This window comes from Dendrobates tinctorius, unplaced genomic scaffold, assembly GCF_039654945.1.
Source record: "Dendrobates tinctorius isolate UK_male_01 unplaced genomic scaffold, ASM3965494v1 ptg000038l, whole genome shotgun sequence".
Taxonomy (NCBI): Eukaryota; Metazoa; Chordata; class Amphibia; order Anura; family Dendrobatidae; genus Dendrobates; species Dendrobates tinctorius.
Window position 1 is genome coordinate 1,397,815 of NW_027361706.1, and position 144,179 is coordinate 1,541,993.

The 144,179-nt window shown below is 46.7% G+C and overlaps 3 protein-coding genes across 3 annotated transcripts; all 3 read left to right on the forward strand.

Moving 5' to 3' along the window:
• Window positions 1-7,914: 7,914 nt before the first annotated feature.
• On the forward strand, window positions 7,915-23,428 carry LOC141088336 (NADP-dependent alcohol dehydrogenase-like). Its single transcript, XM_073574380.1, has 2 exons — window positions 7,915-8,086; window positions 22,812-23,428. The coding sequence occupies exons 1-2, from the start codon at window positions 7,948-7,950 to the stop codon at window positions 23,426-23,428; spliced, it is 756 nt and encodes a 251-aa protein (XP_073430481.1). The 5' UTR covers window positions 7,915-7,947.
• Window positions 23,429-24,307: 879 nt separating this feature from the next.
• LOC141088166 (NADP-dependent alcohol dehydrogenase-like) lies at window positions 24,308-91,993 on the forward strand. Its single transcript, XM_073574091.1, has 2 exons — window positions 24,308-24,339; window positions 91,390-91,993. The coding sequence occupies exons 1-2, from the start codon at window positions 24,308-24,310 to the stop codon at window positions 91,991-91,993; spliced, it is 636 nt and encodes a 211-aa protein (XP_073430192.1).
• Window positions 91,994-92,039: 46 nt separating this feature from the next.
• LOC141088167 (NADP-dependent alcohol dehydrogenase-like) lies at window positions 92,040-106,681 on the forward strand. The gene is made up of 3 exons (XM_073574092.1): window positions 92,040-92,081; window positions 104,711-104,785; window positions 106,088-106,681. Exons 1-3 carry the CDS (start codon window positions 92,040-92,042, stop codon window positions 106,679-106,681), a joined length of 711 nt encoding a protein of 236 aa, XP_073430193.1.
• The last annotated feature ends 37,498 nt before the right edge of the window (window positions 106,682-144,179 follow it).

Here is a 144,179-nt window from a genome sequence, read left to right on the forward strand (position 1 = left end):
GCATAATACTGTGGGTGTGGGTTCTGCATTATACTGTGTGTGAGGGCTGCACTATGTGTGTGTGTGTGTTTGTGGGGGGCCGCATTATACTCTGAGGGGCTGCTTTATACTCTGAGGGGGGTTGCAGTATACTCTATCAAGGACCATGGGAGCGCATTTTACTATATGTACTATATGGGACCTGCATTATACAGTATCAAGGACTATCTGCACCAATCATTCTCCCTCAGCCAGAGTAAGGGTAGGTGCATACGGTCAGTAAATGATGTGGGTTGGATGCTGCGTACCTGTGCAGCATCCAGATGTTACAGCATAGCGGATGGGATTTCAAGAAATCCCATGCCTACTGTGCGTGCACCGATGCCCGCGGATCACCCAGAGATGGACATGTGGCGTGTCTCTCCAGTTCGCAGCATGTCTATTTATCTTGCAGAGACACAAGCCTCCGTAAGATAAATCTCACCCGTACAATGTATTTGATGGTTTAATTCCGCACAGTTCAATGGACACATTCAGAATCACCTGCATTCAATAGCTGGCAACACTATGGACGTAGCGGACATGCGCTGCATACAAATCGCTGCCAATTACTGAACGTGTGCAGATACCCTAAAAATTCCAGGAAACAAGCGTTGAATGACTTCAATATTGTCGATCGGGCTCGTTTAGCGGCCTGAACTCAGCGCAAGTAAATACAACAGAAATGTTTCTGAGTGATGGAGCGATATGTGAGCATTTGCAGACCCACTTTAAGCTTTTGCCAAGGGCCCCACTTTGTCTAAAACCGACCCTGCATGGCGGACGCATCCCTCAAAGATCAACCCAACCCACCTCGTCAAGGAATCTCTGAAAAGGGACATCTCATTTGGTGTAAAGTTCATTAATAAAACCTAGTTGAAAAAATGATTTTTAGCCCCAAATACATGAATTTTAAGGAAAAAATACCCATATCCCAACAGTAGAAAAGTGAAGGGTATATGTCAAAGACTGAAATAAAAAAAAAAGTTGAGAGTTAAAAAAAATTGGGGGCAATAAATATTATAATATGATTACACAGACAATATTTGTCACAGTAAGTACAGGTATAAATGTCACATTTTCTGCTTTTATTTTTAAGAAAGTTTTTTGCATTCAGGAAACTTTCTGATGTTCTATTCTCTTTAGATTTATTTGTGAGAATACTGACGATCTGCTGACAAAACCGTTCACTGGTGGTATTGATGATGATGGTAGTGATGACCTCACTGGTGGTAATGATGATGATGGTAGTGATGATCTCACTGGTGGTAATGATGATATTGTTGATGTTGTCCATCTTGAACTGTCCTCCCACCTCTCCTCCTGCTCCCTCTTTGACCGCTTACAATCAGGCTTCCGACTGCACCACTCAACTGAAACTGCCATAACTAAAGTCACCAACGACCTACTAACCGCCAAGAGCAAGCGACAATACTCAGTCCTTCTTCTCCTGGACCTGTCTTCTGCCTTCGACACTGTGGACCATTCCCTCCTGCTCCAGATTCTCTCATCTCTGGGCATCACAGGCTTGGCCCTATCCTGGATCTCATCATATCTAACAGACTGATCATTCTGTGTCTCCCTCTCCCACACCACCTCCTCACCTTTCCCATTCTCTGTCAGTGTTCCTCAAGGCTCAGTTCTAGGACCCCTACTCTTCTCCATCTACAACTTTGGCCTGGGACAGCTCATAGAATTCCACAGCTTGCAGTATCATCTCTATGCCGATGACACGCAGATCTACCTATCTGGACCTGACCTCACCTCCTTACTGACCAAAATCCCACAATGTCTGTCCGCTATTTCAGCTTTCTTCTCTGCTCGCTTTCTAAAACTGAACATGGACAAAACAGAATTCATAATCTTTCCCCCATCTCACTCTACCCCTCCACCAGACTTATCCATCAATGTCAATGGTTGCTCACTTTCCCCAGTCCCGCATGCTCGGTGCCTCGGGGTGATCCTCGACTCTGCCCTCGCTTTCAAGCCACTTATCCAAACCCTAACCTCCTGCTGTCGCAATCTCAAAAATATTTCCCGGATCCGTGCATTCCTTGACCATGACACCGCAAAAACACTAGTGCATGCCCTTATCATCTCCGGCCTTGACTACTGCAACCTCCTACTCTCTGGCCTCCCCTCTAGCACTCTGGCACCACTCCAATCCATCCTACATTCTGCTGCACGACTAATCCACCTGTCTCCCCGTTATTCCCCAGCCTCTCCCCTATGCCAAGCCCTTCATTGGCTTCCTATTGTGCAGAGGCTCCAGTTCAAAACCCTATGATATACAAAGCCACCTACAGCCTGTCTCCTCCTTACATCTGTGACATGGTCTCCCGGTACCTACCAGCATGCAACCTTCGATCCTCTCAAGATCTCCTTCTCTACTCTCCTCTTATCTCTTCTTCCCACAACCGCATACAAGACTTCTCCTGTGCTTCCCCGATTCTCTGGAATTCCCTCCCCCTACACATCAGACTCTCGCCTACCATGGAAACCTTCAAAAAGAACCTGAAGACCCAGCTCTTCCGACAAACCTATAACCTGCAGTGACCCACAGTCTACTGATCCGCCGCACAACCAGCTCTACCCTCTCCTAGTGTATCCTCACCCAACCCTGTAGACTGTGAGCCCTTGCGGGCAGGGTCCTCTCTCCTTTTGTACTTATGTGTGTCTTGTACTGCTCATGTTTATTGTACTTGTCTATATTTGCCCCTTTTCACATGTAAAGCACCATGGATAAATGGCGCTATAAATTGTATAATAATAATAATAATAATAATAATAATAATAAGGTTGTCTATAAATCTTGATTGTATTCTTTCTTCGTCTCTTTCAGCCTTCCACTGACCTTACCCAGTCCACTATTTCCTCTTTTCTGATATTGAAGGGACGCTCTGTTTGTGAAAAACAGGAGAAGATAATGTAATTATTTCTTTGGGTGTAATGGAGGAGGCCAACTCAAAATTAGTAAAGGTACTGTCACACTAAGCGATATCGCTAGCAATATCGCTATAACTTGTGACGTTATAGCGATATTGCTAGCGATATCGCTGTGTGTGATACTTACCTACAACCCGCTCCCCCCCTGGTTATCGCTGATCGCGCGAGAACGTTCAGGACCGCTTCTCGTCGTCAGCTTCCTGTTGTGATGACGAGCGACGCGTGGAGCCGGGCGGGAGGATGCAGGATCGCCTGGTGTGACAGGTAAGTAGCGACCCCCGTCCCCAGCGATGTCGCTGGTGAGATCTGCCAGTGTGGCAGCTCACTAGCGACCACTTAGCGATGCACCAGCGATCCTGACCTCGTCATATCGCTGGTCGGGATCGCTGGTACATCGCTAAGTGTGACAGTACCTTTAGGCCTCATTCAGATGTTTTGGGGTTGTTTTTGCATGCAAAGAGAAAATTTTCATCCATTTTTGGTCAATGTGTCCGCTTTTTCCATCACGGTACAATCGTTTTTTCCTCTATCCAAAAAATAAGTTCTCCTACCCTTTAAGCAGCAAAAAAAAAAATGCAGTTCATTTGCTTTTTTTTTTATAGACCCACATTATTGTACTTACCTGGGTCATCACTTATTATTTCTATCAGCTCATCTTCTTCCTGAACCTTTGTTTTGTTACTGAAAATAGGAAATAGAGAAAATCTTTAATCTCCTTATCATGGGCAGGAATTCTAGAAGGAAGCAATGTGCAGAATAATGCATTGTCCAACTCCAGGAAATGCACCCTATTAAGAGCGGTTATAGGAAGCTTCGCCCCCAGCAATTTGCCTCCAGCAGTTCGCCCCAGGTACATTTTGCCCCCAGCATTTGGCCCCCAGGATGTTTCGCCACCGCACATTTCACCCCCAGCGTTTCGCCCCTGGATGTTTTGCCCCCGGATGTTTCACCTACAGCATTTTGTCCCTGGATGGGTCGCCATCTGATGTTTCGCCCCTAGCATGTTGACCCCTGATGTTTCACCCTCAGCTTTTGGGGTCAACATGCAGGGAACAAAACATCTAGGGCTGAACATACCTGAGGGTAAAATATACAGGACCCCAATTGCTGGGGATTCCTGTGGCTGCCTTTTCAGCAGCTCACCCAGTGTCTCATCTGGCTGGCCTTAAAGGAGTATTATCACCCTAGAACACAAAAAAACTGACATACTTACCTGTCACAGCTGCAGCTCCTTGGGTATGGGGCGATATGTGCGGGGGTGAAATGTGCGGGGTCGAAACACCCTGGGGGCAAAATGCTGGGGGCGAAATGTGCGGGGGCGAACTGCTGGGGGCGAACTGCGGGGGGCGAAACATCCAAATCCCATATAACACAGTCCACATAGTATATAACACAGCCAAATAGTATATAACACAGTCCACATAGTATATAACACAGCCCACATAGTATATAACACAGCCCACATAGTAAATAACACAGCCCACATAGTAAATAACACAGCCCACATAGTATATAACACAGCCCACATAGTATATAACACAGCCCACATAGTATATAACACAGCCCACATAGTATATAACAAAGCCACATAGAATATAACACAGCCCACATAATATATAACACAGTCCACATCCCCCCCCCCCCCCCGAGAATGGCCCCACAGTCCAGAACTCACTGATATATTAAAAAACTCCACAATTTTCACCTCTCCTCGTGCCATGCGCTGCTCCCGTCTGGCTCCTACATAAACATAAAAAGTACCAGCACAAAGTCAAGAAAATTTCATGTATATAAACTCAGATACATATCAGAAAATACAGAGAAAAAAATGAGTTTACCATATACAACGAAAAATAAGTATTTATTAATACAGAAGTTCATCAATTACATAAATAGTAAAATGTACAATAAAATATATCATATGTCAATTAGTATGTATGAATACACATGATCCACAAGACTGATGGCCACAGACTATGAGCAGAACATAATAGCAGGACAGAGCAAAAAATAACCTATGTCAAACCAATAGTAATAGAAAGAGTTAATGTAAACATCAGGCAGCTGATTCACTCAGTATCAGGAGGCTCATATAGCCAACCATGCAGTGCAATGGTATGCTGAACAAGTGCCCCTAAATCATAAACATCACCATGGTAGTGTGGGAGGAATGGCCCCCGTCGAGTGTCCGGACCGGAACCAAGGGAGCCGTCATCTGGGTTCCGGGGGAAACTGTCCCCGGGGGACAGAGTTCGAGGACAAGCTGTTGTGACAGACAGATGGGCTGGAGGAGGGAACAATATAAAGGAGGCGGGGAATCCCCGGGACGATGAGTGAGCAGACTGTGACAGAGGCAGCAGGAGACTGTGGGAGCGACTGCAAGATAGAGCGACCTACCAGTGCCAGGGAAGATGCCGACTGAGGACTCCAGAGGGACGGTGGCAGGGCGATCATCCGAGATTTGCTGCCCCGCTCCAGCCCGCGGCTGCAGCCTACCCGCGGCCGCTGCCATCTCGCTCCACCCCGCGGCAGCGACCTGTTACCCGCCACCCGCAGTCGCCCTGCTCTCACCAGTGTTCGCGGCAAGTACAGTGCCGCCACCGGCCACCACTGTCCTGCACCGGTTCGCAGCAGGGGCCGAGCCTCTGCTGGCCGTGGACTCCCCGTCGCAGCCGTTAGCTGCGCGGGTGGTCTGTGATTCGCCACCCTACATCGCTGCCACTTGCCCCAGTCTGGGAACTGCGGCCCATCCGTCCAAGGACTCAGCCGGGGCCTGTGGGGCCCCAGTGTCATCAGAGCGCTGGAGCGTGCGAAGACTACGCCAACGCCTCAGCAACTGGGCCCAGAGACTACTACGCCGAAAGACCACCATCCCGAATGGCGAGGGACGCCTGGACGGCTAAGTTGACTATATATTTACGGACCCGTAGTCAGCCATACCGCGGCCCTATAGTGACCGGCTATTGCCGGAAGTAGTCGTGTTCTACCCGTTTGTGTTTGCTTGTTTTAGAGCCCCTGCGAGGGCAACCCGTGTTACTGTGGCACCCCTGAGGCTTCAGTCGCCACAGAGGTACTGCACCTCCTCCTGAGGTGTGGTGCCCCACCATCCAGGTAAGGTGAGAACTCCTGACCACGCTGCAACACTCGCATCCCACACAACATGGTAGTTCAGCAAAGCCACATTGCGGCTCCTTGCTTAGAGGGTAGCAGAGCACCTTTGGTGGTTCCCTGCTTGGAACACGAAACGTGCTGGGAGGCGGGTGGAGTTTAGACTACATAAAGAGCAGGAAGAGTTAGTTAGTCAGTCAGTCAGCGAGAGAGAGAGAGAGTCACTCGGAGAGGAGTGAGGATTCCTGGAAGAGGGATGGAGGAAGGAGTGCTGCAGCTGCCTCAGTGATCTGAGCCAGCTGGCACAGGAAAGGAAAGAAGGAGAAAGACATTGGACTGAAACCTGACCTTCTATGAGAGAGAGGGATTAGTACAGAATGAAGGAGAAAAATGGAACAGAGAGGACGTTGGTTAGAGGAGAACCCTGCCTAGAAGTTCTAAACGCAAGGCCGGGGCCCGGTCCCCGAGGTTGTATGGATACTGAAGGCTCTGCAGCAGACACCGGTGGAGTAGTGAGCTACTCCCATCTAAGACTTGGGGGCACAACAGCAACTTGGATAGTGAGCTGGGACTCAGGAGTAAGGCGTCCCCGAAGCAGGCTACAGCTGTCTGCTGTACAAGTAGAGTTCTTGGGAACATCTGTCAGGAGGCACTCCAGTGTAACTCAGTACTAGGAGTACTTCAGTAAAAGGCGCTATAGAGGAGACATTCAGAAAGGTACATGTTGGCGGAATGTTCGAAGGGAGCATCCTATCTTGCCTGGAGGTTGACTGAGCCCAGGACCCGGAGGACACAGCACGGAGGCAGGCATCTGTGTGAACTGCAGACTGTGAGTAAAGCTTTGGAACTACATGCCCTGGTGTCCTCCACTTATTCCCGCATCACTACACCCTGCAAAGCTACATCTGGGCAACGGCCTCTACACCGCCTGTGCCTCTCCTCCATTGCTACATCTACACTGCCCTGGGACTACGGCTCCACCTGTGGGGAGCTTCACCATCTTGGCTGCAACCCACCACCAGTCCCAGAGGATCTGCATGCAGCGTCGGTCTAACACCTCACTTGCCGAACACCACAGGTGGCGTCACAAACTATTCATAAACTTTATTTCATTGTTCATTCACCCCCTTTTTTGCCATGGAGCCCCAGGGCCACGGACCGGGTCACAGCTTCCGTGACACTCCCATTGAGATCAACGGGCCCGATACCGAGTACCCCGCTAGGCCCTGGTGTCGGCGCTCCATTACCGCTTTTGGTGATCAAGCCGTGACTGAGGAAAGTTCCCTCTAGTCTTATAAAAGTTATTATAGAAAGCACCAAATTGTCTCGCGACTCGTCACTGCATCCTGCGTACCTGCAATTACCACAGTATCAACAATAAATATATTTATGTATACATTACGTATGCAAAGACCGCTACATGACTAAGTAAAGAATGAAGAGGTTAATTACCCATAATGACTGCCCGTGCTGTGACCACGTTCCCCAACGCACGTTTCGCTTGATATTTCGTCGCTTCCTCAGGGGGCTCCTGTCTCAACGGCTGCACTGCCTGGCACACAGTGAGTGCGCGATGACGTCATCACACACCCGCAGTGTCAGAGGCAGAGGGGAATGATGGGAGAGGAGGCATCAGCTGACGCTCTCTCCTCCATCATTGCTTTGAACCGGAACCACCATGAGCACCGCAGGAAAGGCTATTAAATGCAAGGCCGCTATTGCCTGGGAACCATGCAAGCCCCTCAGCATTGAAGATATTGAAGTAGCTCCTCCAAAGGCTCATGAAGTCAGAATAAATCGTGCAGAGCTTGCGATGGCCAACACAGTAACATCTGCAAAAAATTAGAGTTTGCATTTGGAGCTCAATCAGGACTGATGGATGATGGTACAAGCAGATTTACCTGTAAAGGCAAAGCGATTTATCATTACGCATGCACAAGTACATTCACTGAATACACTGTGGTGTCTGACATTTACGTTGCCAAAGTGGATGCCCGTGCCCTTGTTGAAGTTTGTCTTATAGGCTGTGGATTTTCTACTGGATATGGTGCAGCTGTCAACACTGCTAAGGTGACCAAGCGCTCTAGTTGTGCTGTTTTTGGCTTGGGAGGAGTTGGTTTTTCATCAATTGTAGGATGCAAGGATGCAAGCGCTACACGAATCATTGGAGTAGGTTCACATAAGGATAAGTATCCAAAAGCCTTACAACTGGGAGCCACTGAGTGCCTAAACCCAAAGGTTTACGATAAACCCATTCATGAGGTCATTACTGAGCTAACTAATGGAGGAGTGGATTTTGCCGTTGAATGTGCAGGACGCACTGAAACCATGCTGACTGCTCTCCAGTGTACTTACTGTGGAAATGGTGTTGCTTGTTTGCTCATGAAGTCAAAAGAAATCGTGCAGAGCTTGCGATGGCCCACACAGTAACATCTGCAAAAAATTAGAGTTTGCATTTGGAGCTCAATCAGGACTGATGGATGATGGTACAAGCAGATTTACCTGTAAAGGGAAAGCGATTTATCATTACTAGTGTTGAGCTTTCCGATACCGCAAGTATTGGGTATCGGCCGATATTAGCTGTATCGGAATTCCGATACTGACTTCCGATACTTTTTTCGTATCGGATAACGGAATGGGAAGTTCCCATAATGCTATCAGCCCGCTCGCTTTGATTCAGCCAATGGGAATCCTCAGAAGTGTGGGCACATCCTGTTAGGCATGTAAACTATTGGCATGGCTGTGATTGGCTGCTGAAATGATGTCATGATGCACTATAAAAGCCGCCGCCATTTCTGGTCACTCGGCTGTGAATTCAGTTAGGGACAGGCTGCTGTTGAAGACTGTGAGGGACAGTTAGAAATAGCGATTCTCAAAACAATATTGTGCTTTACCCAGGCTACATAAACCACCACTGTAGCTTTCTTTTCCCTAGCAGCAGTGTTCACAGCTGTCTGCAAGGGCTGTGTGAGTGCAGCTCACGCTGTGGAGTGGGTCCTGCAGCCACGTCTGGTTGTAGGCCGCCCAGCGTGCCTCACTGCTGCCTCATACATATTTTTCTTTTTGAGCTGCTTATTTTTAAAAAATTCTATCTAGTGTGCTTCCATCCGTATCAATATACGTTGTTTGCAAACACTAGTAGTAGACAGCGGAGCCTTTCTGCAGCCTTTCAGTGCTAGTGCCCACTTAGCTGCACTATTCACGGCTGTCTGAGAGGTCTCTGACTGTGTGTGAGTGCAGCTCACGCAGAGTAGTGTGTCCTGCAGCTACGTCTGGTTGTAGGCTGCTCAGCGTGTCACTGCCTCACACATTTTTCTTTTATTGCAGCTCATTTTTTCTCCTATTAGTGTGCATCCATCCGTATCCATATATGGTGGTTGCAAACACTCTAGGAGTACACAGCGGAGCCTTTCTGCAGCCTGTCAGTGCTAGTGCCCACTTAGCTGCACTGTTCACGGCTGTCTGAGAGGTCTCTGACTGTGTGTGAGTGCAGCTCACGCTGAGTGGTGTGTCCGGCAGCTACGTCTGGTTGTAGGCTGCTCAGCGTGCGTCACTGCCTCGCACATATTTTTCTTTAATTGCAGCTCATTTTTTCTTCTCCTATTAGTGTGCATCCATCCATATCCATCTACATTGGTTGGTTGCGAACACTATATAGGAGTAGAGGAGCCTTTTTTCTGGCTTGTGCCCTTCAGCTGCAGCCAGATTAGTATTACCCAAATTTTTTGGAGCCTCATCTTTTGCATTGTAGGTTACCTGCCTGCATTGTAATAGCTCCAGAAAGTTGGTGATACTCTCACTTTCAAATCTTTGATCACATCATTTTAGTTTTTTTTCCCCCCAAAAAAAACAGCAAAGTTCACCAAACACTACAGTTGAAAGTTGTGTAGGCCACATTAGCTCCCATTAAAGTGTAGTCGATACACACACTTCATAAAATTAGTGTTTCTTATACCTGTAAACAGCTGTTCAGGAATAAGCACACTAAGGCCCCCCTTTGTACTTTTCTGCCTATCTTTCTCAGTCTAGCAAGATGAAGAAGGCAGGGAGTAAGGCACGTGGGCGTGGAGTTTCAGCAGGGAGAGGACGTGGGGATTCTGCAGGGAGAGGACGTGGGGATTCTGCAGGGAGAGGACGTTGGGAGTCTGTGCCTGCTGTTGGCACCAGTGAGTCAGCATCCCCCAGTTTTAGCAGGCAACAGTCCTTTATGTGCAGCTTTGTAGGACCTCACCGTACCCCACTGCTGCGGGAGGAACAAATTGAAGCCGTTGTGGGATGGATGCCAGCTAACGCATCGACTTCAATTACTTCCACATCCTCTCAGGGCCAGAGCACCGAAGAGCAACCATCTGTCTCTTCACCACCTGCCAAAGTGCCCAGGCAGTCAGAGAGCACTGGACAGGAGCCATCACAGTCTCTACTTCTGTTCTTGGAATCTGTTGGTTTGGAAAGAGGGGACCAGCCAAGCAGCATTCCAGATTGTGTAGAAGAGGGAGTATGCAGTGATGCGCAACTTCTTTGTCCCTCTGAATCTGAAGAGGCGGGTGGGCCAGTGCCTATGGTCAGCACACCTCAGTACGCATCAGATGATGACGAGACACAGTTGCCACTTTCTGTTGCGTACGGTGCTGGCGAGACAACCCAGGAGAAGCAGGTGTTTGAAGAGGGGAGTGTAGATGATGAGGTCCTTGACCCATCATGGCGTGAGGAACAGGAAGGTGGTGGGAGCAACTCTGAGGAAGAGATTCCCCGAACGGCCAAAACCGGAGGGAGAGGGAGAGGGGCAGACTTGGTTGCCTGTAGCCTCCACTTCGGCACACGTTAAGAGCATTCCACTTTCAAAAGGCAAAACGGGCGCTCCCAAGACTTGCAGTGCGTGGTCCTTTTTTGACACAGTTGCAGATGACATTTGCTTTGTCAAATGCAAGCTGTGTCATCAGAGAGTCAAAAGAGGGAAAAATGTCAGCAACCTCAATACCACTAATATGTGGAAACATGTGCGGACCAAGCACGAGGTGGAGTTACACAGACACACTGAAGACGTAGGCCAACGTACAGCACCACCTACCACCTCTTCAGCTCGTGTTGGGGCCTCTTCCTCCAGCTCACACACAGCTGGTTCGGCTTCCTCACAGGATCGCCAAGGAAGAACCTCTGGCACTGTTGTCCGGAGACCCTGTGACATTCCACCCACAGCACCACATTCCAAGTCATCCTCACACTCCCAGGCCACTCGACAGCCATCGGTAGCACAGGCATGGGAGAAAGGTGACCATACTCGGCAAACCATCCCCGAGCACAGGCTATGAATGCTGGCATTGCCAAACTACTGGCACTTGAAATGCTGTCATTCATGCTGGTTTTGACTGACACCTTCCGGGACTTCATGGCATTGGCGGTCCCACAATACACCGTGCCCAGCCGCTTTTATTTCAGCAGGCGAGCCGTCCCTGCCCTGCAGAAACATGTGGAGGCAAACATAAAATATGCGCTACTAAACGCCGTCAGTAGCAAGGTCCACCTGACCACCGATGCGTGGACCAGTAACCATGGACAGGGACACGATACCTTTCCCTCACTGCCCATTGGGTCAATGTTGCTGAGCCGGGTACAGATCTGGAGAGTGGCGCTGTACGTGTTCTGCCAACTCCATGGATTGCAGGAATCCAGTCTGTACACATTGACTCCTCCTCCTACTCAAGTTCCTCTGAAACAGCGCAGCAGGAGCCTGTTATGACTGATATGACCACAGCCGTCGCCAAACGTCAACAGGCCATACTGAACTTAATTTCTTTGGGGAATCGAAGCCACACAGCGCAGGAGCTCTGGAATGCCATCAAGCAGGAGAGCGACGTGTGGTTTCTGCCAGCGAATCTCCAGCCGGGCTTGGTAGTGTGTGACAATGGCCGAAATCTGGTGGCAGCTCTTGGCCTTTGCAACCTCACTCACATCCCATGTCTGGCACATGTGCTCAACTTGGTCGTGCAGAGCTTTCTGAGCGACTATCCGGATCTTGATGCACTGCTGCACAAGGTCCGCATAGAGTGCGCTCACTTGCAGCGTTCCAGCACGGCAAGGTCGCGCCTTGCTGCTCTGCAGCGCCGATTACGCCTTCCGGAACATCGCATCATATGTGACTTACCCACCAGGTGGAATTCTACGTTACATATGTTGGAGCGGTTGTGTGAGCAGCAGGCAGCAGTCATAGAGTACCAGCTGCATCAGGCGCAAACAAGTCGCACTGTGCGCCGGTCACACTTCAGCACCACTGACTGGGCCTCTATGAAGGACATCTGCCTCGTTTTGCGTGCCTTCGATGATTCCACGCGGATGGCGAGTGCAGATGATGCACTAGTCAGCATGACTGTCCCCCTTATCTGTCTACTTCAAAAAACACTGCAAGCACTAAGGGATGAGGTTTTGGAAGAGGTGGAGGATAAGGAGTCCCAAATGCCATCTGCTGCTGGACAGTCTGCGCTACGTGCTTCCTCACAAAGGCCTAGGCAGGGGACACTTTGTGAGGCGGATGAGGAGGATTCGATGGAGGAGGAAGACATCTCTCCAGAGGAGGGAGGTACACAAAGCTCTAGTCAGTATGTACAGCGAGGGTGGGGTGATGCAGAGCAGGCAGAGATCACGCCTCAAGCAGGGGACAGCGGTTCTTTGGCAGTTGGGAGTCTTCAGCACATGGTTGACTTCATGCTGCAGTGCCTGAGAAACGACCGTCGCATCGCCCACATTCTCTATACGGCTGATTATTGGGTGTACACCCTCCTAGATCCTCGCTACCGGGACAACTTGCAAACCCTCACACCAACGTTGAACCGGGAGTGTAAACTGCGGGAGTACCAAGACACACTGGTGCAGTCCATCATGTTTTCCATTCCACCCGACAGCAGTGGTGCTAGTGCTTTACAAAGCACCTCTGTGCGTCGAGCCAGTGGAGGAAACTCGGCACAAAGAGGGAGCAGAGGCAGCGCCTCAGCACAAGGCAAGACCACTATGGCCCAAATGTGGCAAAGTTTTGTGTGTCCGCCACAATTGTCTACACCATCACTGACGGCTCCAGTCAGCAGGAGGCAACGTTTCCATCAGATGGTGACAGACTACATGTCTTGCCCTGTGAGTGTACTCCCAGATGGCTCTTCCCCCTTCAAGTTTTGGGTCTCTAAGCTGGATACATGGCCAGAGCTTAGCCAGTATGCATTGGAGGTGCTGGCTTGCCCTGCTGCCAGTGTATTATCGGAACGCGTCTTTAGTGCCGCAGGTGGTGTACTAACAGACCGTCGCACGCGACTTTCTTCCGATAACGTTGACCGGCTTACTTTTCTGAAAATGAACAAGGCCTGGATCTCCCCAGAATTTGCCAGTCCTCTTCCCGACTAAATAATTGGTTGGCAACTGTATCCAGGTCTCCTGTTGTGTTCATGTTTCTACCACCTGAACTATAATCCCGGGGCTTCAACACAGCCAGTTGTCGCTCAGATGTGTCGTCTGCACAGAGAAAAACACTAGCTCCTGTGTTATTGGGGTTCAGTAATGCCAGCTGCTCCCCTGCTGTGTGGACTGCAAAGTCTCCTGCTCCATCCACATTCAAACTACTACTGATTTTTAACCGTGCTTCACTTAGGCCTCTGGCTCCACTGTCTCTAGTATTTCCCCTGGCCTCCAACCCCGCCAGTTGCTGCTCTGAAGTGGCGTCTGCACAATCCACACTTCTTCCTGAATTACTGGGGCTCAGTCACGTCAGTTGATCCCCTGATGTGTGTCCGGCAAGGTCTCCTGGTCTGTCCACATTCCCATTACTAGTAGTATGAATGAGGACAGAGCAGGAGACCTTGCCGGACACACATCAGGGGATCAACTGACAGGACTGAGCCCAAGTAACACAGGAACAAGTGTGGATTGTGCAGACGCCACTTCAGAGCTGTCACTGGTGGGGTTGGAGGCCAGGGGAAATACTAGAGACAGTGGAGCCTGAGGCCTAAGTGGAGCACGGTTACAATCAGTAGTAGTCTACAACCTCTATAAAACGTGCTGCAAGTTGGCCTCAGCCTGCTCCATGCTTCATCCTGGGCTCCAACAACGCCAGTTGGTGTTCAGAAGTGCCGTCTTCACAGAACAAAACACACTAGCTCCTGTGTTAGTGGGATTCAGTAATGCCAGCTGTTCCCCTGCTGTGTAGACGGCAAAGTCTCCTGCTCCATCCACATGCCAACAACATCAGACCTCAGCCTGCTCCATGCCTCATCCTGTGCTCCAACAACGCCAGTTGGTGTTCAGAAGTGCCGTTTTCACAGAGCAAAACACACTAGCTCCTGTGTTAGTGGGGTTCAGTAATGCCAGCTGTTCCCCTGCTGTGTAGACGGCAAAGTCTCCTGCTCCATCCACATGCCAACAACATCAGACCTCAGCCTGCTCCATGCCTCATCCTGTGCTCCAACAACGCCAGTTGGTGTTCAGAAGTGCCGTCTTCACAGAGCAAAACACACTAGCTCCTGTGTTAGTGGGGTTCAGTAATGCCAGCTGTTCCCCTGCTGTGTAGACGGCAAAGTCTCCTGCTCCATCCACATGCCAACAACATCAGACCTCAGCCTGCTCCATGCCTCATCCTGTGCTCCTACAACGCCAGTTGGTGTTCAGAAGTGCCGTCTTCACAGAGCAAAACACACTAGCTCCTGTGTTAGTGGGGTTCAGTAATGCCAGCTGTTCCCCTGCTGTGTGAATGGCAATGTCTCCTGCTGCCTCCAAACTCACACTGCAACGCATTTTCTCCTCGCTCCAAGTAGGCCTCAGCCTGCTCGGAGCATTGATCCTGGGCTACAACACAGCCAGTTGTAGCTTGGAAGTGCTGTCCGCACAGATTCAAACACTCGCTCCTGTGTCTGTGGTGTTCAGTAACGCCTGCTGTTCCCCTGCTATGTGGATGGCAAAGTCTCCTGCTGCCTCCAAAATCACACTACTACTGATTTTCCACCGTGCTCCACTTAGGCCTCTGGCTCTACTGTCTCTAGTATTTCCCCTGGCCTCCAACCCCGCCAGTCGCTGCTCTGAAGTGGCGTGTGCACAATCCACACTTGTTCCTGTGTTACTGTGGCTCAGGCACGTCAGTTGATTCACTGATGTGTGTCCGGCAATGTCTGCCGCTCTGTCCCCATTCCCATTACTAGTAGTCGGAATGTGGACAGAGCAGGAGACCTTGCCGGACACACATCAGTGGATCAACTGACGTGACTGAGCCCCAGTCACACAGGAACAAGTGTGGATTGTGCACACGCCACTTCAGAGCAGCGACTGGCGGGGTTGTAGGCCAGGGGAAATACTAGAGACAGTAGAACCAGAGGCCCAAGTAGAGCCCGGTTAAAATCAGTAGTTGTGTACAACCAATATAAAACTAGCTCGAAGTAGGCCTCAGCCTGCTGCATGATTGACCCCTGGGCTCCAACATCGCCAGTTGCAGCTCAGAAGTGTCTTTGGCACGAGTACTCCCTCCTGCTCAGCCTGGTTCCAGCACCGTCAGCTGGTTCCCGGCAGAGCCTTTGGCCTAGGTGCCTCCTTATTGGTATCCGAGTTCCAGCAACGTCTGCTGGTCCTTGGTAGTGCTTTTTAGCACAGGTACCTCCTGCTTAGAAACCGTGTTCCAGCACCGTCAGCTGGTCCACGGTTGTGCCATTGGCTCTTGTTCCTTCTGCTGCCCCTCTGAGTTCCAGCACCGTCAGCTGGTTCTCGGTAGTTCCATTGACTCTTGTAGCTTCTGCTACCCATCCGGGTTCCAGCACCGTCAGCTGGTTCTCGGCAGAGTCTTTGGCATGGGTACTCCCTCCTGCCCAGCATGGTTCCAGCACGCCTGTTTCCGGGTAGTGTCAATGTAACTTTGCCACCGATACGTTGTCCTGTCGTGTTGCGGTCGGGTTTGCCGAGTCTATGGTGCCTGCAGTTTTGGTGCTTTCCATGTTGGCTGCGGGTTCTGGTAATAAAGGCTGGTTCTGTAGTGCCAATAGGACAAGCACCCCCTGTTGGACTGTGGGTTTCGGAAACTGCGTCCTGCTCGCGGCCTTGCAACTTTGTTGATCATGGGTACCTTCTGCTACCCATCCGGGTTCCAGCACCGTCTGCTGGTTCCCGGCAGAGCCTTTGGCATTGTTGCCTCCTTGTCGGTATCCGAGTTACAGCAACGTCTGCTGGTTCTTGGTAGTGCTTTTCAGCACAGGTAACTCCAGCTTAGAAACGGTGTTCCAGCACTGTCAGCTGGTACACGGTTGTGCCATTGGCTCTTGTTCCTTCTGCTGCCCCTCTGGGTTCCAGCACCGTCAGCTGGTTCTCGGTAGTTCCATTGACTCTTGTAGCTTCTGCTACCCATCCGGGTTCCAGCACCGTCAGCTGGTTCTCGGCAGTGTCTTTGGCACGGGTACTCCCTCCTGCCCAGCCTGGTTCCAGCACGCCTGTTTCCGGGTAGTGTCAATGTAACTTTGCCACCGATACGTTGTCCTGTCGTGTTACGGTCGGGTTTGCCGAGTCTATGGTGCCTGCAGTTTTGGTGCTTTCTATGTGGGCTGCGGGTTCTGGTAATAAAGGCTGGTTCTGTAGTGCCAATAGGACAAGCACCCCCTGTTGGACTGTGGGTTTCGGAAACTGCGTCCTGCTCGCGGCCTTGCAACTTTGTTGATCATGGGTACCTTCTGCTACCCATCCAGGTTCCAGCACCGTCTGCTGGTTCCCGGCAGAGCCTTTGGCATTGTTGCCTCCTTGTCGGTATCCGAGTTCCAGCAATGTCTGCTGGTTCTTGGTAGTGCTTTTCAGCACAGGTAACTCCTGCTTAGAAACCATGTCCCAGCACCGTCAGTTGGTCCACGGTTGTGCCATTGGCTCTTTTTTCCTTCTGCTGCCCCTCTGGGTTCCAGCACCGTCAGCTGGTTCTCGGTAGTTCCATTGACTCTTGTAGCTTCTGCTACCCATCCGGGTTCCAGCACCGTCAGCTGGTTCTCGGCAGTGTCTTTGGCACGGGTACTCCCTCCTGCCCAGCCTGGTTCCAGCATGCCTGCTGTTTCCGGGTAGTGTCAACGTAGCTTTGCCACCGATACGTTGTCCTGTCGTGTTGCGGTCGGGTTTGTCAAGTCTATGGTGCCTGCAGTTTTGGTGCTTTCTATGTGGGCTGCGGGTTCTGGTAATAAAGGCTGGTTCTGTAGTGCCAATAGGACAAGCACCCCCTGTTGGACTGTGGGTTTCGGAAACTGCGTCCTGCTCGCGGCCTTGCAACTTTGTTGATCATGGGTACCTTCTGCTACCAATCCGGGTTTCAGCACTGTCTGCTGGTTCCCGGCAGAGCCTTTGGCTTTGTTGCCTCCTTGTCGGTATCCGAGTTCCAGCAACGTCTGCTGGATCTTGGTAGTGCTTTTTAGCACATGTAACTCCTGCTTAGAAACCGTGTTCCAGCACCGTCAGCTGGTCCACGGTTGGGCCATTGGCTCTGGTTCCTTCTGCTGCCCCTCCTGGTTCCAGCACCGTCAGCTGGTTCTCGGTAGTTCCATTGAGTATTGTAGCTTCTGCTACCCATCCGGGTTCCAGTACCGTCAGCTGGTTCTCGGCAGTGTCTTTGGCACGGGTACTCCCTCCTGCCCAGCCTTGTTACAGCACGCCTGCTGTTTCCGGGTAGTGTCAACGTCACTTTGCCACCGATACGTTGTCCTGTCGTGTTGCGGTAGGGTTAGCCGAGTCTATGGTGCCTGCAGTTTCGGTGCTTCCTATTTGGGCTGCGGGTTCTGGTAAAAAAGGCTGGTTCCATAGTGCCAATAGGACAAGCACCCCCTGTAGGACTGTGGGTTTCGGTAACTGCGGCCTGCTCGCGGATGCAAAACTTTGTTAATCATGGGTACCTTCTGCTACCCATCCGGGTTCCAGCAACGTCAGCTGGTTCCCGGCAGAGCCTTTGGCCTAGGTGCCTCCTTGTCGGTATCCGAGTTCCAGCAACGTCTGCTGGTCCTTGGTAGTGCTTTGGAGCACAGGTACCTCCTGCTTAGTAACGGTGTTCCAGCACCGTCAGCTGTTCCACGGTTGTCCCATTGGCTCTTGTTCCTTCTGCTACCCATCCGGGTTCCAGCACCGTCAGCTGGTTTTCGGCAGTGCCTTTGGCCTAGGTGCCTCCTTCTTGGTATCCGAGTTCCAGCAACGTCTGCTGGTCCTTGGTAGTGCTTTGGAGCACAGGTACCTCCTGCTTAGTAACTGTGTTCCAGCACAGTCAGCTGGTCCACGGTTGCGCCATTGGCTCTTGTTCATTCTGCTGCCACTCCGGGTTCCAGTACCGTCAGCTGGTTCTCGACAGTTCCTCAGCCTTCTTGTAACTTCTGCTACTTTTCCAAGTTCAAGCTTGTGGAAATGGTTTTTGATTCTCACTCTGGATCTCCATGAAAATGACCCTGAAGACAAATACCCTGAAGACCACACAGAAGAATACCTAAAAGATGACCCTGAATAAGATGACCAAGAGGACAAAGAACAGGAAGACAACCACCAAGATGCAGAACAACAAGAGACAGAAGACCAAGAAGCATAAAAACAAAAGCAGAAGAACATTAAGCATAAGACTAAAAATCTGAGCAAAGGATATTATCAAATTTATTAGCAGAAGAAGACTAAGCAGTGTATGGGGGTGTGTTATGAAAGAGTCACCGAAGGAGGAAAAAACAAAAATACAAGCTAAGTCCAGAAAAACTGGAGAGATTGGTAGCTATCGGATTGCAGACCCCTGATCCTATCCACAACAACTAACAGTAGCCGTGGGGGGTTCCTACGATGCCCTAGACCCCTCGATCACAGCCGGAGAACAAAATAGGCCTAAAGAAAGAAAGGTGAAATCTAAACTGCCCCAGAGCAGACCCCAAAGCAATAGGCAGCCCCCAACAAATAATGACGGTGAAGCAAGATGAAAACACTAACACAGATAGAAAGATAGGTTGAGCAAACGATGGGGCCTAAGCTAACTAAAAAGGACAGGATAGAAAAGCTGCTGTCTGCAATCCGTAAAAAACCCTACCAAAAACCCTACCAAAAAATGTCCCAACCGTCTGATAGGAAAAACAGGCCCTGAAGTCGCTATATCAGCACTCAGGTAAATTCTGAAGACAGAGCCAAGAGACCACCATAGTATCTTTTACGGTTTCTGACAAACGCTTCCGAAAGAGAGCTGCCAAGGCACCATCATTCCAGGTAGTAAGGACCGACCACTTTTGGAATTTTTGACAGTACAACTCTGCAGAATCCCGACCCTGGCTCAATGCCAACAGGGCCTTTTCAGCCTGATCAATAGCATTAGGTTCATCATACAACAACCCCAAGGCTTGAAAAAATGCGTCCACATTAGTAAGAATAGGATCATCAGGTTTCAAAGAAATCCTGGGGATCGCCGCGCAGCAAAGAGATGACAATTTTAACCTGCTGCGCGGAGCTCCCCGACGAGTTAGGCTTCAAGGCAAAAAATAATTTACAATTATTCTTAAAATTCAAAAATTTAGACCGATCCCCAAAAACACATCAGGAGTAGGGTTCTTTGGTTCAGCAGCATGAGAATGAGCAAGATAGGCGGAAATTCCCCGCACTTCAGCAGTGAGCTGCTCCACACGATCAGACAATTGCTTCATCTCCATTGAGAAAGAAAAAAAAAAATTCCCCCTACGGCCTCAGAGACATAGAGGAAGAAATATACACAAAAAAAACAAAAAAACATTCTGACAAACTCTCTTTTTTTTTTTACAATTCTTTCCTGCTATTGAGTACCCTAGGATCTGCGGTATGGCTGGTAATTCTGTTATGAATGAGTCACCGAAGGAGGAAAAAACAAAAATACAAGCTAAGTCCAGAAAAACCGGAGAGGTTGGTAGCTATCAGATTGCAGACCCCTGATCCTATCCACAACAACTAACAGTAGCCGTGGGGGGTTCCTACGATGCCCTAGACCCCTCGATCACAGCCAGAGAACTAAATAGGCCTAAAGAAAGAAAGGGGAAATCTAAACTGCCCCAGAGCAGACCCCAAAGCAATAGGCAGCCCCAACAAATAATGACGGTGAAGCAAGATGAAAACACTAACACAGATAGAAAGATAGGTTGAGCAAACGATGGGGCCCAAGCTAACTAAAAAGGACAGGATAGAAAAGCTGCTGTCTGCAATCCGTAAAAAACCCTACCAAAAAATGTCCCAACCGTCTGATAGGAAAAACAGGCCCTGAAGTCGCTATATCAGCACTCAGGTAAATTCTGAAGACAGAGCCAAGAGACAAAAATGGAACTCAGCACACCCCCGACCGGGGATGGCTGAACTCCAAAAAACAAGGTAAACAAAACAAAACTAATAAGTTCAATAGCAGAGCAAAAATTTATCTTTGGGAAGCAGGAATCAGACTGGTCTCCAAGAATCCAGCAGAGAAATCACCAGCGACTCAGAAGGGCGTCGGCTGCCTTATATCCAGTCAGAATTTCCTGTTACCCAGTCATCATCTACCAGATCAGGTGTTTGGTAATCAGCCTCACTACCTTCCTTCACCAGAAGAGGGAGTTCATCAGACAGCGACGGTGAAGGGGAAAATGAACTCACAACAGGGGTGTGTCCGTTCCTCCTCGTGGTGCCCCTGGAAAAGGCCTGCTGCTGCAGGACAAACTGAACGTGGACAAATCCTGTTGTAAATCTTTTGTGACAGGCTGAACGGAAGGTGTAATCTTCAAACTTTTATAGATAACAACTACAGGAATGCCTGACACAAATAAGAATATGATGAAGAAGAATAGGAAGAAGATGAAGAAGTAGAATATGAAGAAGAGTAATAGTTGAATAAGAAGAATATGAAGAATGTAAAAAAAAAAAAAGAAAAAGATGAAAAAAAAGAAGAAAAAGAAGAAGAAGTTGATGAAAAAGATGCTGCTGCTGAGGATCATGAAGGAGAAAGTGTGGGAGAAGTAAAAAAGAAGGTAAAGAGCATGGAAGTAGTGAAACATACATATCTGACAAAAAATTAAAGACTTTAACATAGTCAATATCTTTGTAACTACGAACGTCTTTAAAAAAAAAAAAAATCCTGCTATTCCATTTGATTGGGCTAAACCTCTATGGCTTTAATGTCTCCTACACCTCCCACAATACATTCTACATTATTATTAGTTGTTTTTCTTCATGTAGAATTAACCTACAAGGAAAGAAAGGGTTTTTTTTAATTCCGATATTTCTGTTCCATTGACTTGAATGGGACTTCCGGGATCGGAATCTGCGATACCCGATACTTTTTTTTAGATCGGCCGATCCATTCCGATACGATATTTTTCAGTATCGGGTGGTATAGCTCAACACTAATCATTACGCATGCACAAGTACATTTACTGAATACACAGTGGTGTCTGACATTTGCGCTGCCAAAGTGGATGTGTGGCGCCCCTGAGGCTCAGTCGCCACAGAGGTACTGCACCTTCTCCTAAGGTGTAGTGCCCCACCACCTAGGTAAGTAGGGAACTCCTTTCCACACTCCAACACCTGCACCCCACACACAGGATAGTTCAGCAGGACCACATTGCGGCTCCATGCTTAGAGGGTAGCAGCGCACCTTTCGTGGGTCCTTGCTTCGTAACACGAGATGTGCTGGGAGGTGGGTGGAGTTGAGATATATAAAAGGTTGGGAAGGTTTAGAATTACAGATCAGTCTGGAGGTTCAGTCTGACAGAGGGTCAGAAAGGAAGGAAAGGAGCCACTCGGGAGGAGTGGGGATCCCTGGAAGAAGGGATGGAGGAAGGAGTGCTGCAGCTGCCTCAGTGACCTGAGCCATCTGGCACGGAAAAGGAACAGAAGGAGAAAGATGTAGAACTGCAACCTAAGCTTCCATAAAAGAGAGAAGAAACAGTGCGGAACGAAGGAGTAGGAGAACAGAGAGGAGTTGTGGGTTGGAAAAGGAACCCTGCCTATAGGTTCTCAGCGCAAGGCCAGGGACCGGTCCCCGAGGTTGTATGGACACTTATGGTTCTGCAGCAGACACCGGTGGAGTAGTTGGCTGTAAATGCACTACTCCCATCTAAGACTTGGGGCACAACAGCAACTGAATAGAGAGCCAGGACTCCGGAGAAGGGAGTCCCCAAGAGAGGCTACAGCTGTCTGCCATACGAGTAGAGTTGTTAGGAACATCTGACAGGAGGAACTTCAGAGTACCACGGTGCTCGAGCTCTTCACACTAAAAGGCGCAATAGAGGAGTCGTTCAGGAAAGGTACATGTTGGCGGAGTGTTGGAGAGGATAATCCTGACTAGCCCGGGAGGTTGATTGAGTCTCTACCCCGGAGTCAGGCACCAGTGTGTACCATGAACTGTGAGTAAAGCTTTGGAACTGCAAGCCCTGGTGTCTTCCATTCATTTGTGCGCCAACACCGTCAGCACCGCTACATCTGGCTACCAACATTCCTCACACCGCCTACGCCTATACACTGTCCTGGGGTTACAGCTTCACCTGTGGGGAGCTACACCATCTATGCTGCAACACACCATCAGCCCCAGAGGATCTGCACGCAGCGTTGGCTTACCATCTTGCTTGCCAAACACCACAGGTGGCGTCACAAACTATCACATAAACTATATTACAAACCACCATTGATTTGGGCGCCCAGGGCCACGGACCGGGTCACAGCTGCTGTGACTTATCCCACTTACACTGGCCCGGTACTGAGTACCCCACAGCCCTTGGAGGGCGACCCAGATGCCCGTGCCCTTGTTGAAGTTTGTCTTATAGGCTGTGGATTTGCTACTGGATATGGTGCAGCTGTCAACACTGCTAAGGTGACCAAGCGCTCTAGTTGTGCTGTTTTTGGCTTGGGAGGAGTTGGTTGTTCAGCAATTGTAGGATGCAAGGATGCAAGCGCTACACGAATCATTGGCGTAGGTTCACATAAGGATAAGTATCCAAAAGCCCTACAACTGGGAGCCACTGAGTGCCTAAACCCAAAGGATTATGATAAATCCATCCATGAGGTCATTACAGAGCTAACTAACGGAGGAGTGGATTTTGCCATTGAATGTGCAGGACGCACTGAAACCATGCTGACTGCTCTCCAGTGTACTTACTGTGGAAATGGTGTTGCTGTTGTGTTGGGTGTGGCATCTCCCAAGGACACACTTTGTTTGCATCCAGGTTTGCTTGTCACAGGGCGTACCTTGAAAGGATCTATATTTGGAGGCTACAAGGGTTCTGATATCCCAAAACTGGTTACAAATTATATGAACAAAAGGAACAATCTGGAACATTTAGTAAGCAAGAAGCTAGCCCTGGAAAAAATCAATGAAGCATTTGAACTGCTTAGCAGTGGGGCAGGAGCTCGGAGTATTGTGATATTCTAATCATACTGCAAGTGAAAATATGGAAGTAGACCATGGAGCTGTCCTTGTAGAAATGCACTTTACAGCTTCTGATTAATCATATCTTATATGCATACATTCTCCTATCTGATTGGTGTATGATTTTTTTGTTCACAGTGATAGAATCCACTTAAGAATTTCGGCATTTGCTTTGGTTCAACTTCTATACTAATGCAGACACCGGTATAGTTCAATGTGGCGGCGGTGGGGGGAGTCGCCACTAGCGGCAGGTGGGCCCCCCCGCCTCACGGGCCCCATAGCGGATGTGTGATGTGCCGCTACCCGGGGGCCCCTGGGTTAGCGGGGAACCTAGGCAGCTGCCTGGTCTGCCTGCCCCTAACGCCGTTACTGCTCCTGGGACTCGCCATGGTGGGAGGAAAGAGGATCAGGGTGAGGATTCTGTGGTCCAGACTCCTGGCTAGTGAGACTGGACCGTGTGGAAGACAGGTAGTGCTGGGAAATACTGGAAGCATTATCTGCCATTTAACCAACCACCCACTGATCTGGCTTTAAGAGTGGTGTCCTGCAACCCTCTGCAAAATGGGACAGGAACCTACGTCTCATGGATGATCATGTTTGTTGTGTTCCCAAAGCATGCATAGTTTCACTTGGCCAACGGCTTTGGCCTCTGCGTGCACCATCAGCAGCACGTAAACTTCTCTGTCCCTTACCCCACGCCTTGTGCTTTTTTAAATTACGTATATAATTTATGCATGCAAATTTTCTGGTATTAATAGGTAAAAGAAAATATGTTGCCTTGAAAAGGACTTTTGTTTTTAGCTTACAGCAGCAGTATACCTATGGAAGGCCTGTAAGGCAATAAATCCTGCCTGTATGCCTCTAATCCAAAACTACTTGAGAATGGCACTTGAGCACCCGCGATACTCAATCGAGTAACGAGTGTAACCAAGCACCACGATCAGTGGCGTAGCAACTGTTTGTGGCGCCCGGGGCGGTCGAAAAATTTGCCGCCCCTTTGGTCGTTGATAATACATAAGGGGATGGGGGCCCCACCTATAGCGTCAGACAGAGGGCCCCCACCAAACAGCGCCACACAGAGGGTCCCCACCAAACAGCGCCACACAGAGGACCCCCACCAAACAGCGCCACACAGAGGGCCCCCACCAAACAGCGTCACACAGAGGGCCCCCACCAAACAGCGCCACACAGAGGGCCCCCACCAAACAGCGCCACACAGAGGGCCCCCACCAAACAGCGTCACACAGAGGACCCCCACCAAACAGCGCCACACAGAGGGCCCCCACCAAACAGCGCCACACAGAGGGCCCCCACCAAACAGCGTCACACAGAGGACCCCCACCAAACAGCGCCACACAGAGGGCCCCCACCAAACAGCGCCACACAGAGGGCCCCCACCAAACAGCGTCACACAGAGGGCCCCCACCAAACAGCGCCACACAGAGGACCCCACCAAACACAGTCACACAGAGGGCCCCCACCTACAGCACCACACAGAGGGCCCCCACCACATAGCAAGTGCCAACCATGATGCTACCAAAGAAAGGAAACCAAAATAAATGTCTCACGAAGATAAACCCTGTATACCCGTCATTGCGAGGTGGTCACCTGCCCAGGACCCCCATGTATTAGCAAGAGCTGTGTGGATTAAAGATGTTTGTGTATTAATACCACAAATATCTGGCCGTCCCCAGTAAAGGTGGATTAACAGCGAAACCCTGTCTGCAATGAAACAATCCAATAAAATATCACAGAAGAAAATAATAAATCCAAAACCTGTTGGTCGCGTTGCTGTACGTCCTGGTGTGCAGTAGCGTGACAGCGCAAACACCGGCACCAGGGCATCCAGAAAGCTCATCCAGCAATTTGACCATTCTGCATTTATAATGCTTTTGCTTAAATTCAGCTTACTTACAGATGTAGCAGAGCCATGTTTGTCATTTGGCATAACTCACTCATCTAATATATAAAGCTCAAAGTGTGTATGTATGTATGTATATATGTACAGTTGTGGCCAAAAGTATTGACAGCCCTGCAATTCTGTCAGGTAATACTCAGTTTCTTCCTGAAAATGATAGCAAACACAAATTCTTTGGTATTATTATCTTCATTTAATTTGTCTTAAATTAAAAAACACGAAAGAGAATGAAGCAAAAAGCAAAACATTGATCATTTCACATAAAACTCCAAAAATGGGCCAGACAAAAGTATTGGCACCCTCAGCCTAATACTTGGTTGCACAACCTTTAGCCAAAATAACTGCGACCAACCGCTTCCGGTAACCATCAATAAGTTTCTTACAATGCTCTGCTGGAATTTTAGACCATTCTTCTTTGGCAAACTGCTCCAGGTCCCTGATATTTGAAGGGTGCCTTCTCCAAACTGCCATTTTTAGATCTCTCCACAGGTGTTCTATGGGATTCAGGTCTGGACTCATTGCTGGCCATCTTAGAAGTCTCCAGTGCTTTCTCTCAAACCATTTTCTAGTGCTTTTTGAAGTGTGTGTTTTGGGTCATTGTCCTGCTGGAAGACCCATGACCTCTGAGGGAGACCCAGCTTTCTCACACTGGGCCCTACATTATGCTGCAAAATTTGTTGGTAGTCTTCAGACTTCATAATGCCATGCACACGGTCAAGCAGTCCAGTGCCAGAGGCAGCAAAGCAACCCCAAAATATCAGGGAACCTCCGCCATGCTTGACTGTAGGGACCGTGTTCTTTTCTTTGAATGCCTCTCTTTTTCTCCTGTAAACTCTATGTTTATGCCTTTGCCCAAAAAGCTCTACTTTTGTCTCATCTGACCAGAGAACATTCTTCCAAAACGTTTTAGGCTTTTTCAGGTAAGTTTTGGCAAACTCCAGCCTGGCTTTTTTAATGTCTCGAGGTAAGAAGTGGGGTCTTCCTGGGTCTCCTACCATACGATCCCTTTTCATTCAGACGCCGACGGATAGTACGGGTTGACACTGTTGTACCCTCGGACTGCAGGGCAGCTTGAACTTGTTTGGATGTTAGTCGAGGTTCTTTATCCAACATCCGCACAATCTTGCGTTGAAATCTCTTGTCAATTTTTCTTTTCCGTCCACATCTAGGGAGATTAGCCACAGTGCCATGGGCTTTAAACTTCTTGATGACACTGCGCACGGTAGACACAGGAACATTCAGGTCTTTGGAGATGGACTTGTAGCCTTGAGATTGCTCATGCTTCCTCACAATTTGGTTTCTCAAGTCCTCAGACAGTTCTTTGGTCTTCTTTCTTTTCTCTATGCTCAATGTGGTACACACAAGGGCACAGGACAGAGGTTGAGTCAACTTTAATCCATGTCAACTGGCTGCAAGTGTGATTTAGTTATTGCCAACACCTGTTAGGTGCCACAGGTAAGTTACAGGTGCTGTTAATTACACAAATTAGAGAAGCATCACATGATTTTTCGAACAGTGCCAATACTTTTGTCCACCCTCTTTTTTATGTTTGGTGTGGAATTATATCCAATTTGGCTTTAGGACAATTCTTTTTGTGTTTTTTCATTTAAGATAAATTAAACGAAGATAATAATACCAAAGAATTTGTGTTTGCAAAGATTTTCAGGAAGAAACTGAGTATTATCTGACAGAATTGCAGGGGTGTCAATACTTTTGGCCACAACTGTATGTATGTATGTATGTATGTATGTGTGTATGTCCGGGATTGGCATCCGCACCGTCGCAGCTACAGCCACAAAATTTGGCACTGTCACACGTCTGGACCCCGAGAGCGTCTTAAGCTATGTTGTGCGGTGAAATTTTAACCCTGTGCGTTCCAATTCACCAAACAATTTTGCCCCTGCCTACATACTGGGGAAAAAGTGTGTGCGCGTCAAGCCCCGCCCCTCATTATGATGTCATAATGCCCCTATTTGCATCCTGGGGAAGCAGTGTGTGCGTATCAAGCCCCGCCCCTCATTATGATGTCACAATGGTTGCCATGGCGACGCTGATGTCATCATAGGTTGCAAGCCCTGCCTCCGCTCATTATGATGTCATAATGGTTGACTATGGGATGGAGGATGTGTGATGGGTATATGGGCACGGGACTATGGGATGGTGGATATGTATGATGGATATATGGGCACGGGACTATGGGATGGAGGATATGTATGACGGGTATATGAGCACGGGACTATGGGATGGAGGATGTGTGATGGGTATATGGACACTGGACTATGGGATGGTGGATATGTATGACGGGTATATGGGCACGGGACTATGGGATGGAGGATATGTATGACGGGTATATGAGCACGGGACTATGGGATGGAGGATGAGTGATGGGTATATGGGCACTGGACTATGGGATGGAGGATATGTATGACGAGTATATGGGCACGGAACTATGGGATGGAGGATGTGTGATGGGTATATGGGCACTGGACTATGGGATGGTGGATATGTATGACGGGTATATGGGCACTCGACTATGAAATGGCGAATATGTATGATGGGTAAATGGGCACGGGAATATGGGATGGATGATATGTATGACGGGTATATGGGCACGGGACTATGAGATGGAGGATGTGTGATGGGTAAATGGGCACGGGACTATGGGATGGAGGATGTGTGATGGGTATAGGGGCACGGGACTATGGGATGGAGGATATGTATGACGGGTATATGGGCACGGGACTATGGGATGGAGGATGTGTGATGGGTATATGGGCACAGGACTATGGGTTGGAGGATGTGTAATGGGTATACGGGCACGGGACTATGGGATGGAGGATATGTATGACGGGTATATGGGCACGGGACTATGAGATGGAGGATGTGTGATGGGTAAATGGGCAGGGGACTATGGGATGGAGGATGTGTGATGGGTATAGGGGCACGGGACTATGGGATGGAGGATATGTATGACGGGTATATGGGCATGGGACTATGAGATGGAGGATGTGTGATGGGTATATGGGCACGGGACTATGGGTTGGAGGATGTGTGATGGGTATATGGGCACGGGACTATGGGATGGAGGATATGTATGACGGGTATATGGGCACGGGACTATGGGATGGAGGATGTGTGATGGGTATATGGGCACTGGACTATGGGATGGAGGATATGTATGACGAGTATATGGGCACGGAACTATGGGATGGAGGATGTGTGATGTGTATATGGGCACTGGACTATGGGATGGAGGATATGTATGACGACTATATGGGCACGGAACTATGGGATGGAGGATGTGTGATGGGTATATGGGCACTGGACTATGGGATGGAGGATATGTATGACGGGTATATGGGCACGGGACTATGAGATGAAGGATGTGTGATGGGTATATGGGCACTGGACTATGGGATGGAGAATATGTATGACAGGTATATGGGCACGGAACTATGGGATGGAGGATGTGTGATGGGTATATGGGCACGGGACTATGGCATGGCGGATAATTATAATTTGTTATAACTAACCACAGTTAGTAACTATGCCCGGGCAGCGCCGAGCTCTCCAGCTAGTTGTCACATAATAAGGCAATTGTTTTTGCATTGGGTCCTACTATATATCAAGCAATTGCATTGTGAGCAATTCCCTGGCAATCTTTCTTTTTTTCCCCTCAGTTCTCATCAGTTGTGTCAACCGCCTGCTGTACGACATGCACAAGGGGTGTAAAAAAGTCAAGTCGTAAGGGTACGTAAAATTCAGGCTCCTAAACTGGGCTACAAGATGTGGAATGGGAAAGTGCTTACAATGCAATTGCTTCACTGCTTGTACAGCATGCAGTTATATGACACACCCAACTCTGCTATATCTGTGCATAACCACATCACTATTATCAGCTCTGAGCTGCTGCTGCAGAACCTCTTGGCAGGGATCACACATACAGAGGGCATGCAGCCTGGTGAAGCAGTTTTTTCCATTAATAATAAAAAAAGAAAAAAAAAAAACTTCATGAGTTTTCTACTAGTTGCACATACTAATAGGATTAGCAGGGCTGCCCTGCTCTCCCCCCATGCCTGGGGCACAGATCCCTGCAGCAGAGCTTCCTGGCACTCTATAGCCCCTCACCCACACAGTGCCCCCAGCACAGCAGGGGGGCAGCTTACCTGCAGGGCAGGAGTGGGCATCAGCCTGGCAGAGGACTTGGTTCCCAGGCTGTACAGCTCCTGTCCCGGGCACATTCAGCATGAGTGAGAGCATGGAGCAAACCCTGCCCTGGATCCAGTGTATACACATCAGACTGGGCTGGCCTACAGCAATCCCAGCCACCCCCATAACTGGAGGAAGGAGGAGACCTCCAGCACTGCTGCACCATCCACAGCCAGGGAGACTGGGCGGAAATGAGTTCTCCCACAGAGGAGAGGAATTGCTGCGGCTGCTACCGCGCCGCCCCCACACACGTGCCGCCTGGGGCGGACCACCCCCCCTGCCCCCCCCCACGCTACGCCACTGACCGCGATGCTTGATCAAGTATTGAGCAGTGGCAAGCAGGCTTGCTCATCACTTCTAGATACACCTCTGGCTCATACTGTATATAGGGGGCTATGTGTGGTCTCATACTATATACAAAGTGCTATGTGAGGGCTCATATTGAATATAGAGAGGCTATGTGGGGGATCATACTATATATACAGGCTATGTGGGGGCTCATACTATATATTGAGTGGCTATGTGTGGTCTCATACTATATACAAAGTGCTATGTGAGGGCTCATATTGAATATAGAGAGGCTATGTGGTGGCTCATATTATATATAGAGGCTATGTGGTGGCTCATACTATATATAGAGTGGCTATGTGGGGGCTCATACTATATAGAGGCTATGTGGGGGCTCATACTATATATAGAGTGGCTATGTGGTGGCTCATACTATATATAGAGAGGCTATGTGAGGGCTCATATTGAATATAGAGAGGCTATGTGGTGGCTCATACTATATATAGAGTGGCTATGTGTGGTCTCATACTATATACAAAGGGCTATGTGAGGGCTCATACTATATATAGAGAGGCTATGTGAGGGCTCATATTGAATATAAAGAGGCTATGTGAGGGCTCATATTGAATATAGAGAGGCTATGTGGTGGCTCATACTATATGTAGAGGCTATGTGGGGGCTCATACTATATATAGAGGCTATGTGGGGGCTCATACTATATAAAGAGTGGCTATGTGGGGGCTCATACTATATATAGAGGCTATGTGGGGGCTCATACTATATTTAGAGTGGCTATGTGGTGGCTTATACTATATGTAGAGGCTATGTGGGGCTAATACTATATATAGAGGCTATGTGGGGGCTCATACTATATATAGAGTGGCTATGTGGGGGCTCATACTATATATAGAGGCTATGTGGGGGCTCATACTATATATAGAGTGGCTATGTGGGGGCACATACTATATATAGAGGCTATGTGTGGTCTCATACTATATACAAAGGGCTATGTGAGGGCTCATACTATATATAGAGAGGCTATGTGAGGGCTCATATTGAATATAGAGAGGCTATGTGAGGGCTCATATTGAATGTAGAGAGGCTATTTGGGGGCTCATACTATATACAGAGTGGCTATGTGGAGGCTCATACTATATATAGAGGCTATGTGGGGGCTCATACTATATATAGAGAGGCTACGTGGGTTCTGACAACGTATATAGAGGGGCTATGTGAGGAATCATACTGTATGTAGGAAGCTAAGTGTGAGCTCTTACAGTATAAAGAGGTATAGAGGAGAGCTGTATATGGGCTCATATGGTATGTATGGGGTGTCAGCATATTTAATTCTGCTCAATATTAAGTTATAAAGTTATTATTACTATAAAATAATAATTGTAATTAATATGTTACAGTCTATCATGTAGCCCCTTGGGATAAGTAATAGCCCAACCCTGGTATATAGTAACATTATCCTACAGTAGCATGTCCACCTCCCCATCCAACCATCCATATAATCTAATCTTCTATAATACTGGGATATATGAGTTATTATTATTGATTTATCACTGTTCAAATCAGTAGGAACTACTCCGGAATTACAGTGTATGGTAACATTGTGGCATTTTATAAAAGTTTTAAGAAGCCAAGGTGGATAATTAGAGTCCATTTCATGTATATGGTAATGAATTGGTTGTATGGCCTGCTCTGGTCTCTTTAAACAGCTGCTGCTCCTGCTGATGATGTCACAGAATGTTGAGGTTTCTGGCTCTGCCCCCTTGCATTATGACATCACACACAAACATTGTGTAAAGAGCTGCAGAGCCAACATTCCATCTGACAGTTGCAGACGGTGGAGAGAGATAAGTCGGCGCTATGTCATCTCTTGTTGTGTCCTTCATTTTCTTCTATCATCTATTTCTCATTTATTTTTTATTCACTAAGGAGTCTTTATTCTCTATAATACAAGCAGGTCCAAAATAAATAGTGAACCCCTCATATTAGGAGATGTCCAAATTTTACAGCCTTTCTTCCAACAGTAAAGAGATACATAGGATGTGACGGGATTTATCTTCAAGTACAGAAATGACAATGATTTACCGATTATCCATCACATTTTACTGGTTTCTGACTTTCTTGCTCATCAGGTCCATAGATTAGTTATAATTAAGAGAATCCCCTCAGCCATAACTGGAACATGACGACTTCTTGATTTTTAGGCCATGTATTGTTATAGAATCATCCAAATCTGGGAGATTAAAGTTACATCCTGTAAATGGAACACATGTAACATGAAGATAATTATGTAATTGTCGGATGTTATAGAGACACATAGTAAAATACAGTCCAGGTCACAAATATAAATCCAACCAATATTGGGAAATCCTTGTACAACACCGATGTATATACATATTAGCTCCATATGTAGTAAAACTATTCAAATATTCCCCCACATTGGTAGGATTCATATAGTTTGATCTCTAATATATTGGACAATGCACTTCAGTGGAAGTGAGGTTGTTGGATCCGCACCCACTAGCTGCTACTTGCGATGTCACGGAATGTGGTAACTGTTGGCTCTGCCCACATTAGCTGTTCCTTGTTATGTCTTAGAGCAGCGTTCCCCAGCTCCAGTCCTCAAGAGCCACCAAGGATTCATGTTTTCAGGCTTTCCTTAGAATGGTCTACGTGATAATTGCAGTACCTGCACAGGCAAAAATTCCATCACCTGGGCAATACGAATGAAATCCTGAAAACATGAACCGTTGGTGGCTCTTGAGGACTGGAGTTGGGGAACACTGTCTTAGAGTGATGGGATAGTTGATCCACCCCAAATAGCTGTGTCATATGATGTCACGGAAGATTATGGTTGTTGGCTTCATTCACATTAGCTCTTATTTTTCATTTCACGGAATGTTTTGGTTGTTAGCTTTGCCCCCATAAGACACTACTTGTGATGTCACTAAATGTTTTGGTTGTTGGTTTCACCCCCATTACCTTCTACTAGTGATGTCACTGAATGAATAAAAGTAATAGAAATGTTAAGCTAGTCCTACCTGTATGCCTCAAATTAATGGTCTTGTTGTGGATACATTTTACATTCTGTCTTTATACTAATGATCACCCCAAAGACTTATAATAACGCACAATTTCATCTGCTTTTTAGGTGGAAATTGGTCCCCTTACCTCTTGTCCTGTCTGCAGTTGTACAAGTTGCACCAACATGTCCGCCCCTGTCCACCCCTGAATGGAGAGATAGGAAGGATGACACTACAGCTACAGAGGTGACCGTATGATAGCCTAGCTTGACAATCCATTTCTCACGAAGACCCTTTCAGCTTTTCAGACATGGGTGGAGCACATGATCTCTGAAAATAGGGTCCCACAGCTGCACCCCAACAGTTTGAGCATCACTCTTAGAAGAGTACATACCCTCAGAGCAGAAGGCGGCGAATCGCCCCTCACTGTGTCACTGAGGAGGATAGCATTCGCTAGGGATTACTCCGGAGTGGTGGTTGTGGTGGGATGCAGGTCTGGACAGCTGTCGTCATCCTAGTAGATAGATAAAAATTTATATATGTCTGTTTATGCTTTAAATAGAATCTGTCATCCCCCCGTGAGACGTCTATGGCCTATTAATATGGGCATACAGGTAATATAAATGTTAAGATACTCCTACCTGTATGCCTCATATTAATAATCTTGTTGAGGATACATTTTAGATTCTGTATTTATGCTAATGATCAGCCCAATGACTCATCATAACGCACAGCTTCATCAGCTTTGGAAGTGGAAATTGGTACCCTTACCACTTGGCCTGTGTGCAGTTGCACAAGTTGTACCAACAACATGTCCACCCCTGTCCACCCCTGAATGGAACCATAGGAAGGATGACACTACAGCTACAGAGGTGACCGTCTGATATCCTAGCTCGACTACCCACCTCTCCTGAAGACCCTTTCAGCTTTTGAGACTTGGGTGGAGGACATCATCTCTGAAAATATGGTCCCATAGCTGCACCCCAACAGTTTGAGCATTACTCTTAGAAGAGTACATACCCTCAGAGCAGAAGGGGGCGCGTAGCCATTCACTTTGTCACTGAGGAGGATAGCATTCGCCAGGGATTACTCCGGAGTGGTGGTTGTGGTGGGATGCAGGTCTGGACAGCTGTTGTCATCCTATTAGATAAATAAGAATTTATATATGTATGTTTTATGCTTTAAACTGAATCTTTCCCTCCCCACCCGAGACGTATATGACTTATTAATATGGGCATACACGTACTAGAAATGTTAAGCTAGTCCTACCTGCATACCTCATATGAATGGTCTTGTTGTGTATAAATTTTATATTCTGTCTTTATGCTAATGATCACCCCTATAACTCATCATAACGCACAGCTTCATCTGCTTTGGAGGTGGAAATTGGTCCTCTTACCTCTTGGCCCGTGTGCAGTTGCATCAACAACATGTCTGCCCTTGTTCACCCCTGAATGGAACCATAGGAAGGATGACACTACAGCTACAGAGGTGACCGTCTGATAGCCTAGCTCGACTACCCACCTCTCCTGAAGACCCTTTCAGCTTTTGAGACTTGGGTGGAGGACATCATCTCTGAAAATAGGGTCCCACAGCTGCACCCCAACAGTTTGAGCATCACTCTTAGAAGAGTACATACCCTCAGAGCAGAAGGAGGCGCGTAGCCATTCACTGTGTCACTGAGGAGGATAGCATTCGCCAGGGATTACTCCGGAGTGATTGTTGTGGTGGGATGCAGGTCTGGACAGCTGTCGTCATCCTATTAGATAGATAGATAATGATTAATATATGTACCTCATCGCCCGTGTGCAGTTGCACAAGTTGTACCAGCAACATGTCCTCCCCTGTCCGCCCCTGAATGGAACCATAGGAAGGATGACACTACAGCTACAGAGGTGACCGTCTGATAGCCAAGCTCGACTACCCACCTCTCCTGAAGACCCTTTCAGCTTTTGAGACTTGGGTGGAGGACATCATCTCTGAAAATAGGGTCCCACAGCTGCACCCCAACAGTTTGAGCATCACTCTTAGAAGAGTACATACCCTCAGAGCAGAAGGGGGCGCATAGCCAGTCACTGTGTTACTGAGGAGGATAGCATTCGCCAGGGATTACTCTGGAGTGGTTGTTGTGCTGGGATGCAGGTCTGGACAGCTGTCGTCATCCTATTAGATAGATAGATAAGAATTAATATATGTACCTCATCGCCCGTGTGCAGTTGCACAAGTTGTACCAACAACATGTCCGCCCCTGTCCACCCCTGAATGGAACCATAGGAAGGATGACACTACAGCTACAGAGGTGACCGTCTGATAGCCTAGCTCGACTACCCACCTCTCCTGAAGACCCTTTAAGCTTTTGAGACTTGGGTGGAGGACATCATCTCTGAAAATAGGGTCCCACAGCTGCACCCCAACAGTTTTAGCATCACTCTTAGATGAGTACATACCCTCAGAGCAGAAGGGGGCGCCTAGCCAGTCACTGTGTTACTGAGGAGGATAGCATTCGCCAGGGATTACTCCGGAGTGGTTGTTGTGGTGGGATGCAGGTCTGGACATCTGTCGTCATCCAATTAGATAGATAAGAATTTATATATGTCTGTTTATGCTTTAAATAGAATTTGTCACCCCCCCCGCGAGACGTATATGGCCTATTAATATGAGCATACAGGTAATAGAAATGTTAAGCTAGTCCTACCTGTATGCCTCATATTAATGGTCTTGTTGTGGATAAATTTTAGATTCTGTCTTTATGCTAATGATCAGCCCAATGACTCATCATAACGCACAGCTTCATCAGCTTTGGAAGTGGAAATTGGTACCCTTAACTCTTGGCCCGTGTGCAGTTGCACAAGTTGTACCAACAACATGTCCGCCCCTGTCCACCCCTGAATGGAACCATAGGAAGGATGACACTACAGCTACAGAGGTGACCGTCTGATAGCCTAGCTCGACTACCCACCTCTCCTGAAGACCTTTTCAGCTTTTGAGACTTGGGTGGAGGACATCATCTCTGAAAATAGGGTCCCACAGCTGCACCCCAACAGTTTGAGCATCACTCTTAGAAGAGTACATACCCTCAGAGCAGAAGGGGGCGCGTAGCCAGTCACTGTGTTACTGAGGAGGATAGCATTCGCCAGGGATTACTCCGGAGTGGTGGTTGTGGTGGGATGCAGGTCTGGACAGCTGTCGTCATCCTATTAGATAGATAGATAAGGATTAATATATGTACCTCATCGCCCGTGTGCAGTTGCACAAGTTGTACCAACAACATGTCCGCCCCTGTCCACCCCTGAATGGAACCATAGGAAGGATGACACTACAGCTACAGAGGTGACCGTCTGATAGCCTAGCTCGACTACCCACCTCTCCTGAAGACCCTTTCAGCTTTTGAGACTTGGGTGGAGGACATCATCTCTGAAAATAGGGTCCCACAGCTGCAACCCAACAGTTCGAGCATCACTCTTAGATAAGTACATACCCTCAGAGCAGAAGGGGGCGCGTAGCCCCTCACTGTGTCACTGAGGAGGATAGCATTCGCCAGGGATAACTCCGGAGTGGTGGTTGTGGTGGGATGCAGGTCTGGACAGCTGTCGTCATCCTATTAGATAGATAGATAAGGATTAATATATGTACCTCATCGCCCGTGTGCAGTTGCACAAGTTGTACCAACAACATGTCCGCCTCTGTCCATCCCTGAATGGAACCATAGGAAGGATGACACTACAGCTACAGAGGTGACCATCTGATAGCCTACCTCGACTACCCACCTCTCCTGAAGACCCTTTCAGCTTTTGAGACTTGGGTGGAGGACATCATCTCTGAAAATAGGGTCCCACAGCTGCACCCCAACAGTTTTAGCATCACTCTAAGATGAGTACATACCCTCAGAGCAGAAGGGGGCGCGTAGCCCCTCACCGTGTCACTGAGGAGGATAGCATTCGCCAGGGATTACTCCGGAGTGGTGGTTGTGGTGGGATGCAGGTCTGGACAGCTGTCGTCATCCTATTAGATAGATAGATAAGAATTAATATACGTCCCTCATCGCCCGTGTGCAGTTGCACAAGTTGTACCAACAACATGTCCGCCCCTGTCCACCCCTGAATGGAACCATAGGAAGGATGACACTACAGCTACAGAGGTGACCGTCTGATAGCCTAGCTCGACTACCCACCTCTCCTGAAGACCCTTTCAGCTTTTGAGTCTTGGGTGGAGGACATCATCTCTGAAAATAGGGTCCCACAGCTGCACCCCAACAGTTTGAGCATCACTCTTAGATGAGTACATACCCTCAGAGCAGAAGGGGGCGCATAGCCCCTCACTTTGTCACTGAGGAGCATAGCATTCGCCAGGGATTACTCCGGAGTGGTGGTTGTGGTGGGATGCAGGTCTGGACAGCTGTCGTCATCCTATTAGATAGATAGATGAGAATTAATATATGTACCTCATCGGCCGTGTGCAGTTGCACAAGTTGTAGCAACAACATGTCTGCCCCTGTCCACCCCTGAATGGAACCATAAGAAGGATGACACTACAGCTACAGAGGTGACCGTCTGATAGCCTAGCTCGACTACCCACCTCTCCTGAAGACCCTTTCAGCTTTTGAGTCTTGGGTGGAGGACATCATCTCTGAAAATAGGGTCCCACAGCTGCACCCCAACAGTTTGAGCATCACTCTTAGTTAAGTACATACCCTCAGAGCAGAAGGGGGCGCGTAGCCCCTCACTGTGTCACTGAGGAGGATAGCATTCGCCAGGGATTACTCCGGAGTGGTTGTTGTGGTGGGATGCAGGTCTGGACAGCTGTCGTCATCCTATTAGATAGATAGATAAGGATTAATATATGTACCTCATCGCCCGTGTGCAGTTGCACAAGTCGTAAAAACAACATGTCCACCCCTGTCCACCCTTGAATGGAACCATAGGAAGGATGACACTACAGCTACAGAGGTGACCGTCTGATAGCCTAGCTCGACTACCCACCTCTCCTGAAGACCCTTTCAGCTTTTGAGACTTGGGTGGAGGACATCATCTCTGAAAATAGGGTCCCACAGCTGCATCCCAACAGTTTGAGCATCACTCTTAGATGAGTACATACCCTCAGAGCAGAAGGGGGCGCGTAGCCATTTACTGTCTCACTGAGGAGGATAGCATTCGCCAGGGATTACTCTGGAGTGGTTGTTGTGGTGGGATGCAGATCTGGACAGCTGTCATCATCCAATTAGATAGATAAGAATTTATATATGTCTGTTTATGCTTTAAATAGAATCTGTCACCCCCCCGCGAGACGTATATGGCCTATTAATATGAGCATACAGGTAATAGAAATGTTAAGCTAGTCCTACCTTTATGCCTCATATTAATGGTCTTGTTGTGGATAAATTTTAGATTCTGTCTTTATGCTAATGATCAGCCCAATGACTCATCATAACGCACAGCTTCATCAGCTTTGGAAGTGGAAATTGGTACCCTTAACTCTTGGCCCGTGTGTAGTTGCACAAGTTGTACCAACAACATGTCCGCCCCTGTCCACCCCTGAATGGAACCATAGGAAGGATGACACTACAGCTACAGAGGTGACCGTCTGATAGCCTTGCTCGACTACCCACCTCTCCTGAAGACCCTTTCAGCTTTTGAGACTTGGGTGGAGGACATCATCTCTGAAAATAGGGTCCCACAGCTGCACCCCAACAGTTTGAGCATCACTCTTAGAAGAGTACATACCCTCAGAGCAGAAGGGGGTGCGTAGCCCCTCACTGTGTCACTGAGGAGGATAGCATTCGCCAGGGATTACTCCGGAGTGGTTGTTGTGGTGGGATGCAGGTCTGGACAGCTGTCGTCATCCTATTAGATAGATAGATAAGGATTAATATATGTACCTCATCGCCCGTGTGCAGTTGCACAAGTTGTAAAAACAACATGTCCACCCCTGTCCACCCCTGAATGGAACCATAGGAAGGATGACACTACAGCTACAGAGGTGACTGTCTGATAGCCTAGCTCGACTACCCACCTCTCCTGAAGACCCTTTCAGCTTTTGAGTCTTGGGTGGAGGACATCATCTCTGAAAATAGGGTCCCACAGCTGCACCCCAACAGTTTGAGCATCACTCTTAGATAAGTACATACCCTCAGAGCAGAAGGGGGCGCGTAGCCCCTCACTGTGTCACTGAGGAGGATAGCATTCGCCAGGGATTACTCCGGAGTGGTGGTTGTGGTGGGATGCAGGTCTGGACAGCTGTCGTCATCCTATTAGATAGATAGATAAGGATTAATATATGTACCTCATCGTCCGTGTGCAGTTGCACAAGTCGTAAAAACAACATGTCCACCCCTGTCTACCCCTGAATGGAACCATAGGAAGGATGACACTACAGCTACAGAGGTGACCGTCTGATAGCCTAGCTCGACTACCCACCTCTCCTGAAGACCCTTTCAGCTTTTGAGACTTGGGTGGAGGACATCATCTCTGAAAATAGGGTCCCACAGCTGCACCCCAACAGTTTGAGCATCACTCTTAGATGAGTACATACCCTCAGAGCAGAAGGGGGTGCGTAGCCATTTACTGTCTCACTGAGGAGGAGGATAGCATTCGCCAGGGATTACTCCGGAGTGGTTGTTGTGGTGGGATGCAGGTCTGGACAGCTGTCGTCATCCTATTAGATAGATAGATAAGAATTAATATATGTACCTCATCGCCCGTGTGCAGTTGCACAAGTTGTACCAACCACATGTCCGCCCCTGTCCACCCCTGAATGGAACCATAGGAAGGATGACACTACAGCTACAGAGGTGACCGTCTGATAGCCTAGCTCGACTACCCACCTCTCCTGAAGACCCTTTCAGCTTTTGAGACTTGGGTGGAGGACATCATCTCTGAAAATAGGGTCCCACAGCTGCACCCCAACAGTTTGAGCATCACTCTTAGATGAGTACATACCCTCAGAGCAGAAGGGGGTGCGTAGCCATTTACTGTCTCACTGAGGAGGATAGCATTCGCCAGGGATTACTCCGGAGTGGTTGTTGTGGTGGGATGCAGGTCTGGACAGCTGTCGTCATCCTATTAGATAGATAGATAAGAATTAATATATGTACCTCATCGCCCGTGTGCAGTTGCACAAGTTGTACCAACAACATGTCCGCCCCTATCCACCCCTGAATGGAACCATAGGAAGGATGACACTACAGCTACAGAGGTGACCGTCTGATAGCCTAGCTCGACTACCCACCTCTCCTGAAGACCCTTTCAACTTTTGAGACTTGGGTGGAGGACATCACCTCTGAAAATAGGGTCCCACAGCTGCACCCCAACAGTTTTAGCATCACTCTTAGATGAGTATATACCCTTAGAGCAGAAGGGGGCGCGTAGCCAGTCACTGTGTTACTGAGGAGGATAGCATTCGCCAGGGATTACTCCGGAGTGGTTGTTGTGGTGGGATGCAGGTCTGGACAGCTGTCGTCATCCAATTAGATAGATAACAATTTATATATGTCTGTTTATGCTTTAAATAGAATCTGTCACCCCCCCGCGAGACGTATATGGCCTATTAATATGAGCATACAGGTAATAGAAATGTTAAGCTAGTCCTACCTGTATGCCTCATATTAATGGTCTTGTTGTGGATAAATTTTAGATTCTGTCTTTATGCTAATGATCAGCCCAATGACTCATCATAACGCACAGCTTCATCAGCTTTGGAAGTGGAAATTGGTACCCTTAACTCTTGGCCCGTGTGCAGTTGCACAAGTTGTACCAACAACATGTCCGCCCCTGTCCACCCCTGAATGGAACCATAGGAAGGATGACACTACAGCTACAGAGGTGACCGTCTGATAGCCTAGCTCGACTACCCACCTCTCCTGAAGACCCTTTCAGCTTTTGAGACTTGGGTGGAGGACATCATCTCTGAAAATAGGGTCCCACAGCTGCACCCCAACAGTTTGAGCATCACTCTTAGATGAGTACATACCCTCAGAGCAGAAGGGGGCGCGTAGCCTCTCACTGTGTCACTGAGGAGGATAGCATTCGCCAGGGATTACTCCGGAGTGGTGGTTGTGGTGGGATGCAGGTCTGGACAGCTGTTGTCATCCTATTAGATAGATAAGAATTTATATATGTATGTTTTATGCTTTAAACTGAATCTTTCTCCCCCCACCCGAGACGTATGTGACTTATTAATATGGGCATACAGGTAATAGAAATGTTAAGCTAGTCCTACCTGTATGCCTCATATTAATGGTCTTGTTGTGGATAAATTTTATATTCTGTCTTTATGCTAATGATCACCTCAATGACTCATCATAACGCACAGTATCATCTGCTTTGGAGGTGGAAATTGGTCCTCTTACCTCTTGGCCCGTGTGCAGTTGCATCAACAACATGTCTGCCCTTGTTCACCCCTGAATGGAACCATAGGAAGGATGACACTACAGCTACAGAGGTGACCGTCTGATAGCCTAGCTCGACTACCCACCTCTCCTGAAGACCCTTTCAGCTTTTGAGACTTGGGTGGAGGACATCATCTCTGAAAATAGGGTCCCACAGCTGCACCCTAACAGTTTGAGCATCACTCTTAGAAGAGTACATACCCTCAGAGCAGAAGGGGATGCGTAGCCAGTCACTGTGTTACTGAGGAGGATAGCATTCGCCAGGGATTACTCCGGAGTGGTTGTTGTGGTGGGATGCAGGTCTGGACAGCTGTCGTCATCCTATTAGATAGATAGATAGATAGATAAGGATTAATATATGTACCTCATCGCCCGTGTGCAGTTGCACAAGTTGTAAAAACAACATGTCCACCCCTGTCCACCCCTGAATGGAACCATAGGAAGGATGACACTACAGCTACAGAGGTGACCGTCTGATAGCCTAGCTCGACTACCCACCTCTCCTGAAGACCCTTTCAACTTTTGAGACTTGGGTGGAGGACATCATCTCTGAAAATAGGGTCCCACAGCTGCACCCCAACAGTTTGAGCATCACTCTTAGATGAGTACATACCCTCAGAGCAGAAGGGGGCGCGTAGCCTCTCACTGTGTCACTGAGGAGGATAGTATTCGCCAGGGATTACTCCGGAGTGGTTGTTGTGGTGGGATGCAGGTCTGGACAGCTGTCGTCATCCAATTAGATAGATAAGAATTTATATATGTCTGTTTATGCTTTAAATAGAATCTGTCACCCCCCCGCGAGACGTATATGGCCTATTAATATGAGCATACAGGTAATAGAAATGTTAAGCTAGTCCTACCTGTATGCCTCATATTAATGGTCTTGTTGTGGATAAATTTTAGATTCTGTCTTTATGCTAATGATCAGCAAAATGACTCATCATAACGCACAGCTTCATCAGCTTTGGAAGTGGAAATTGGTACCCTTAACTCTTGGCCCGTGTGCAGTTGCACAAGTTGTACCAACAACAGGTCCGCCCCTGTCCACCCCTGAATGGAACCATAGGAAGGATGACACTACAGCTACAGAGGTGACCGTCTGATAGCCTAGCTCGACTACCCACCTCTCCTGAAGACCCTTTCAGCTTTTGAGACTTGGGTGGAGGACATCATCTCTGAAAATAGGGTCCCACAGCTGCACCCCAACAGTTTTAGCATCACTCTTAGATGAGTACATACCCTCAGAGCAGAAGGGGGCGCGTAGCCAGTCACTGTGTCACTGAGGAGGATAGCATTCGCCAGGGATTACTCCGGAGTGGTTGTTGTGGTGGGATGCAGGTCTGGACAGCTGTCGTCATCCAATTAGATAGATAGATAAGAATTAATATATGTACCTCATCGCCCATGTGCAGTTGCACAAGTTGTACCAACAACATGTCCGCCCCTGTCCACCCCTGAATGGAACCATAGGAAGGATGACACTACAGCTACAGAGGTGACCGTCTGATAGCCTAGCTCGACTACCCACCTCTCCTGAAGACCCTTTCAGCTTTTGAGACTTGGGTGGAGGACATCATCTCTGAAAATAGGGTCCCACAGCTGCACCCTAACAGTTTGAGCATCACTCTTAGATGAGTACATACCCTCAGAGCAGAAGGGGGCGCGTAACCTCTCACTGTGTCACTGAGGAGGATAGCATTCGCCAGGGATTACTCCGGATTGGTGGTTGTGGTGGGATGCAGGTCTGGACAGCTGTCGTCATCCTATTAAATAGATAAGAATTAATATATGTCTGTTTATGCTTTAAATGGAATCTGTCACCCCCCCCCGCGAGACATATAGGACCTATTAATATGGGCATACAGGTAATAGAAATGGTAAGCTAGTCCTACCTGTATGCCTCATATTAATGGTCTTGTTGTGGATAAGTTTTATATTCTGTCTTTATGATAATGCTTTGTTGTTTCTCTGATCCCACAAAATGACCTTATTTTCATTGTTCTGATTGGTTATAAGTGTTGTCTTTGTTTTGTCTGTTTTCTTTATTTGTTTGTTTTCTTTTCTGTTATTGGTACTGTAATTTTGCACTTTATGTATTTGACCAAAGGGTTAAACTAAATGACTCTAAAGAAAATAGATTTAATTAGCAAAATGTTTAGTCGGAATGTGTTATTAAGCTTTTAGGTTTTGGACATTGACCACTATCTGGTTATTATTAACCAATGTGTATATTATTGCCATTATTTATTATTATAGCTCCATTTTTTCCATCGTGCCATGGTGCTTTACATGTGAAAAGGGGTGTCCATAATAAACACAAGTACAACAATCTTAACCCCTTAATGTCCAATGACGGACATAGTCCATCATTGGACATCTCCCCCGCTTTGATGAGGGCTCCGGCGGTGAACAGCTGACATGTGCCTGCAATAGACGCAAGTGGAATCGCGATCCACCTTCGCCTATTAACTAGTTAAATGCTGCTGTCAAACACTGACAGCGGTATTTAACAAGCACTCTGGCCGCGTGGTCAGAAATACACGCACCGCTGTCCTCCGTCACGTGATAAGGGGGTCACAAATGCGTTGGAACAACAATCAGAGGTCTCCTGGACACCTCTATGGTTGTTGATGCCGGATTGCTATGAGCGCCACAATGTGGACAGCGCTCATAGCAATGCTGTATTTCTTCTACATGTAGGCGATCTGCTCACCGCCTAGATGTAGCAGTGGCGATCAAGCTTTGGCAGCTTCTAGCCTCCAATGGAGGCTATTGAAGCATGCTAAAAGTAAAAAAAAAATGTATTTAAAAAGATGAAAAAAAATAGAAAAATATAAAAGTTTAAATCATGCCCCATTCAAAATTAAACAATAAAAATAAAATTAAACATACACATATTTGATATCGCCACATTCAGAATCGCCCGATCTATCAATAAAAAAAAGGATTAACCTGATCGCTAAACGGTGTAGCGGGAAAAAAATAAAAAAAACAGAATTACTTTTTTTTGGTCGCTGTGACATTGCATTAAAATGCAATAACGGTCGATCAAAAGAAAATATCTCCGCAAAAGTGGTATCATTAAAAACGTCAGCCTTATCATCTCAAAAACATTCGTCAACAATAACCAGAAAATGTCCAATCCTTTTAATCATAGTTTAAAGTTTTGCAAGAATTTACTTTAAATTTTGTCACCCCTTGTATCATAAAATAATAAATCAAAAGAAACGACTTTTCTAATAGACTGGCATGTCCAGAAGAGATCCCTTATTAGCAGTCACCTCATTATCATAATAGGCAGGATTACAATGAGAGTTAATAGAATTCACCATTCACAGTAGGTAGTGTCACAGCTCACCTCTTCCCCCTTCCTGCACAATGACATCTGCATGTCACTAAACATGAGAACATGAATAGAAAACTCTGCCAAGGAAATAGAGTCCCTTATAATGTCTTATGATATATATACTGTACATGTATATGTCCAATGTCCATATCTTCAAACAGGCAAGAGAGCAGCTTCCATAAATGTACAGGAAACAGAATACAATGATCTGCAATCAGAAATACAGATTATACAAAAGATTATAACAATCTGATTTCAATTAGTTTAAAAATTTTATAAATGTATGTGACACATTCCCTTAAAGAAAAATAAGTAAAAAATATACCTAAAAAGATTATTGGATATTTTAAGAAATGTTTAATACGTTAGAGTAGAGTAGGGCCCTGCCAAAAGAGTCTACCTTGTCGTGGTGGCAGGCTTAAAAAACCTGTTGGTCAAAACAAAAGCTGATGGTTACGTTTGTGGTATCGTTACATGGGAACTATTAATGTGTGATTGGTGACGACGGGGCAGAAGAGTTTTTCCAAGAGTGGGCGATGGGACTGTGCAAAGTTCGAAGGGTGTAGGCGGGGCTTGGGGGTAGAGGCAGAACTGGGGTGGAGCCTGGGTGGAGTCTCAAGGGAGCCCGAAAATTTTGCCATTATGGGGTCCTGAAATTCCTTTTGGTAGCCCTGATCAGGAACATAGCTAGCTTTCATAATATGTGATAATGAAACTATCAAACTGGTGAGATACTCTCAAAGAAATGATAATTCCATTGTTTTACCCTTGATCTTAATATCTCTTGGTACATGTATCAGAGACACAATAACTGTTATTGCTTTGTGATAGTTCCTTCTCCCATTTTCCTTTATTTTCCCTTGTTTCACCATATTTTTCCTTTTCTCTTACTTCATGTTGTTTAACTCCATTTTATATAATAATTAGAACATTTTCAATAAAAACAGTTTGAGCAACAAATGGAATATCTGCTTAGTAAAAAAATGCTTTTGTGACTCCTTCGTGAACCTCATGTGCTAAAGAAGAGCCACGTCCAGCTGAACCACGGAGAAGGATGATAATGGACTTTATCTGGTCACTTCATGAACATTTTTGATGGTGCCCATCAGGACGTGGCCAGGTGGCATTGCTGCGATTTTTTTTCTCATGCCAAATTAGTATGAGAAAAAAATAGCAGATCTGCTCTGCCCAGGGGTATAACATTGGGTCTTGTGCTATCTGATAAAACATCAGATAGTTCTAGGCCATATTATATGGTTATGTGAACAAACTCTTATTGTAATAAACTATTTTTTTTTTTAACTTGGAACTTCTGTGATCATGTTGGCTTACTATCCAAAACAGGACCCCTCTATTACTGACACCTGTAGAAGGTCACTTACACACCTGCAGTAAACAGATTTCCCTTGTGTAATATTGTAAGAGGATAGTTGGATGCAGTGAAGAGCCGGAGGCAGAGAAGGGGTTAACAAGATTTACTACAACAGGTTATGGAAGTACAAGGAATACTCAGCGCAGGGAGATCAAATCAACAGTGGGAAAATGCAGAAACTCTGAGCGCAACAACAGGACTTCCACAAAAAACACAATATTTTGAAAAGGGTGATCGAAAAAGAGATAACTTATCGCTTGAAGATTTTGTTGGGGGAAGGCTGGAATATCTCCCGCCGACGTCATAGACCGTGGACAATGACTCTGGCTCTGTTATGGAGGAACGAAAAGCACTGTCTCCCCACTAGGAAATGTCATTGCAACATTTCACATCCCTAGCTGGCCATGTGGTTTGTGACACATAAGCAGACACATCTTGTTTCATTTATGAAGGATGGACTCTTAAAGTGAAAGAGCCTATTTTTACAGGGGCATCAGGCAGCATTAATCTTCTTAAAGGGACATTATTAAACAGTGGGTCTCCTATGTTGTTATTGCCTATGCAGTGAGTGGATGGACTGCCAAGAATTACGACACACCCCAATACCCCTTTCACGAGAGGTACAAGAGGGCTTCCTGAAAAAATGTTGCATTTAATGCAAGGCCTGCCCTGCCCCAAAGTTACATGCACCCCAATAAGCTTTTGAAGCCATGTACCGGAAGGGCACAGGAAAATCCACTTTACATTATTCATTTCGTACTCCAATACTGTTTTTTTATACATTGACAGCAAAGCCTGTTGTTCTGCCTTCTTCCATGTATGACGCTGTGTGGATTCCAGCATACGGCTAAACCCTTCATCCACTCCCAGTAACAAGACTGTATTGGTTGCTTAAGTCCATATTTATTAGGATGATGTGAACAACAATGGTAAATGATAAAAGATGATATATTGGAGGAGATTGGTGAACACAATATGGATGAGATCGCAGATATAGAAGTGGATGATATCGGAGATATAGAAGTGGATGATTTTGGGTAAAAACTATAAATAAATAGACAGTGCAATATGTCAGTGCTGGCAGATAACATCACAGCAATAATACAAGGTGCTATCATAACAGTAAAGCAATGATACACAGCAGGCATTATTACAAAGTGCTGTTACATCAGTAGGCATCACCACAGAGGCTGAACAATACAATACACAATGCAGTGAAAAGAGAAAAGAGATATATAAACAACTTAGGCTTCAAGCATTGTGCTAACTGAATAATGGGGCATCTGTCTAACATGCAGTGTAAAAGCTTTACAAGGAACTGAAAATACATTGCAACATCATGGGGCTGCATCATGGCCAGCCAACACAGATACACAACACATATCACATAGCTGCATTAAACCCTCACTGGAATCCGCTTGATATAAGCAGTGATTTTGCAGGGAGCTGGACACGTGTGAGCAGCTCTGGGATCTGAGGGAAAATGGCTACATCCTTCAGCACTGGAAGATGAAGGGGCGGTTCTGAACAGAATAACAATTAAGGGGAAGGAGCCCCTAACTCCAAGAATAGGAAAAAGAAGGGCAACTATGACATCTAATGGCCATAGCTGGAACAGCACTTAAGAAATGTCTTGCTGCACATGAATGGGCAGAGCGCTTTGCTGCCAAGTCATATGCACCTCAATAAGCCTTTGAACCCAGGTACTGGATGGGCACAGGAAAATCCACTTCACATTATTCATTTTGTACTCCCATATTCTTTTCTTATGCATTGACTGCAAGGCCTGGCCCGCTGCCAAGTCATATGCACCCCAATAAGAATCTGAAACCACGTACTGGATAGTCACATGAAACAAAAGTTTCCATTATTATTTTAGTTTTTATTACCATAAAGTTTGTCCCTAAAGTGAATGCAAGACCTGGCCCTAATTTGCACTCACCACAATCCCCCTTGTAAGAAACATGGGGGAGGCTTTCATAAAAAATTCACATTACAAAGGAGCATTTCATCTATACTTGGAATGCCCATACACAAACATTTCCCCCTGGGGGTACATATCAACATAGCATGTAATTTTTTTTTTAGGGGCATCATAAACACCTTGCAAAACTGTAATGTGGTTTACTACACAGTTGCTGCTGGGAAGGTGCAGGTTTTCAGTAAAAATATGGCAGACGAATCACTGGATGAAGTGATCAGGAAAAGGGGCATGGTGATGACAGGAATGGGAACATACATGATTAATAACAGTAGTGGCTATGGGAGGTATGAGATCTAGGATACAGCCTACAATGATTCGTCGTTTAGCCACCATTAATTACCAGAATGGTTTTCATGCCCGTCAGAAGATCGGTGAAACAGATGCACGTGTGAGACTCGGCCTAAAAATTGCCCGTCCAAAATATGTTGCCAAAGATGCACGTGTCTGTATAAAGGGCAAAGTGCAAAATGTTCGTGAGATGCTAAATTAGAGAAAGCAGGTTAGTGTTGGAGGAAAACCAAACAAACTGATGCTCGTGGAAAACTAAGTTTAAAGAGGAGTGAACCGTCCGTGACTACACTGGGTGCAGAATTATTAAGCAAATCAGTATTTTGATCACATCATCCTTATTATACATGTTGTCCTACTCCAAGCTGTATAGGCTTGAATGCCAACTGCCAATTATGTAAATCAGTTGATTTGCATCTCTGTAATGATGAGGGGTGTGGTCTAATGACATCAACACCCTATATAAGGTGTGCTTAATTATTAGGCAACTTCCTTTCCTTTGGCAAAATTGGTCCATAGAAAGATTTGACGGACTTTGAAAAGTCAAAAATTGTGAGATGTCTTGTAGAGGGATGCAGCAGTCTTGAAATTGCCAAACTTTTGAAGCGTGATCACCGAACAATCAAACGTTTCATGGCAAATATTCAACAGGGTCCCAAGAAGCGTGTTGATAAAAAAGGCGCAAAATAACTGCCCATGAATTGAGGAAAATCAAGCGTCAAGCTGCCAAGATGCCATTTGCCACCAGTTTTGCCATATTTCAGAGCTGCAACGTTACTGGAGTATCAAAAAGCTCAAGGTGTGCCATACTCACGGACATGACCAAGCTAAGGAAGGCTGAAAAACCACCACCTTTCAACAAAAAAGATAAAACGTCAAGACTGGGCCAAGAAATGTCTTAAGACTGATTTTTCTAAGGTTTTATGAGCTGATGAAATGAGAGCAACTCTTGATTGGCCAGATGGATGGGCCCGAGGTTGGATCAGTAAAGGGCAGAGAGCTCCACTCCGACTCAGACGCCAGCAAGGTGGAGGTGGGGTACTGGTATGGGCTGGTATCATCAAAGATGAACTTGTGGGACCTTTTCGGGTTGAGGATGGAGTGAAGCTCAACCCCCAGACCTACTGGCAGTTTCTGGAAGACACCTTCTTCAAGCAGTGGTACAGGAAGAAGTCTGTATCGTTCAAGAAAAACATGATTTTCATGCAGGACAATGCTCCATCACATGCATCCAAATACTCCACAGCGTGGCTGGCCAGTAAAGGTCTAAAAGAAGGAAAAATAATGACATGGCCCCCTTGTTCACCTGATCTGAACCCCATACACAACCTGTGGTCCCTCATAAAATGCGAGATCTACAGGGAGTGAAAGCATTACACCTCTCCGAACAGTGTCTGGGAGGCTGTGGTGGCTGCGGCACGCAATGTTGATCGTAAACAGATCAAGCAACTGACAGAATCTATGGATGGAAGGCTTTTGAGTGTCATCGTAAAGATAGGTGGCTATATTGGTCATTAATTTTTTTGTTTTGTTTTTGAATGTCAGAAATGTTTATTTCTAAATTTTGTGTTGCTCTGTTGGTTTACCTGGTGAAAATAAACACATGAGATGGGTATATATTTGGTTTTTATTAAGTTGCCTAATAATTCTGCACTGTAATAGTTACCTGCACAAACAGATATCCTCCTAAGATAGCCAAATCTAAAAAAAAAACACTCCAAATTCCAAAAATATTAAGCTTTGATATTTATGAGTCTTTTGGGTTGATTGAGAACATAGTTGTTATTCAATAATAAAAAGAATCCTCTCAAATACAACTTGCCTAATAATTCTGCACACGGTGTATAAACATACCCGTGGCATAAGCTTCTTTATCTTCACCCATACATATTACCAATAATATCCAAATGTACCAGTCGAAAATAATTTGTCCTAGTGTAACGAACACTAAGGAATGCCACTAAACGTACATAACCACGACCCTTGGTAACACCAGATTTCCTCTTTACAAATTATGGAAGATGATGGTATTGATGACAACTTTGAAATTTACCATATCCACACCAAGAAGATGAAGATCACAGCTGCAAAAAAATGTGCAAAAAAGTCCGTGAATGTTTGGAAAATCATTTTCTCTTGGGCAAAGTTTCCCTCTTACTAAAGTGGTACTGAATGATGCATACAAAGCTCTCATGTCTACTCAGCGTGAGATGCTTGAAAGATGATGTGTTCTGATTTGTCCATGTCCACTTTTTAAAGCGAGCAGAAAAGAAGGATGATACAGCCTGGAGACATGTGATTTTGGTCAGCAAGAAGGTGATGTCAGGTACAGATAGGTAGATGTGTGTGTCATCGGCGTAGTGATGATATTGCAAACCGTGACATTACATCAGCTGTCCCAGGCCAAAGGTTTAGATAGAGAAGAGTAGGGATCCTAGAAATGAGCCTTGGGGAACACCGAAAGACAGGTGTCGAGGTGAGGAGGTGGTGTGGGAGAGGGAGAAAATGAATGTCCCCCTAACAGTCTTGTTGTTTTTTAAAGACTCTGCCGATAACCCCTAAAAGGCCATTTTCACCACCGGCCATGCCGCATCAGCAAGGGTAGCAAAACTACCAGCCTTACCACCAGCATGATCAGGCACATGGCAGCAAAGCACCCGACTGTTGGTTGAACATCAGGCTCCATGAACAGTGTCTACGGGTGATACCACTGCTTCTTCCACTGTTGTGCGTGCAAGCCAATCCCCTGCCCATGGTGCATGCAAAGATGCCTCCTGCCCTGCATCTGTAGTTGCACACAAACTCAACTAGCACCATTAACAAGCACGTCCACGTCCTTGTCCCAACGCAGCATTCAGTCTTCCATACCCCAGTCCTTGGAATGCAAGCGTAATTACGCAGCCAACTCCACAGAACTTAATTCACACATTTCTCATCTGCTTGCACTTGAAATGTTGCATTTTAGGCTCATGGGAGACGGAAGCTTTCCGCAACCTGATGGTGGTGACCGTCACAAGGTACTTGGTCCCCACCCACCACAATTTCTCCCGGTCTGCCGTCATGACATTACACAAGCAAGCACGTGTCCCACAACATTACCCGGGCCCTCAACAATGCTGTTACAAGGAAAGTGCACCTAACCACAGACACCTGGACAAGTGCTTTTCGGCAGTGACAGTACATCTCGCTGATGGCACACTGGGTTACCGTAGAAGTCATGACCCAGATGGACATCTGGAGTCCATGTCATAGATGTATGGAGGAGACAGGTTGTGGAAGGGTTTGTATGTCATAGTTAAGATTTTGAACTGTAGCCTATGGGCAATAGGAAGGCAGTGAAGGGCCCGGCAGAGGAGAGGCTGGGGAATAACAGAGGGACAGTTGGATTACTTTGGCAGCAGATAGGATAGATATGAGTGGTTCAAGAGTGCTAGAGGGGAGGCCAGCGAGTAGAAGGTTGCAATAGTTGAGGCGGGAGATCATGAGGGCGTGCACAAACATTCTGAAGTTTCTTGGAATGTACAGATTGTAAAATAATGCATATCCTGTAAAATACTCAGGACTAGTTACCAGATAAAAATATAGTGGTTTATTTGCTTACTTCCATCAAAGAAAGGTTATTACAGAAAAACAGGTGAATAAAAATAGGTGAAAGAGAAATTGTCCATTAGATCATGCTCTGAGATCCCAAATGGCAAAAGCAACATGTATTCTTCTTCTCTCCGAGATCCTGAATAGCAAATGGCTGCTGTGTCTCAGTTCGGCTTCTCACATCGCCGTCAAGTAATATACCAGCTGTTATGTCATGTCATCTTGCGTCTGTCTCTCATGATGGTGAGGGAAGAAGAGGAGCCACCTCTACAGTTAGCCATGAATTATATATGTCTCCTAAAGCACGTGGTCTCTACATATATGGAGCTGTCTTTCTACCATGAGCCAAGCTTAAAAATAGCCTATGTCATGTAAGCTAAAGCATTCTACAGAACTGGGTCTTATAAGAAATTAACGGATTATTAATATTTAACAATTCCCCCTTTTGAGGGAGACAGACATTAATTGGAACCCTCAAATATAACAAGATCTTCTTTCTTCTTTTCTTCTTCTTTGACAAAATAATTTAATATCAATAATAATAATAATAATAATAATAATATCAGATTACCGTTATAAGTACTCAATGACATAATTGATGTGAATTCATGTTATGGTAAGCCGTGAACAATATTCATATAAAATATGTATAATTATACTTCCCTAAGTCTAAATTGAAGCATCTCAGGTCCAGTCATCATCATCTGATGTCATCTGGTCTTCATTTTGATGTCTTCTGTCTTCTTCTTGGTTCTTTTAAAAATACAGTTTTCTTATAGCATATAGATGTTGTAGGAATTGTGTGGTGTATCAAATCAAAGTCCATAAATTCAAATGTTGATAAGAAACAAAGTCTATAGATGAAATGCAGCTTTAATATCTGTGCAGTGTCATCTTTAAAAACCTGGGCTTACATTGGCTCGCCTTGGATATTCTGGAATCCTCCATCGGTACTGGTCTTTGAACAGGTGTGACGTCTTTGGTCAACAAAGCAAGGGTTAAAATGACTCTTCCTTGCTAAACATAGCACCATAACCAGTCCTTGTCCTAATGCACAGGACATATGTCAGGGTTGTAGCCTCCCGACAATTACCTTATTGTTCACCAGCCTTACATCAAAGCTTTACAGGTGATTGAAAACCTCTGGAACTTGATAAGAACGTGATAACACCGTTCATCTCAGCATCATAGGATCATCGTCCTCTGGTTGTCAGGTTAGACACTTTAATTGTGACTGTCGGTGGTGGATACTGCACTTGTGACTGTCAGTGGTGGATACTGCACTTGTGACTGTCAGTGGTGGATACTGCATTTGTAATTAACACAGTCTATTACTCAGTAATCATAGCTTTGTTACCTTCTGGGATTTCTGGATCGCGGCATTCTTCTTCTTGCAACTGATAAAAATCAATGAAGTTTAGAAATGTGAAAAGTCTTTATTAACATAATTTCAGTATCTTGCTTGAAGTCTTCATTCCCTATTCTATACCAAATCTGGTAATTTCCCTATCCCATAATATCACAGCGTACCATAGCAATCAGTAATATCCATATAATTATTATCAGAATTTGTACTGTATATGGATTTCAATATTTGAAATAATAAACCAATAATAAGTGATAATACATTATTATCCATTTTTTTCATGTGATAGAACATTTTTATGTCATAGGTGTAATTACCTTTTTCAACCCATAGGTGTCACTGTGTTTTATGTAACCAGTGTTTTCATCTTTATTAATAAGGAATATATTTATTATACTAATAATATGTAGGAATGTATAGCCATGAACCAAAATAAGAATATATGAGTGAGCGAATGAATGAATAAAAGAATTGTTGCATATAACTCAGAAGTGAAACATTTTCTTAGTAATAGAACCATATAATTGCTATATTTAATGAAGCAATATTCTCAGTAGATATTACTTTACTAAATATTGGTGAAAGAATTAAAAATAATGAAAAATAAGAATAAAAATAAAAATAAGAATAAGGCCTTTATGTTGATGCAGTGTAGTTATGTCTTCAGTAACATACACCCTTAATATTTCCATGATCTGGATTATTTCATAATTGTCAAAAACTTGTGTTATCAAAATATTCAAATTATGCAACTTTGCATGTAATTCCTCTTAGTGTAAAGAAATGACTCTTTATAATACTTGTTATTATACCCAATACTTATACCATTGTACCTTATTAATATTTTTTTTTCCTATTAAAATGTGTGAAGAAGAGGTATTAATCAAATGTGATTATGTAGTCAGGATAAAAAACATATTTCCCCCTTAATACCAAAAAATATTGTTTCATGAAATAATTCATTTATCAAAACCAAAATTAAAAATAATTAATGTATAAATTATGTGAATTTATACTTGCTTATACCATTATTTGTCTGAAGATGTGTAACCATCAAAATTAATTTGAATATCATAAAATTATCCTTTGGAAAAATTAATTTAAATGTAGTTTAAGATTAACACACTTGGACAGAGAAGGAAGGTCCACTATTCCCAGATGCAGCTGGTGAATACCAGGCTCTGTGCTGGTGCCTGTTTAAAAGAGCTAAAGCTGATAAGGAAAGAATAGATTTTCTTCCTAAACTATTTTCTATTTTGTTGTGCGATTGCACTTATCCACAATTAACTAAATCAAGAAATAATAATTACTATAGAAATATAGAAATATATGTTTGTATAGATAATATTTCATTATGTATCTTAATATTCTAATAATTTATCTGATCTGCATATTTCTCCTAAAGATAAAAGCTTTGGGGTTTTTTTTTTTTTTTTTTTTCCTCATTCAGAATCCTGAGGTCTCACAAACATATCACATTACTCGCTCAGCAGCTGCTCATACACTCAGTCACTGTCACTCAGACTGTGTCACATATTAAGTTTAAACCAAATACCTCACATATGAAAGTGTGATGAATACACGTATTTTAACCCAAATTATCCTAATTATCAATGCATTGTAAACTATTTCAATTTAGTCTCTTAATATTTCTTTGAATATTCCCCAAATACACATGACATAAATATATGTATATATAGCTATACTTGACATTTAGGCCTGGAAAAAAAAATTCCATTGCTTTGCAAAAGTTGAGACCCCCTTTAAAATTCTTTTCCTAAGGAACAGGGACATAGCATACTGGTATACTTGTATTATTAGAACAAGGTTCAAATTCCCCTGCTGTGGTTGTCATTCAAACCATGCAGTAAAAAAACACACACCCAGAACATTTTAAAAAGCAATTGGTTATTTCCTTTTAAGGGTTAGATATATAAAATCATGCAATATTGCAACTTCCTGTGTAAATAAAGGCATAAATCCTTGGAAGAGAATTTTTCTCGATTAAGTCCTGCTTTGAAATGAAAATTCTAAGGAAACATAAAAAAATAAGGTTAATATCATATTCATATTCTAAATATTATTACTGATGTAGATTTTAATTTTCATTAAAAAATACAGTTCTACTATTTCTACTTCTACAAACACTCTATATATACTGTATGACTATGTATATATCCACAAACCATAAAACTACAGGATTATACTCTATAAAATAATTACATATAACTCACTAATTGTATAACACTGTTACACAATATATATATATATAATTACTTTTTCTAGCCAATTCCTACACCCATACTTATTTCTCTGCAAAAAATATCCTGAAAAGTTCTTGCCATTTTAAAGCTGATAGATTCTTGGAGCAGAGTATTCAGTTTACAGGCCATGATGTCACTCATCACCTGTTTCTGTCTGTTAAATTCGGCCATCTTTGTTACAGAAAGAAAATCAGAACTCATCATTTTTCTTAATTCAATTTGTGTCTTTTCGGTGTTCTTTTGCATCATTCCATATGGCTTATAACAAACATGTGATCTCCTTTGTACTTCATATATTTGGGGAAAACTCATTTTAGAAGGCTTTGCTAATACAGGCTTCTGATAAGATTTTACTCTGCCTGTCTTTCCAAAATTAGCACAATTTACTTTCCTTTCACGATTCTCGTGTTTCCTGGCAAAATCAAGAAATTGCGCACATTCAAACAAAGAATCTTTTTGTGACGCAATAACACGAGATGCAGGATTTAGAAACCAAAATTTGCTTACAAAACTCCTTATGAGGGACGGTGTTTTGACATTCTCACTCAGCATTTTGTACAAACGTTCATATATGGACATGAACGTAAAAATACATTCCTTCCGACCAATCCTTAATTTTTGAAGAATATCAATATCTGGATGATTTTCATTTGATGAACAAAAAATGAGAATTTTTAATCTGTCCTTATCAGTTAAATTCTCATGTGTTTCACCAGATAACTTTAAAGACAATCTCCTAGCAAAATTTACAGGGATCCACATTTTGAACAACTGATTCTTCTCCTCGTTAGATAAATCAAAGTTATCAGTACAACTTTCAAAGATCTCAGAGTTTCTATAAACATCTATTTTGTTGTCATAAGCAGGAATTATTTGGCATATTTTTATCAAATTCTTCCTCACGCTACTTCGGATTTGGGCCTGTGAGTCTTCTATTTTTAGTGGTACGTCTTTCCCTTGTACGTCCTCTACGTCAGTTCTGAAGTCTCCTCCTACTTCTCCATCTTGTTCCACGTCTGCAAGGTCACCTTCAATGACTGCTACTACTTGTAACTGTTTCTCCACATTACAGTGAATCTCGGGAATATCACTATCCTCTACACAATCATTTTTAGATTTCTCTGACACAGATCTATGAAATATATCTACCATCTGTAGAATATTTTTTAATCTCTCTCTTTCTCTATTGAAAAACTTAGAATCTAACCTCTGATTCTCGAGTTCACACTCGGCATATAAACTTAACCATAAAACTTCTGAATTAGAATTGTCTACAGACTTAAATTTCAATTTACTCTGCTTAGCAAGACAATTAATGACATCCATTTCTCTTACCTTGAAATGTCTCAGCTTGTTCCCTTTGATGGACAACGCTGGGTTCCTGTCTTTACACGTCTGGCTTACGTCTGGTACTTTTGGCACTTGTAGTACTTCTCAATCTATCTGGTACTTCTTACTTCTAGGTTCTATGTGATTCTTGTAAGTAGTGGAATTCCCGATAACTTGCACATATGATTTGACGTTAGCAAAGTCCAATCCCCCGTGTGTGCAAGTTGAAGGAAATCCGCAAAAAAGTACAAAAATTCAGATCTGGCTGGCTCTCCAATGTAAAATAATGCATATCCTGTAAAATACTCAGGACTAGTTACCAGATAAAAATATAGTGGTTTATTTGCTTACTTCCATCAAAGAAAGGTTATTACAGAAAAACAGGTGAATAAAAATAGGTGAAAGAGAAATTGTCCATTAGATCATGCTCTGAGATCCCAAATGGCAAAAGCAACATGTATTCTTCTTCTCTCCGAGATCCTGAATAGCAAATGGCTGCTGTGTCTCAGTTCGGCTTCTCACATCGCCGTCAAGTAATATACCAGCTGTTATGTCATGTCATCTTGCGTCTGTCTCTCATGATGGTGAGGGAAGAAGAGGAGCCACCTCTACAGTTAGCCATGAATTATATATGTCTCCTAAAGCACGTGGTCTCTACATATATGGAGCTGTCTTTCTACCATGAGCCAAGCTTAAAAATAGCCTATGTCATGTAAGCTAAAGCATTCTACAGAACTGGGTCTTATAAGAAATTAACGGATTATTAATATTTAACACAGATCCAGGAAATGTTTTTGAGTTGTAGTGGACAGGAGGAGGCAAGGGCTTGGATTTGTAGCTTGAAAGAGAGGGCAGAGTCGAGGATCAAACCGAGGCCACGAACATGTGGGACTATTTGTCCCGGTGTGCCTTCCCGGCATTACACAGGTACGTGTCCCATAACATTACCCGTGCTCTCCATAATGCTGTTACTGGGAAAGTCCACTTAACAACAAACACGTGGACAAGTGCTTGTGGTCAGGGACGGTACATCTCACTGAGGCACACTGGATTAACATAGTGGAAGCCGGGACCCACTCCGACTTTGGTATCGTGCACATCCTCCCAACCCCGAGTATTGCGGATCCTACATCAATCTGGGTTGCCCACACAGTCTACAGCTCCTGCACCTCCTCCTCCTTCGCCACCTCTTCAGCTTCCATCTCCAAAAGTAGCACATCAGTCACAAGCTGGAAATACTGAGGCACTGCCTCATCCAAGCGGCAACAGGCTGTGCTGAAGCTAATATGCTTAGGTGACAAACCGCAAAATGATGAAGAGTTGTGGACAGCTGTAAAAGAGCAGGCAGATCTGTGGCTGATCCCAGCAAAGAGCAAACATATGAAAGGCATACTAGGGCACACAAATCACCACATTAACAGACAGAGCTATTTATCTGAAGTATTACGGTATATATTTCAGTCAAAAAACGGAGGTGCTTGCATGAAAAAAAGGGAATTAGACCTACCATTAATTCTGTTTCCAGTAGTCCCTCAGGACAGCACCATGGAGGAAGTCCTCCCTTGACCTATAGCGGGACAGGATCACAGAGAGGTTAAAAGGTCCCTCCACCCTCCAGTGTTTTTTCAAAGTACCACCGAGGATGGATGGAAATGGTCCAAACGCGCCCTTACAAACGCATCTATAAGAGACCATTTAATAACTTCATCTTAGTCTGGAGCCATGGCGACCTGACGGACGAACGATCTGCCGGAAGATTGATTCCGTGCAAGCCTAAAGACAAACATAAGGGAGGGAATTAAGGGTGCTGTCCTAAGGGATTACTGGAAACAGAATTACCGGTAGGTCTAATTCCCTTTTTCCATTTCGTCCCTCTGGACAGCACCATGGAGAATACCAAAGGAAAGATCCCAGGGTGGGTACAGAAACCCAAGGACCAAAGTCCCAGGCAAGAACCAGGCCAGATATAGATATGATCTGCAAGATCAAAGAAATATACAGTAGATGTCTAAAGAAAAGCGCAAAGATAAACACCGTAGTGAGTGTCTGATCTATGTCTATAATCTCCAATTTCAGTATGAATGTGGTAAACAAGGTATGCAGCAGAAACAGAGTGAAACACACCCGCCGTACCCCCAATACCAATAACGAACAGCCGTGAATTATAGTTGTTGTGATAGATACTTAAAAAACACCGCAGCCACAGAATAGGTTTAAAAACCTTATTGCCCAGCAAAGTATGGTGATAGCCGCAGCCACAACACAATGAGGACTGTACAGACCAGTAATCCGCTGCATGTGGTTAACGACAAAAGGTTGTTCCTTCGTTGGTCCTCCTGGGCTAAGGTTAAACCCTGGTTAGAGATCAGCTTACCATAGTACAAGGAAATCTGCAAGACAGAGACCCTGGACTGCGGGAAGATCAAACCAATAAGTTAGTACATGGATAATGGGCAGAGCATTGGGATGCACATACACTACTCATCCAGGAGATCACATCTATTCCGAACCCTTTGATGTCTAAACCCCCAAGTAAGGCCGGGGTCACACTAACCGACGCAAAACACAGTCCGTATTTTACATGTGTAATACGGATGAATTACCCCTAAAGAGTGCTCCGTATGTCATCCGTAAGCAAGATGTCGTCGCGTATTTTGCGCATGTCAGCATCCGTATGTAATCCGTATGGCATCCGTATGCTGAGATTTTCTCGCCGGCTTGCAAAATGGACATATAATGAAGCCCTATGACAGGGTTTATAACAGAAACCAAAGAATAGATATAGACACATAGAATGCATATATATTATATATATATATATATATATATATATATATACGCAGTGTGGGGTACAGCACGCAAGCATCCCATAAGCAAAGCATCACAGAAGATAAGCATCCAGCAAAACGGCAGTTATACATGGCATGGAATTAACATTCATCTTCTCTCTTCACACAGGTAATCAACTGAGCCACCCTGCATGTATTTACTCCATTCACTGCCAGCAAGCAGCCTGAATGATACAACTTCCCACCTCTGCTGCCTCTATTTCTCTGCTGCAATATATCCAAATGGTAATCAACTGAGCCACCCTGCATGTATTTACTCCATTCACTGCCAGCAAGCAGCCTGAATGATACAACTTCCCACCTCTGCTGCCTCTATTTCTCTGCTGTAATATATCCAAATGGTAATCAACTGAGCCACCCTGCATGTATTTACTCCATTCACTGCCAGCAAGCAGCCTGAATGATACAACTTCCCACCTCTGCTGCCTCTATTTCTCTGCTGTAATATATCCAAATGGTAATCAACTGAGCCACCCTGCATGTATTTACTCCATTCACTGCCAGCAAGCAGCCTGAATGATACAACTTCCCACCTCTGCTGCCTCTATTTCTCTGCTGTAATATATCCAAATGGTACAACTCCATACTTCTGCTGCTTGACCATTTTGCTGCATATTTAAATGTGCTTGCTAAAGCTTTGGTATAATTCATTTGTTGCACTGTATGTAATACTTACTGCTTTAGATCTGTGACTGGGGCCTTTCTAGATCTTATCAGGTGGAAGGTGCTATAGCATTTTGCCACATCTTGGTCTTGTGCCTTTGATCATCAAACCATCCCCTGGTGTGCTGGCCCCAGCTGCCAAATTATACCCAACCATCTCCCACAATCCCTCTCTCCTGACCCTGTAGTGTGGCCTATATATGTAGTAGTTGCTAAGGGGAAGCACGCAGTGTGGGGTACAGCACGCAAGCATCCCATAAGCAAAGCATCACAGAAGATAAGCATCCAGCAAAACGGCAGTTATACATGGCAGTTAGTCAGGGCAGGAGTCAGGTAACCCACACCTTGCCTTCCCCTTTAACCATGTGCTTTATTTTTATCCTCCTGTGTTCCCTTGCCATCCACATTCATCACCCTATCCCCCCTCCATCACGACTCATACACATCAGCCCCTCTATACTTCCCTCTCCCATGTACAGCTCCCACACACTCCTCACCTTCCTGAGAAACCTCAGCCCATCTTGCCCAAACACATCGCAGAAAAAAACTACTTACAATTCCAACAACTATTGGCTCTTTATCTTCCTTCTCCTACTGATTTCAGGGGACATCTCCCCCAACCCTGGTCCACCATCCCCCAACCTCGACCCCTACCCTACCTCATATCGAAACCACAATAATCTGACTAACATTACTTGCACTCCCTCATCTCAATCTTTTAATTGTGCCCTCTGGAATCCACGGTCTGCTTGTAACAAGCTTCCTTTCCTACACAACTACTTTCTGAACAACTCTCTTAATCTGTTGGCCCTCACTGAAACCTGGATTCAGGATTCTGACACTGTCTCTCCTGCTGCCATTTCCTACGGTGGCTTACAATTCTCTCACTCCCCGAGACCCACAAACAGACCTGGTGGTGGAGTTGGCATACTCCTGTCCCCACAATGCACTTTCCAGGTCATCCCCCCAGTCCCATCACTCTTATTCCCTTCTTTTGAGGTCCACACCATCAGGCTCTTCCGTCCCCTCTCCCTCAGGGTAGCGGTCATATACCGGCCCCCAGGCTCACCCACCCTCTTCCTTGACCACTTTTCAGCCTGGCTGCCACACTTCATGTCCTCAGAACTACCAACCCTCATCCTGGGAGACTTCAACATCCCCATTAACAGCCCTAATTCCACATCTGCATCCCAGCTTCTATCACTAACCACCTCTCTAGGCCTCTCACAGCTTTCAACCTCTGAGACACATAAGGACGGTAACACCCTTGATCTGGTCTTCTGCCGGCTCTGTTCAATCTCCCACCTAAACAACTCACCGCTTCCACTCTCTGACCACAACATTCTCTCCTTCACGCTCACAAATCCTCGCCCACCCCAGCTCATTCCTACCTACCACACAGTCAGAAATCTACAAGCTATTAACCCTCAGACACTTTCAGATTCCCTACACTCATCTCTGTCCCCAATCTCCTCTCTTTCCTGTCCTAATCTGGCTGTTCATCACTACAATGACACTCTTAGAAGCACCCTTGACCAAGTAGCTCCCCTCACCCTCAGAACCTCCAAACACAGAGTAAAAGAGCCCTGGCTCACATCGCAAACTCAACTTCTCCAGCGATGCTCCAGGAGTGCTGAACGCCTATGGAGAAAAACCCGCACACCAGAAGACTTCATCCACTTCAAATTTATGTTAAGAACCTATAACGCTGCCCTTCACCTTGCCAAACAGACCTACTTCACCACCCTGATCTCCTCACTAGCCAACAACCCCAAGAAACTTTTTGACACTTTTCACTCCCTCCTCAGGCCAAAAGCACAAGCCCCTATCACAGACATTTGTGCTGATGACCTGGCCTCCCACTTTACAGAAAAAATAGATAATATCCGTCAAGAAATCTGCTCCCAACCACCAAGTGCTGTGACTCCCATCCCTTCCTACATCTCCCCTGGCTCACTCTCCACATTTGATCCCATAACAGAAGAAGAAGTCTCCAGACTCCTCTCTTCTTCTCGTCCGACTACATGCACTACCGACCCCATTCCCTCACATCTCCTCCAGTCTCTCTCTCCAGTCGTCACAACCCACCTAACTACAATCTTTAATCTCTCCCTCTCCTCGGGCATTTTCCCATCCTCCTTCAAACACGCCATCGTTACTCCACTACTAAAGAAACCTGCTCTCGACCCATCCTGCACAAACAACTACAGACCAGTCTCCAATCTCCCCTTCATCTCTAAACTTTTGGAACGCCTAGTTTACTCCCGCCTTACCCGTTACCTCTCCATTCACTCCCTTCTAGACCCTTCACAGTCCGGCTTCCGCCCCCTACATTCGACTGAAACTGCACTCATCAAAGTGACCAATGACCTTCTGACAGCAAAACGTAACGGTGACCACTCTCTGCTCATTCTTCTTGACCTATCTGCAGCTTTCGATACTGTTGACCACCATCTCCTACTCTCTAGGCTCCAGTCACTAGGCATTAAGGACACTGCACTCTCCTGGTTCTCTTCCTATCTCTCTGACCGCTCCTTCAGTGTTTTGTTCTCTGGCTCCACGTCATCTCCTCTTCCTCTTGCTGTCGGGGTACCTCAGGGCTCAGTCCTTGGCCCCCTTCTTTTCTCTCTCTACACGGCCCCAATTGGACAGACCATCAGCAGATTTGGCTTTCAGTACCATCTTTATGCTGATGACACACAACTATACACGTCTTCCCCCGACCTTACCCCCGCTGTACTACAGAACGCCAGTGACTGTCTGTCCGCAGTCTCCAATATCATGTCCGCTCTCTATCTGAAACTCAACCTCTCCAAAACTAAACTTCTTCTGCTCCCGCCGTCTACTAACCTCCCTAAATCTGACATTTCCTTCTCCGTGGGTGGTACCACAATAACACCCCGGCAGCAGGTGCGCTGTCTGGGTGTTATGTTTGACACCAATCTCTCCTTTACATCCCATATACAATCCCTTGCCCGCTCTTGCCGCTTACACCTAAAGAACATCTCTAGAATCCGCCCTTTTCTCACTATGGAAACAACAAAAACCCTCACTGTTGCATTGATCCACTCTCGCCTGGATTACTGCAACGCTCTATTAATTGGCCTCCCCGTCACTCGACTATCCCCTCTCCAGTCCATACTCAATGCAGCAGCCAGGATCGTCCATCTGGGTAATCGGTACTCGGACGCTTCCGCTCTTCGCCAGTCCTTACATTGGCTGCCCATTCATTATAGGATCCAATTCAAAGTACTTGTTCTCACCCACAAAGCTCTCCACAGTGCGGCACCCCCTTACATCTCTTCTCTCATTTCTGTCTATCGGCCTAGCCGATCGCTGCGCTCTGCAAACGACTTTCGACTAACCTCTGCACTAATCCGTACCTCCCACTCCCGACTCCAAGACTTCTCCCGTGCTGCTCCTATCCTCTGGAATGCTCTACCCCAAGAAATCAGGACTATCCACAATTTGCATAGTTTTAGGCGCTCCCTCAAAACACACCTGTTCAGAGCGGCCTATCACATTCACTAATCAAAGTCATTCTCTGTGTAAGTGTGCGTGCGTAGCCCATTCACTATCTCCATCCATCCTTCACTCCTGCAAGATGGCTGGACCTTCATTGTAAATACACCATTGTAAATACACACCTGTACTCTGTATCTCCCTCACCTCATTGTAGATTGTACGCTCTCACGAGCAGGGTCGTCTTATTTCGTCTTATTTTGCTTTAATTATTGTATTGTTAGCGTTGTTACTTATGACTTGTGTTTTGAAACTGTTAAACTGTAAAGCGCTGCGGAATATGTTGGCGCTATATAAATAAAGATTATTATCATTATTATTATATATATATATATGTATTCTATGTGTATATATCTATTCATTCGTTTCTTTATTAAAACTGTCAGTGTGAGTTTACTGTAAAGCGCACTGAATTGTCGGCTTTGCTAAAAGACACCGGGTGTGTATTTCTCGCAAGTCACATGTGTGGTCCGTGCGTAATCCGTATTTTTTGCGCACCCATAGACTTGCATTGGCGTACTACGGCCGTAGTACGCTGACAATCTCAGCATGCTGCGATTGGCACGGAGCCTAGAATACGGATGAGTAATATACGCCTGGTGCGAGGGACCCCATAGAGAATCATTGGTCCGTGTCTAATGCGTGCTTTTAGCGCCTCTCACTCGGCCGTATTCCTCGCCAGTGTGACCCCGGCCTAAGGGTTGATTATTATTGACGCTAAGGAAATATGCTATCTGCCAGGTAATATCTCCTGCCATTACCCACATAGGGCTTCTTATTAGAAGCACTGAAAGGGAAACGGGGATCACGCCTGTTTTACCTACAGTATGTTAGATACAGGGAGTCTGGACTCTGGAATCGATGAAAGTGGTGTTGGTGGGGGGGTTGTTGGTAAAAAACCTGTAATACGAGAGATTATTTCGAACTGCCTCTATACGAGTCATTAGTCCGGACATTATATATAAGTCAACTTATCTATCTATCTATATATACACACATATATACACGCGTAGCCTAAAAGGCAATTTTCTCAGTGATATTTATACACCCAGACTGCCATGGTGGGAGTAACCATACCCTATAGCTAGAGAGAGTAGTTTTCTCCCCATCACAGAGGGGGATTACCTACTGTGAGGCAATGGGACTATGAGTTTTCAACTCTAAGCGTCCAGGTTACCGATTCTTTATCTCAGGAGCCCTGACTGCTGTAAGGACAGTGTGTGTGGTATCCTCTGCCACCTGACGCAGTGCTGCTGTTTCGCCACAAGGTAATGAAAAAAACAATGTTTAAGAGCCGTGTTGCTCGAAACGCATATGGTCTCATTACACACCACCCCCTGTCATTGCTGTGCCATCTGAGATGTCTGTTTTGTCATTTTGAATTTTTTAAGGATCATCCAATAAAATTTTTTTTTTTTTACATTTTTAAATAAGCCTTGTGAGTGGGCTGGATCCACTTCTATTTTCCCTATTGCCTTGGAGGCTGTGCAGCAGTGAGGAAGCCGTGCTCCTTCTTGTGCTTGGAATTATATCTCGGGGGTGAGCTGAATGTTCTCTTTTGTTTTTACAAAGGCAATGATGCAGTTCCTGGTAAACATAATACAACAGACTTATGTGACAAAAATCTGTCTACTGGATGTTGATCAAGGCAACTAGTCTGATTGCCGTATGTGGAGCTGGGAAAGATTCTCTCCTTCCACCTCATGGGATTTACTGCTCCCAGGACCATAGTATGTCCTTTGTAGGATGAACCCAAAGATGTATATCTCCCTTTAAAGCTAATTATGCAAGAGACTTGCCCTTAGCACTCAAGGCAGTAGCTCCATGAGAGTTCTGTTCCAGACGGAAGAAATGCTACTTTACTAGGCCAATTCAAGCATAGGTGTTTTTTTTTTTTTTGGCTAAGCTCGGATGCCAAGAATGAAGCAAGAAAAGTTGGATCTGGGTCCAAACTGAAGGACTCTGGGCCTGAGATAAAACGTGAAGTGGTAGGCCAACAAAACAGGGTGCGGCCACACAACAAGGCCCAAGTCAGATGGTCTAAGCCAGAGGCCCACAGCCAGCGGCACAAAGCCACAACACCCGAAGTACTATGAGGCACCATGATGTACCATGAAGCACTATGAAACACTAGTGATACACCCTGAGGCACAGGGGCACCAAAGCACTATGATGCCATATGATGCACCAAAGCAATATGACGCAATATGATGTATAGAGACGCTATGAAGCACTATGATGCCATATGAAAAAAGGCACTTATGAAGCGCTATGATGCAATATGATGCACAAAGGCACCCTGAAACACTGATGCAATATGATGCAAAAAGGTACTATGTTGCAATATGAAGTAATATGATGAGGGGCATGAGGCCTATGAAGCACTATGATGCAATATGAAGCAATATGAAGTAATATGATGAGGGGCACTGTGAAACATTATGCTGCAAAATACACAGAGGCCTATGAAGCACTATGATGCCTAAAGGCAATATGATGCACTATAATGCGATATGATGCAGCGTTGCTGTGAAACACTCTGATGCAATATGATGTCGAATTACTGAGAAGTACTATGGTTCAATATGCAGAGGCACTATGAAGCACTATGCCATATGGTGCAACCTGATGTACTCAATATAATGCCTAGAGGCAGTATGACAGAGGTACTATGATGCAATCTGGTGCAACGTGATGCACTCCATATAATGCATAGAGGCACTATGATGTAATTATGTACAGAGGCATTATGATGCCATCTGATGCCCCGGGCACTATGGATGCAATATGATGCACTATGATGTAATATGATGCAGAGGCATCCTGAAGCAATATGATCCATAGAGGCACTCAATATAAAGCATTGAAGCATTATAATGCAATATGAAGCATAGAGGCACTCAATATAGCGCATAGAGGCAATATGATGCATAGAGATACTCAATGTGATGCTATGTTGAAATGATATGCACAGAGACACGTCCATATAAAGCATAAAAGCACTATAATGCGATATGAAGCATAGAGGCACTCAATGCATAGAAGCAACCTGATGCATAGAGATACTCAATGTAATGCGTAGAGGCAGTATGATGCAATATGATGTCCAGAGGCACTCCATATAAAGTATAAAAGCACTATAATGCAATATGAAGCATAGAGGCACTCAATGCAAAGAAGCAACATGATGCATAGAGATACTCAGTGCCATGCATAGAGGCACTATGCAATATGATGGACAGAGGCCCTCAATATAAAACATAAAAGCACTCTAATGCGATATGAAGCATAGAGGCACCCAATATATTGCATAGAAGCCATATGGTGCAGAGAAACACTCAATGTAATGCATAGAGGCAGTCTGATGCAATATGATGTACAGAGGCCCACAATATAAAGCATGGAAACGCTATAATGCAATCTAAAGCATAGATGCTCAATATAATCCGTAGACCCAACCGTTGCTCTCAATCCTGTTGAGTGGTGTGATTTTCTTTCTTTTCCTTTCCCTCTGTGTCTCTACGGCTAGGGCCATGAGCTGCCACTCTGAACGGAACATCTCATTTGTCAGCCTGACCCCACCCGAAGGAGCTAATTACTTAGCTGCAGCTGGAGGGCCTTCATGGAGACACTGTGCTGCATTAACCCCCTGTGTCCTCCTATGGATAGAGTAGTTAAGTCGAACCATGAGATGTAACCTGGACATATGGCCTTATTATAGCCTAGAGGTGCAAGGCTTAGCTGCATATATGTGAACAAATACCTCATCACCTGAGCAGCTTTCAGCACAAAGGCATGAGACTAGCATCCGTCCAGAGGCCTAGGCCATCAACAGCATTCCACCGTGCACTTACCTGTGCTGGCTCCATACCTGCTAGAAAACAGGGGGAGCTGGTAATGCCGAGTGCCCACCATGGAGGGAAGCGGCGTCCCGTCAGGCATGCTGCATTACTGCCAATGATTTCTTCTCCTGTGCCCCACGAGATCCAGGAAACTCGCCCGTTGCCTGTCTCGTTCTGCACAACCACGTTCTACAGCGGAACGCACGCCGACCTGCTCTGGCATTACCGGAGGAGCGACGCCTTCTTCTCCCCCGATTTCCGTAAGTAGCAGTGGCTTGCAGGCCGGCGTCAGAGCCGAGAGCCTCGACTGTGGGAGGAAGCGGCTCTACCCAGGAGCCTCGTCCGCACCCTGGTCTCTGTGGCTGAGGGACCCCCCTAGGATGGTTTCAGCCCCGGGCTGCTTGACAGGGGGAAGGTTTGGCCCAGCCGCCCGATCCCCCTGGGCCCCGTCAAACGTTCACCTTCTATCTTCACTCCTCCTGGAGCAACCTCTCCTACGACCGTCCCCTTTGGGACAGGAAAAACACTGGAGGCTGGAGGGACCTTTTAACCTCTCTGTGATCCTGTCCCGCTATAGGTCAAGGGAGGACTTCCTCCATGGTGTTGTCCAGAGGGACGAAATGGAAAATATGAATATTTCAATGTGAAGCAAAAAAAAGAGAAATATGCAGCACTCCAGTCTTGGACCAGTAGAAGCGAGTAATCGCGAAATGGCCGTTGTCCGGCACCTCCCTCCCCTAGCATTCCTCTAACATCCTGCATGTCCACTTAACTATTGATGGAATTTATGTGAAATAAAGACGCACAGTTTTTCAGCTATATCGGTGAGTGCTGCATATTTCTCCTTTTTTCGCTTCACATTGAAATAGATCTGTGGCTGACACCGCTGAACCCACAGCCAGGCATGGTTGTGTGTGACAATGGCTGGAACCTGGTGGCTGGTCTGTGGCGATGCGAGCTCACACATGTGCCATGGCTGGCTCATGCGCTTAATCTCATTAGTCAATGTTTTCTGAAAAGCGACACAGAGCTGACAGATCTGCTAGAAAAGTACAACTCTCTGCGTACCCATTTTGAAAGTCATCTCCATCTTCATCCGCCCTTGCTGTGCCTCAGCGGCACTTGCAGCTTCTGGCTCACTGACTGGTGTGTGATGTCCTCAGGGGATGGAACTCTACACTGCAGATGTTGGAAAGGATTTGTGAGCAGAAGAGGGCATTTGGTGACTAATCTACCAGCATCAACAAGGTTGTCGGTAATCAGTTCTGACTTCACACATAAGATCTCAGGAGTGGACATGGATTTCAGACATATGTGCCATCCTCCAAAACTTTGAGGAATCCACCAAGTTGGTGGTTATTTATATAGAGCAAACATATTTGCAGTTTAACAGTTTCAAGCACAACAGTCCTAAGTAATAACGACAACAATATTACAATAATTAAACCAAAATAAAATGACTCTGCTCGTGACAGCTTGCATTCTACACTAAGTAACAACGATATCAATAATTAACCCCCAAAAATGCAATCCTGCTCGTGACAACTTACAATTTACAATGAGGTGGGGGAGATAAAAACTACAGGGGTATATTTACAAGAATGTATTTACAACTAGCTGAAGAGCCCGGCGCTGCCCGGGCATAGTTACTAACTGTGGTTAGTTATAGCAAATTATAATTATCCTCCATCCCATAGTCCCGTGCCCATATACGCATCACACATCCTCCATCCCATAGTCCCGTGCCCATATACCCGTCATACATATCCTGCATCCCATAGTCCAGTGCCCATATACCCATCACACATCCTCCATCCGATAGTCAACCATTATGACATCATAATGAGCGGCAGGGCTTGCAACCTATGATGACATCAGCGTCGCCATGGCAACCATTATGACATCATAATGAGGGGCGGGGCTTGACACGCACACACTCTTTCCACATTATGTAGATAGGGGCATTATGACATCATAATGAGGGGCGAGGCTTGACACGCACACTCTTTTTCCACATTATGTAGATAGGGGCACAATTATTTGGTAAATTGGAATGCGCAGGGTTAAAATTTCACCTCACAACATAGCTTAGGACGCTCTCGGGGTCCAGACATGTGACTGTGCCAAATTTTGTGGCTGTAGCTGCGATGGTGCGGATGCCTATCCCGGACATACACACACACACACATACATACATACACACTTTGAGCTTTATATATAAGATGATGTTTTTACAATGATATTACTGAGGTTAGTCGAAAGTCGTGGAGGCCTGAGGACAAGGAGGAAGAGATCATGGTCAGTCATACTCTTGGTAAGGACACGGAAGTATTGACTGTTAGCAGTCTTACACGCATGGCTGAGTTTATGTTACGCTGCTTTTCCCGTCACCCTTGCATTTTCAAAATTTTGCTTGATGGGCAATACTGATTGGTGACACTTATAGACCCACGCTACAAGGAGAACTTTATATATCTTATTCCAGAGGCAGACAGGTGTACTAAAATGTTGGAGGACCAGAGGGCCCTTCTTGCGGAATTATTAAAAAAATTCCCATATGAAAACGCTGACAGCAGAGGTCTCAGTTCATTGGCGAAGCAAGGAGTACAGGTGAGAGAGACACAACTCCAATCCAGCAGACGCAGTGGAACACTGGCAAAGTTCGAGGAGAGTTTTCTCAGACCATCCCATCGCCCTGACCCCGAGGCACGGGGGACTCTCACAAAGAGTGCAAAGTTTGGGAAAATGCTGTGGAAGTACCTTGCTGACCGCACCAACGTCCTCTGTCATTCCTCTGTGCCTTATAATTATTGGTTATCCACGCTGAACACGTGGCATGAACTTGCTCTCTCTACTGCGCACGTGCGTGGTACTCATGGTCAAGGAACGCACAGCGCCTCGCTCTCTGGTGGTCAGTGGGCACACAGCGCCTCGCTCTCTGGCAGTATCACTTTTAGTGGCGGGAGCCAACGGGAACAGCCCTTTGCAGCGCCAGTGCTCTAAGGATGGAGCACACTGCTCAGCCTCCTATGCGCTGCTTGTCCACGCCAAAAATCTCTGCTGTCATGCCCGCTTTCTCTTAAGCTGGCCCCCTGCCTCTAGGTCACTGGGTCTGTACGTCTGCTACAGTTTGACGCGGCGTTGGCACTTTGGGTGCGTAGTGCACTGCCCCCCTTCCTGCTCACACGCTCACAGCTGGGGACTCACTCCTACTTTGCATTTTTTTCTCAGCTTCCGGACAGGTTCCCTGTCTAAACATGCCCCCTCTTCCTGGGTAATGGGGTCTGTCCGTTCCCCTATTCCTTCCCCTGGGAAATAGGGGACGCAGCCTTGACAATTCCGGACCCGATGCAGCACATGTACCCGCAGCCCGGTCATCCTGACCCCGTACATATCTGGCCAATCAGTTCTTTAATGCAAGCATCATTACATCCAGAACAGTTTCATTTTGAAGGACTTTGTGGCTCATATCAATCCACAAGATGACACTAGTCATCTTGTCTCCTAGTCTCCAGCATCCATACTACCCAGTTGCACACAGTATGTTACCTGCCTCACTAGAGACAACAAAACAATGGACTTGTTCTTTGCCAATGTGAGAGGGGCATATGCCTCGTCAGCCCTACCGCCCCTTGGAAGATCGGATCACAACCTTGAGCACCTACAACCCGTGTACAAGCCACTTGTACAGAGAACCTGCTGTCACTCGCACAGTGAGGATATGGACTGAGGAGAGTGATGATGCTCTGAGAGACTGCTTTGAAACAACCACTTGGGAAGTGCTGCAAGATTCATATGGTGATGACATGGATGGTCTCACACACTGTATAACGGACTACATTAATTTCTGTGTAGACAACATGGTACCCACAAAAGTAGTGAGGTGCTTCTCTAACAATAAACCAGGGATCAGCCCCGGAATAAAGGCTCTTTTCAAAGAGAAGTTGGCCTTCAGATCAGGTGACAAGGGCAGGCTGAGAGAGGTGCAGAAAGATCTGAAGAATCTAATCAGGCAGGGAAAGGCTAATTATAAGGCAAAGATTGAACTGAAATTGTCACAGAAAAGGATTCATGAAGTCTGGGAGGGTCTAAAGCCTATGTCTGGGCATAGACAGACTGTCACCAGGATGGTTGTAGATAAAGAGGGGCTTAATGAACTTAATCTATTCTTTAACAGATTTAATCACACACTGGCTGCTCCTGCCCCTGCATATCATTCACACCTCTCTGCTACAATAACCTCACCCCCTGCTGCAACTTGTCAACTGAGCCAGGGTCTGTTCTTCACAAGTACCCAGGTTGCAAAAGAACTGGATAAGATCAAAGTTTTGAAGGCTGCAGGTCCTGACGGTGTTGAGGTAGGGCTAAATTAACCCTTCACGGTTTAGCCAGTGATTTCCAAATTAATTCACAGGGCGTTGCTAGCAACTGGGAATGACCACACGGAGACGGGGGTCTCTGTACGGGAGGATCGAGGCAGATCACTGAGCCCCTTTACTGAATCTCACATTACATAGCATTCTGCTTAATTATGCAAAGTATACAGCTACCAATAGAATCGTAATACATGTAAGCCAATAGTATTGTAAGAGAATCCGAATATGTCCCTAGCTGCGTGACGTAGAATATAGAACAATAGCACATTCTTTTAGGGTCTCATCTCATATCTTATATCTTTTACAAGCTGGAACAGTCTGGTTTCATAACAGCCGTGAACTTTCATCTAGTTAAGTTACAAAATTTAACTCGTAAACAGCAAATTGGAGTCGCAAGCACAAAAATGGATCCCGGAGAACAAGATGTCCTGTACATCTGAATACTGTACTTCACAACGGCATCAGTGCAAGGCTAATCAAAACCTGCGGGCACCAGCTGAGTGAGATCATTACATATCTGTTCAATATGAGCCTGAGAATAGGTATAGTACCACAATTGTGGAAATTATCGTGTGTCGTACCAGTTCCGAAGAAACCTTATCCGAAAGACCTTAATGACTATAGACCTCTAGCATTGACATCACACCTGATGAAGGTACTAGAGAGATTGGTTCTCACACGTCTCCGTCCTCTAGTGAGTAAACTGTGTGTGGGGGCTGCATTATACTGTGTGGGGGGCTGCATTATACTGTGTGTGGGTGCTGCACTATACTTTGTGTGTGTTTGTGGGGGGATGAATTATACTGTGTGTGTGGGGCTGCATTATACTCTGAGGGGGCTGCTTTATACTCTGGGGGTCTACATTATACTGTGTGTGTGGGGGGGCTGTATTATAATCTGAAAGGGCTGCATTATACTCTGAGGGAGCTGCATTATTCTCTGAAGGGGCTGCATAATACTGTGGGTGTGGGTTCTGCATTGTACTGTGTGTGAGGGCTGCACTATGTGTGTGTGTGTGTTTGTGGGGGGCCGCATTATACTCTGAGGGGCTGCTTTATACTCTGAGGGGGGTTGCAGTATACTCTATCAAGGACCATGGGAGCGCATTTTACTATATGTACTATATGGGACCTGCATTATACAGTATCAAGGACTATCTGCACCAATCATTCTCCCTCAGCCAGAGTAAGGGTAGGTGCATACGGTCAGTAAATGATGTGGGTTGGATGCTGCGTACCTGTGCAGCATCCAGATGTTACAGCATAGCGGATGGGATCTCAAGAAATCCCATGCCTACTGTGCGTGCACCGATGCCCGCGGATCACCCAGAGATGGACATGTGGCGTGTCTCTCCAGTTCGCAGCATGTCTATTTATCTTGCAGAGACACAAGCCTCCGTAAGATAAATCTCACCCGTACAATGTATTTGAAGGTTTAATTCCGCACAGTTCAATGGACACATTCAGAATCACCTGCATTCAATAGCTGGCAACACTATGGACGTAGCGGACATGCGCTGCATACAAATCGCTGCCAATTACTGAACGTGTGCAGATACCCTAAAAATTCCAGGAAACAAGCGTTGAATGACTTCAATATTGTCGATCGGGCTCGTTTAGCGGCCTGAACTCAGCGCAAGTAAATACAACAGAAATGTTTCTGAGTGATGGAGCGATATGTGAGCATTTGCAGACCCACTTTAAGCTTTCGCCAAGGGCCCCACTTTGTCTAAAACCGACCCTGCATGGCGGACGCATCCCTCAAAGATCAACCCAACCCACCTCGTCAAGGAATCTCTGAAAAGGGACATCTCATTTGGTGTAAAGTTCATTAATAAAACCTAGTTGAAAAAATGATTTTTAGCCCCAAATACATGAATTTTAAGGAAAAAATACCCATATCCCTACAGTAGAAAAGTGAAGGGTATATGTCAAAGACTGAAATAAAAAAAAAAGTTGAGAGTTAAAAAAAATTGGGGGCAATAAATATTATAATATGATTACACAGACAATATTTGTCACAGTAAGTACAGGTATAAATGTGAAACTATCACATTTTCTGCTTTTATTTTTAAGAAAGTTTTTTGCATTCAGGAAACTTTCTGATGTTCTATTCTCTTTAGATTTATTTGTGAGAATACTGACGATCTGCTGACAAAACCGTTCACTGGTGGTATTGATGATGATGGTAGTGATGATCTCACTGGTGGTAATGATGATGATGGTAGTGATGAGCTCACTGGTGGTAATGATGATGATGGTAGTGATGATCTCACTGGTGGTAATGATGATATTGTTGATGTTGTCCATCTTGAACTGTCCTCCCACCTCTCCTCCTGCTCCCTCTTTGACCGCTTACAATCAGGCTTCCGACTGTACCACTCAACTGAAACTGCCATAACTAAAGTCACCAACGACCTACTAACCGCCAAGAGCAAGCGACAATACTCAGTCCTTCTTCTCCTGGACCTGTCTTCTGCCTTCGACACTGTGGACCATTCCCTCCTGCTCCAGATTCTCTCATCTCTGGGTATCACAGGCTTGGCCCTATCCTGGATCTCATCATATCTAACAGACTGATCATTCTGTGTCTCCCTCTCCCACACCACCTCCTCACCTTTCCCATTCTCTGTCAGTGTTCCTCAAGGCTCAGTTCTAGGACCCCTACTCTTCTCCATCTACAACTTTGGCCTGGGACAGCTCATAGAATTCCACAGCTTGCAGTATCATCTCTATGCCGATGACACGCAGATCTACCTATCTGGACCTGACCTCACCTCCTTACTGACCAAAATCCCACAATGTCTGTCCGCTATTTCAGCTTTCTTCTCTGCTCGCTTTCTAAAACTGAACATGGACAAAACAGAATTCATAATCTTTCCCCCATCTCACTCTACCCCTCCACCAGACTTATCCATCAATGTCAATGGTTGCTCACTTTCCCCAGTCCCGCATGCTCGGTGCCTCGGGGTGATCCTCGACTCTGCCCTCGCTTTCAAGCCACTTATCCAAACCCTAACCTCCTGCTGTCGCAATCTCAAAAATATTTCCCGGATCCGTGCATTCCTTGACCATGACACCGCAAAAACACTAGTGCATGCCCTTATCATCTCCGGCCTTGACTACTGCAACCTCCTACTCTCTGGCCTCCCCACTAGCACTCTGGCACCACTCCAATCCATCCTACATTCTGCTGCACGACTAATCCACCTGTCTCCCCGTTATTCCCCAGCCTCTCCCCTATGCCAAGCCCTTCATTGGCTTCCTATTGTGCAGAGGCTCCAGTTCAAAACCCTATGATATACAAAGCCACCTACAGCCTGTCTCCTCCTTACATCTGTGACATGGTCTCCCGGTACCTACCAGCATGCAACCTTCGATCCTCTCAAGATCTCCTTCTCTACTCTCCTCTTATCTCTTCTTCCCACAACCGCATACAAGACTTCTCCTGTGCTTCCCCGATTCTCTGGAATTCCCTCCCCCTACACATCAGACTCTCGCCTACCATGGAAACCTTCAAAAAGAACCTGAAGACCCAGCTCTTCCGACAAACCTATAACCTGCAGTGACCCACAGTCTACTGATCCGCCGCACAACCAGCTCTACCCTCTCCTAGTGTATCCTCACCCAACCCTGTAGATTGTGAGCCCTTGCGGGCAGGGTCCTCTCTCCTTTTGTACTTATGTGTGTCTTGTACTGCTCATGTTTATTGTACTTGTCTATATTTGCCCCTTTTCACATGTAAAGCGCCATGGATAAATGGCGCTATAAATTGTATAATAATAATAATAATAATAATAATAATGTTGTCTATAAATCTTGATTGTATTCTTTCTTCGTCTCTTTCAGCCTTCCACTGACCTTACCCAGTCCACTATTTCCTCTTTTCTGATATTGAAGGGACGCTCTGTTTGTGAAAAACAGGAGAAGATAATGTAATTATTTCTTTGGGTGTAATGGAGGAGGCCAACTCAAAATTAGTAAAGGTACTGTCACACTAAGCGATATCGCTAGCAATATCGCTATAACTTGTGACGTTATAGCGATATTGCTAGCGATATCGCTGTGTGTGATACTTACCTACAACCCGCTTCCCCCCTGGTTATCGCTGATCGCGCGAGAACGTTCAGGACCGCTTCTCGTCGTCAGCTTCCTGTTGTGATGACGAGCGACGCGTGGAGCCGGGCGGGAGGATGCAGGATCGCCTGGTGTGACAGGTAAGTAGCGACCCCCGTCCCCAGCGATGTCGCTGGTGAGATCTGCCAGTGTGGCAGCTCACTAGCGACCACTTAGCGATGCACCAGCGATCCTGACCGCGTCATATCGCTGGTCGGGATCGCTGGTACATCGCTAAGTGTGGCAGTACCTTTAGGCCTCATTCAGATGTTTTGGGGTTGTTTTTGCATGCAAAGAGAAAATTTTCATCCATTTTTGGTCAATGTGTCCGCTTTTTCCATCACGGTACAATCGTTTTTTCCTCTATCCAAAAAATAAGTTCTCCTACCCTTTAAGCAGCAAAAAAAAAAATGCAGTTCATTTGCTTTATTTTTTATACACCCACATTATTGTACTTACCTGGGTCATCACTTATTATTTCTATCAGCTCATCTTCTTCCTGAACCTTTGTTTTGTTACTGAAAATAGGAAATAGAGAAAATCTTTAATCTCCTTATCATGCGCAGGAATTCTAGAAGGAAGCAATGTGCAGAATAATGCATTGTCCAACTCCAGGAAATGCACCCTATTAAGGCTGGTTTCACATTTGCGTTTTTTAGCGCTGGAAAAAAACGCATACGTGCGCATGCGATTTTTCCCCTATATTTAACATGGGTGCGCATACCTGCGCACTTGTAAGCGCATGTATGCGATTTTCATGCGCTGCGTTTTTTTGGGGTGTGCGTTGGTATTTTCCAGACGCTGCATGTTGCATTTTTTGGCCCTTGAAAAAATCGCATGCGCACGTATGCGCACGTTTTGCGCTAAAAATGGCCATTATAGCCTATGGATGCGCATACGTGCGCACTGGCATGCGCAGGTATGCGCTTTTTTAGCGCAGCGTTTTTTGGGTGGTGTCCACTTTTTATCCTAGTTAGAATCTTCTAAAGTCCAAAAAAAAAAGGCTATATAAAGGAGGTGCCTGCCAAAACTCTGCCACTACTACACTAGACAGATTGAAGAGCAGACATTCAACCAAGAACCCATTATATCAGCGAAGAATGTGAGTATATTACATTATATGCCTGTCCTTTTAAATTATGTATGTACTAATGATTTTTATTATTTTTACATGCAGTATGTCTTCAGAATCGGAGTATTCCCCATCGCGGCAGGAATTGGCGCAAGCAGACCGTGAGGTGATTATTTTCGTGCATCTGGTAAGTATATCTGCTGCTTCTCCAAATCTCTTACGTTTTTTTCAACTTTCAGACATCGTCATCATCATCTGCGGACGGGAATAGTGAGGGCGAACAGCAGGAGCAGCGAAGCCAATTCCCGGTGGTTATACGTAATGTAAGTATCAAATGATTTGTAATGTTTTTTTTTTTATCTTCTATTTTTACTCTTTTTTTTGTTTCTTTTTTTGTAACTTTTTAGTCAATTTAAATTTGATTATTCTAATGAATGTGTTTTGTCTAGGTTCCACAACGGGATGAAGACGTCTACCTGGATAATGAGCAGCTCATCAGCCTGGTCCAGGAGCGTTCGCCGTTGTGGGACAGCCGTGACCGGCTGTACAAGGACAATGTGGTGACACGGCGGCTATGGAATGAGGTGGCCGCAGCGTTGATGGATGGCTGGGACAGCGCCACAGCATCCGCCAAAAAGGCGTTTAGTGAGTATTTCCCTGCTCTGTATTGTGCCGCAGTGACTGTTGTCCTTGACGGCACTGTTGGGTTTCGTGCTAGGCGTATTCTAGCAGGAAACCCAACAGTGTCATCGGGGTCTACAGTGACTGCTTTGAGTATTGTATTGCTACATTGTGCCGCAGTGACTGTTGTCCTTGACGGCACTGTTGGGTTTCGTGCTAGGCGTATTCTAGCAGGAAACCCAACAGTGTCATCGGGGTCTACAGTGACTGCTTTGAGTATTGTATTGCTACATTGTGCCGCAGTGACTGTTGTCCTTGACGGCACTGTTGGGTTTCGTGCTAGGCGTATTCTAGCAGGAAACCCAACAGTGTCATCGGTGTCTACAGTGACTGCTTTGAGTATTGTATTGCTACATTGTGCCGCAGTGACTGTTGTCCTTGACGGCACTGTTGGGTTTCGTGCTAGGCGTATTCTAGCAGGAAACCCAACAGTGTCATCGTGGTCTACAGTGACTGCTTTGAGTATTGTATTGCTACATTGTGCCGCAGTGACTGTTGTCCTTGACGGCACTGTTGGGTTTCGTGCTAGGCGTATTCTAGCAGGAAACCCAACAGTGTCATCGTGGTCTACAGTGACTGCTTTGAGTATTGTATTGCTACATTGTGCCGCAGTGACTGTTGTCCTTGACGGCACTGTTGGGTTTCGTGCTAGGCGTATTCTAGCAGGAAACCCAACAGTGTCATCGTGGTCTACAGTGACTGCTTTGAGTATTGTATTGCTACATTGTGCCGCAGTGACTGTTGTCCTTGACGGCACTGTTGGGTTTCGTGCTAGGCGTATTCTAGCAGGAAACCCAACAGTGTCATCGTGGTCTACAGTGACTGCTTTGAGTATTGTATTGCTACATTGTGCCGCAGTGACTGTTGTCCTTGACGGCACTGTTGGGTTTCGTGCTAGGCGTATTCTAGCAGGAAACCCAACAGTGTCATCGTGGTCTACAGTGACTGCTTTGAGTATTGTATTGCTACATTGTGCCGCAGTGACTGTTGTCCTTGACGGCACTGTTGGGTTTCGTGCTAGGCGTATTCTAGCAGGAAACCCAACAGTGTCATCGTGGTCTACAGTGACTGCTTTGAGTATTGTATTGCTACATTGTGCCGCAGTGACTGTTGTCCTTGACGGCACTGTTGGGTTTCGTGCTAGGCGTATTCTAGCAGGAAACCCAACAGTGTCATCGTGGTCTACAGTGACTGCTTTGAGTATTGTATTGCTACATTGTGCCGCAGTGACTGTTGTCCTTGACGGCACTGTTGGGTTTCGTGCTAGGTGTATTCTAGCAGGAAACCCAACAGTGTCATCGGGGTGTACAGTGACTGCTTTGAGTATTGTATTGCTAAATTGTGAAGCAGTGACTGTTGTCCTTGACGGCACTGTTTTTTTTTATCAACAGTGGACAAAGTCCGAACACGTTGGCGTTCGATCAAGGACCGCTTCAACAGTGATGTTCGTGCTGAGGGCCAGGTTCGCAGTGGATCTGCGTCAAGGACCAGAACTAGATACCGTCACTATCACGCGTTGCAGTTCCTAAGACCGGTCCTTGCCACAAGATCGTAAGTATTATACATTTTGGGTTTTTATTTTTATTAATCTGTGTTTTTCTAATCCACAGCTGATGCTTCTTGTAAAGGCATGGTAGTAATGATTTTCCTTTCTTCCACAGCACCTGGAGCAGCACCCTGCAACCTGGCCCTGGAGCGGTCCTTCCTCGGACGTCCTCTGACCCGTCCCAGCCATCCGACAGCCAGGAAGCACCTTGCAGGTCCCACACACACACAGCTGGTGACCAGGAAGCTGGGCCATCAGGTGTTCCCCTGTCCCAGGTCTCTGCCACTGGTTATGCGGGCACTACCCGCCAGCGGCAGAGGGCCTTGGACAGGAATGTCTTGCCCGAGTTTATGCATTTGAGCGAGACATTTAATTCCAGCCTCAAGTCACTGTCCGACAGAGTTGAAAGCGGTTTTGCACTGATGGAACGTGGTTTTAACCACTTTGAACACCGCTTCAATTCTGTAGAACAGCGCCTTGACCGTCTGGAGGCCGACCTCAACAGACCAGCACACCATTTTTTTAGTAAGATTGAAAAGGGCATGGCGGAACACCTTAGTCCTGATCAACAGCTGAATGTGCTGCAGGCCTGCAACAATGCTTTCTTGCAGGCTATGCAGCATAATCGGTACGGTCAGCAGTCAGTGGTGTCCTTTCCACCTGTGCCACCATTGACTCGCTTCACCTCACTACCGACTTGTGCTGCATACCACTGCACGGACACCTCTCTTCAAAGGCTGGACACCCACCGTTACACCACCACAAGTCTGAGTGCAGCTGGTCACTTCACCGACACCACCATGGCAAGCGCTGCTCCTGTCTGGAGCACCACCGCCAATCCCATGCATGCGTGGAGCTCAGCCACCACTAGGCAAACATGGAACAGCCCTGCCGCTACAACAACATGTAGTAGCCCTGCCACCACCACTCTGCAAACCTGGGCCATCACTGCCGCCACCAGTCCTCCTGCAAGGACGAGCACTGACCAAGAAGAGCAGCATCAGCCACCTCAGCAGCAGCAGCCAACTCAGCAGCCGCCACCTCAGCAGCAGCAGCCACCTCAGCAGCAGCCGCCACCTCAGCAGCAGCAGCAACCACCTCAGCAGCAGCCGCCACCTCAGCAGCAGCAGCAACCACCTCAGCAGCAGCAACCACCTCAGCAGCAGCTGCCACCTCAGCAGCAGCCGCCACCTCAGCAGCAGCCGCAACCTCTGCAGCAGCAGCCGCCACCTCAGCAGCAGCAGCCATACCAGCAGACGGGGGACCTACATTCCATATTTGCCCCTACTTCAAGGCGAAATCAATCAAGGCGGGCATTGGGCCAAAGTCGGTCCAGGCACACAAGCCTACGGCGACATGCCATTACAACTAATGTAACTGAACAGATTTCCTCTCCTACAAGTGTTCCAAGTTTAATTCCCTTAACTGGACTACCTTCCCCCACAAGTTTTGTTGCCCCTTCCCCTCAAACACCGTCTTCAACTGCAAGTGTTGCATATTCCCTGCACACCCCCAAATTGAAACCATCTGCCCCCAAACGCCGTAAAAAATAATTTTTAAATTTTTTTTTTGTGATAAAAAATAAATTTACATTTGTGGTTCACCATTAATAAGTTTCATTAATGTTGTTTGCGCCGCTCACACACACTGATGGGTAAATACATGTTAAAAACCAACCCAAGGACTAGTATAGTCATATGTGAAATAACATGGACTAGTATAGTCATTCCAAGGCCTAGTGTAATAACTCTAGTTTTACCAAATAGAATCTGGTTTCATGAAAAACAAATTGTTGAAACTTGTCTAAAAAATAAAGTTTCTTTCTAGTTTCACCACTTTGTTTTTGGTGAAACAAGATGCTAGTTGTTTAAAATGCTAGTTGTTAAAAATCGAGTTATTACAGTAGGCCTTGGTATGACTATACTAGGCCGTGGTATTTCACATATACTACTAGCCCCAAGGCCTAGTATACTCATATTTGAAATACCACGGCCTAGTATAGTCATTCCAAGGCCTAGTGTAATAACTCTAGTTTTACAAAATAGAATCTGGTTTCATGAAAAACAAACTGTTGAAACTTGTCTAAAAAATAAGTTTCTTTCTAGTTTCACCAGTTTGTTTTTGGTGAAACAAGATGCTAGTTGTTAAAAATCGAGTTATTACAGTAGGCCTTGGTATGACTATACTAGGCCGTGGTATTTCACATATTACTATACTACTAGCCCCAAGGCCTACTATACTCATATTTGAAATACCACGGCCTAGTATAGTCATTCAAAGGCCTAGTGTAATAACTTTTAATGGAGCAGATTACATTCATCCACTCAATGCTGACTTGTATTCCCCATGGACTTTCATTGGGGTTGGGTTTTGAGTGTTGTGTTTTGAGAAAATCACATACTTTGTTTTAAACTATTTGCACAATTTTATCTTGAAAAAAAATGGTTTCCTGATTCATGGCCTGCAGCTTTGCTCATTCCAATATATTTAACGCAGACTAGCAATGCTGCATTTTAACTCGTATGTGTATTTACCTGCCCAGGTGTGTGAACATAACAAAATTCAGTTATACATGGGAAGTTTTTTAATTAATCGGAGTTTAAAAAATATAGTGCACTCAGTAATGGTATCAAATAAGGATTTTTATTACCATAAACAACAACATTACACCATTTCATCTTGCCAGTGCACCCGTCCTACATCAGAAATAAAGTAGGCCGCAAATTTGTCCCTCATTTGGCCAACTTCAACGGATGACCTGAGAGTGTGCTGAGTGAATTCAGGCAATGGGTTAGGAGCATCATCGTCCAGTTCAAAGGTCGGGTGCTCTTTAGCCATCACAAAGTTATGTAGAACCACACAGGCCTTCACCACCTCATCGACTGTTTCAAGTTTAAGATTAATGGCCGTGCCCAGAATTCGCCATCTGGAAACAAGAATCCCAAAAGCACACTCGACAGTTCTTCTGGCCCTGGTCAGCCTGTAATTAAAAATTTTTTTGGTGTGGTCCAAGTCCCGGCTGGAGTAGGGTTTCAGTAAGTTTCCGCACATTTGAAAAGCCTCATCGCCAACCATTACAAAGGGCAGTGGCGGAGCTTCGGTGTGAGGAAGAGGCCGTGGCATAGGGAAATTAAATTGGTTGCCATACAACCTCCGGCCCATGTCTGAGTTTTTAAAAGCCTGCGAGTCATTACCACGGCCAAATGCTCCAATGTCCACTGCTACAAACATACATCCGGCATCCGCAATTGCAATGAGTACTATTGAAAAGTACTTTTTGTAATTATAGTACTCAGATCCCGTTCTTTGGGGTTTGATGATCCGTATGTGTTTCCCATCAACAGCTCCCAAACAGTTGGGAAAATTGCATACTGTCCAGAATTTGTCAGCAATTTCCATCCACTTTTCAGCGGTGGGCAGGGGCATAAATTCTGGGCAAAGAACATTCCAGAGAGCCCGGCAGGTGTCAGCAACAATTCCAGACAAGGTAGAGATTCCAATACGGTACTGGAAGTGTAGTGAGGATAGGGTTTCTCCAGTCGCCAGGAATCTGTGAACAGACAAAGAAGTAAAATTAATATTTATGTATATTATTTTTAAAAACTATAAAAAAAATATTAGTACATTCACGAAAACTAATTACACAAGGTTTTGAATACTAAATTTACAAAAAAAAACATCAGACCACACCCCTTTGTTTTTAAAACATACCGTAATGTCACCAGTAGCCGTTCCTCAGGAGGAATCGCACGACGGAGCTGTGTGTCCTGTCTCCGGATGGATTGTTGGACACGAGCAAGCAAATCCATGAAACTTTCGTGGGACATCCGGATATAATCAGTAAATTTCTCCGGGTTTGCACGTAGCTCGCTGTAGAGGGTGTGGTATGCCCCACGGCTCTCCCGGAGTTCAACAATCGGATGTATCCACATACGCCGCCGTCTTCGCTGCCTCTCTCTCTTCCTTTGTTCATGGCAAGCAACTGCATACGCCTGAGCCATCGCGATGTCCAAATCCAAGTTGAAGTGAAAACTCTTCCAGCGCAGATCCATGGTCACGAGAAGAATCAAGCAAATGTGAAGAATACTGTAGACAGGGTGTATATATATTAACATACCACACCCACAATGAAGTCCCATTGGTCTTGTGTGTTGTTGAATGGTTGTTTTTTCTTTTTTGTGGGGTTTTTCCAAAATCTGTAAAAAAACGCAAACGCACAAAAAACGCATACAAACGCGCAAAAACGCTGCGTTTTTTTCCTGCATGCGCATTAAAATGCTGGAAAAAAACGCAGCGTTTGTATGCATTTGTATGCGTTTTTTTAATGCGTTTTTTTGCGGGAAAAACGCGCTGCAAAAAAAAGCAAGTGTGAAACTAGCCCGCGGTTATAGGAAGCTTCGCCCCCAGCAATTTGCCTCCAGCAGTTCGCCCCAGGTACATTTTGCCCCCAGCATTTGGCCCCCAGGATGTTTCGCCACCGCACATTTCACCCCCAGCGTTTCGCCCCTGGATGTTTCGCCCCCGGATGTTTCACCTACAGCATTTTGTCCCTGGATGGGTCGCCATCTGATGTTTCGCCCCTAGCATGTTGACCCCTGATGTTTCACCCTCAGCTTTTGGGGTCAACATGCAGGGAACAAAACATCTAGGGCTGAACATACCTGAGGGTAAAATATACAGGACCCCAATTGCTGGGGATTCCTGTGGCTGCCTTTTCAGCAGCTCACCCAGTGTCTCATCTGGCTGGCCTTAAAGGAGTATTATCACCCTAGAACACAAAAAAACTGACATACTTACCTGTCACAGCTGCAGCTCCTTGGGTATGGGGCGATATGTGCGGGGGTGAAATGTGCGGGGTCGAAACACCCTGGGGGCAAAATGCTGGGGGCGAAATGTGCGGGGGCGAACTGCTGGGGGCGAACTGCGGGGGGCGAAACATCCAAATCCCATATAACACAGTCCACATAGTATATAACACAGCCAAATAGTATATAACACAGTCCACATAGTATATAACACAGCCCACATAGTATATAACACAGCCCACATAGTATATAACACAGCCACATAGTATATAACACAGTCCACATAGTATATAACACAGCCACATAGTATATAACCCAGCAACATAGTATACTTTATAACACAGTCACATAGTATATAACACAGGCCACATAACATATAACATAGCCTATAAAGTATGTAACACAACCACATAGTATATAACACAGTCCACATAGTATATAACACAGTCCACATAGTATATAACACAGCCCACTTAGTATATAACACAGCCACATAGAATATAACACAGCCCACATAGAATATAATACAGCCCACATAATATATAACACAGCCCACATAGTATATAACACAGCCACATAGTATATAACACAGCCCACATAGTATATAACACAGCCACATAGTATATAGCACAATCCACATAGTATATAACACAGCCACATAGTATATAACACAGCCCACATAGAATATAATACAGCCTACATAGAATATAATACAGCCCACATAGTATATAAACACAGCCACATAGTATATAACACAGCCACAAAGTATATAATACAGCCACATAGTATATAACACAGCCACATAGTATATAACACAGGCCACATAGTATATAACAGGGTTTCCCAACTCCAGTCCTCAAGGCACACCAACAGATCATGTTTTCAGGATTTCCTTTGTATTGCACAGGTGAAGCAATTATCACCTGAGCAATACTAAGGAAATCCTGAAAACATGATCTATTGGTGTGCCTTGAGGACTGGAGTTGGGAAACCCTGGTATATAACACAGCCCACATAGTATACAACACAGCCACATAGTATAAAACACAGCCCACATAGTATATAACACAGCCACATAGTATAGTGTATAACACAGCCCCACATAGTATATAACACAGGCCACATAGTATATAACACAGGCCACATAGTATATAACACAGCCAACATAGTATATAACACAGTCCACATAGTATATAACACAGCCCACATAGTATACAACACAGCCACATAGTATAAAACACAGCCCACATAGTATATAACACAGCCACATAGTATAGTGTATAACACAGCCACATAGTATATAACACAGCCACATAGTATATAACACAGCCACATAATATATAACACAGGCCACATAATATATAACACAGCCCACATAGTATATAACACAGCCACATAGAATATAACACAGCCACATAGTATATAACACAGGCCACATAATATATAACACAGCCCACATAGTAAATAACACAGTCCACATAGTATATAACACAGGCCACATAGTATATAACACAGCCAACATAGTATATAACACAGTCCACATAGTATATAACACAGCCCACATAGTATATAACACAGGCCACATAGTATATAACACAGTCCACATAGTATATAACACAGTCCACATAGTATGTAACACAGCCGACATAGTATATAACACAGTCCACATAGTATATAACACAGTCCACATAATATGTAACACTTCCCACATAGTATATAACACAGCCACATAGTATATAACACAGCCACATAGTATATAACACAGCCACATAGTATATAACACAGCCACATAGTATATAACACAGCCACATAGTATATAACACAGCCCACATAGTATATAACACAGCCACAAAGTATATAACACAGCCACATAGAATATAACACAGCCACATGGTATATAACACAGCCACATAGTATATAACACAGGCCACATAATATATAACACAGTCCACATAGTAAATAACACAGTCCACATAGTATATAACACAGCCAAATAGTATATAACACAGCCACATAGTATATAACACAGCCACATAGAATATAACACAGCCCACATAGAATATAACACAACCACATGGTATATAACACAGCCACATAGTATATAACACAGCCACATAGTATATAGCACAGGCCACATAATAAATAACACAGGCCACATAGTATATAACACAGGCCACATAGTATATAACACAGGCCACATAGTATATAACACAGCCCACATAGTATATAACACAGCCACATAGTATATAACACAGCCACATAGTATATAACACAGCCACATAATATATAACACAGGCCACATAATATATAACACAGCCCACATAGTATATAACACAGCCACATAGAATATAACACAGCCACATAGTATATAACACAGGCCACATAATATATAACACAGCCCACATAGTAAATAACACAGTCCACATAGTATATAACACAGCCCACATAGTAAATAACACAGCCCACATAGTAAATAACACAGTCCACATAGTATATAACACAGCCATATAGTATATAACACAGCCCACATAGTAAATAACACAGCCCACATAGTAAATAACACAGCCCACATAGTAAATAACACAGTCCACATAGTATATAACACAGCCACATAGAATATAACACAGCCACATGGTATATAACACAGCCACATAGTATATAACACAGGCCACATAATATATAACACAGTCCACATAGTAAATAACACAGTCCACATAGTATATAACACAGCCAAATAGTATATAACACAGCCACATAGTATATAACACAGCCACATAGAATATAACACAGCCCACATAGAATATAACACAACCACATGGTATATAACACAGCCACATAGTATATAACACAGCTACATAGTATATAACACAGGCCACATAATAAATAACACAGGCCACATAGTATATAACACAGGCCACATAGTATATAACACAGCCCACATAGTATATAACACAGCCACATAGTATATAACACAGCCACATAGTATATAACACAGCCACATAATATATAACACAGGCCACATATTATATAACACAGCCCACATAGTATATAACACAGCCACATAGAATATAACACAGCCACATAGTATATAACACAGGCAACATAATATATAACACAGCCCACATAGTAAATAACACAGCCCACATAGTAAATAACACAGCCCACATAGAATATAACACAGTCCACATAGTATATAACACAGCCCACATAGTATATAACACAGCCCACATAGTAAATAACACAGCCCACATAGTAAATAACACAGTCCACATAGTATATAACACAGCCCACATAGTAAATAACACAGCCCACATAGTAAATAACACAGCCCACATAGTAAATAACACAGCCCACATAGAATATAACACAGCCACATAGAATATAACACAGCCACATAGTATATAACACAGGCCACATAGTATATAACACAGCCCACATAGTAAATAACACAGTCCACATAGTATATAACACAGCCCACATAGTAAATAACACAGCCCACATAGTAAATAATACAGTCCACATAGTATATAACACAGCCCACATAGAATATAACACAGGCCACATAGTATATAACACAGCCACATAGAATATAACACAGCCCACATAATATATAACACAGCCCACATAGTATATAATACAGCCACATAGTATATAACACAGTCCACATAGTATATAACACAGCCCACATAGTATATAACACAGTCCACATAGTATATAACACAGCCCACATAATATATAACACAGCCCACATAGTATATAACACAGCCTACATAGAATATAACACAGCCCACATAATATATAACACAGTCCACATCCCCCCCCCCGAGAATGGCCCCACAGTCCAGAACTCACTGATATATTAAAAAACTCCACAATTTTCACCTCTCCTCGTGCCATGCGCTGCTTCCGTCTGGCTCCTACATAAACATAAAAAGTACCAGCACAAAGTCAAGAAAATTTCATGTATATAAACTCAGATACATATCAGAAAATACAGAGAAAAAAATGAGTTTACCATATACAACGAAAAATAAGTATTTATTAATACAGAAGTTCATCAATTACATAAATAGTAAAATGTACAATAAAATATATCATATGTCAATTAGTATGTATGAATACACATGATTCACAAGACTGATGGCCACAGACTATGAGCAGAACATGATAGCAGGACAGAGCAAAAAATAACCTATGTCAAACCAATAGTAATAGAAAGAGTTAATGTAAACATCAGGCAGCTGATTCACTCAGTATCAGGAGGCTCATATAGCCAACCATGCAGTGCAATGGTATGCTGAACAAGTGCCCCTAAATCATAAACATCACCATGGTAGTGTGGGAGGAATGGCCCCCGTCGAGTGTCCGGACCGGAACCAAGGGAGCCGTCATCTGGGTTCCGGGGGAAACTGTCCCCGGGGCACAGAGTTCGAGGACAAGCTGTTGTGACAGACAGATGGGCTGGAGGAGGGAACAATATAAAGGAGGCGGGGAATCCCCGGGACGATGAGTGAGCAGACTGTGACAGAGGCAGCAGGAGACTGTGGGAGCGACTGCAAGATAGAGCGACCTACCAGTGCCAGGGAAGATGCCGACTGAGGACTCCAGAGGGACGGTGGCAGGGCGATCATCCGAGATTTGCTGCCCCGCTCCAGCCCGCGGATGCAGCCTACCCGCGGTCGCCCGCGGCCGCTGCCATCTCGCTCCACCCCGCGGCAGCGACCTGTTACCCGCCACCCGCAGTCGCCCTGCTCTCACCAGTGTTCGCGGCAAGTACAGTGCCGCCGCCGGCCACCACTGTCCCGCAGCGGTTCGCAGCAGGGGCCGAGCCTCTGCTGGCCGTGGACTCCCCGTCGCAGCTGTTAGCTGCGTGGGTGGTCTGTGATTCGCCACCCTACATCGCTGCCACTTGCCCCAGTCTGGGAACTGCGGCCCATCCGTCCAAGGACTCAGCCGGGGCCTGTGGGGCTCCAGTGTCATCAGAGCGCTGGAGCGTGCGAAGACTACGCCAACGCCTCAGCAACTGGGCCCAGCGACTACTACGCCGAAAGACCACCATCCCGAATGGCGAGGGACGCCTGGACGGCTAAGTTGACTATATATTTACGGACCCGTAGTCAGCCATACCGCGGCCCTATAGTGACCGGCTATTGCCGGAAGTAGTCGTGTTCTACCCGTTTGTGTTTGCTTGTTTTAGAGCCCCTGCGAGGGCAACCCGTGTTACTGTGGCACCCCGGAGGCTTCAGTCGCCACAGAGGTACTGCACCTCCTCCTGAGGTGTGGTGCCCCACCATCCAGGTAAGGTGAGAACTCCTGACCACGCTGCAACACTCGCATCCCACACAACATGGTAGTTCAGCAAAGCCACATTGCGGCTCCTTGCTTAGAGGGTAGCAGAGCACCTTTGGTGGTTCCCTGCTTGGAACACGAAACGTGCTGGGAGGCGGGTGGAGTTTAGACTACATAAAGAGCAGGAAGAGTTAGTTAGTCAGTCAGTCAGTGAGAGAGAGAGTCACTCGGAGAGGAGTGAGGATTCCTGGAAGAGGGATGGAGGAAGGAGTGCTGCAGCTGCCTCAGTGATCTGAGCCAGCTGGCACAGGAAAGGAAAGAAGGAGAAAGACATTGGACTGAAACCTGACCTTCTATGAGAGAGAGGGATTAGTACAGAATGAAGGAGAAAAATGGAACAGAGAGGACGTTGGTTAGAGAAGAACCCTGCCTAGGAGTTCTAAACGCAAGGCCGGGGCCCGGTCCCCGAGGTTGTATGGATACTGAAGGCTCTGCAGCAGACACCGGTGGAGTAGTGAGCTACTCCCATCTAAGACTTGGGGGCACAACAGCAACTTGGATAGTGAGCTGGGACTCAGGAGTAAGGCGTCCCCGAAGCAGGCTACAGCTGTCTGCTGTACAAGTAGAGTTCTTGGGAACATCTGTCAGGAGGCACTCCAGTGTAACTCAGTACTAGGAGTACTTCAGTAAAAGGCGCTATAGAGGAGACATTCAGAAAGGTACATGTTGGCGGAGTGTTCGAAGGGAGCATCCTATCTTGCCTGGAGGTTGACTGAGCCCAGGACCCGGAGGACACAGCACGGAGGCAGGCATCTGTGTGAACTGCAGACTGTGAGTAAAGCTTTGGAACTACATGCCCTGGTGTCCTCCACTTATTCCCGCATCACTACACCCTGCAAAGCTACATCTGGGCAACGGCCTCTACACCGCCTGTGCCTCTCCTCCATTGCTACATCTACACTGCCCTGGGACTACGGCTCCACCTGTGGGGAGCTTCACCATCTTGGCTGCAACCCACCACCAGTCCCAGAGGATCTGCATGCAGCGTCGGTCTAACACCTCACTTGCCGAACACCACAGGTGGCGTCACAAACTATTCATAAACTTTATTTCATTGTTCATTCACCCCCTTTTTTGCCATGGAGCCCCAGGGCCACGGACCGGGTCACAGCTTCCGTGACACTCCCATTGAGATCAACGGGCCCGATACCGAGTACCCCGCTAGGCCCTGGTGTCGGCGCTCCATTACCGCTTTTGGTGATCAAGCCGTGACTGAGGAAAGTTCCCTCTAGTCTTATAAAAGTTATTATAGAAAGCACCAAATTGTCTCGCGACTCGTCACTGCATCCTGCGTACCTGCAATTACCACAGTATCAACAATAAATATATTTATGTATACATTACGTATGCAAAGACCGCTACATGACTAAGTAAAGAGTGAAGAGGTTAATTACCCATAATGACTGCTCGTGCTGTGACCACGTTCCCCAACGCACGTTTCGCTTGATATTTCGTCGCTTCCTCAGGGGGCTCCTGTCTCAACGGCTGCACTGCCTGGCACACAGTGAGTGCGCGATGACGTCATCACACACCCGCAGTGTCAGAGGCAGAGGGGAATGATGGGAGAGGAGGCATCAGCTGACGCTCTCTCCTCCATCATTGCTTTGAACCGGAACCACCATGAGCACCGCAGGAAAGGCTATTAAATGCAAGGCCGCTATTGCCTGGGAACCATGCAAGCCCCTCAGCATTGAAGATATTGAAGTAGCTCCTCCAAAGGCTCATGAAGTCAGAATAAATCATGCAGAGCTTGCGATGGCCAACACAGTAACATCTGCAAAAAATTAGAGTTTGCATTTGGAGCTCAATCAGGACTGATGGATGATGGTACAAGCAGATTTACCTGTAAAGGCAAAGCGATTTATCATTACGCATGCACAAGTACATTCACTGAATACACTGTGGTGTCTGACATTTACGTTGCCAAAGTGGATGCCCGTGCCCTTGTTGAAGTTTGTCTTATAGGCTGTGGATTTTCTACTGGATATGGTGCAGCTGTCAACACTGCTAAGGTGACCAAGCGCTCTAGTTGTGCTGTTTTTGGCTTGGGAGGAGTTGGTTTTTCATCAATTGTAGGATGCAAGGATGCAAGCGCTACACGAATCATTGGAGTAGGTTCACATAAGGATAAGTATCCAAAAGCCTTACAACTGGGAGCCACTGAGTGCCTAAACCCAAAGGTTTACGATAAACCCATTCATGAGGTCATTACTGAGCTAACTAATGGAGGAGTGGATTTTGCCGTTGAATGTGCAGGACGCACTGAAACCATGCTGACTGCTCTCCAGTGTACTTACTGTGGAAATGGTGTTGCTTGTTTGCTCATGAAGTCAAAAGAAATCGTGCAGAGCTTGCGATGGCCCACACAGTAACATCTGCAAAAAATTAGAGTTTGCATTTGGAGCTCAATCAGGACTGATGGATGATGGTACAAGCAGATTTACCTGTAAAGGGAAAGCGATTTATCATTACTAGTGTTGAGCTTTCCGATACCGCAAGTATCGGGTATCGGCCGATATTAGCTGTATCGGAATTCCGATACTGACTTCCGATACTTTTTTCGTATCGGATAACGGAATGGGAAGTTCCCATAATGCTATCAGCCCGCTCGCTTTGATTCAGCCAATGGGAATCCTCAGAAGTGTGGGCACATCCTGTTAGGCATGTAAACTATTGGCATGGCTGTGATTGGCTGCTGAAATGATGTCATGATGCACTATAAAAGCCGCCGCCATTTCTGGTCACTCGGCTGTGAATTCAGTTAGGGACAGGCTGCTGTTGAAGACTGTGAGGGACAGTTAGAAATAGCGATTCTCAAAACAATATTGTGCTTTACCCAGGCTACATAAACCACCACTGTAGCTTTCTTTTCCCTAGCAGCAGTGTTCACAGCTGTCTGCAAGGGCTGTGTGAGTGCAGCTCACGCTGTGGAGTGGGTCCTGCAGCCACGTCTGGTTGTAGGCCGCCCAGCGTGCCTCACTGCTGCCTCATACATATTTTTCTTTTTAAGCTGCTTATTTTTAAAAAATTCTATCTAGTGTGCTTCCATCCGTATCAATATACGTTGGTTGCAAACACTAGTAGTAGACAGCGGAGCCTTTCTGCAGCCTTTCAGTGCTAGTGCCCACTTAGCTGCACTATTCACGGCTGTCTGAGAGGTCTCTGACTGTGTGTGAGTGCAGCTCACGCTGAGTAGTGTGTCCTGCAGCTACGTCTGGTTGTAGGCTGCTCAGCGTGTCACTGCCTCACACATTTTTCTTTTATTGCAGCTCATTTTTTCTCCTATTAGTGTGCATCCATCCGTATCCATATATGGTGGTTGCAAACACTCTAGGAGTACACAGCGGAGCCTTTCTGCAGCCTGTCAGTGCTAGTGCCCACTTAGCTGCACTGTTCACGGCTGTCTGAGAGGTCTCTGACTGTGTGTGAGTGCAGCTCACGCTGAGTAGTGTGTCCGGCAGCTACGTCTGGTTGTAGGCTGCTCAGCGTGCGTCACTGCCTCGCACATATTTTTCTTTAATTGCAGCTCATTTTTTCTTCTCCTATTAGTGTGCATCCATCCATATCCATCTACATTGGTTGGTTGCAAACACTATATAGGAGTAGAGAAGCCTTTTTTCTGGCTTGTGCCCTTCAGCTGCAGCCAGATTAGTATTACCCAAATTTTTTGGAGCCTCATCTTTTGCATTGTAGGTTACCTGCCTGCATTGTAATAGCTCCAGAAAGTTGGTGATACTCTCACTTTCAAATCTTTGATCACATCATTTTAGTTTTTTTTCCCCCCCAAAAAAACAGCAAAGTTCACCAAACACTACAGTTGAAAGTTGTGTAGGCCACATTAGCTCCCATTAAAGTGTAGTCGATACACACCATTCATAAAATTATTGTTTCTTATACCTGTAACCAGCTGTTCAGGAATAAGCACACTAAGGCCCCCCTTTGTACTTTTCTGCCTATCTTTCTCAGTCTAGCAAGATGAAGAAGGCAGGGAGTAAGGCACGTGGGCGTGGAGTTTCAGCAGGGAGAGGACGTGGGGATTCTGCAGGGAGAGGACGTGGGGATTCTGCAGGGAGAGGACGTGGAGAGTCTGTGCCTGCTGTTGGCACCAGTGAGTCAGCATCCCCCAGTTTTAGCAGGCAACAGTCCTTTATGCGCAGCTTTGTAGGACCTCAACGTACCCCACTGCTGCGGGAGGAACAAATTGAAGCTGTTGTGGGATGGATGCCAGCTAACGCATCGACTTCAATTACTTCCACATCCTCTCAGGGCCAGAGCACCGAAGAGCAACCATCTGTCTCTTCACCACCTGCCAAAGTGCCCAGGCAGTCAGAGAGCACTGGACAGGAGCCATCACAGTCTCTACTTCTGTTCTTGGAATCTGTTGGTTTGGAAAGAGGGGGCCAGCCAAGCAGCATTCCAGATTGTGAAGAAGAGGGAGTATACAGTGATGCGCAACTTCTTTGTGCCTCTGAATCTGAAGAGGCGGGTGGGTCAGTGCCTATGGTCAGCACACCTCAGTACGCATCAGATGATGACGAGACACAGTTGCCACTTTCTGTTGCGTACGGTGCTGGCGAGACAACCCAGGAGAAGCAGGTGTTTGAAGAGGGGAGTGTAGATGATGAGGTCCTTGACCCATCATGGCGTGAGGAACAGGAAGGTGGTGGGAGCAACTCTGAGGAAGAGATTCCCCGAACGGCCAAAACCGGAGGGAGAGGGAGAGGGGCAGACTTGGTTGCCTGTAGCCTCCACTTCGGCACACGTTAGGAGCATTCCACTTTCAAAAGGCAAAACGGGCGCTCCCAAGACTTGCAGTGCGTGGTCCTTTTTTGACACAGTTGCAGATGACATTTGCTTTGTCAAATGCAAGCTGTGTCATCAGAGAGTCAAAAGAGGGAAAAATGTCAGCAACCTCAATACCACTAATATGTGGAAACATGTGCGGACCAAGCACGAGGTGGAGTTACACAGACACACTGAAGACGTAGGCCAACGTACAGCACCACCTACCACCTCTTCAGCTCGTGTTGGGGCCTCTTCCTCCAGCTCACACACAGCTGGTTCGGCTTCCTCACAGGATCGCCAAGGAAGAACCTCTGGCACTGTTGTCCGGAGACCCTGTGACATTCCACCCACAGCACCACATTCCAAGTCATCCTCACACTCCCAGGCCACTCGACAGCCATCGGTAGCACAGGCATGGGAGAAAGGTGACCATACTCGGCAAACCATCCCCGAGCACAGGCTATGAATGCTGGCATTGCCAAACTACTGGCACTTGAAATGCTGTCATTCAGTCTGGTGGAGACTGACACCTTCCGGGACTTCATGGCATTGGCGGTCCCACAATACACCGTGCCCAGCCGCTTTTATTTCAGCAGGCGAGCCGTCCCTGCCCTGCAGAAACATGTGGAGGCAAACATAAAATATGCGCTACTAAACGCCGTCAGTAGCAAGGTCCACCTGACCACCGATGCGTGGACCAGTAACCATGGACAGGGACACGATACCTTTCCCTCACTGCCCATTGGGTCAATGTTGCTGAGCCGGGTACAGATCTGGAGAGTGGCGCTGTACGTGTTCTGCCAACTCCATGGATTGCAGGAATCCAGTCTGTACACATTGACTCCTCCTCCTACTCAAGTTCCTCTGAAACAGCGCAGCAGGAGCCTGTTATGACTGATATGACCACAGCCGTCGCCAAACGTCAACAGGCCGTACTGAAATTAATTTCTTTGGGGAATCGAAGCCACACAGCGCAGGAGCTCTGGAATGCCATCAAGCAGGAGAGCGACGTGTGGTTTCTGCCAGCGAATCTCCAGCCGGGCTTGGTAGTGTGTGACAATGGCCGAAATCTGGTGGCAGCTCTTGGCCTTTGCAACCTCACTCACATCCCATGTCTGGCACATGTGCTCAACTTGGTCGTGCAGAGCTTTCTGAGCGACTATCCGGATCTTGATGCACTGCTGCACAAGGTCCGCATAGAGTGCGCTCACTTGCAGCGTTCCAGCACGGCAAGGTCGCGCCTTGCTGCTCTGCAGCGCCGATTACGCCTTCCGGAACATCGCATCATATGTGACTTACCCACCAGGTGGAATTCTACGTTACATATGTTGGAGCGGTTGTGTGAGCAGCAGGCAGCAGTCATAGAGTACCAGCTGCATCAGGCGCAAACAAGTCGCACTGTGCGCCGGTCACACTTCAGCACCACTGACTGGGCCTCTATGAAGGACATCTGCCTCGTTTTGCGTGCCTTCGATGATTCCACGCGGATGGCGAGTGCAGATGATGCACTAGTCAGCATGACTGTCCCCCTTATCTGTCTGCTTCAAAAAACACTGCAAGCACTAAGGGATGAGGTTTTGGAAGAGGTGGAGGATGAGGAGTCCCAAATGCCATCTGCTACTGGACAGTCTGCGCTACGTGCTTCCTCACAAAGGCCTAGGCAGGGGACACTTTGTGAGGCGGATGAGGAGGAGTCGATGGAGGAGGAAGACATCTCTCCAGAGGAGGGAGGTACACAAAGCTCTAGTCAGTATGTACAGCGAGGGTGGGGTGATGCAGAGCAGGCAGAGATCACGCCTCAAGCAGGGGACAGCGGTTCTTTGGCAGTTGGGAGTCTTCAGCACATGGTTGACTTCATGCTGCAGTGCCTGAGAAACGACCGTCGCATCGCCCACATTCTCTATACGGCTGATTATTGGGTGTACACCCTCCTAGATCCTCGCTACCGGGACAACTTGCAAACCCTCACACCAACGTTGAACCGGGAGTGTAAACTGCGGGAGTACCAAGACACACTGGTGCAGTCCATCATGTTTTCCATTCCACCCGACAGCAGTGGTGCTAGTGCTTTACAAAGCACCTCTGTGCGTCGAGCCAGTGGAGGAAACTCGGCACAAAGAGGGAGCAGAGGCAGCGCCTCAGCACAAGGCAAGACCACTATGGCCCAAATGTGGCAAAGTTTTGTGTGTCCGCCACAATTGTCTACACCATCACTGACGGCTCCAGTCAGCAGGAGGCAACGTTTCCATCAGATGGTGACAGACTACATGTCTTGCCCTGTGAGTGTACTCCCAGATGGCTCTTCCCCCTTCAAGTTTTGGGTCTCTAAGCTGGATACATGGCCAGAGCTTAGCCAGTATGCATTGGAGGTGCTGGCTTGCCCTGCTGCCAGTGTATTATCGGAACGCGTCTTTAGTGCCGCAGGTGGTGTACTAACAGACCGTCGCACGCGACTTTCTTCCGATAACGTTGACAGGCTTACTTTTCTGAAAATGAACAAGGCCTGGATCTCCCCAGAATTTGCCAGTCCTCTTCCCGACTAAATAATTGGTTGGCAACTGTATCCAGGTCTCCTGTTGTGTTCATGTTTCTACCACCTGAACTATAATCCCTGGGCTTCAACACAGCCAGTTGTCGCTCAGATGTGTCGTCTGCACAGAGAAAAACACTAGCTCCTGTGTTATTGGGGTTCAGTAATGCCAGCTGCTCCCCTGCTGTGTGGACTGCAAAGTCTCCTGCTCCATCCACATTCAAACTACTACTGATTTTTAACCGTGCTTCACTTAGGCCTCTGGCTCCACTGTCTCTAGTATTTCCCCTGGCCTCCAACCCCGCCAGTTGCTGCTCTGAAGTGGCGTCTGCACAATCCACACTTCTTCCTGAGTTACTGGGGCTCAGTCACGTCAGTTGATCCCCTGATGTGTGTCCGGCAAGGTCTCCTGGTCTGTCCACATTCCCATTACTAGTAGTATGAATGAGGACAGAGCAGGAGACCTTGCCGGACACACATCAGGGGATCAACTGACAGGACTGAGCCCAAGTAACACAGGAACAAGTGTGGATTGTGCAGACGCCACTTCAGAGCTGTCACTGGTGGGGTTGGAGGCCAGGGGAAATACTAGAGACAGTGGAGCCTGAGACCTAAGTGGAGCACGGTTACAATCAGTAGTAGTCTACAACCTCTATAAAACGTGCTGCAAGTTGGCCTCAGCCTGCTCCATGCTTCATCCTGGGCTCCAACAACGCCAGTTGGTGTTCAGAAGTGCCGTCTTCACAGAACAAAACACACTAGCTCCTGTGTTAGTGGGATTCAGTAATGCCAGCTGTTCCCCTGCTGTGTAGACGGCAAAGTCTCCTGCTCCATCCACATGCCAACAACATCAGACCTCAGCCTGCTCCATGCCTCATCCTGTGCTCCAACAACGCCAGTTGGTGTTCAGAAGTGCCGTCTTCACAGAGCAAAACACACTAGCTCCTGTGTTAGTGGGGTTCAGTAATGCCAGCTGTTCCCCTGCTGTGTAGACGGCAAAGTCTCCTGCTCCATCCACATGCCAACAACATCAGACCTCAGCCTGCTCCATGCCTCATCCTGTGCTCCTACAACGCCAGTTGGTGTTCAGAAGTGCCGTCTTCACAGAGCAAAACACACTAGCTCCTGTGTTAGTGGGGTTCAGTAATGCCAGCTGTTCCCCTGCTGTGTGAATGGCAATGTCTCCTGCTGCCTCCAAACTCACACTGCAACGCATTTTCTCCTCGCTCCAAGTAGGCCTCAGCCTGCTCGGAGCATTGATCCTGGGCTACAACACAGCCAGTTGTAGCTTGGAAGTGCTGTCCGCACAGATTCAAACACTCGCTCCTGTGTCTGTGGGGTTCAGTAACGCCTGCTGTTCCCCTGCTATGTGGATGGCAAAGTCTCCTGCTGCCTCCAAAATCACACTACTACTGATTTTCCACCGTGCTCCACTTAGGCCTCTGGCTCTACTGTCTCTAGTATTTCCCCTGGCCTCCAACCCCGCCAGTCGCTGCTCTGAAGTGGCGTGTGCACAATCCACACTTGTTCCTGTGTTACTGTGGCTCAGGCACGTCAGTTGATTCACTGATGTGTGTCCGGCAATGTCTGCCGCTCTGTCCCCATTCCCATTACTAGTAGTCGGAATGTGGACAGAGCAGGAGACCTTGCCGGACACACATCAGTGGATCAACTGACGTGACTGAGCCCCAGTCACACAGGAACAAGTGTGGATTGTGCACACGCCACTTCAGAGCGGCGACTGGCGGGGTTGTAGGCCAGGGGAAATACTAGAGACAGTAGAACCAGAGGCCCAAGTAGAGGCCGGTTAAAATCAGTAGTTGTGTACAACCAATATAAAACTAGCTCGAAGTAGGCCTCAGCCTGCTGCATGATTGACCCCATGGCTCCAACATCGCCAGTTGCAGCTCAGAAGTGTCTTTGGCACGGGTACTCCCTCCTGCTCAGCCTGGTTCCAGCACCGTCAGCTGGTTCCCGGCAGAGCCTTTGGCCTAGGTGCCTCCTTCTTGGTATCCGAGTTCCAGCAACGTCTGCTGGTCCTTGGTAGTGCTTTTTAGCACAGGTACCTCCTGCTTAGAAACCGTGTTCCAGCACCGTCAGCTGGTCCACGGTTGTGCCATTGGCTCTTGTTCCTTCTGCTGCCCCTCTGAGTTCCAGCACCGTCAGCTGGTTCTCGGTAGTTCCATTGACTCTTGTAGCTTCTGCTACTCATCCCGGTTCCAGCACCGTCAGCTGGTTCTCGGCAGAGTCTTTGGCACGGGTACTCCCTCCTGCCCAGCCTGGTTCCAGCACGCCTGTTTCCGGGTAGTGTCAATGTAACTTTGCCACCGATACGTTGTCCTGTCGTGTTGCGGTCGGGTTTGCCGAGTCTATGGTGCCTGCAGTTTTGGTGCTTTCTATGTGGGCTGCGGGTTCTGGTAATAAAGGCTGGTTCTGTAGTGCCAATAGGACAAGCACCCCCTGTTGGACTGTGGGTTTCGGAAACTGCGTCCTGCTCGTGGCCTTGCAACTTTGTTGATCATGGGTACCTTCTGCTACCCATCCGGGTTCCAGCACCGTCTGCTGGTTCCCGGCAGAGCCTTTGGCATTGTTGCCTCCTTGTCGGTATCCGAGTTCCAGCAACGTCTGCTGGTTCTTGGTATTGCTTTTCAGCACAGGTAACTCCAGCTTAGAAACCGTGTTCCAGCACTGTCAGCTGGTACACGGTTGTGCCATTGGCTCTTGTTCCTTCTGCTGCCCCTCTGGGTTCCAGCACCGTCAGCTGGTTCTCGGTAGTTCCATTGACTCTTGTAGCTTCTGCTACCCATCCGGGTTCCAGCACCGTCAGCTGGTTCTCGGCAGTGTCTTTGGCACGGGTACTCCCTCCTGCCCAGCCTGGTTCCAGCACGCCTGTTTCCGGGTAGTGTCAACGTAACTTTGCCACCGATACGTTGTCCTGTCGTTTTACGGTCGGGTTTGCCGAGTCTATGGTGCCTGCAGTTTTGGTGCTTTCTATGTGGGCTGCGGGTTCTGGTAATAAAGGCTGGTTCTGTAGTGCCAATAGGACAAGCACCCCCTGTTGGACTGTGGGTTTCGGAAACTGCGTCCTGCTCGCGGCCTTGCAACTTTGTTGATCATGGGTACCTTCTGCTACCCATCCGGGTTCCAGCACCGTCTGCTGGTTCCCGGCAGAGTCTTTGGCATTGTTGCCTCCTTGTCGGTATCCGAGTTCCAGCAATGTCTGCTGGTTCTTGGTAGTGCTTTTCAGCAAAGGTAACTCCTGCTTAGAAACCGTGTCCCAGCACCGTCAGTTGGTCCACGGTTGTGCCATTGGCTCTTGTTCCTTCTGCTGCCCCTCTGGGTTCCAGCACCGTCAGCTGGTTCTCGGTAGTTCCATTGACTCTTGTAGCTTCTGCTACCCATCCGGGTTCCAGCACCGTCAGCTGGTTCTCGGCAGTGTCTTTGGCACGGGTACTCCCTCCTGCCCAGCCTGGTTCCAGCATGCCTGCTGTTTCCGGGTAGTGTCAACGTAGCTTTGCCACCGATACGTTGTCCTGTCGTGTTGCGGTCGGGTTTGTCAAGTCTATGGTGCCTGCAGTTTTGGTGCTTTCTATGTGGGCTGCGGGTTCTGGTAATAAAGGCTGGTTCTGTAGTGCCAATAGGACAAGCACCCCCTGTTGGACTGTGGGTTTCGGAAACTGCGTCCTGCTCGCGGCCTTGCAACTTTGTTGATCATGGGTACCTTCTGCTACCAATCCGGGTTTCAGCACTGTCTGCTGGTTCCCGGCAGAGCCTTTGGCTTTGTTGCCTCCTTGTCGGTATCCGAGTTCCAGCAACGTCTGCTGGATCTTGGTAGTGCTTTTTAGCACATGTAACTCCTGCTTAGAAACCGTGTTCCAGCACCGTCAGCTCGTCCACGGTTGGGCCATTGGCTCTTGTTCCTTCTGCTGCCCCTCCTGGTTCCAGCACCGTCAGCTGGTTCTCGGTAGTTCCATTGAGTATTGTAGCTTCTGCTACCCATCCGGGTTCCAGCACCGTCAGCTGGTTCTCGGCATTGTCTTTGGCACGGGTACTCCCTCCTGCCCAGCCTTGTTACAGCACGCCTGCTGTTTCCGGGTAGTGTCAACGTCACTTTGCCACCGATACGTTGTCCTGTCGTGTTGCGGTAGGGTTAGCCGAGTCTATGGTGCCTGCAGTTTCGGTGCTTCCTATTTGGGCTGCGGGTTCTGGTAAAAAAGGCTGGTTCCATAGTGCCAATAGGACAAGCACCCCCTGTAGGACTGTGGGTTTCGGTAACTGCGGCCTGCTCGCGGATGCAAAACTTTGTTAATCATGGGTACCTTCTGCTACCCATCCGGGTTCCAGCAACGTCAGCTGGTTCCCGGCAGAGCCTTTGGCCTAGGTGCCTCCTTGTCGGTATCCGAGTTCCAGCAACGTCTGCTGGTCCTTGGTAGTGCTTTGGAGCACAGGTACCTCCTGCTTAGTAACGGTGTTCCAGCACCGTCAGCTGTTCCACGGTTGTCCCATTGGCTCTTGTTCCTTCTGCTACCCATCCGGGTTCCAGCACCGTCAGCTGGTTTTCGGCAGTGCCTTTGGCCTAGGTGCCTCCTTCTTGGTATCCGAGTTCCAGCAACGTCTGCTGGTCCTTGGTAGTGCTTTGGAGCACAGGTACCTCCTGCTTAGTAACTGTGTTCCAGCACAGTCAGCTGGTCCATGGTTGCGCCATTGGCTCTTGTTCATTCTGCTGCCACTCCGGGTTCCAGTACCGTCAGCTGGTTCTCGACAGTTCCTCAGCCTTCTTGTAACTTCTGCTACTTTTCCAAGTTCAAGCTTGTGGAAATGGTTTTTGATTCTCACTCTGGATCTCCATGAAAATGACCCTGAAGACAAATACCCTGAAGACCACACAGAAGAATACCTAAAAGATGACCCTGAATAAGATGACCAAGAGGACAAAGAACAGGAAGACAACCACCAAGATGCAGAACAACAAGAGACAGAAGACCAAGAAGCATAAAAAACAAAAGCAGAAGAACATTAAGCATAAGACTAAAAATCTGAGCAAAGGATATTATCAAATTTATTAGCAGAAGAAGACTAAGCAGTGTATGGGGGTGTGTTATGAAAGAGTCACCGAAGGAGGAAAAAACAAAAATACAAGCTAAGTCCAGAAAAACTGGAGAGGTTGGTAGCTATCGGATTGCAGACCCCTGATCCTATCCACAACAACTAACAGTAGCCGTGGGGGGTTCCTACGATGCCCTAGACCCCTCGATCACAGCCGGAGTACAAAATAGGCCTAAAGAAAGAAAGGTGAAATCTAAACTGCCCCAGAGCAGACCCCAAAGCAATAGGCAGCCCCCAACAAATAATGACGGTGAAGCAAGATGAAAACACTAACACAGATAGAAAGATAGGTTGAGCAAACGATGGGGCCTAAGCTAACTAAAAAGGACAGGATAGAAAAGCTGCTGTCTGCAATCCGTAAAAAACCCTACCAAAAACCCTACCAAAAAATGTCCCAACCGTCTGATAGGAAAAACAGGCCCTGAAGTCGCTATATCAGCACTCAGGTAAATTCTGAAGACAGAGCCAAGAGACCACCATAGTATCTTTTACGGTTTCTGACAAACGCTTCCGAAAGAGAGCTGCCAAGGCACCATCATTCCAGGTAGTAAGGACCGCCCACTTTTGGAATTTTTGACAGTACAACTCTGCAGAATCCCGACCCTGGCTCAATGCCAACAGGGCCTTTTCAGCCTGATCAATAGCATTAGGTTCATCATACAACAACCCCAAGGCTTGAAAAAATGCGTCCACATTAGTAAGAATAGGATCATCAGGTTTCAAAGAAATCCTGGGGATCGCCGCGCAGCAAAGAGATGACAATTTTAACCTGCTGCGTGGAGCTCCCCGACGAGTTAGGCTTCAAGGCAAAAAATAATTTACAATTATTCTTAAAATTCAAAAATTTAGACCGATCCCCAAAAACACATCAGGAGTAGGGTTCTTTGGTTCAGCAGCATGAGAATGAGCAAGATAGGCGGAAATTCCCCGCACTTCAGCAGTGAGCTGCTCCACACGATCAGACAATTGCTTCATCTCCATTGAGAAAGAAAAAAAAAAATTCCCCCTACGGCCTCAGAGACATAGAGGAAGAAATATACACAAAAAAAAAAAAAAAACATTCTGACAAACTCTCTTTTTTTTTTTACAATTCTTTCCTGCTATTGAGTACCCTAGGATCTGCGGTATGGCTGGTAATTCTGTTATGAATGAGTCACCGAAGGAGGAAAAAACAAAAATACAAGCTAAGTCCAGAAAAACCGGAGAGGTTGGTAGCTATCAGATTGCAGACCCCTGATCCTATCCACAACAACTAACAGTAGCCGTGGGGGGTTCCTACGATGCCCTAGACCCCTCGATCACAGCCAGAGAACTAAATAGGCCTAAAGAAAGAAAGGGGAAATCTAAACTGCCCCAGAGCAGACCCCAAAGCAATAGGCAGCCCCAACAAATAATGACGGTGAAGCAAGATGAAAACACTAACACAGATAGAAAGATAGGTTGAGCAAACGATGGGGCCCAAGCTAACTAAAAAGGACAGGATAGAAAAGCTGCTGTCTGCAATCCGTAAAAAACCCTACCAAAAAATGTCCCAACCGTCTGATAGGAAAAACAGGCCCTGAAGTCGCTATATCAGCACTCAGGTAAATTCTGAAGACAGAGCCAAGAGACAAAAATGGAACTCAGCACACCCCCGACCGGGGATGGCTGAACTCCAAAAAACAAGGTAAACAAAACAAAACTAATAAGTTCAATAGCAGAGCAAAAATTTATCTTTGGGAAGCAGGAATCAGACTGGTCTCCAAGAATCCAGCAGAGAAATCACCAGCGACTCAGAAGGGCATCGGCTGCCTTATATCCAGTCAGAATTTCCTGTTACCCAGTCATCATCTACCAGATCAGGTGTTTGGTAATCAGCCTCACTACCTTCCTTCACCAGAAGAGGGAGTTCATCAGACAGCGACGGTGAAGGGGAAAATGAACTCACAACAGGGGTGTGTCCGTTCCTCCTCGTGGTGCCCCTGGAAAAGGCCTGCTGCTGCAGGACAAACTGAACGTGGACAAATCCTGTTGTAAATCTTTTGTGACAGGCTGAACGGAAGGTGTAATCTTCAAACTTTTATAGATAACAACTACAGGAATGCCTGACACAAATAAGAATATGATGAAGAAGAATAGGAAGAAGATGAAGAAGTAGAATATGAAGAAGAGTAATAGTTGAATAAGAAGAATATGAAGAATGTAAAAAAAAAAAAAGAAAAAGAAGAAAAAAAAGAAGAAAAAGAAGAAGTTGATGAAAAAGATGCTGCTGCTGAGGATCATGAAGGAGAAAGTGTGGGAGAAGTAAAAAAGAAGGTAAAGAGCATGGAAGTAGTGAAACATACATATCTGACAAAAAATTAAAGACTTTAACATAGTCAATATCTTTGTAACTACGAACGTCTTTAAAAAAAAAAAAAATCCTGCTATTCCATTTGATTGGGCTAAACCTCTATGGCTTTAATGTCTCCTACACCTCCCACAATACATTCTACATTATTATTAGTTGTTTTTCTTCATGTAGAATTAACCTACAGGGAAAGAAAGGGTTTTTTTTAATTCCGATATTTCTGTTCCATTGACTTGAATGGGACTTCGGGATCGGAATCTGCGATACCCGATACTTTTTTTTAGATCGGCCGATCCATTCCGATACGATATTTTTCAGTATCGGGTGGTATAGCTCAACACTAATCATTACGCATGCACAAGTACATTTACTGAATACACAGTGGTGTCTGACATTTGCGCTGCCAAAGTGGATGTGTGGCGCCCCTGAGGCTCAGTCGCCACAGAGGTACTGCACCTTCTCCTAAGGTGTAGTGCCCCACCACCTAGGTAAGTAGGGAACTCCTTTCCACACTCCAACACCTGCACCCCACACACAGGATAGTTCAGCAGGACCACATTGCGGCTCCATGCTTAGAGGGTAGCAGCGCACCTTTCGTGGGTCCTTGCTTCGTAACACGAGATGTGCTGGGAGGTGGGTGGAGTTGAGATATATAAAAGGTTGGGAAGGTTTAGAATTACAGATCAGTCTGGAGGTTCAGTCTGACAGAGGGTCAGAAAGGAAGGAAAGGAGCCACTCGGGAGGAGTGGGGATCCCTGGAAGAAGGGATGGAGGAAGGAGTGCTGCAGCTGCCTCAGTGACCTGAGCCATCTGGCACGGAAAAGGAACAGAAGGAGAAAGACGTAGAACTGCAACCTAAGCTTCCATAAGAGAGAGAAGAAACAGTGCGGAACGAAGGAGTAGGAGAACAGAGAGGAGTTGTGGGTTGGAAGAGGAACCCTGCCTATAGGTTCTCAGCGCAAGGCCAGGGACCGGTCCCCGAGGTTGTATGGACACTTATGGTTCTGCAGCAGACACCGGTGGAGTAGTTGGCTGTAAATGCACTACTCCCATCTAAGACTTGGGGCACAACAGCAACTGAATAGAGAGCCAGGACTCCGGAGAAGGGAGTCCCCAAGAGAGGCTACAGCTGTCTGCCATACGAGTAGAGTTGTTAGGAACATCTGACAGGAGGAACTTCAGAGTACCACGGTGCTCGAGCTCTTCACACTAAAAGGCGCAATAGAGGAGTCGTTCAGGAAAGGTACATGTTGGCGGAGTGTTGGAGAGGATAATCCTGACTAGCCCGGGAGGTTGATTGAGTCTCTACCCCGGAGTCAGGCACCAGTGTGTACCATGAACTGTGAGTAAAGCTTTGGAACTGCAAGCCCTGGTGTCTTCCATTCATTTGTGCGCCAACACCGTCAGCACCGCTACATCTGGCTACCAACATTCCTCACACCGCCTACGCCTATACACTGTCCTGGGGTTACAGCTTCACCTGCGGGGAGCTACACCATCTATGCTGCAACACACCATCAGCCCCAGAGGATCTGCACGCAGCGTTGGCTTACCATCTTGCTTGCCAAACACCACAGGTGGCGTCACAAACTATCACATAAACTATATTACAAACCACCATTGATTTGGGCGCCCAGGGCCACGGACCGGGTCACAGCTGCTGTGACTTATCCCACTTACACTGGCCCGGTACCGAGTACCCCACAGCCCTTGGAGGGCGACCCAGATGCCCGTGCCCTTGTTGAAGTTTGTCTTATAGGCTGTGGATTTGCTACTGGATATGGTGCAGCTGTCAACACTGCTAAGGTGACCAAGCGCTCTAGTTGTGCTGTTTTTGGCTTGGGAGGAGTTGGTTGTTCAGCAATTGTAGGATGCAAGGATGCAAGCGCTACACGAATCATTGGCGTAGGTTCACATAAGGATAAGTATCCAAAAGCCCTACAACTGGGAGCCACTGAGTGCCTAAACCCAAAGGATTATGATAAACCCATCCATGAGGTCATTACGGAGCTAACTAACGGAGGAGTGGATTTTGCCATTGAATGTGCAGGACGCACTGAAACCATGCTGACTGCTCTCCAGTGTACTTACTGTGGAAATGGTGTTGCTGTTGTGTTGGGTGTGGCATCTCCCAAGGACACACTTTGTTTGCATCCAGGTTTGCTTGTCACAGGGCGTACCTTGAAAGGATCTATATTTGGAGGCTACAAGGGTTCTGATATCCCAAAACTGGTTACAGATTATATGAACAAAAGGAACAATCTGGAACATTTAGTAAGCAAGAAGCTAGCCCTGGAAAAAATCAAATGATTCAATCAATGAAAAATCAAGCATTTGAACTGCTTAGCAGTGGGGCAGGAGCTCGGAGTATTGTGATATTCTAATCATACCGCAGGTGAAAATATGGAAGTAGACCATGGAGCTGTCCTTGTAGAAATGCACTTTACAGCTTCTGATTAATCATATCTTATATGCATACATTCTCCTATCTGATTGGTGTATGATTTTTTTGTTCACAGTGATAGAATCCACTTAAGAATTTTGGCATTTGCTTTGGTTCAACTTCTATACTAATGCAGACACCGGTATAGTTCAATGTGGCGGCGGTGGGGGGAGTCGCCACTAGCGGCAGGTAAGCCCCCCCGCCTCACGGGCCCCATAGCGGATGTGTAATGTGCCGCTACCCGGGGGCCCCTGGGTTAGCGGGGAACCTAGGCAGCTGCCTGGTCTGCCTGCCCCTAACGCCGTTACTGCTCCTGGGACTCGCCATGGTGGGAGGAAAGAGGATCAGGGTGAGGATTCTGTGGTCCAGACTCCTGGCTAGTGAGACTGGACCGTGTGGAAGACAGGTAGTGCAGGGAAATACTGGAAGCATTATCTGCCATTTAACCAACCACCTGTTTGCACTGATCTCTCTTTAAGAGTGGTGTCCTGCAACCCTCTGCAAAATGGGACAGGAACCTACGTCTCATGGATGATCGTGTTTGTTGTGTTCCCAAAGCATGCATAGTTTCACTTGGCCAACGGCTTTGGCCTCTGCGTGCACCATCAGCAGCACGTAAACTTCTCTGTCCCTTACCCCACGCCTTGTGCTTTTTTAAATTACGTATATAATTTATGCATGCAAATTTTCTGGTATTAATAGGTAAAAGAAAATATGTTGCCTTGAAAAGGACTTTTGTTTTTAGCTTACAGCAGCAGTATACCTATGGAAGGCCTGTAAGGCAATAAATCCTGCCTGTATGCCTCTAATCCAAAACTACTTGAGAATGGCACTTGAGCACCCGCGATACTCAATCGAGTAACGAGTGTAACCAAGCACCACGATCAGTGGCGTAGCAACTGTTTGTGGCGCCCGGGGCGGTCGAAAAATTTGCCGCCCCTTTGGTCGTTGATAATACATAAGGGGCTGGGGGCCCCACCTATAGCGTCAGACAGAGGGCCCCCACCAAACAGCGCCACACAGAGGCTCCCCACCAAACAGCGCCACACAGAGGACCCCCACCAAACAGCTCCACACAGAGGGCCCCCACCAAATAGCGTCACACAGAGGGCCCCCACCAAACAGCGCCACACAGAGGGCCCCCACCAAACAGCGCCACACAGAGGGCCCCCACCAAACAGCGTCACACAGAGGACCCCCACCAAACAGCGCCACACAGAGGGCCCCCACCAAACAGCGCCACACAGAGGGCCCCCACCAAACAGCGCCACACAGAGGACCCCCACCAAACACAGTCACACAGAGGGCCCCCACCTACAGCGCCACACAGAGGGCCCCCACCACATAGCAAGTGCCAACAACGATGCTACCAAAGAAAGGAAACCAAAATAAATGTCTCACGAAGATAAACCCTGTATACCCGTCATTGCGAGGTGGTCACCTGCCCAGGACCCCCATGTATTAGCAAGAGCTGTGTGGACTAAAGATGTTTGTGTATTAATACCACAAATATCTGGCCGTCCCCAGTAAAGGTGGATTAACAGCGAAACCCTGTCTGCAATGAAACAATCCAATAAAATATCACAGAAGAAAATAATAAATCCAAAACCTGTTGGTCGCGTTGCTGTACGTCCTGGTGTGCAGTAGCGTGACAGCGCAAACACCGGCACCAGGGCATCCAGAAAGCTCATCCAGCAATTTGACCATTCTGCATTTATAATGCTTTTCCTTAAATTCAGCTTATTTACAGATGTAGCAGAGCCATGTTTGTCATTTGGCATAACTCACTCATCTAATATATAAAGCTCAAAGTGTGTATGTATGTATGTATATATGTACAGTTGTGGCCAAAAGTATTGACACCCCTGCAATTCTGTCAGGTAATACTCAGTTTCTTCCTGAAAATGATTGCAAACACAAATTCTTTGGTATTATTATCTTCATTTAATTTGTCTTAAATTAAAAAACACGAAAGAGAATGAAGCAAAAAGCAAAACATTGATCATTTCACACAAAACTCCAAAAATGGGCCAGACAAAAGTATTGGCACCCTCAGCCTAATACTTGGTTGCACAACCTTTAGCCAAAATAACTGCGACCAACCGCTTCCGGTAACCATCAATAAGTTTCTTACAATGCTCTGCTGGAATTTTAGACCATTCTTCTTTGGCAAACTGCTCCAGGTCCCTGATATTAGAAGGGTGCCTTCTCCAAACTGCCATTTTTAGATCTCTCCACAGGTGTTCTATGGGATTCAGGTCTGGACTCATTGCTGGCCATCTTAGAAGTCTCCAGTGCTTTCTCTCAAACCATTTTCTAGTGCTTTTTGAAGTGTGTGTTTTGGGTCATTGTCCTGCTGGAAGACCCATGACCTCTGAGGGAGACCCAGCTTTCTCACACTGGGCTCTACATTATGCTGCAAAATTTGTTGGTAGTCTTCAGACTTCATAAAGCCATGCACACGGTCAAGCAGTCCAGTGCCAGAGGCAGCAAAGCAACCCCAAAATATCAGGGAACCTCCGCCATGCTTGACTGTAGGGACCGTGTTCTTTTCTTTGAATGCCTCTCTTTTTCTCCTGTAAACTCTATGTTTATGCCTTTGCCCAAAAAGCTCTACTTTTGTCTCATCTGACCAGAGAACATTCTTCCAAAACGTTTTAGGCTTTTTCAGGTAAGTTTTGGCAAACTCCAGCCTGGCTTTTAGTCTCGAGGTAAGAAGTGGGGTCTTCCTGTGGCTCCTACCATACGGTCCCTTTTCATTCAGACGCCGACGGATAGTACGGGTTGACACTGTTGTACCCTCGGACTGCAGGGCAGCTTGAACTTGTTTGGATGTTAGTCGAGGTTCTTTATCCAACATCCGCACAATCTTGCGTTGAAATCTCTTGTCAATTTTTCTTTTCCGTCCACATCTAGGGAGATTAGCCACAGTGCCATGGGCTTTAAACTTCTTGATGACACTGCGCACGGTAGACACAGGAACAGTCAGGTCTTTGGAGATGGACTTGTAGCCTTGAGATTGCTCATGCTTCCTCACAATTTGGTTTCTCAAGTCCTCAGACCGTTCTTTGGTCTTCTTTCTTTTCTCTATGCTCAATGTGGTACACACAAGGACACAGGACAGAGGTTGAGTCAACTTTAATCCATGTCAACTGGCTGCAAGTGTGATTTAGTTATTGCCAACACCTGTTAGGTGCCACAGGTAAGTTACAGGTGCTGTTAATTACACAAATTAGAGAAGCATCACATGATTTTTCGAACAGTGCCAATACTTTTGTCCACCCTCTTTTTTATGTTTGGTGTGGAATTATATCCAATTTGGCTTTAGGACAATTCTTTTTGTGTTTTTTCATTTAAGATAAATTAAACGAAGATAATAATACCAAATAATTTGTGTTTGCAAAGATTTTCAGGAAGAAACTGAGTATTATCTGACAGAATTGCAGGGGTGTCAATACTTTTGGCCACAACTGTATGTATGTATGTATGTATGTGTGTATGTATGTATGTGTGTATGTCCGGGATTGGCATCCGCACCGTCGCAGCTACAGCCACAAAATTTGGCACTGTCACACGTCTGGACCCCGAGAGCGTCTTAAGCTATGTTGTGAGGCGAAATTTTAACCCTGTGCGTTCCAATTCACCAAACAATTTTGCCCCTGCCTACATACTGGGGAAAAATTGTGTGCGCGTCAAGCCCCGCCCCTCATTATGATGTCATAATGCCCCTATTTGCATCCTGGGGAAGCAGTGTGTGCGTATCAAGCCCCGCCCCTCATTATGATGTCACAATGGTTGCCATGGCGACGCTGATGTCATCATAGGTTGCAAGCCCTGCCTCCGCTCATTATGATGTCATAATGGTTGACTATGGGATGGAGGATGTGTGATGGGTATATGGGCACGGGACTATGGGATGGTGGATATGTATGATGGATATATGGGCACGGGACTATGGGATGGAGGATGTGTGATGGGTATATGGGCACTGGACTATGGGATGGTGGATATGTATGACGGGTATATGGGCACGGGACTATGGGATGGAGGATATGTATGACGGGTATATGAGCACGGGACTATGGGATGGAGGATGAGTGATGGGTATATGGGCACTGGACTATGGGATGGAGGATATGTATGACGAGTATATGGGCACGGAACTATGGGATGGAGGATGTGTGATGGGTATATGGGCACTGGACTATGGGATGGTGGATATGTATGACGGGTATATGGGCACTCGACTATGAAATGGCGAATATGTATGATGGGTAAATGGGCACGGGACTATGGGATGGAGGATATGTATGACGGGTATATGGGCACGGGACTATGAGATGGAGGATGTGTGATGGGTAAATGGGTATGGGACTATGGGATGGAGGATATGTATGACGGGTATATGGGCACGGGACTATGAGATGGAGGATGTGTGATGGGTAAATGGGCACGGGACTATGGGATGGAGGATGTGTGATGGGTATATGGGCACGGGACTATGGGATGGAGGATATGTATGACGGGTATATGGGCACGGGACTATGAGATGGAGGATGTGTGATGGGTATATGGGCACGGGACTATGGGTTGGAGGATGTGTGATGGGTATATGGGCACGGGACTATGGGATGGAGGATATGTATGACGGGTATATGGGCACGGGACTATGGGATGGAGGATGTGTGATGGGTATATGGGCACTGGACTATGGGATGGAGGATATGTATGACGAGTATATGGGCACTGAACTATGGGATGGAGGATGTGTGATGTGTATATGGGCACTGGACTATGGGATGGAGGATATGTATGACGAGTATATGGGCACGGAACTATGGGATGGAGGATGTGTGATGGGTATATGGGCACTGGACTATGGGATGGAGGATATGTATGACGGGTATATGGGCACGGGACTATGGGATGGAGGATGTGTGATGGGTATATGGGCACGGGACTATGGGATGGAGAATATGTATGACAGGTATATGGGCACGGGACTATGGGATGGAGGATGTGTGATGGGTATATGGGCACTGGACTATGGGATGGAGGATATGTATGACAGGTATATGGGCACGGAACTATGGGATGGAGGATGTGTGATGGGTATATGGGCACGGGACTATGGGATGGCGGATAATTATAATTTGTTATAACTAACCACAGTTAGTAACTATGCCCGGGCAGCGCCGAGCTCTCCAGCTAGTTGTCACATAATAAGGCAATTGTTTTTGCATTGGGTCCTACTATATATCAAGCAATTGCATTGTGAGCAATTCCCTGGCAATCTTTCTTTTTTTCCCCTCAGTTCTCATCAGTTGTGTCAACCGCCTGCTGTACGACATGCACAAGGGGTGTAAAAAAGTCAAGTCGTAAGGGTACGTAAAATTCAGGCTCCTAAACTGGGCTACAAGATGTGGAATGGGAAAGTGCTTACAATGCAATTGCTTCACTGCTTGTACAGCATGCAGTTATATGACACACCCAACTCTGCTATATCTGTGCATAACCACATCACTATTATCAGCTCTGAGCTGCTGCTGCAGAACCTCTTGGCAGGGATCACACACACAGAGGGCATGCAGCCTGGTGAAGCAGTTTTTTCCATTAATAATAAAAAAAGAAAAAAAAAAAACTTCATGAGTTTTCTACTAGTTGCACATACTAATAGGATTAGCAGGGCTGCCCTGCTCTCCCCCCATGCCTGGGGCACAGATCCCTGCAGCAGAGCTTCCTGGCACTCTATAGCCCCTCACCCACACAGTGCCCCCAGCACAGCAGGGGGGCAGCTTACCTGCAGGGCAGGAGTGGGCATCAGCCTGGCAGAGGACTTGGTTCCCAGGCTGTACAGCTCCTGTCCCGGGCACATTCAGCATGAGTGAGAGCATGGAGCAAACCCTGCCCTGGATCCAGTGTATACACATCAGACTGGGCTGGCCTACAGCAATCCCAGCCACCCCCATAACTGGAGGAAGGAGGAGACCTCCAGCACTGCTGCACCATCCACAGCCAGGGAGACTGGGCGGAAATGAGTTCTCCCACAGAGGAGAGGAATTGCTGCGGCTGCTACCGCGCCGCCCCCACACACGTGCCGCCTGGGGCGGACCACCCCCCTGCCCCCCCCACGCTACGCCACTAACCGCGATGCTTGATCAAGTATTGAGCAGTGGCAAGCAGGCTTGCTCATCACTTCTAGATACACCTCTGGCTCATACTGTATATAGGGGGCTATGTGTGGTCTCATACTATATACGAAGTGCTATGTGAGGGCTCATATTGAATATAGAGAGGCTATGTGGGGGATCATACTATATAGAGGCTATGTGGGGGCTCATACTATATATAGAGTGGCTATGTGTGGTCTCATACTATATACAAAGTGCTATGTGAGGGCTCATATTGAATATAGAGAGGCTATGTGGTGGCTCATACTATATATAGAGGCTATGTGGGGGCTCATACTATATATAGAGTGGCTATGTGGGGACTCATACTATATAGAGGCTATGTGGGGGCTCATACTATATATAGAGTGGCTATGTGGTGGCTCATACTATATATAAAGAGGCTATGTGAGGGCTCATATTGAATATAGAGAGGCTATGTGGTGGCTCATACTATATATAGAGTGGCTATGTGTGGTCTCATACTATATACAAAGGGCTATGTGAGGGCTCATACTATATATAGAGAGGCTAGTGAGGGCTCATATTGAATATAGAGAGGCTATGTGAGGGCTCATATTGAATATAGAGAGGCTATGTGGTGGCTCATACTATATGTAGAGGCTATGTGGGGGCTCATACTATATATAGAGGCTATGTGGGGGCTCATACTATATAAAGAGTGGCTATGTGGGGGCTCATACTATATATAGAGGCTATGTGGGGGCTCATACTATATATAGAGTGGCTATGTGGTGGCTCATACTATATGTAGAGGCTATGTGGGGCTAATACTATATATAGAGGCTATGTGGGGGCTCATACTATATATAGAGTGGCTATGTGGGGGATCATACTATATATAGAGGCTATGTGGGGGCTCATACTATATAGAGAGTGGCTATGTGGGGGCTCATACTATATATAGAGGCTATGTGGGGGCTCATACTATATATAGAGTGGCTATGTGTGGTCTCATACTATATACAAAGGGCTATGTGAAGGCTCATACTATATATAGAGAGGCTATGTGAGGGCTCATATTGAATATAGAGAGGCTATGTGAGGGCTCATATTGAATATAGAGAGGCTATTTGGGGGCACATACTATATACAGAGTGGCTATGTGGAGGCTCATACTATATATAGAGGCTATGTGGGGGCTCATACTATGTATAGAGAGGCTATGTGGGTTCTGACAACGTATATAGAGGGGCTATGTGAGGAATCATACTGTATGTAGGAAGCTAAGTGTGAGCTCTTACAGTATAAAGAGGTATAGAGGAGAGCTGTATATGGGCTCATATGGTATGTATGGGGTGTCAGCATATTTAATTCTGCTCAATATTAAGTTATAAAGTTATTATTACTATAAAATAATAATTGTAATTAATATGTTACTGTCTATCATGTAGCCCCTTGGGATAAGTAATAGCCCAACCCTGGTATATAGTAACATTATCCTACAGTAGCATGTCCACCTCCCCATCCAACCATCCATATAATCTAATCTTCTATAATACTGGGATATATGAGTTATTATTATTGATTTATCACTGTTCAAATCAGTAGGAACTACTCCGGAATTACAGTGTATGTTAACATTGTGGCATTTTATAAAAGTTTTAAGAAGCCAAGGTGGATAATTAGAGTCCATTTCATGTATATGGTAATGAATTGGTTGTATGGCCTGCTCTGGTCTCTTTAAACAGCTGCTGCTCCTGCTGATGATGTCACAGAATGTTGAGGTTTCTGGCTCTGCCCCCTTGCATTATGACATCACACACAAACATTGTGTAAAGAGCTGCAGAGCCAACATTCCATCTGACAGTTGCAGACGGTGGAGAGAGATAAGTCGGCGCTATGTCATCTCTTGTTGTGTCCTTCATTTTCTTCTATCATCTATTTCTCATTTATTTTTTATTCATTAAGGAGTCTTTATTCTCTATAATACAAGCAGGTCCAAAATAAATAGTGAACCCCTCATATTAGGAGATGTCCAAATTTTACAGCCTTTCTTCCAACAGTAAAGAGATACATAGGATGTGACGGGATTTATCTTCAAGTACAGAAATGACAATGATTTACCGATTATCCATCACATTTTACTGGTTTCTGACTTTCTTGCTCATCAGGTCCATAGATTAGTTATAATTAAGAGAATCCCCTCAGCCATAACTGGAACATGACGACTTCTTGATTTTTAGGCCATGTATAGAATCATCCAAATCTGGGAGATTAAAGTTACATCCTGTAAAGGGAACACATGTAACATGAAGATAATTATGTAATTGTCGGATGTTATAGAGACACATAGTAAAATACAGTCCAGGTCAAAAATATAAATCCAACCAATATTGGGAAATCCTGGTACAACACCGATGTATATACATATTAGCTCCATATGTAGTAAAACTATTCAAATATTCCCCCACATTGCTAGGATTCATATAGTTTGATCTCTAATATATTGGACAATGCACTTCAGTGGAAGTGAGGTTGTTGGATCCGCACCCACTAGCTGCTACTTGCGATGTCACGGAATGTGGTAATTGTTGGCTCTGCCCACATTAGCTGTTCCTTGTTATGTCTTAGAGCAGCGTTCCCCAGCTCCAGTCCTCAAGAGCCACCAAGGATTCATGTTTTCAGGCTTTCCTTAGTATGGCCTACGTGATAATTGCAGTACCTGCACAGGCAAAAATTCCATCACCTGGGCAATACGAATGAAATCCTGAAAACATGAACCGTTGGTGGCTCTTGAGGACTGGAGTTGGGGAACACTGTTTAGAGTGATGGGATAGTTGCTCCACCCCAAATAGCTGCGTCATATGATGTCACGGAAGATTATGGTTGTTGGCTTCATTCACATTAGCTCTTATTTTTCATTTCACGGAATGTTTTGGTTGTTAGCTTTGCCCCCATAAGACACTACTTGTGATGTCACTAAATGTTTTGGTTGTTGGTTTCACCCCCATTACCTTCTACTAGTGATGTCACTGAATGAATAAAAGTAATAGAAATGTCAAGCTAGTCCTACCTGTATGCCTCAAATTAATGGTCTTGTTGTGGATAAATTTTACATTCTGTCTTTATACTAATGATCACCCCAAAGACTTATAATAACGCACAATTTCATCTGCTTTTTAGGTGGAAATTGGTCCCCTTACCTCTTGTCCTGTCTGCAGTTGTACAAGTTGCACCAACATGTCCGCCCCTGTCCACCCCTGAATGGAGAGATAGGAAGGATGACACTACAGCTACAGAGGTGACCGTATGATAGCCTAGCTTGACAATCCATTTCTCACAAAGACCCTTTCAGCTTTTCAGACATGGGTGGAGCACATGATCTCTGAAAATAGGGTCCCACAGCTGCACCCCAACAGTTTGAGCATCACTCTTAGAAGAGTACATACCCTCAGATCAGAAGGCGGTGAATCGCCCCTCAATGTGTCACTGAGGAGGATAGCATTCGCTAGGGATTACTCCGGAGTGGTGGTTGTGCCCGTGTGACAAGTTGTACCAACAACATGTCCGCCCCTGAATGGAACCATAGGAAGGATGACACTACAGCTACAGTCTGATAGCCTAGCTCGACTACCCACCTCTCCTGAAGACCCTTTCAGCTTTTGAGACTTGGGTGGAGGACATCATCTCTGAAAATAGGGTCCCACAGCTGCACCCCAACAGTTTGAGCATCACTCTTAGAAGAGTACATACCCTCAGAGCAGAAGGGGGCGCGTAGCCAGTCACTGTGTCACTGAGGAGGATAGCATTCGCCAGGGATTACTCCGGAGTGGTAGTTGTGGTGGGATGCAGGTCTGGACAGCTGTCGTCATCCTATTAGATAGATAGATAGATAAGGATTAATATATGTACCTCATCGCCTGTGTGCAATTGCACAAGTTGTAAAAACAACATGATCACCTTTGTCCACCCCTGAATGGAACCATAAGAAGGATGACACTACAGCTACAGAGGTGACCGTCTGATAGCTTAGCTCGACTACCCACCTCTCCTGAAGACCCTTTCAACTTTTGAGACTTGGGTGGAGGACATCATCTCTGAAAATAGGGTCCCACAGCTGCACCCCAACAGTTTTAGCATCACTCTTAGATGAGTACATACCCTCAGAGCAGAAGGGGGCGCGTAGCCAGTCACTGTGTTACTGAGGAGGATAGCATTCGCCAGGGATAACTCCGGAGTGGTTGTTGTGGTGGGATGCAGGTCTGGACAGCTGTCGTCATCCTATTAGATAGATAGATAAGGATTAATATATGTACCTCATCGCCCGTGTGCAGTTGCACAAGTTGTACCAACAACATGTCCGCCCCTGTCCACCCCTGAATGGAACCATAGGAAGGATGACACTACAGCTACAGAGGTGACCGTCTGATAGCCTAGCTCGACTACCCACTTCTCCTGAAGACCCTTTCAGCTTTTGAGACTTGGGTGGAGGACATCATCTCTGAAAATAGGGTCCCACAGCTGCACCCCAACAGTTTGAGCATCACTCTTAGATGAGTACATACCCTCAGAGCAGAAGGGGGATCGTAGCCATTTACTGTCTCACTGAGGAGGATAGCATTCGCCAGGGATTACTCCGGAGTGGTTGTTGTGGTGGGATGTAGGTTTGGACAGCTGTCGTCATCCTATTAGATAGATAGATAAGGATTAATATATGTACCTCATCGCCCGTGTGCTGTTGCACAAGTTGTAAAAACAACATGTCCACCCCTGTCCACCCCTGAATGGAACCATAGGAAGGATGACACTACAGCTACAGAGGTGACCGTCTGATAGCCTAGCTCGACTACCCACCTCTCCTGAAGACCCTTTCAGCTTTTGAGACTTGGGTGGAGGATATCATCTCTGAAAATAGGGTCCCACAGCTGCACCCCAACAGTTTGAGCATCACTCTTAGATGAGTACATACCCTCAGAGCAGAAGGGGGCGCGTAGCCAGTCACTGTGTCACTGAGGAGGATAGCATTCGCCAGGGATTACTCCGGAGTGGTTGTTGTGGTGGGATGCAGGTCTGGACAGCTGTCGTAATCCTATTAGATAGATAGATAAGGATTAATATATGTACCTCATCGCCCGTGTGCAGTTGCACAAGTTGTACCAACAACATGTCCGCCCCTGTCCACCCCTGAATGGAACCATAGGAAGGATGACACTACAGCTACAGAGGTGACCGTCTGATAGCCTAGCTCGACTACCCACCTCTCCTGAAGACCCTTTCAGCTTTTGAGACTTGGGTGGAGGACATCATCTCTGAAAATAGGGTCCCACAGCTGCACCCCAACAGTTTGAGCATCACTCTTAGATGAGTACATACCCTCAGAGCAGAAGGGGGCGCGTAGCCAGTCACTGTGTTACTGAGGAGGATAGCATTCGCCAGGGATTACTCCGGAGTGGTTGTTGTGGTGGGATGCAGGTCTGGACAGCTGCCGTCATTCAATTAGATAGATAAGAATTTATATATGTCTGTTTATGCTTTAAATAGAATCTATCACCCCCCCGCGAGACGTATATGGCCTATTAATATGAGCATATAGGTAATAGAAATGTTAAGCTAGTCCTACCTGTATGCCTCATATTAATGGTCTTGTTGTGGATAAATTTTAGATTCTGTCTTTATGCTAATGATCAGCCCAATGACTCATCATAACGCACAGCTTCATCAGCTTTGGAAGTGGAAATTGGTACCCTTAACTCTTGGCCCGTGTGTAGTTGCACAAGTTGTACCAACAACATGTCCGCCCCTGTCCACCCCTGAATGGAACCATAGGAAGGATGACATTACAGCTACAGAGGTGACCGTCTGATAGCCTAGCTCGACTACTCACCTCTCCTGAAGACCCTTTCAGCTTTTGAGACTTGGGTGGAGGACATCATCTCTGAAAATAGGGTCCCACAGCTGCACCCCAACAGTTTGAGCATCACTCTTAGATGAGTACATACCCTCAGAGCAGAAGGGGGCGCGTAGCCCCTCACTGTGTCACTGAGGAGGATAGCATTCGCCAGGGATTACTCCGGAGTGGTGGTTGTGGTGGGATGTAGGTTTGGACAGCTGTCGTCATCCTATTAGATAGATAGATAAGAATTAATATATGTACCTCATCGCCCGTGTCCAGTTGCACAAGTTGTACCAACAACATGTCCGCCCCTGTCCACCCCTGAATGGAACCATAGGAAGGATGACACTACAGCTACAGAGGTGACCGTCTGATAGCCTAGCTCGACTACTCACCTCTCCTGAAGACCCTTTCAGCTTTTGAGACTTGGGTGGAGGACATCATCTCTGAAAATAGGGTCCCACAGCTGCACCCCAACAGTTTGAGCATCACTCTTAGAAGAGTACATACCCTCAGAGCAGAAGGGGGCGCGTAGCCATTTACTGTCTCACTGAGGAGGATAGCATTCGCCAGGGATTACTCCGGAGTGGTTGTTGTGGTGGGATGCAGGTCTGGACAGCTGTCGTCATCCTATTAGATAGATAGATAAGGATTAATATATGTACCTCATCGCCCGTGTGCAGTTGCACAAGTTGTAAAAACAACATGTCCACCCCTGTCCACCCCTGAATGGAACCATAGGAAGGATGACACTACAGCTACAGAGGTGACCGTCTGATAGCCTAGCTCGACTACCCACCTCTCCTGTAGACCCTTTCAGCTTTTGAGACTTGGGTGCAGGACATCATCTCTGAAAATAGGGTCCCACAGCTGCACCCCAACAGTTTGAGCATCACTCTTAGATGAGTACATACCCTCAGAGCAGAAGGGGGCGCGTAGCCATTTACTGTCTCACTGAGGAGGATAGCATTCGCCAGGGATTACTCCGGAGTGGTTGTTGTGGTGGGATGCAGGTCTGGACAGCTGTCGTCATCCTATTAGATAGATAGATAAGGATTAATATATGTACCTCATCGCCCGTGTGCAGTTGCACAAGTTGTACCAACAACATGTCCGCCCCTGTCCACCCCTGAATGGAACCATAGGAAGGATGACACTACAGCTACAGAGGTGACCGTCTGATAGTCTAGCTCGACTACCCACCTCTCCTGAAGACCCTTTCAGCTTTTGAGACTTGGGTGGAGGACATCATCTCTGAAAACAGGGTCCCACAGCTGCACCCCAACAGTTTGAGCATCACTCTTAGATGAGTACATACCCTCAGAGCAGAAGGGGGCGCGTAGCCCCTCACTATGTCACTGAGGAGGATAGCATTCGCCAGGGATTACTCCGGAGTGGTGGTTGTGGTGGGATGCAGGTCTGGACAGCTGTCGTCATCCTATTAGATAGATAGATAAGAATTAATATATGTACCTCATCGCCCGTGTGCAGTTGCACAAGTTGTACCAACAACATGTCCGCCCCTGTCCAACCCTGAATGGAACCATAGGAAGGATGACACTACAGCTACAGAGGTGACCGTCTGATAGCCTAGCTCGACTACTCACCTCTCCTGAAGACCCTTTCAGCTTTTGAGACTTGGGTGGAGGACATCATCTCTGAAAATAGGGTCCCACAGCTGCACCCCAACAGTTTGAGCATCACTCTTAGATGAGTACATACCCTCAGAGCAGAAGGGGGCGCGTAGCCAGTCACTGTGTTACTGAGGAGGATAGCATTCGCCAGGGATTACTCCGGAGTGGTTGTTGTGGTGGGATGCAGGTCTGGACAGCTGTCGTCATCCTATTAGATAGATAGATAAGGATCAATATATGTACCTCATCGCCCGTGTGCAGTTGCACAAGTTGTAAAAACAACATGTCCACCCCTGTCCACCCCTGAATGGAACCATAGGAAGGATGACACTACAGCTACAGAGGTGACCGTCTGATAGCCTAGTTCGACTACCCACCTCTCCTGAAGACCCTTTCAGCTTTTGAGACTTGGGTGGAGGACATCATCTCTGAAAATAGGGTCCCACAGCTGCACCCCAACAGTTTGAGCATCACTCTTAGAAGAGTACATACCCTCAGAGCAGAAGGGGGCGCGTAGCCATTTACTGTCTCACTGAGGAGGATAGCATTCGCCAGGGATTACTCCGGAGTGGTTGTTGTGGTGGGATGCAGGTCTGGACAGCTGTCGTCATCCTATTAGATAGATAGATAAGGATTAATATATGTACCTCATCGCCCGTGTGCAGTTGCACAAGTTGTAAAAACAACATGTCCACCCCTGTCCACCCCTGAATGGAACCATAGGAAGGATGACACTACAGCTACAGAGGTGACCGTCTGATAGCCTAGCTCGACTACCCACCTCTCCTGTAGACCCTTTCAGCTTTTGAGACTTGGGTGCAGGACATCATCTCTGAAAATAGGGTCCCACAGCTGCACCCCAACAGTTTGAGCATCACTCTTAGATGAGTACATACCCTCAGAGCAGAAGGGGGCGCGTAGCCATTTACTGTCTCACTGAGGAGGATAGCATTCGCCAGGGATTACTCCGGAGTGGTTGTTGTGGTGGGATGCAGGTCTGGACAGCTGTCGTCATCCTATTAGATAGATAGATAAGGATTAATATATGTACCTCATCGCCCGTGTGCAGTTGCACAAGTTGTACCAACAACATGTCCGCCCCTGTCCACCCCTGAATGGAACCATAGGAAGGATGACACTACAGCTACAGAGGTGACCGTCTGATAGTCTAGCTCGACTACCCACCTCTCCTGAAGACACTTTCAGCTTTTGAGACTTGGGTGGAGGACATCATCTCTGAAAACAGGGTCCCACAGCTGCACCCCAACAGTTTGAGCATCACTCTTAGATGAGTACATACCCTCAGAGCAGAAGGGGGCGCGTAGCCCCTCACTATGTCACTGAGGAGGATAGCATTCGCCAGGGATTACTCCGGAGTGGTGGTTGTGGTGGGATGCAGGTCTGGACAGCTGTCGTCATCCTATTAGATAGATAGATAAGAATTAATATATGTACCTCATCGCCCGTGTGCAGTTGCACAAGTTGTACCAACAACATGTCCGCCCCTGTCCAACCCTGAATGGAACCATAGGAAGGATGACACTACAGCTACAGAGGTGACCGTCTGATAGCCTAGCTCGACTACTCACCTCTCCTGAAGACCCTTTCAGCTATTGAGACTTGGGTGGAGGACATCATCTCTGAAAATAGGGTCCCACAGCTGCACCCCAACAGTTTGAGCATCACTCTTAGATGAGTACATACCCTCAGAGCAGAAGGGGGCGCGTAGCCAGTCACTGTGTTACTGAGGAGGATAGCATTCGCCAGGGATTACTCCGGAGTGGTTGTTGTGGTGGGATGCAGGTCTGGACAGCTGTCGTCATCCTATTAGATAGATAGATAAGGATCAATATATGTACCTCATCGCCCGTGTGCAGTTGCACAAGTTGTAAAAACAACATGTCCACCCCTGTCCACCCCTGAATGGAACCATAGGAAGGATGACACTACAGCTACAGAGGTGACCGTCTGATAGCCTAGTTCGACTACCCACCTCTCCTGAAGACCCTTTCAGCTTTTGAGACTTGGGTGGAGGACATCATCTCTGAAAATAGGGTCCCACAGCTGCACCCCAACAGTTTGAGCATCACTCTTAGATGAGTACATACCCTCAGAGCAGAAGGGGGCGCGTAGCCATTTACTGTCTCACTGAGGAGGATAGCATTCGCCAGGGATTACTCCGGAGTGTTTGTTGTGGTGGGATGCAGGTCTGGACAGCTGTCGTCATCCAATTAGATAGATAAGAATTTATATATGTCTGTTTATGCTTTAAATAGAATCTGTCACCCCCCGCGAGACTTATATGGCGTATTAATATGAGCATACAGGTAATAGAAATGTTAAGCTAGTCCTACCTGAATGCCTCATATTAATGGTCTTATTGTGGATAAATTTTAGATTCTGTCTTTATGCTAATGATCAGCCCAATGACTCATCATAACGCACAGCTTCATCAGCTTTGGAAGTGGAAATTGGTACCCTTAACTCTTGGCCCGTGTGCAGTTGCACAAGTTGTACCAACAACATGTCCGCCCCTGTTCACCCCTGAATGGATTCATAGGAAGGATGACACTACAGCTACAGAGGTGACCGTCTGATAGCCTAGCTCGACTACCCACCTCTCCTGAAGACCCTTTCAACTTTTGAGACTTCGGTGGAGGACATCATCTCTGAAAATAGGGTCCCACAGCTGCACCCCAACAGTTTGAGCATCACTCTTAGATGAGTACATACCCTCAGAGCAGTAGGGGGCGCGTAGCCTCTCACTGTGTCACTGAGGAGGATAGCATTCGCCAGGGATTACTCCGGAGTGGTGGTTGTGGTGGGATGCAGGTCTGGACAGCTGTTGTCATCCTATTAGATAGATAAGAATTTATATATGTATGTTTTAAGCTTTAAACTGAATCTTTCCCTCCCCACCCGAGACGTATGTGACTTATTAATATGGGCATACAGGTAATAGAAATGTTAAGCTAGTCCTACCTGTATACCTCATATTAATGGTCTTGTTGTGGATAAATTTTATATTCTGTCTTTATGCTAATGATCACCCCAATGACTCATCATAACGCACAGCTTCATCAGCTTTGGAAGTGGAAATTGGTACCCTTAACTCTAGGCCCGTGTGCAGTTGCACAAGTTGTACCAACAACATGTCCGCCCCTGTCTACCCCTGAATGGAATCATAGGAAGGATGACACTACAGCTACAGAGGTGACCGTCTGATAGCCTAGCTCGACTACCCACCTCTCCTGAAGACCCTTTCAGCTTTTGAGACTTGGGTGGAGGACATCATCTCTGAAAATAGGGTCCCACAGCTGCACCCCAACAGTTTGAGCATCACTATTAGATGAGTACATACCCTCAACGCAGAAGGGGGCGCGTAGCCATTTACTGTCTCACTGAGGAGGATAGCATTCGCCAGGGATTACTCCGGAGTGGTTGTTGTGGTGGGATGCAGGTCTGGACAGCTGTCGTCATCCTATTAGATAGATAGATAAGGATTAAGATATGTACCTCATCGCCCGTGTGCAGTTGCACAAGTTGTAAAAACAACATGTCCACCCCTGTCCACTCCTGAATGGAACCATAGGAAGGATGACACTACAGCTACAGAGGTGACCGTTTGATAGCCTAGCTCGACTACCCACCTCTCCTAAAGACCCTTTCAGCTTTTGAGACTTGGGTGGAGGACATCATCTCTGAAAATAGGGTCCCACAGCTGCACCCCAACAGTTTTAGCATCACTCTTAGATGAGTACATACCCTCAGAGCAGAAGGGGGCGCGTAGCCAGTCACTGTGTTACTGAGGAGGATAGCATTCGCCAGGGATTACTCCGGAGTGGTTGTTGTGGTGGGATGCAGGTCTGGACAGCTGTCGTCATCCAATTAGATAGATAAGAATTTATATATGTATGTTTATGCTTTAAATAGAATCTGTCACCCCACCCCGCGAGACGTATATGGCCTATTAATATGAGCATAGAGGTAATAGAAATGTTAAGCTAGTCCTACCTGTATGCCTCATATTAATGGTCTTGTTGTGGATAAATTTTAGATTCTGTCTTTATGCTAATGATCAGCCCAATGACTCATCATAACGCACAGCTTCATCAGCTTTGGAAGTGGAAATTGGTACCCTTACCTCTTGGCCCGTGTGCAGTTGCACAAGTTGTACCAACAACATGTCCGCCCCTGTCCACCGCTGAATGGAACCATAGGAAGGAAGACACTACAGCTACAGAGGTGACCGTCTGATAGCCTAGCTCGACTACCCACCTCTCCTGAAGACCCTTTCAGCTTTTGAGACTTGGGTGGAGGACATCATCTCTGAAAATAGGGTCCCACAGCTGCACCCCAACAGTTTGAGCATCACTCTTAGATGAGTACATACCCTCAGAGCAGAAGGGGGCACGTAGCCAGTCACTGTGTTACTGAGGAGGATAGCATTCGCCAGGGATTACTCCGGAGTGGTTGTTGTGGTGGGATGCAGGTCTGGACAGCTGTCGTCATCCTATTAGATAGATAGATAAGGATTAATATATGTACCTCATCGCCCGTGTGCAGTTGCACAAGTTGTAAAAACAACATGTCCACCCCTGTCCGCCCCTGAATGGAACCATAGGAAGGATGACACTACAGCTACAGAGGTGACAGTCTGATAGCCTAGCTCGACTACCCACCTCTCCTGAAGAACCTTTCAGCTTTTGAGACTTGGGTGGAGGACATCATCTCTGAAAATAGGGTCCCACAGCTGCACCCCAACAGTTTGAGCATCACTCTTAGATGAGTACATACCCTCAGAGCAGAAGGGGGAGCGTAGCCATTTACTGTCTCACTGAGGAGGATAGCATTCGCCAGGGATTACTCCGGAGTGGTTGTTGTGGTGGGATGCAGGTCTGGACAGCTGTCGTCATCCTATTAGATAGATAGATAAGAATTAATATATGTACCTCATCGCCCGTGTGCAGTTGCACAAGTTGTACCAACAACATGTCTGCCCTTGTTCACCCCTGAATGGAACCATAGGAAGGATGATACTACAGCTACAGAGGTGACTGACTGATAGCCTAGCTCGACTACTCACCTCTCCTGAAGACCCTTTCAGCTTTTGAGACTTGGGTGGAGGACATCATCTCTGAAAATAGGGTCCCACAGCTGCACCCCAACAGTTTGAGCATCACTCTTAGAAGAGAACATACTCTCAGAGCAGAAGGGGGCGCGTAGCCAGTCACTGTGTTACTGAGGAGGATAGCATTCGCCAGGGATTACTCCGGAGTGGTTGTTGTGGTGGGATGCAGGTTTGGACAGCTGTCGTCATCCTATTAGATAGATAGATAGATAGATAAGGATTAATATATGTACCTCATCGCCCATGTGCAGTTGCACAAGTTGTAAAAACAACATGTCCACCCCTGAATGGAACCATAGGAAGAATGACACTACAGCTACAGAGGTGACCGTCTGATAGCCTAGCTCGACTACCCACCTCTCCTGAAGACCCTTTCAGCTTTTGAGACTTGGGTGGAGGACATCATCTCTGAAAATAGGGACCCACAGATGCACCCCAACAGTTTGAGCATCACTCTTAGTTGAGTACATACCCTCAGAGCAGAAGGGGGCGCGTAGCCATTTACTGTCTCACTGAGGAGGATAGCATTCGCCAGGGATTACTCCGGAGTGGTTGTTGTGGTGGGATGCAGGTCTGGACAGCTGTCGTCATCCAATTAGATTGATAGATAAGAATTAATATGTGTACCTCATCGCCCGTGTGCAGTTGCACAAGTTGTACCAAAACATGTCCGCCCCTGTCCACCCCTGAATGGAACCATAGGAAGGATGACACTACAGCTACAGAGGTGACCGTCTGATAGCCTAGCTCGACTACCCACCTCTCCTGAAGACCCTTTCAGCTTTTGAGACTTGGGTGGAGGACATCATCTCTGAAAATAGGGTCCCACAGCTGCACCCCAACAGTTTGAGCATCACTCTTAGATGAGTACATACCCTCAGAGCAGAAGGGGGCACGTAGCCCCTCACTGTGTCACTGAGGAGGATAGCATTCGCCAGGGATTACTCCGGAGTGCTGGTTGTGGTGGGATACAGGTCTGGACAGCTGTCGTCATCCTATTAGATAGATAGATAAGAATTAATATATGTACCTCATCGCCCGTGTGCAGTTGCACAAGTTGTACCAACAACATGTCCGCCCCTGTCCAACCCTGAATGGAACCATAGGAAGGATGACACTACAGCTACAGAGGTGACCGTCTGATAGCCTAGCTCGACTACCCACCTCTCCTGAAGACCCTTTCAGCTTTTGAGACTTGGGTGGAGGACATCATCTCTGAAAATAGGGACCCACAGATGCACCCCAACAGTTTGAGCATCACTCTTAGTTGAGTACATACCCTCAGAGCAGAAGGGGGCGCGTAGCCATTTACTGTCTCACTGAGGAGGATAGCATTCGCCAGGGATTACTCCGGAGTGGTTGTTGTGGTGGGATGCAGGTCTGGACAGCTGTCGTCATCCAATTAGATTGATAGATAAGAATTAATATGTGTACCTCATCGCCCGTGTGCAGTTGCACAAGTTGTACCAAAACATGTCCGCCCCTGTCCACCCCTGAATGGAACCATAGGAAGGATGACACTACAGCTACAGAGGTGACCGTCTGATAGCCTAGCTCGACTACCCACCTCTCCTGAAGACCCTTTCAGCTTTTGAGACTTGGGTGGAGGACATCATCTCTGAAAATAGGGTCCACAGCTGCACCCCAACAGTTTGAGCATCACTCTTAGATGAGTACATACCCTCAGAGCAGAAGGGGGCACGTAGCCCCTCACTGTGTCACTGAGGAGGATAGCATTCGCCAGGGATTACTCCGGAGTGCTGGTTGTGGTGGGATACAGGTCTGGACAGCTGTCGTCATCCTATTAGATAGATAGATAAGAATTAATATATGTACCTCATCGCCCGTGTGCAGTTGCACAAGTTGTACCAACAACATGTCCGCCCCTGTCCAACCCTGAATGGAACCATAGGAAGGATGACACTACAGCTACAGAGGTGACCGTCTGATAGCCTAGCTCGACTACCCACCTCTCCTGAAGACCCTTTAAGCTTTTGAGACTTGGGTGGAGGACATCATCTCTGAAAATAGGGTCCCAAAGCTGCACCCCAACAGTTTGAGCATCACTCTTAGATGAGTACATACCCTCAGAGCAGAAGGGGGTGCGTAGCCATTTACTGTCTCACTGAGGAGGATAGCATTCGCCAGGGATTACTCCGGAGTGGTTGTTGTGGTGGGATGCAGGTCTGGACAGCTGTCGTCATCCTATTAGATAGATAGATAAGGATTAATATATGTACCTCATCGCCCGTGTGCAGTTGCACAAGTTGTACCAACAACATGTCCGCCCCTGTCCACCCCTGAATGGAACCATAGGAAGGATGACACTACAGCTACAGAGGTGACCGTCTGATAGCCTAGCTCGACTACCCACCTCTCCTGAAGACCCTTTCAGCTTTTGAGACTTGGGTGGAGGACATCATCTCTGAAAATAGGGTCCCACAGCTGCACCCCAACAGTTTGAGCATCACTCTTAGATGAGTACATACCCTCAGAGCAGAAGGGGGCGCGTAGCCTCTCACTGTGTCACTGAGGAGGATAGCATTCGCCAGGGATTACTCCGGAGTGGTGGTTGTGGTGGGATGCAGGTCTGGACAGCTGTTGTCATCCTATTAGATAGATAAGAATTTATATATGTCTGTTTTATGCTTTAAACTGAATCTTTCTCTCCCCACCCGAGACGTATGTGACTTATTAATATGGGCATACAGGTAATAGAAATGTTAAGCTAGTCCGACCTGTATACCTCATATTAATGGTCTTGTTGTGGATAAATTTTATATTCTGTCTTTATGCTAATGATCACCCCAATGACTCATCATAACGCACAGTATCATCTGCTTTGGAGGTGGAAATTGGTCCTCTTACCTCTTGGCCCGTGTGCAGTTGCATCAACAACATGTCTGCCCTTGTTCACCCCTGAATGGAACCATAGGAAGGATGACACTACAGCTACAGAGGTGACCGTCTGATAGCCTAGCTCGACTACCCACCTCTCCTGAAGAACCTTTCAGCTTTTGAGGCTTGGGTGGAGGACATCATCTCTGAAAATAGGGTCCCACAGCTGCACCTCAACAGTTTGAGCATCACTCTTAGAAGAGTACATACCCTCAGAGCAGAAGGGGGCGCGTAGCCAGTCACTGTGTTACTGAGGAGGATAGCATTCGCCAGGGATTACTCCGGAGTGGTTGTTGTGGTGGGATGCAGGTCTGGACAGCTGTCGTCATCCTATTAGATAGATAGATAAGGATTAATATATGTACCTCATCGCCCGTGTGCAGTTGCACAAGTTGTAAAAACAACATGTCCACCCCTGTCCACCCCTGAATGGAACCATAGGAAGGATGACACTACAGCTACAGAGGTGACCGTCTGATAGCCTAGCTCGACTACCCACCTCTCCTGAAGACCCTTTCAGCTTTTGAGACTTGGGTGGAGGACATCATCTCTGAAAATAGGGTCCCACAGCTGCACCCCAACAGTTTTAGCATCACTCTTAGGTGAGTACATACCCTCAGAGCAGAAAGGGGCGCGTAGCCAGTCACTGTGTTACTGAGGAGGATAGCATTCGCCAGGGATTACTCCGGAGTGGTTGTTGTGGTGGGATGCAGGTCTGGACAGCTGTCGTCATCCAATTAGATAGATAAGAATTTATGTATGTCTGTTTATGCTTTAAATAGAATCTGTCACCCCCCCCGCGATACGTATATGGCCTATTAATATGAGCATACAGGTAATAGAAATGTTAAGCTAGTCCTACCTGTATGCCTCATATTAATGGTCTTGTTGTGGATAAATTTTAGATTCTGTCTTTATGCTAATGATCAGCCCAATGACTCATCATAACGCACAGCTTCATCAGCTTTGGAATTGGAAATTGGTACCCTTAACTCTAGGCCCGTGTGCAGTTGCACAAGTAGTACCAACAACATGTCCGCCCCTGTCCACCCCTGAATGGAACCATAGGAAGGATGACACTACAGCTACAGAGGTGACCGTCTGATAGCCTAGCTCGACTACCCACCTCTCCTGAAGACCCTTTCAGCTTTTGAGACTTGGGTGGAGGACATCATCTCTGAAAATAGGGTCCCACAGCTGCACCCCAACAGTTTGAGCATCACTCTTAGATGAGTACATACCCTCAGAGCAGAAGGGGGCGCGTAGCCCCTCTCTGTGTCACTGAGGAGGATAGCATTCGCCAGGGATTACTCCGGAGTGGTGGTTGTGGTGGGATGCAGGTCTGGACAGCTGTCGTCATCCTATTAGATAGATAGATAAGAATTAATATATGTACCTCATCGCCCGTGTGCAGTTGCACAAGTTGTACCAACAACATGTCCGACCCTGTCCACCCCTGAATGGAACCGTAGGAAGGATGACACTACAGCTACAGAGGTGACCGTCTGATAGCCTAGCTCGACTACTCACCTCTCCTGAAGACCCTTTCAGCTTTTGAGACTTGGGTGGAGGACATCATCTCAGAAAATAGGGTCCCACAACTGCACCCCAACAGTTTGAGCATCACCCTTAGAAGAGTACATACCCTCAGAGCAGAAGGGGGTGCGTAGCCAGTCACTGTGTTACTGAGGAGGATAGCATTCGCCAGGGATTACTCCGGAGTGGTTGTTGTGATGGGGTGCAGGTCTGGACAGCTGTCGTCATCCTATTAGATAGATAGATAAGGATTAATATATGTACCTCATCGCCCGTGTGCAGTTGCACAAGTTGTACCAACAACATGTCCGCCCCTGTCCACCCCTGAATGGAACCATAGGAAGGATGACACAACAGCTACAGAGGTGACCGTCTGATAGCCTAGCTCGACTACCCACCTCTCTTGAAGACCCTTTCAGCTTTTGAGACTTGGGTGGAGGACATCATCTCTGAAAATAGGGTCCCACAGCTGCACCCCAACAGTTTTAGCATCACTCTTAGATGAGTACATACCCTCAGAGCAGAAGGGGGTGCGTAGCCAGTCACTGTGTTACTGAGGAGGATAGCATTCGCCAGGGATTACTCCGGAGTGGTTGTTGTGGTGGGATGCAGGTCTGGACAGCTGTCGTCATCCAATTAGATAGATAAGAATTTATATATGCCTGTTTATGCTTTAAATATAATCTGTCACCCCCCCCGCGAGACGTATATGGCCTATTAATATGAGTATACAGGTAATAGAAATGTTAAGCTAGTCCTACCTGTATGCCTCATATTAATGGTATTGTTGTGGATAAATTTTAGATTCTGTCTTTATGCTAATGATCAGCCCAATGACTCATCATAACGCACTGCTTCATCAGCTTTGGAAGTGGAAATTGGTACCCTTAACTCTTGGCCCGTGTGTAGTTGCACAAGTTGTACCAACAACATATCCGCCCCTGAATGGAACCATAGGAAGGATGACACTACAGCTACAGAGGTGACCGTCTGATAGCCTAGCTCGACTACCCACCTCTCCTGAAGACCCTTTCAGCTTTTGAGACTTGGGTGGAGGACATCATCTCTGAAAATAGGGTCCCACAGCTGCACCCCAACAGTTTGAGCATCACTCTTAGATGAGTACATACCCTCAGAGCAGAAGGGGGCGTGTAGCCCCTCACTGTGTCACTGAGGAGGATAGCATTCGCCAGGGATTACTCCGGAGTGGTGGTTGTGGTGGGATGCAGGTCTGGACAGCTGTCGTCATCCTATTAGATAGATAGATAAGAATTAATATATGTACCTCATCGCCCGTGTGCAGTTGCACAAGTTGTACCAACAACATGTCCGCCCCTGTCCACCCCTGAATGGAACCATAGGAAGGATGACACTACAGCTACAGAGGTGACCGTCTGATAGCCTAGCTCGACTACTCACCTCTCCTGAAGACCCTTTCAGCTTTTGAGACTTGGGTGGAGGACATCATCTCTGAAAATAGGGTCCCACAGCTGCACCCCAACAGTTTGAGCATCACTCTTGGAAGAGTACATACTCTCAGAGCAGAAGGGGGCGCGTAGCCAGTCACTGTGTTACTGAGGAGGATAGCATTCGCCAGGGATTAGTCCGAGTGGTTGTTGTGGTGGGATGCAGGTTTGGACAGCTGTCGTCATCCTATTAGATAGATATATAAGGATTAATATATGTACCTCATCGCCGGTGTGCAGTTGCACATGTTGTAAAAACAACATGTCCACCCCTGTCCACCCCTGAATGGAACCATAGGAAGGATGACACTACAGCTACAGAGGTGACCGTCTGATAGCCTAGCTCGACTACCCACCTCTCCTGAAGACCCTTTCAGCTTTTGAGACTTGGGTGGAGGACATCATCTCTGAAAATAGGGTCCCACAGCTGCACCCCAACAGTTTGAGCATCACTCTTGGATGAGTACATACCCTCAGAGCAGAAGGGGGCGCGTAGCCAGTCACTGTGTTACTGAGGAGGATAGCATTCGCCAGGGATTACTCCGGAGTGGTTGTTGTGGTGGGATGCAGGTCTGGACAGCTGTCGTCATCCTATTAGATAGATAGATAAGGATTAATATATGTAACTCATCGCCCGTGTGCAGTTGCACAAGTTGTACCAACAACATGTCTGCCCCTGTCCACCCCTGAATGGAACCATAGAAAGGATGACACTACAGCTACAGAGGTGACCGTCTGATAGCCTAGCTCGACTACCCACCTCTCCTGAAGACCCTTTCAGCTTTTGAGACTTGGGTGGAGGACATCATCTCTGAAAATAGGGTCCCACAGCTGCACCCCAACAGTTTTAGCATCACTCTTAGATGAGTACATACCCTCAGAGCAGAAGGGGGCGCGTAGCCATTTACTGTCTCACTGAGGAGGATAGCATTCGCCAGGGATTACTCCGGAGTGGTTGTTGTGGTGGGATGCAGGTCTGGACAGCTGTCGTCATCCTATTAGATAGATAGATAAGGATTAATATATGTAACTCATCGCCCGTGTGCAGTTGCACAAGTTGTACCAACAACATGTCTGCCCCTGTCCACCCCTGAATGGAACCATAGAAAGGATGACACTACAGCTACAGAGGTGACCGTCTGATAGCCTAGCTCGACTACCCACCTCTTCTGAAGACCCTTTCAGCTTTTGAGACTTGGGTGGAGGACATCATCTCTGAAAATAGGGTCCCACAGCTGCACCCCAACAGTTTTAGCATCACTCTTAGATGAGTACATACCCTCAGAGCAGAAGGGGGAGCGTAGCCAGTCACTGTGTTACTGAGGAGGATAGCATTCGCCAGGGATTACTCCGGAGTGGTTGTTGTGGTGGGATGCAGGTCTGGACAGCTGTCGTCATCCAATTAGATAGATAAGAATTTATATATGTCTGTTTATGCTTTAAATAGAATCTGTCACCCCCCCGCGAGACGTATATGGCCTATTAATATGAGCATACAGGTAATAGAAATGTTAAGCTAGTCCTACCTGTATGCCTCATATTAATGGTCTTGTTGTGGATAAATTTTAGATTCTGTCTTTATGCTAATGATCAGCCCAATGACTCATCATAACGCACAGCTTCATCAGCTTTGGAAGTGGAAATTGGTACCCTTACCTCTTGGCCCGTGTGCAGTTGTACTAGTTGTACCAACAACATGTCCGCCCCTGTCAACCCCTGAATGGAACCATAGGAAGGATGACACTACAGCTACAGAGGTGACCGTCTGATAGCCTAGCTCGACTACCCACCTCTCCTGAAGACCCTTTCAGCTTTTGAGATTTGGGTGGAGGACATCATCTCTGAAAATAGGGTCCCACAGCTGCACCCCAACAGTTTGAGCATCACTCTTAGATGAGTACATACCCTCAGAGCAGAAGGAGGCGCGTAGCCATTCACTGTGTCACTGAGTAGGATAGCATTCGCCAGGGATTACTCCGGAGTGTTTGTTGTGGTGGGATGCAGGTCTGGACAGCTGTCGTCATCCTAATAGAGAGATAGATAAGGATTAATATATGTACCTCATCGCTCGGGTGCAGTTGCACAAGTTGTACCAACAACATGTCCGCCCCTGTCCACCCCTGAATGGAACCAAAGGAAGGATGACACTACAGCTACAGAGGTAACCGTCTGATAGCCTAGCTCGACTACCCACCTCTGCTGAAGACCCTTTCAGCTTTTGAGACTTGGGTGGAGGACATCATCTCTGAAAATAGGGTCCCACAGCTGCACCCCAACAGTTTGAGCATCACTCTTAGAAGAGTACATACCCTCAGAGCAGAAGGGGGCGCGTAGCCAGTCACTGTGTTACTGAGGAGGATAGCATTCGCCAGGGATTACTCCGAGTGGTTGTTGTGGTGGGATGCAGGTTTGGACAGCTGTCGTCATCCTATTAGATAGATAGATAAGGATTAATATATGTACCTCATCGTCCGTGTGCAGTTGCACAAGTTGTAAAAACAACATGTCCACCCCTGAATGGAACCATAGGAAGGATGACACTACAGCTACAGAGGTGACCGTCTGATAGCCTAGCTCGACTACCCACCTCTCCTGAAGACCCTTTCACCTTTTGAGACTTGGGTGGAGGACATCATCTCTGAAAATAGGGTCCCACAGCTGCACCCCAACAGTTTGAGCATCACTCTTAGAAGAGTACATACCCTCAGAGCAGAAGGGGGCGCGTAGCCAGTCACTGTGTTACTGAGGAGGATAGCATTCGCCAGTGATTACTCCGGAGTGGTTGTTGTGGTGGGATGCAGGTCTGGACAGCTGTCGTCATCCTATTAGTTAGATAGATAAGGATTAATATATGTACCTCTTCGCCCGTGTGCAGTTGCACAAGTTGTAAAAACAACATGTCCACCCCTGTCCACCCCTGAATTGAACCATAGGAAGGATGACACTACAGCTACAGAGGTGACCGTCTGATAGCCTAGCTCGACTACCCACCTCTCCTGTAGACCCTTTCAGCTTTTGAGACTTGGGTGCAGGACATCATCTCTGAAAATAGGGTCCCACAGCTGTACCCCAACAGTTTGAGCATCACTCTTAGATGAGTACATACCCTCAGAGCAGAAGGGGGCGCGTAGCCATTTACTGTCTCACTGAGGAGGATAGCATTCGCCAGGGATTACTCCGGAGTGGTTGTTGTGGTGGGATGCAGGTCTGGACAGCTGTCGTCATCCTATTAGATAGATAGATAAGGATTAATATATGTACCTCATCGCCCGTGTGCAGTTGCACAAGTTGTACCAACAACATGTCCGCCCCTGTCCACCCCTGAATGGAACCATAGGAAGGATGACAGTACAGCTACAGAGGTGACCGTCTGATAGCCTAGCTCGACTACCCACCTCTCCTGAAGACCCTTTCAGCTTTTGAGACTTGGGTGGAGGACATCATCTCTGAAAATAGGGTCCCACAGCTGCACCCCAACAGTTTGAGCATCACTCTTAGATGAGTACATACCCTCAGAGCAGAAGGGGGCGCGTAGCCATTTACTGTCTCACTGAGGAGGATAGCATTCGCCAGGGATTACTCCGGAGTGGTTGTTGTGGTGGGATGCAGGTCTGGACAGCTGTCGTCATCCTATTAGTTAGATAGATAAGGATTAATATATGTACCTTTTCGCCCGTGTGCAGTTGCACAAGTTGTAAAAACAACATGTCCACCCCTGTCCACCCCTGAATTGAACCATAGGAAGGATGACACTACAGCTACAGAGGTGACCGTCTGATAGCCTAGCTCGACTACCCACCTCTCCTGTAGACCCTTTCAGCTTTTGAGACTTGGGTGGAGGACATCATCTCTGAAAATAGGGTCCCACAGCTGCACCCCAACAGTTTGAGCATCACTCTTAGATGAGTACATACCCTCAGAGCAGAAGGGGGCGCGTAGCCATTTACTGTCTCACTGAGGAGGATAGCATTCGCCAGGGATTACTCCGGAGTGGTTGTTGTGGTGGGATGCAGGTCTGGACAGCTGTCGTCATCCTATTAGATAGATAGATAAGGATTAATATATGTACCTCATCGCCCGTGTGCAGTTGCACAAGTTGTAAAAACAACATGTCCACCCCTGTCCACCCCTGAATGGAACCATAGGAAGGATGACACTACAGCTACAGAGGTGACCGTCTGATAGCCTAGCTCGACTACCCACCTCTCCTGTAGACCCTTTCAGCTTTTGAGACTTGGGTGCAGGACATCATCTCTGAAAATAGGGTCCCACAGCTGCACCCCAACAGTTTGAGCATCACTCTTAGATGAGTACATACCCTCAGAGCAGAAGGGGGCGCGTAGCCATTTACTGTCTCACTGAGGAGGATAGCATTCGCCAGGGATTACTCCGGAGTGGTTGTTGTGGTGGGATGCAGGTCTGGACAGCTGTCGTCATCCTATTAGATAGATAGATAAGGATTAATATATGTACCTCATCGCCCGTGTGCAGTTGCACAAGTTGTACCAACAACATGTCCGCCCCTGTCCACCCCTGAATGGAACCATAGGAGGGATGACACTACAGCTACAGAGGTGACCGTCTGATAGCCTAGCTCGACTACCCACCTCTCCTGAAGACCCTTTCAGCTTTTGAGACTTGGGTGGAGGACATCATCTCTGAAAATAGGGTCCCACAGCTGCACCCCAACAGTTTGAGCATCACTCTTAGATGAGTACATACCCTCAGAGCAGAAGGGGGCGCGTAGCCCCTCACTGTGTCACTGAGGAGGATAGCATTCGCCAGGGATTACTCCGGAGTGGTGGTTGTGGTGGGATGCAGGTCTGGACAGCTGTCGTCATCCTATTAGATAGATAGATAAGAATTAATATATGTACCTCATCGCCCGTGTGCAGTTGCACAAGTTGTACCAACAACATGTCCGCCCCTGTCCAACCCTGAATGGAACCATAGGAAGGATGACACTACAGCTACAGAGGTGACCGTCTGATAGCCTAGCTCGACTACTCACCTCTCCTGAAGACCCTTTCAGCTTTTGAGACTTGGGTGGAGGACATCATCTCTGAAAATAGGGTCCCACAGCTGCACCCCAACAGTTTGAGCATCACTCTTAGAAGAGTACATACCCTCAGAGCAGAAGGGGGCGCGTAGCCAGTCACTGTGTTACTGAGGAGGATAGCGTTCGCCAGGGATTACTCCGGAGTGGTTGTTGTGGTGGGATGCAGGTCTGGACAGCTGTCGTCATCCTATTAGATAGATAGATAAGGATCAATATATGTACCTCATCGCCCGTGTGCAGTTGCACAAGTTGTAAAAACAACATGTCCACCCCTGTCCACCCCTGAATGGAACCATAGGAAGGATGACACTACAGCTACAGAGGTGACCGTCTGATAGCCTAGTTCGACTACCCACCTCTCCTGAAGACCCTTTCAGCTTTTGAGACTTGGGTGGAGGACATCATTTCTGAAAATAGGGTCCCACAGCTGCACCCCAACAGTTTGAGCATCACTCTTAGATGAGTACATACCCTCAGAGCAGAAGGGGGCGCGTAGCCATTTACTGTCTCACTGAGGAGGATAGCATTCGCCAGGGATTACTCCGGAGTGTTTGTTGTGATGGGATGCAGGTCTGGACAGCTGTCGTCATCCAATTAGATAGATAAGAATTTATATATGTCTGTTTATGCTTTAAATAGAATCTGTCACCCCCCGCGAGACGTATATGGCCTATTAATATGAGCATACAGGTAATAGAAATGTTAAGCTAGTCCTACCTGAATGCCTCATATTAATGGTCTTATTGTGGATAAATTTTAGATTCTGTCTTTATGCTAATGATCAGCCCAATGACTCATCATAACGCACAGCTTCATCAGCTTTGGAAGTGGAAATTGGTACCCTTAACTCTTGGCCCGTGTGCAGTTGCACAAGTTGTACCAACAACATGTCCGCCCCTGTTCACCCCTGAATGGAATCATAGGAAGGATGACACTACAGCTACAGAGGTGACCGTCTGATAGCCTAGCTCGACTACCCACCTCTCCTGAAGACCCTTTCAACTTTTGAGACTTCGGTGGAGGACATCATCTCTAAAAATAGGGTCCCACAGCTGCACCCCAACAGTTTGAGCATCACTCTTAGATGAGTACATACCCTCAGAGCAGTAGGGGGCGCGTAGCCTCTCACTGTGTCACTGAGGAGGATAGCATTCGCCAGGGATTACTCCGGAGTGGTGGTTGTGGTGGGATGCAGGTCTGGACAGCTGTTGTCATCCTATTAGATAGATAAGAATTTATATATGTATGTTTTAAGCTTTAAACTGAATCTTTCCCTCCCCACCCGAGACGTATGTGACTTATTAATATGGGCATACAGGTAATAGAAATGTTAAGCTAGTCCTACCTGTATACCTCATATTAATGGTCTTGTTGTGGATAAATTTTATATTCTGTCTTTATGCTAATGATCACCCCAATGACTCATCATAACGCACAGTATCATCTGCTTTGGAAGTGGAAATTGGTCCTCTTACCTCTTGGCCCGTGTGCAGTTGCATCAACAACATGTCTGCCCTTGTTCACCCCTGAATGGAACCATAGGAAGGATGACACTACAGCTACAGAGGTGACCGTCTGATAGCCTAGCTCGACTACCCACCTCTCCTGAAGACCCTTTCAGCTTTTGAGGCTTGGGTGGAGGACATCATCTCTGAAAATAGGGTCCCACAGCTGCACCTCAACAGTTTGAGCATCACTCTTAGAAGAGTACATACCCTCAGAGCAGAAGGGGGCGCGTAGCCAGTCACTGTGTCACTGAGGAGGATAGCATTCGCCAGCGATTACTCCGGAGTGGTTGTTGTGGTGGGATGCAGGTCTGGACATCTGTCGTCATCCTATTAGATAGATAGATAAGGATTAATATATGTACCTCATCGCCCGTTTGCAGTTGCACAAGTTGTACCAACAACATGTCCGCCCCTGTCCACCCCTGAATGGAACCATAGGAAGGATGACACTACAGCTACAGAGGTGACCGTCTGATAGCCTAGCTCGACTACCCACCTCTCCTGATGACCCTTTCAGCTTTTGAGACTTGGGTGGAGGACATCATCTCTGAAAATAGGGTCCCACAGCTGCACCCCAACAGTTTTAGCATCACTCTTAGGTGAATACATACCCTCAGAGCAGAAAGGGGCGCGTAGCCAGTCACTGTGTTACTGAGGAGGATAGCATTCGCCAGGGATTACTCCGGAGTGGTTGTTGTGGTGGGATGCAGGTCTGGACAGCTGTCGTCATCCAATTAGATAGATAAGAATTTATATATGTCTGTTTATGCTTTAAATAGAATCTGTCACCCCCCCCCGCGAGACGTATATGGCCTATTAATATGAGCATACAGGTAATACAAATGTTAAGCTAGTCCTACCTGTATGCCTCATATTAATGGTCTTGTTGTGGATACATTTTAGATTCTGTCTTTATGCTAATGATCAGCCCAATGACTCATCATAACGCACAGCTTCATCAGCTTTGGAAGTGGAAATTGGTACCCTTAACTCTAGGCCCGTGTGCAGTTGCACAAGTAGTACCAACAACATGTCCGCCCCTGTCCACCCCTGAATGGAACCATAGGAAGGATGACACTACAGCTACAGAGGTGACCGTCTGATAGCCTAGCTCGACTACCCACCTCTCCTGAAGACCCTTTCAGCTTTTGAGACTTGGGTGGAGGACATCATCTCTGAAAATAGGGTTCCACAGATGCACCCCAACAGTTTGACCATCACTTTTAGATGAGTACATACGCTCAGAGCAGAAGGGGGCGCGTAGTCCCTCACTGTGTCACTGAGGAGCATAGCATTCGCCAGGGATTACTCCGGAGTGGTGGTTGTGGTGGGATGCAGGTCTGGACAGCTGTCGTCATCCTATTAGATAGATAGATAAGAATTAATATATGTACCTCATCGCCCGTGTGCAGTTGCACAAGTTGTAGCAACAACATGTCCGCCCCTGTCCACCCCTGAATGGAACCATAGGAAGGATGACACTACAGCTACAGAGGTGACCGTCTGATAGCCTAGCTCGACTACTCACCTCTCCTGAAGACCCTTTCAGCTTTTAAGACTTGGGTGGAGGACATCATCTCTGAAAATAGGGTCCCACAGCTGCACCCCAACAGTTTGAGCATCACTCTTAGGAGAGTACATACCCTCAGAGCAGAAGGGGGCGCGTAGCCAGTCACTGTGTTACTGAGGAGGATAGCATTCGCCAGGGATTACTCCGGAGTGGTTGTTGTGGTGGGATGCAGGTCTGGACAGCTGTCGTCATCCTATTAGATAGATAGATAAGGATTAATATATGTACCTCATCTCCCGTGTGCAGTTGCACAAGTTGTAAAAACAACATGTCCACCCCTGTCCACTCCTGAATGGAACCATAGGAAGGATGACACTACAGCTACAGAAGTGACCGTCTGATAGCCTAGCTCGACTACCCACCTCTCCTGAAGACCCTTTCAGCTTTTGAGACTTGGGTGGAGGACATCATCTCTGAAAATAGGGTCCCACAGCTGCACCCCAACAGTTTGAGCATCACTCTTAGATGAGTACATACCCTCAGAGCAGAAGGGGGCGCGTAGCCATTTACTGTCTCACTGAGGAGGATAGCATTCGCCAGGGATTACTCCGGAGTGGTTCTTGTGGTGGGATGCAGGTCTGGACAGCTGTCGTCATCCTATTAGATAGATAGATAAGAATTAATATATGTACCTCATCGCCCGTGTGCAGTTGCACAAGTTGTAACAACAACATGTCCGCCCCTGTCCACCCCTGAATGGAGCCATAGGAAGGATGACACTACAACTACAGAGGTGACCGTCTGATAGCCTAGCTCGACTACCCACCTCTCCTGAAGACCCTTTCAGCTTTTGAGACTTAGGTGGAGGACATCATCTCTGAAAATAGGGTCCCACAGCTGCACCCCAACAGTTTGAGCATCACTCTTAGATGAGTACATACCCTCAACGCAGAAGGGGGCGCGTAGCCATTTACTGTCTCACTGAGGAGGATAGCATACGCCAGGGATTACTCCGGAGTGGTTGTTGTGGTGGGATGCAGGTCTGGACAGCTGTCGTCATCCAATTAGATAGATAAGAATTTATATATGTCTGTTTATGCTTTAAATAGAATCTGTCACCCCCCCCGCGAGACGTATATGGCCTATTAATATGAGCATACAGGTAATAGAAATGTTAAGCTAGTCCTACCTGTATGCCTCATATTAATTGTCTTGTTGTGGATAAATTTTAGAATCTGTCTTTATGCTAATGATCAGCCCAATGACTCATCATAACGCACAGCTTCATCAGCTTTGGAAGTGGAAATTGGTACCCTTAACTCTTGGCCCATGTGCAGTTGCACAAGTTGTACCAAAACATGTCCGCCCCTGTCCACCCCTGAATGGAACCATAGGAAGGATGACATTACAGCTACAGAGGTGACCGTCTGATAGCCTAGCTCGACTACCCACCTCTCCTGAAGACCCTTTCAGCTTTTGAGACTTGGGTGGAGGACATCATCTCTGAAAATAGGGTCCCACAGCTGCACCCCAACAGTTTGAGCATCACTCTTAGATGAGTACATACCCTCAGAGCAGAAGGGGGCGCGTAGCCATTTACTGTCTCACTGAGGAGGATAGCATTCGCAAGGGATTACTCCGGAGTGGTTCTTGTGGTGGGATGCAGGTCTGGACAGCTGTCGTCATCCTATTAGATAGATAGATAAGAATTAATATATGTACCTCATCGCCCGTGTGCAGTTGCACAAGTTGTAACAACAACATGTCCGCCCCTGTCCACCCCTGAATGGAGCCATAGGAAGGATGACACTACAACTACAGAGGTGACCGTCTGATAGCCTAGCTCGACTACCCACCTCTCCTGAAGACCCTTTCAGCTTTTGAGACTTAGGTGGAGGACATCATCTCTGAAAATAGGGTCCCACAGCTGCACCCCAACAGTTTGAGCATCACTCTTAGATGAGTACATACCCTCAGAGCAGAAGGGGGCGCGTAGCCATTTACTGTCTCACTGAGGAGGATAGCATTCGCCAGGGATTACTCCGGAGTGGTTGTTGTGGTGGGATGCAGGTCTGGACAGCTGTCGTCATCCTATTAGATAGATAGATAGAGATTAATATATGTACCTCATCGCCCGTGTGCAGTTGCACAAGTTGTACCAACAACATGTCCACCCCTGTCCACCCCTGAATGGAACCATAGGAAGGATGACACTACAGCTACAGAGGTGACCGTCTGATAGCCTAGCTCGACTACCCACCTCTCCTGAAGACCCTTTCAGCTTTTGAGACTTGGGTGGAGGACATCATCTCTGAAAATAGGGTCCCACAGCTGCACCCCAACAGTTTGAGCATCACTCTTAGATGAGTACATACCCTCAGAGCAGAAGGGGGCGCGTAGCCCCTCACTGTGTCACTGAGGAGGATAGCATTCGCCAGGGATTACTCCGGAGTGGTGGTTGTGGTGGGATGCAGGTCTGGACAGCTGTCGTCATCCTATTAGATAGATAGATAAGAATTAATATATGTACCTCATCGCCCGTGTGCAGTTGCACAAGTTGTACCAACAACATGTCCGCCCCTGTCCAACCCTGAATGGAACCATAGGAAGGATGACACTACAGCTACAGAGGTGACCGTCTGATAGCCTAGCTCGACTACTCACCTCTCCTGAAGACCCTTTCAGCTTTTGAGACTTGGGTGGAGGACATCATCTCTGAAAATAGGGTCCCACAGATGCACCCCAACAGTTTGAGCATCACTCTTAGAAGAGTACATACCCTCAGAGCAGAAAGGGGCGCGTAGCCAGTCACTGTGTTACTGAGGAGGATAGCATTCGCCAGGGATTACTCCGGAGTGGTTGTTGTGGTGGGATGCAGGTCTGGACAGCTGTCGTCATCCTATTAGATAGATAGATAAGGATCAATATATGTACCTCATCGCCCGTGTGCAGTTGCACAAGTTGTAAAAACAACATGTCCACCCCTGTCCACCCCTGAATGGAACCATAGGAAGGATGACACTACAGCTACAGAGGTGACCGTCTGATAGCCTAGTTCGACTACCCACCTCTCCTGAAGACCCTTTCAGCTTTTGAGACTTGGGTGGAGGACATCATTTCTGAAAATAGGGTCCCACAGCTGCACCCCAACAGTTTGAGCATCACTCTTAGATGAGTACATACCCTCAGAGCAGAAGGGGGCGCGTAGCCATTTACTGTCTCACTGAGGAGGATAGCATTCGCCAGGGATTACTCCGGAGTGTTTGTTGTGGTGGGATGCAGGTCTGGACAGCTGTCGTCATCCAATTAGATAGATAAGAATTTATATATGTCTGTTTATGCTTTAAATAGAATCTGTCACCCCCCGCGAGACGTATATGGCCTATTAATATGAGCATACAGGTAATAGAAATGTTAAGCTAGTCCTACCTGAATGCCTCATATTAATGGTCTTATTGTGGATAAATTTTAGATTCTGTCTTTATGCTAATGATCAGCCCAATGACTCATCATAACGCACAGCTTCATCAGCTTTGGAAGTGGAAATTGGTACCCTTACCTCTTGGCCCGTGTGCAGTTGCACAAGTTGTACCAACAACATGTCCGCCCCTGTTCACCCCTGAATGGAATCATAGGAAGGATGACACTACAGCTACAGAGGTGACCGTCTGATAGCCTAGCTCGACTACCCACCTCTCCTGAAGACCCTTTCAACTTTTGAGACTTCGGTGGAGGACATCATCTCTGAAAATAGGGTCCCACAGCTGCACCCCAACAGTTTGAGCATCACTCTTAGATGAGGACATACCCTCAGAGCAGTAGGGGGCGCGTAGCCTCTCACTGTGTCACTGAGGAGGATAGCATTCGCCAGGGATTACTCCGGAGTGGTGGTTGTGGTGGGATGCAGGTCTGGACAGCTGTTGTCATCCTATTAGATAGATAAGAATTTATATATGTATGTTTTAAGCTTTAAACTGAATCTTTCCCTCCCCACCCGAGACGTATGTGACTTATTAATATGGGCATACAGGTAATAGAAATGTTAAGCTAGTCCTACCTGTATACCTCATATTAATGGTCTTGTTGTGGATAAATTTTATATTCTGTCTTTATGCTAATGATCACCCCAATGACTCATCATAACGCACAGTATCATCTGCTTTGGAAGTGGAAATTGGTCCTCTTACCTCTTGGCCCGTGTGCAGTTGCATCAACAACATGTCTGCCCTTGTTCACCCCTGAATGGAACCATAGGAAGGATGACACTACAGCTACAGAGGTGACCGTCTGATAGCCTAGCTCGACTACCCACCTCTCCTGAAGACCCTTTCAGCTTTTGAGACTTGGGTGGAGGACATCATCTCTGAAAATAGGGTCCCACAGCTGCACCCCAACAGTTTGAGCATCACTCTTAGATGAGTACATACCCTCAGAGCAGAAGGGGGAGCGTAGCCATTTACTGTCTCACTGAGGAGGATAGCATTCGCCAGGGATTACTCCGGAGTGGTTTTTGTGGTGGGATGCAGGTCTGGACAGCTGTCGTCATCCTATTAGATAGATAGATAGAGATTAATATATGTACCTCATCGCCCGTGT

Bases quoted from the DNA above. Each gene is read 5' to 3' on its own strand.
- LOC141088336 (XM_073574380.1), top strand. From the start codon at position 7,948: ATGGATGATGGTACAAGCAGATTTACCTGTAAAGGCAAAGCGATTTAT. The intron at 8,087-22,811 runs GTCTTATAGGCT...CCCTTGTTGAAG, and splicing joins CCGTGCCCTTGTTGAAGTTT to TTTGTCTTATAGGCTGTGGA.
- LOC141088166 (XM_073574091.1), top strand. From the start codon at position 24,308: ATGGCACTTGAGCACCCGCGATACTCAATCGA. The intron at 24,340-91,389 runs GTAACGAGTGTA...TGGCCAACACAG, and splicing joins CACCCGCGATACTCAATCGA to TAACATCTGCAAAAAATTAG.
- LOC141088167 (XM_073574092.1), top strand. From the start codon at position 92,040: ATGGATGATGGTACAAGCAGATTTACCTGTAAAGGGAAAGCG. The intron at 92,082-104,710 runs ATTTATCATTAC...GTATAGCTCAAC, and splicing joins TTACCTGTAAAGGGAAAGCG to ACTAATCATTACGCATGCAC. The intron at 104,786-106,087 runs GTGTGGCGCCCC...CAGCCCTTGGAG, and splicing joins TTTGCGCTGCCAAAGTGGAT to GGCGACCCAGATGCCCGTGC.